The 121,896-nt window shown below is 42.2% G+C and overlaps 1 protein-coding gene across 1 annotated transcript; it reads right to left on the bottom strand.

Annotated features, from left to right (window-relative positions):
* Positions 1–4,772: 4,772 nt before the first annotated feature.
* On the bottom strand, positions 4,773–96,160 carry LOC133460164 (relaxin receptor 2-like). Its single transcript, XM_061740726.1, has 20 exons — positions 96,106–96,160; positions 83,809–83,973; positions 75,075–75,155; positions 74,859–74,964; positions 64,949–65,020; positions 62,899–62,970; positions 53,030–53,101; positions 52,353–52,424; positions 43,768–43,842; positions 41,015–41,086; positions 37,813–37,884; positions 35,247–35,321; positions 18,699–18,770; positions 17,539–17,610; positions 17,162–17,391; positions 10,481–10,626; positions 9,953–10,048; positions 8,281–8,449; positions 5,205–5,423; positions 4,773–5,079 (listed from the first exon to the last, which is right to left on the bottom strand). The coding sequence occupies exons 1-20, from the start codon at positions 96,158–96,160 to the stop codon at positions 4,814–4,816; spliced, it is 2,259 nt and encodes a 752-aa protein (XP_061596710.1). The 3' UTR covers positions 4,773–4,813.
* Positions 96,161–121,896: the final 25,736 nt, after the last annotated feature.

Below are 121,896 nucleotides of genomic sequence, written 5' to 3'. Positions count from 1 at the left end.
AGTTACTTGGGATTTTGTTGTTGTTTTAAGCATCAAAATGTCATGTGGTGCGACCGTCCATGACTCGTGTTTTGAAAACTTTTTTTGAAATCACTAAATGTTTTTAAATCAATCTTCTGCCCTATCTGGCATGATTTTTGAAGTGTCTTGTAGTGTGTAAGATTGCAACACATTTGTATTTATATTTCCATCATAATATACAAACAGAGTTTGACTGATGACGTCCATTTTATGAAATATCATGTGGTGCGACCATTAAAAAAAAAAAAAAATTTGTATAATACTGAAAACTTGTAAAAAAAAGTTGTCAAGATGTTAAGGAAATTCATTTATTTTAATATGAAACATGGTTGCACCACATTACTTTTTTAAAGGCCAATTCATCTTGACAAAAAACTCTGAAATCAATTTATTTAAAATTTGTATATGAATTTATGTGTACACAACATTCTTAATGTTTGAACTACTGCAATAGATATTCTTTTTTTTATTTTAATATTGACCTGTTGAAAGTCCTTATTCGTCATTGACACACACATATATATATATATATGTATATATATATATATATGTATATATATATATATATATATATATATATATATATATATATATATATATATATATATACCAAGATTAATCAGATTAAAAGAAAAACCAGCCTCCCCTTGTTTATACCCACCCATCTTCACATCACGCAGCGTTAGATTCATCTCAGAAGTGAATGTTTACCATGTTCTCTTTGTTTTCTTTTTATATATTTTTTTTCTTTCTTATTTGTGTATTATCATCCACCGGATGCCATATTGTGTGAATGATATACACTGCACAGGATAGGCTATAATAAGCCCTTGGCTTCAGCCTACTCTTTTTCGGACATTTCTATTTACTTTTTATTTTATTTGTGAAATGAACATGTACATGTCTCAATGTATTCTGTCCGAAATAAACCATCCATTCATTCATTCATTCATTCATTCATTCATTCATTCATTCAGTCTGCGTTACCACGTCACCCAAACCGTCCATGTGGATTCAAGACGTATGTCTCTTTTTTTTCTGTTTTAGTTCCCTGTTTGAATTAAACCTGAGTCCATCTTTATTTATATACAGTAGTTTAAAACAACCTAAGGTTGACCAAAATGCTGTACAGTCAAAAAAATGCTGAATAAATGGCAGATATTACAAAGATAATGCGGTGACTACCGTACTCACAAAACAAAACCTGTCACCTGATGGTGGTTTTAGGATGGTTTGTTCTTGACTCGACTCCAGAGTGAATAAAAAGGAAAGGTTGCAAAAGTAATATCTTTGGGTGAGGTTCCCGTTTATTTGAACAGAAAGGTAAATTGACAGAACAAAAAGGGTTTCTATTGTCTCTCTGGCTGCCGTGTAAAAACTGTGTGTGTCTCCCACCACCACTCAACTCAAACTAATCACCACTTCTAACCAACAGCAGCTGGGGCAAGGGTTGGGGTAAAAGAAAGGAACTGAAATCATACTGCACCCTAGTGGAAAAACAAATAGGGTCCGGGTGAACTCTGCGCCGGTGCAGTGCGCCCAAGTTTTCTAGTGAATAGGTTTTTTAAAAATGTTTCATAGGCACTGTTCACACTGTTATTCCTTAAAGGGAAAACTTCCACTTTTCTTATTTATTAAAAGATATATATTTTTTGTTAATTACAGTTTAGTTACATTTTTGCTGTTTTTTTTTCTTTCCCGTACCTCACTACTTTTTATTTTTCATTCCAATATATATACTGTTTATATTTTGTAATTTTATATTTTTTACTTTTTTACCCTTTCCCTGTATGTGTGTGTGTAAAGTGTACTGCTGCTGCACAATGCAAATTTCCCCATTGAGAGAGAAATAAAGAACAATCTAATCTAATGTTTTGATGTTTTTATCTTTAGTTCTGTCATTTCATTTTTAGACAAAATGTAGGGCTACAAAGCTCCCGACCTAACACACTCACACATACACACATACAGTCCATACAGAGCACAACTTCACTCTCTCGTATTAAATTATTCACATTAAAAACAAAAATATGCACATATATACAGCACTTTCTGTATTTCTTCTTTGTACTTGTTCATTTTTTACTGCTTATTCATTTAATAATCACTAAGTAAATCCAAAACAATAATTTTTTTTTTCATAAAGAATTCCAAAACCCAACTCAAAGCTCAGACAGTCCGGGCAGTCAGGTCCTCCAGTGGGAGTGAGTACATTAAGGGAAACATGTCATTTTTAAACACACATTTTAATCCAGTCAACGTTGTTCACATGACGAAGAAGTCTGTACAAATAAAGTATGAGTCAGCAGCATGGAGAGGTGTCAGCACAATGGCTCGACTTCAAGCAAGTCAGAATACTGTACAGGCTGGTGGCATAGTTAAAATATGACATGAAACAAGTATTTAAAATTCAGATTGCACTGGTGACACATGAACAAATATGACAAAAGCAGACATCAGCATACAATCACAGAACTGTGTGAGATGAGGCACGAAATTCAATTTGTGTCATTTGAAGTATAACTTTGCATGTTTGCATGCACAGAGGAAATCTAATAAAGGAATAAAGGAAATAAATGGCACACGTAAACCCAACAACGGCAGGAGAAAAATAAATTACAGGACACGCAAAAGACTACAAAACCACAAACAGAAATACAGATCAAAGACAGAGTCATAAGTGATTAATTTTTATTTAAAGGTGTAGCATATGTAGCATGGGTGTTAAATTGATATGGACTTTAAATTTCATGTGTAGATGAAACTCAAGCTGAATTTTGGTATTCTATGTATGGGGTTGTGCAGAATGAAAACAGAATATAAAAGCAGATGTCCAGTTTTATTTACATTAAACCAGCATTATAATTACATAAACAAGGTTTCAGTGCTACATTTTTAATAGTGCATGTTTTGTCCTTTTGATTTTATTCTTTTTTAAACCATCTATCCTTTTCAGCCCAGCTTTTTATGGGTGTTCATGAGCCTTGCTGCCCAGTCTCTCCACAGAAAACAGACCTTTCCGCTCCATGAACTCACCCAGGAGTCGCTGGAGTACCAGCTGAGATCAACAGGACAGCAGTGCAGGGATTCTGCAGCGATACAATCAGAACCTTTGGAGCTTTACTGAAGACACACGGGCTCCCATGTCATCCGCCTCAGGGTTGTACAACGTAAACAAGTCATCCATTAAGTGTAAGGTGGCTGGATAAAGCCCTGGGGCCTCATTTATAAAAGAGTGCGTAGGATTCATACTAAAAGTGCACGTGCAAAAGCCAAAAATGGCATGCGCACAAAAAAAATCCTGATTTACAAAACCGTGTGCACGCACACTTGCACGCAATGTTCTTTTTATAAATCACAGTCCAGCTGGAAGGTTGCGCACGTGAATTCACCTCATATCCCGCCCTCTGCATGCCCACTTCATACCATGAATGGTCAATGCAAACTACTTAATGACTGTATTTGCATATGAATGAGCCTGCTGAGCATGCGCTGTTTCTGCTGTGCATCAGGATGAATGAGTCATGTGTCGAGCCACCGTGCCACTAAATTTCACGGGGACCGAGATGGAGATGTTGTGGATGAGGTGGAGGACAGGAAAACCACATTATTTGGTGGTCACAGTAAAAGTATAAATAGTATATAAATAGTAAAAAATAAAGTGAGTGAGTGAGTGGCAGCACGCCGTTGCTACGCTAAACGCTGTGAGTGCCACGGACAGATGGTGCAGAAAAAAAAAGAAGTGGTGTGATTTGAAGGTGGAGGCCAAGAGGTACGGAGCCCCTAAAGGGACACCTAAAGGGAGCCCCTAAAGGGACACAGATTTTTTTTTATATACAGGACTGTCTCAGAAAATTAGAATATTGTGATTTTCTGTAATGCAATTACAAAAACAAAAATGTCATACATTCTGGATTCATTACAAATCAACTGAAATATTGCAAGCCTTTTACAGCTGGAAAGCGCTATAAAAGTGTAAGCCATTTACCATAATGAGTTTTACGTGCGCGCGTGAAACCTTTAAGGCTGATTCATGGATCTGCGTTACACCAACGCAGAGCCTACGGCGTAGGTGCACGTGGATTTAACGCAGAACCATAATTTAGGCTTACGCGCGCGCGTAAAGGTTTCACGCGCCCGTAAAACTCATTATATATATAAAAAAAATCGGAGTCCCTCACTCTACAGTTGTCGCGGTGGGTGACGAGGAGGTTCCCGGCGTGTCCTGCACCGCGGCTGCAGCAGCACCAGAGTCCTGACTGACGCTGAGCTTCAAACACAGAGGGACACGATCAGCGCTATTATATTATAAGTCTGATATGTGATGACATTAACAGTATGACATGAATCTGGCTTCATTTCACCACCTCACCGTCTGCGTCGCCAGTTCCCCATATCTTCAAAATGTTTGTGCGCTAGGATCAAAGTTTGCGTAAAGATACGCAGATTTTCCCGTTACGTTTTTTTTTTTAAATTCCAACCTTTGCGTAGAAGGTGGCGTGCGCATCTTTCAAGCCCTGTTTTGTGCGCACGCAAGCTTTATAAATGAGGCCCCTGGTCCCTCATGTCTTTCAGCAAGACGCTTAAGCCCAAGGTGCTGTCTTTATATGAATGCAGAAAAAAACCTCAGGGCATGATGAAACAGCACAGTCAGTATTAGATCTTTTTTCCTCATGGAAATCTGTTTAAATCTGGTTTAAACAGTCCTTTTGTTTTCTGAGCACATAAAAAGGTTCCATGAAATGTCCCCATGGCCAATAATTGATAGAATATCAGTTTGGGAAGTGCTCTCTTAGGCGTACCGGGGGTCTGCCCTGACCAGGGACCCCCGCTGGAGGTAAGGTGGGGGCCGGTAGCAGGGCCCCCGGGACGCCTCCATAAAGATCGTGGAGGAAGTGAGGCTTTTTTGGTCTTTCTTCAAAATGTGTCTTCTCTGCCAGCGGCATAAAAGCAGTTCCACCTGCTCTCTGAAGAAGCTGGTGGTCAAGGTGTACAGGATCGGGTTCAAGGCACTGTTGATTGGAAGGATGAAGATAACAACCCAACTGGAGATTGTGCCTGAAAGAGCAAACAGAAGCCAAGGATGATTTTTGAAATGCTTTTTTTTTTTTTTTTTTTTTACAAAAATAAGCTGTTAAACAAATGACCTCATGATTTAAGAGGTTGCAATTTTCATTTCCTACCAGGTATCTCCACCTCCAACAGTGAGAGAACTTTCACTAGGAATATAGGAATCCAGCAGAGGGCATCAGAGAACACGATGAAGAAGAACCGGTTGGCCACGGCCACATCTTTGTGCAGTCTGCTTCTCAGGTCCGTGGCATTGATGCCAGTTTTATAGATGGAGTAGAACATGCTGGAGTAGGAGAAGACGATCACAAGGAACGCCACCAGGTTGAGACCTGAAGACGTGAACAAGTTATTAATATACATGTATTCAGATATTGTCACTTCAGGCAAAAGGCACCTGCAAACAGTTAGAAGTAGAAAAAGGGGTTTGTGATTAAATCCATGTGAATTGTGTTTTGTTTAGTGCACAGCTTCAATGTTGATAGGCCATATTTTCCTTTTGTGTTGTGTATTGTGTGTATGTGTACACGTGTATATGTGTATGTATATGTCTGTATACAGAGCCGCGAGGCCATTTTTGGGTTTTTCGGGTTGGATCAGGTGTCTATATGCGCAATCTTAACTCTCCAATTAGCAAAATACTGGATACAAACACATACACACATTTCATTATGAAGCATTGCATTGACAAGATATGACAAGTCAAGATATTTTTTATAGTAATGCCTGTTTATTACAACATTGTTCACACACAAATAATCTTACATGAATCAAATCAGCCTGTTACTGAGAGCGACTTATATTAGTGACATAGGGGCCTAACTCAACTGACATTATATAGTGTGTGATTCTTTCCAGTTCTACACAAAACAAAATTGCCCCATAAGTTAAAACATTAACAACATGCTTATGCATATAAATCGTAATCTTCTCAAATTATAGGCTAAATAAATGAAAACAAAAAATATGTGCCTCAACTGCCTCAGGGCGGGCCCAGCGGCTGCTTGAGACCCCGTCGGATCGGTGATTTTTGTAACAAATTAATCAAACAAGCCTTTCAGAGAGGCATTAAACTCTTTCATTTTCTATAGTTTTTTTCTTTTTTCATTCCCTGATGGAAATTTCCTGAATCTGTCTCGTTCTCTCGACATTGTGTGACAGTTTGTTCCAACTCCACCGTCTGGATCAGAGCAGCTTGTGTCTGCGCTTGGTCTGACGCAGTTGTATTGAACAACAGACACGCACATCATTGCACATATATTTATTGATATGCACAGACTAGTACACATTTAGGTCTGTAATGGAATGTGACTGTTGATATTTATAAGGGAAAGAAGGAAAAAAAAAACGGCCCATAGCGCGAGGCCTCGTGCGGTCGCACGGTTCGCACACCCCTTGCGGCGGCCCTGTATGTATGTATATATATATATGTATATATGTATGCATATGTATGTATATGTGTGTGTATTTGTGTATGTATATATGCATATGTGCATGTTAACTTGCTTTATTCATCATTGGTCTATGTTGCTTTATTTGTTTTTGTTTTTTTCCATTCATTTTTCCAATTCTGTTGGTTAGGTGGCCAACCTGTTCAGGGGATGGGAGGGCAGGGGTGTTAAAATATAAAAATGAGCATTGTAATCCTTTTGTCTCTGTATCCATGTGCTGTGCTATGAATGCTCAATAATAAATAAAAGAAAAAAAGAAAAAAGAAAAAGGGTTTTGAGCTTGGTGTTTGTCCTTGATCAGACTGGAGTCTCGGGACCTGTGAGGTTCTCTCGGCATCTCAGGCTCTTATTTGCCCTCGTGCCGTTTCTGAGCAGTTTTTGCAGAATGTACTGTCCTGCTGCGGGAGGCCAGCAACGCTGGGGAAGGTACGGTACATCCACATAAAGGAGTTTCTCCGCAAAACTTTTAAAAATGATGACTAATCTTTGTGTGTGTGTGTGTGTGTGTGTGTTTTCCCCTGCCAATGGTTTCAATGTTGTAGCTGCATATTGTTTATGTAATAATCTCTCGGGGTTATGTTATGTGTCTCTGGAAAGCACCTGGAGACAACTTCTGCTGTAATAGACACTATACAAATAAAATTGAATATTGCATGACTTGAATAATAATACCAATTCCTCACCATCAGTGAGGATCTTTCTAACGCTGCCACTGGTTGAAAAGGAGCCAGTTTTGGTTATTTCATATACAGTCTGACGGTTTTACTCCGGCCCAGACTGAACTCACACCTTCACACTACGAGTTACAGAAGGAAGAAGACTGCTAAATTTGGTTAGAAATAAGAAAAGACAAACTTTTGCAACATTTCAGATCAGACTTGTTTTTATTTTTATCTGCAGACTGGGGGTTTGTACATTTGGGGGTCTCACTCACTGGCTGCTCTCATCCTTATCATTATCACTATATTATCATTTATACTTTGGTCCAGTAGGACAATGTGGCATATACTTTTGTACAAAGTGTAAAATACGAAGATAGTACTAAAGTAAAATTAATTTGTACGCTTTGATCACAGATTTAAACTGCACTCCAAAGATCACATTAGCTAAATGACAATACCTGTTTTTCTTTTCAACTGAAAAAAAAATCTGAAAGAGTCCATCATTTTGTGTAATAAATTATGTACAAGACCGTTAATAACGAACATGTCTGCAGCTGTGAGGTAAGAATGTATTATTAATTATATATTGATTTTGGCTTTTCCTTGATTATTTAGTCTGTATACATTTACCGGGTTTTAATGCCACACTTTTAAGAAAATGGCTCGATGTTTGCAGGAAATGTAAAGAGATGAAGAATGAAGGACAGACAATATGAAAACATTCTCAGTCAATATAATTTGTAATGAGAAAAGGAAAGTAGCAAACTGTTCTCTAATTTCTGTAAAGCTGTGAGCAAAGGATTCGTTGTACAGAAAACAGCCCTGACTGACAATAAAAACATCCAAATCTACCGGTATGTTAAAACTAAACCAGAGAATGGAATCAAAGCTGCTGTTTCGCATATTTGACCAGTCTATGTGGTTGCGATGCCTTTTCTGCTCTTGATTCACATCAAACATTTTTAAAAAAAATGTGTGAAATACATATTTCAGTATAGGAAAGGCCCACAGTTTAATTTACAGTATTTTTTGTTTGTTTTGAGGGATAAAAAGAAGCAAACTTTTCTTTAATTTACCCAGAAAAATGCCTGTGGAATATCCTTTGGCAGTAGGTTTCTCTTGCCTGTCAGAGTGCAGGGGAAAGCAGACCCCATTCCGTCCGTAGTAGTTCCCAAACACGTCCTCATTCATCAGCGGCACCGCAGCAATGATGAATCCCATCAGCCAGATAGCAGACAGGATCACCTTTCAACAGAACCACAAATATCTTATTAAGATTTCACATTCTCCAAAGCCTACTGTGAAAACATTATTGGACAGTACAGAGTTTTCTTTCATGTTTTCATTTATTTTTTTTAACATAGTTGTACGTTTTTCTAATTATGGGTTGTTTTTTACTGTAGTTGAGCACATCAGGGGTCCCAGTACCGTTCTAGACCTTTTAATCTTCTGAGCATGAGTCTGAGCGCTGGACTGGCATCGGTGCTGCCATATTTCCATTCTCGTCTGCTCAAAATCAATCCAGCTCTTCTTCATGCCCTGATTCTTTTACGCGGAAGCAGAGTATTCGCAAGCTGGCTATGTTTACTTGTAGCAGGTTTTTGTACTGAACAAATGAACTTGTCACTAGTAGAATGACTCTTTTTTTTTTTGATTGATTGATTGAATTGTTTATTTCGAACACATAAGGAAAAAAATATAAATTTTAAAACAAATTCAAAACATACAGAAAAAAAAGCAACAACAACAAAAACGTGATACAAACGGGGAAAAAAAACAGTGTCCGAAAAGGAGCAGGTAAGTAAAACTTATTTAACCCTGCCCCTTTGTTACCTATCATAAATTAAACATAAATATTAATAATAAATAGCTGCAATTTACCTATTAGGCTACTGATTTTCCCATTGGTTGAGTCTTTGCACCTAACCTGCTAACAAACACAATCTTTCCTTAACATAACTCCTCAATCAAATAACTTCCCAGAACTTCCTTTCTGTACCGTTTTTTAAATTGATTTATATTTGTACATTGCTTCAACCCATCACCCAACCCATTCCATAAATCCACTCCAACAACTGAGATACACATGCTTTTCCTTTTAGAATGAAAACATTGTTTTTTGAAATTAAATTTTCCTCTTAAATTATAACGCCCCTCCCTGTCACAAAACATTTTCTGTAAATTGCCTGGAAGTGAATCAGTTCTCGCTTTGAATATGATTTGTAGAGTTTTTAGTTTGACAATGTCCCAGAATTGTTTATAACATTAAAACATTAAACATTTCCAGTCTCCTGCTCTTTTCTATAGAGAATGGAGAAATCAAATTTAATCTGTTTTAATATGTTTTAAGCATTGGGAAAATCTGAATTTGTATTAAAATGGGCAGCAGTCATTCCAGCCAGGGCCGCTACTAAAAAAAAAGACTTCACACGTCAGACTTTTATTGTTATTATACAGGGCACAACAAAATTAAAGGCAGTGCGGAGTGGTGTTTTCCTTCAAAAGACAATTAAGTAAAAAGAGTAAAAAAGTCGAATAAGTATAAATAAAATAGAATAGTATAAAATTAAATAGAATAGACTCTGTAAAAAGAACAGTATATGTACAAAAATGTGCAACAGGCAAAAATGTGCCACAGTGGCCTTAAGTAGCAAAAAAAAGAAAGTTATGAAGTAGAGCAGATGGACAGTTACGAATAAAAGCAATAATTACGTTCAGACATTCAAGTATTTGGACAAGAAAACTCACCCCTGTCTGAAGTTTGCTTGGGCGCAGATTGCTGAAGGGAAAGACGATGACCAGGAACTTCTCTAAGGTCAGGTAGGTCAAGAGGAGAACAGACACCTGGAGGAAAATACTCATTATTATTTAACCCAATGAATAAACTAATCAACCCAGGCTTTCAACACTTGAAGGCCTGTATTGTAGAAGCAGCTTCTTTCTTTGCTGCCATTGCTGGTGTGGTAGACCAGCCTTCTAAATGATCATTAAACATGTCGTTCACACATTTGAATGTGTGAACAAATATCACACAAATACAAAAAGGGGTTATACTAAGATAGTAGTTGTATAAAAAAAAAAAAAAAAAAAAAAAAAAATATATATATATATATATATATATATATATATATATATATATATATATATATATATATATGCCATAGGTTTTTACCAACATGATATTAAGCATTAATATATATGCAGACAAAAAAATAGCTAGGATAGGATCAGATAGTAGTTGTATGTGGGGTGTGTGTGTGTGTGTGTGTGTGTCACCTCTGAGGAAAGCATGGCCAGGAATCCAATGGTGCGACACTCCACACTCTCCATCCACAGCAAAGCATTACGATTGTACTGTCCACGGAACTTCACATCGAAGACGCCAACAAAAAACAGGTACACACCCATGAGGCAGTCTGCACCTGGAAGATAAGACTGACATGAGTCAGTTAAAACAGAAATGTTCCTTGTGCCTGTGCTCCCTTGGGTAGTTAATGTGAGCTACCCTCACAAAAACATGCAGCAGTCCTGGGCTCTACACTGCCCCCTGTGGCCAGCCGGGGCACCACATGGGGGGGTCTGGCTGGAATAACATGACCATTCCATGCGCTACGTCTGGCTGGAGAATATGGAGCCAAATCAAGGCCAAAAGCTTTGCTAATTTGAAAATAAAATTTGAACCTGAAAATTCAAGTTTTGATCATGAACTTATTTTTTTACAGTTTCAATTTTATTTTTTTCAGTATCAGATCTTTTTTTTTTTTTCAGTTTCAGATCTTTTTTTCAGTTTCACATCTTTTTTTTTCAGTTTCACATCTTTTTTTTTCAGTTTCAGATCGATTTCAAAAAAATCTTAACTGTAAAAAAAATAAGTTCATGATCAAAACTTGAATTTTCAGGTTCAAATTTTATTTTCAAATTAGCAAAACTCTTGGCCTTGATTTGGCTCCATAGGAGAAGCCCCACCCTGTCTGGTGAAAAGAAGCTGCTCACTCCTCAGGTTAAGGAGGAGACCTGAGATCAGTGCAGGGTAGAGGGGTTGGTAGAGGATGGCAACGCCCAGGACTGACTTATGGCGCTTTTCCACTAGTACCTACTCAGCCCGACTCGACTCGCCTTTGTGCTTTCCCACTAGGGGTCTAACGTGCCGAGTAGATACTTTTCTTTATCTACTCTGCCGAGGTTCTAAGCTGCTGAGTCGGCTGTATCTGACATCATCACACTACAGGCCACCGATTGGTCGGGGGGTTGGAGTCAGACGTCTGAGTCAGGAGGAGGAAATCAGAGAAAGAGACTCTGACGGATTCTTGTTCATTTTATTCAACAGGCAATGGCAGCACAAAAGTCTGTTTGGTGATCCAACTCTGAGGTGCAGATGTTCATAAACCTGGTGCTGAGGAGAGAATTAAAAAGACGGGTGATAAGGTACGACCAGATCTACCAGGAGCTCTGTCTCTTCATAGCTGCTCACGGCTCCAGCTGACTTTTCAGCAGCGCAGAGACAAACTAACGAAAAAAAAGCGTCGCCGCTTGAAGTTTCTCTCACTCTCATTTTTCAACTTGATATCAAACACAAGCCACAGACCCAGCAGCACATCTATCATCTCCTCCAGGTTCTACATCTTTAGTGTTTTTGTCTTCTCCGTTTAGATCACACAATTAAATACGTCACAGCAGCTTCTCCAACCTCCTACTTCTGATCTGGGTATTGAAAAGAAACGAGGGCGAGACGAATCGGGTAAAAAAGATATAAAAAAGAAGAAATGTTCCTTGTACGGTCCATTACTGCACATTTTCAGCTGTCTTCTCTTACTGCAGTCAAACTGAATATTTCTCATTAAAATACACAAAAGGGAACACAGCTTTCATGAAGAGCACAGTGAGCAAGCAGGACGCAGTTGAAGATTTATTTTTACTTTTCATTTTCCTGCCCTACATCATAGTCTGTAACAAGAATAAAACAAGTAAAAATGTAAACTATGAATTAAAATACATCAACTCACACTTGAATACAGTTTAGGTGAGCAGAGCAGAGCAGAGCAGACAGTAAAGTTTGGTGTTCAAAAACTTCAGAAAAAGAAAGAAAAGAAACTGGAACAGAAAGACTGAGTGACAGGGTAGAACTAAAAGAATCAAAGCTGACTCAAGGCAGGGAACAGAAACACAGCAGAGGGTTACAAGCTTTCAGAAAGGATTCATGGATCACTTCAGAAAAGCCTCCATGAACACCTACAGTATCTGCAACTTTAAAATGCTCTGAAGTTTTAACTCCTTGTGTTTTGAACTGCTATTAGCCAGTCATTTGCTAGAAATAGTGATCATAATAACACATTTGGATAATACAGCTGATACCTTTTGAAGCTATACGTAATATCCCGTACAATGAAATTAAACTAAGGTTTCTTTTTATGGTGAATCGAAGCAATTACTGAGTGTTTTGTTTTATGTTTCACTTATGATGTTGCAAACCGGACTCTTGGACTATGAACTATGTTAATTGATAATACATTTTGCACCAGGGTATAGAAAAATCACTTATTTGTTTGTGTTTATGGGCGATCCACTACTACTATCATTTAGCGGACGCTTTTATCCAAAGCGACTTTCGTCTGAGAGATTTTTTTAAATCCTGCAGCCGACAAAGAAAAAGAAGAAGACCTTATGTGTGTTTGTTTGTGGGAACATAGCTGGCTCCCATTGTGGCAGAGAATCATTTAGCCCTGGCCCGGGTACAGAGTGTGCAGACTGATACTTTGTCCCTAAAAGATCAGCTCTGACGTTACAATGAGCCGTTTATCAGAATCATAAGCATGAATCATCGTTTATGCTGAAATCATCATGATTCCCTTTGTTCTTCGTCATTCTGCATCGAGACGCCCGATGTACAGTATGTTCTGACCCACTTGCATGCAACTGCTTCATTAAATCTACGGAAATCTGGCTCATCTTTCAAGCCTTATTCTTGGTAACTTGGAGTTTCAGTTTCAGTCCGGATATTCCACAACATAGATAAATGACAATAAAAGGAGTCGCTTCCAAGAACCAAGATTTAATTTTAGCGATATAAAACATTAGACAATTATTTAGAAATTGTTAGGGACAAAAATGGAAGTGTTTTTGATTTCAATACATAATAAGCACTTCAAATATGTTTTTTTTGTGTGTTATATTTCATATTTCAGGCATGAAAGGGTTAATTAAACTAATCAAAAGCTGTTGATAAAAGCGCAGCCCCTTCAGGGTTGGATGTGATTTACTTTCCTTTTAATTTCCATTTGCATCAACAGGCTCCCTTTCATCTGGACAAAAGCAGAAAGCTCTGCAAGGACCAAGATCTTTAAAGGAAAATTTCCAGTGTATTTAAAATAATTCAGCTAACTACAGTGACTACGTTTACATGCAGTCAATAACCTATTTCTAACCGGAATATTAGCAATAACCCGGTTGCGCACGGCCATGTAAACACCAATAACCCCTTTGAATAACCGGAATTTGCTCATATTCAGGTTTTTAAAAACCTGCAAATGACCCCTGGGTTACTCCTTTTCTAACTGAATATTGGGTCATGTAAACGCCAAACGGGATATCCCCATCAAAAGGAACAGGAATTTGTTTTCTGCGCATGTTCTTTTCGCGAGGAATCTTGGTCTTTTGAGTCCAGGAAGCAACATACGGAAATTCTCACGGCAGTCGGCGTCGGTGAACATCATTACGACATTTACATACATTTTTTCAACACATGCCTACTGTAAATCATTCAGAACTCGGCCGCCCGGATTATCACCCGCACCAAGTCGTCTGACCACATCACCCCTGTTCTCATCCAACTCCACTGGCTCCCGGTACAACACGGCATCATCTGCAAAAACCTCCTCCTCACTTACAAAGCTCTCCACCATCTTTCCCCCACTTACCTCTCTGACCTCCTCCAAGAATACAAACCCTCCGCTCAAACTCTGCTGGACTACTCACCATCCCCACATCACGCCTCAGCACCATGGGGGCACCCATGGGTGCCCGAGCCTTCAGCTGGTCGGCACCCAGACTAGACTGCAAAAACTCAAAATGTTAACAAGAATATTTGTCTTATTTCTAGTTAAAATGTCTCATTTTTAGTAAAAGAAAATCTCATTACACTTAAAGGAGCTTGAGGCCGGATTGAGGCAGGATTTATGAAAAAAATCCGTATACGTTTTAAGTTTTCTAGTAATAATGTCAGATGAAGCGTTCCAAACCAAAAAGAATGATCCCTCTAGTGTATCTCTCCGTTACCTTGAACAGGCTGTGTGCTGCAAAATGTGCTGCAATTCGGTCCCGAATTTCCCGCGCTGGGCTGCGGATGTGACGTCACATGACGCTGCATGCACGTTCTCCCCGTTCTCCCGTGCCGGTGTCGGTGCTTTTTTTTCCCACCTGCTTTTTTTTATCGGAGGTCTCCCGTACGTGATGACGTTCCGTCTTGTGATTGGCTTTTGACCGTTTGCGTGAAAAGACCAGGAACAGAGTGACTACAGCAGCCGAGAGAGAGAGAGAAGTCATTGAAAGAAGGTCGTGTCGTGAACAGCAGTTATATGTTTCTTCTCCCTTTTACCTCCACTATGATCTGCTGCTTCTGACTTTACAGAAGTGTATGTCTCTTGATGAAGCAGCTTGGCCCCCTGCAGGGGCAGGTTGCCCAGTCCTACCCCCTACAGGGCTTTGAACTGGACTCAAGAACTTTTGTTGTGACTCCAATTTCCTACCCCATGTGAAGGTCCCGACACCTCGGAAGTTGGCTCAAACAGACAACTGGACTCAACAACTTTTGTTGAGACTTCAGCTTCCTACCCCCGTGCAGATCCCGACACCTCAGAAGTTGGTTCAAACAGATTTGAATCAAGAGAGCACCCCATGGGGTGATTTGGAGGTCTGTGACAGTCATGCCAAATGTCTGATAATGACATTTGGCCCGATTCACATCCGACTGTAAATTACTTTTTGTCTCTCGCCTGATTTGTGTATTCCTGAAACTTCTTGTATAAAAATCTGATTACAACGTCACTCGAGGTCAGCATTTCTACCAGACCTCTGGTCTGTGAAGACGTGCTCACCGCCGGCTCAATAAAACCTCATAAAAACCACAAAGCGGACTTCTGAACTGGTTTGATAAATTCCACAACACTCTATATGTTCTCATTGTTGAATCTGTAAATGTCTAAGCAAAATAGTCATAATACATTATATAAATATAATTAAAAAAATGTAACGTCAACTAAGCGCTCACTGATTAATCCGCAATTGCCAAAAAAGACGTTTTGAATGTGAAGACATGGTGAAAAACTACCTTCCTAGCTTAACATGGCAAAAAAATACCATCGCAGGGAAAAAATGCACACTTCCGGGGAAAATATTTCAGCCCGATACAATCTGGTACTCACACCGGCTTCACTGTTGGCTGCAGTACCCCCAACGGCCGTCGTGGTGAAGGGTGGCGCTAGAGAGTCTCATTTCTTAAAAGGAGCCTCAAGCTCCTTTAAAACAAGACTCATCACTGGAAAAAAACAACAATTTTCACCTGTTTCAAGTAGATTTTCACTTAAAATAAGTAGAAAAATCTGCCAGTGGAACAAGATTTTTTTGCTTGTAATGAGAAGATAAATATTGTCCCACTGGCAGATTGTTCTACTTATTTCAAGTGAAGATTTACTTGAAAAAGGTGAAAATTGTCAAATAACAAGTTTATCTGATAATGACTCTTGTTTTAAGTGTAATGAAATTTTTTGACTAAAAATGAGACATTTTAACTAGAAATAAGACAAATATTCCTGGTAAGATTTTGATGTTTTGCAGTGTATGGAACTCCCTCCCCCACACACACACTTTCAGACTCCATAGTAACTTTCAAATCCAAACTCACAGCTCACCTTTTCAAACTGGCTACTCCCTCTGGCTGTGCAGTCTCTGTGGCTATAATATTGGTTGATGTTGTTTGGTTTTAATAATGCTTGATATTGTTATTTTATGCTTTTATTCTTTGTAAGGTGACCTTGAGTGACTTGAAAGGCGCCACCAAATAAAATGTATTATTATTATTCCAAAGACAGGCAGTGCTCTGGAGCGAAGCAGGGATCATATATACTGAGAAAATGATTGATGCCATAGGCAAGGCAAAAAACTGGAAAGACCGACGTTAAAGAAAAGAAAGAAAAAAGAAAATGCAAAAGGAAATAAGGCTGGAACCCTAGTTGCAATGAACATGGATAATAGTAGGAAATAATAATAACAAATGATTGTCAACAAACAGGTGTTTCACGGTTGGAAAGTAGGCGTAGGATTTTCAGAACAAAATAGAACAATTACAGGAGTTGTTGATTGCAAATTGCTATATTGTTCCTCATTAAGGTGATTAACTTGGACTAAAAAAATTAATCTGAATGAAGAACACAGAGCATAAAACTGAAACACGCTGTGAGCTATTATCTGCTTGTGGGATAATTACTATTTCTTTTCGTTTTTTTATGTTTTGAATGAAAAAACACTGACCGCTCTATTAGTTTCACAGATATTTCTTACACTTGCAGAGTTTCAGTCTGTGCTTTAAAGCAGGATGCAGTTTGTGGGGTATCATACTTGAGATCTGCAGGAAAGGTGATTCAGTAGCTGAACACAATGAGTAGCTCACCCTGTACTTCCTTCCTGACAAATTATTTTGAATATGCACTTGAAGGACTGCAGCCTAGAGTTTCAACACTGTGTGCCTTCAAGAACTACACCAATTACCAATTTTTTCCAGACTTGATTACTGCAGCCTTCAAAGCACTTCAAAGCACTAAATTGTGCAGCCGTGCCTCGTTCTTCACAGACTTTACTGTAATATAATTACAAACAAAATGTAATTACAGCGAAAAGCTTTTACTGTGCCTGCAAAAGTAGTTTCTTCTTATTGTCAGTGGTGTGTAGCACAATGTATTTACTCACAGCAGAGGACTTTGATGCAGGCAGCATGCAGGTTGTTCTCTGCACGAATCAGTGATCTCATGCCGATCACAAGGATATTACCAAAGCAAGTGATGAAAGCCATGACCCAGACGGAAACCCGCAGCACCATGTTCGCCAGGAGGTCCTCAAATGAGGAAATGCCGTCTGTGTTGGGCTTGCAGGACCTGACATGAGGTGCATAGGAGCAGTACTGGAACTTCTTAAAGTAGCTGTGAAAATAAGGGATGGTTGCAGAAGGAGAAGAAGAAAAAAACAAGAACGAGTCAGACAAACTTTGACACAAAGAGGGTCTAAATGACATGTTGCTTAGTCAGTCATGATGTTTCATGTCCGGATACCGGCACAATTGTACGTACATGTGTGAGAGGTTCTTCATGGGAATAAACATATTTGTCTGAATATCTGGGATCTCAATACCCTCTAGTGCCCTGTGTGGAAGAAAAAACAGCACGTTGCACAGACTGAGGCCACGTTTACACATAGCCGGTATTTACAAAAACGGATATTACCCCCTCTACGTCTTGAAAAATACCATCATTTACACGAACCCGCATAAATACGCTGTGTGCTATGAGCAGCCAAACCTGCAGGGGGCAGTGTAACGAGAAGCATAAAGTCATGCTAGCCAATCAGAATCCTGGAAAAAAACGTCAACAAATGACACGAGTACCGTATTTTCCGCACTATAAGGCGCACCTAAAAGCCTTTAATTTTCTCAAAAACCGTCAGTGCACCTTATAATGCAGTGCGCCTTATATATGATCATTACAGTAATTTCTGTTACTGTAGTCAGGGGGATTGTGGGTAATGTAGTTGGTGTCGCCGAAGTAATGGCGCTAAAAACGTGAGGAATCGTCACAGACGTTCAAGATAACAGCAGCGACGCTGACTCGCATAATGGCGACTTTGACGAGACGGAGCAAAGCTGGTTTTTATTTTGTTAATAAAGTTTGACATACGGTTCTTTTCTTCTTGTTTTTTTTCTTTTGCATTTTCTGTAGGATTTTGTAGCATTTCCTGTAGCGCAGCTCCATCAGGTAGATACGTAACTCAACCCCAGCCATTATAGTACAGTATTTTACCATATATTTAGTGCACCTTATAATGCGGTGTACCTTATATATGAAGGGTGTTTTAAAAGAGGCCATTTATTGGAGGTGCGCCTTATAATACGCCTTATGGTGCGGAAAATACGGTAACTTCAAGTTACTTCCAAGATGAACGAGAGCCGTTCGTTTGGAGTGACAGAGAAGTGGAGTTACTTTTAAGTGTGACTTTAGAATATAAAACAGGTAAAATACAAGAAAATATTGACGGTGGCCAAACAAATTGTAAACACAGGTCGCACACATGACGCTGGTGACGTTTCTGTCGCATATTGTGACAGGGGTTTGTGGGCTGTTGGGGTTTGTGCGTGCATGCATTCTCATTCTCTCGAGGACAGTTCTCTTAGGACTAACGAGCACATTACTGTATGCCAGTGTTTAAATACTGAGGTGTAAGTGTGAGTACTTACAGAGACTGCAGCTGTGTCAGGTGGCTGAAGTGGCTCAGGTGTATGTGTAGATGAGGATTGTGGGATACATTTCTGTAATAGAATATAGATAATGAAAGGATGAGTGCAAGCCCTTCCACCTTTATTCAACAGGAACAAATGAAAATGACTTCCATGGTCTTCAGTCAACAGCTCAATTATTTGTAATTAATGAAAAGCTGGAGCTTAACATAACCACAAACTTGGACATATTTGAGGGATTCATGTTCATTATGCTCATAATGCGGCAGGATCTTTGTTTGGCTATAAATAAAGGAAAAAAAAAACTTTCACTAACCACCCTGATCCACTAAGTGTGAATGAATTAACTGTCCCCACAAATGTCATACTCTAATGGCGCTTTTCCACTAGTACTTACTCAGCCCGGTTCGGCTCGGCCCGGCTTTGGTGCGGCCGAATGAAATCTAATCTAATCTAATCTAATCTAATCTAATCGGAGGTTACAACCGACAATAAAGCTCTGTAACAGAGTCACTCAGAACTTTCTCAGTCTTTTGAACTGAACAAAAAAATCTTTCATCCATAAGGTGATCAGGTTGGTAGCACCGTCGCCGCACTATGACAATATTCTGGACTGCAGCTTGTTATGGTGCTTCTCCACTAGTACCTACTCAGCCCGACTTGACTCGCCTCCACTTGGTTTGGTTCTTTCCCACTAGGGTTCTAACGTGCTGAGTAGATACTTTTCTGTATCTACTCTGCCGAGGTTCTAAGCTGCTGAGTCGGCTGTATCTGACATCATCACACTACAGGCCACTGATTGGTCGGGGGGTTGGAGTCAGACGTCTGAGTCAGGAGGAGGAAATCAGAGAAAGAGACTCTGACGGATTCTTGTTCATTTTATTCAACAGGCAATGGCAGTGCAAAATGTTGTGAATGGTTGGTTGGTCAGACCCAGATGTAGGAGAGCAGGAACAGGAGTTCCAAAAGAGTGTTTATTTTGACAAAGACAAACAAAAGCGCTGCTGAGCAGGATACCACAAAACTACAGCTTAAACAAGAATCAAAAAACTACCAAAAACCTGACATGGAAACACGGAGAGAGGGAACAGTACGGACCAGCAGGAAGCAGGGGGAAAACAAGACCAGATATCAGCCCCCCAGTCTGGCACTCAGAAGGCACGCCGATTTCCCCCAGTGTCCAGTCGCGGTACTGCAACAAGAAATCCCATGGGGCCCAGAAAGCTTTTTTCCCATAGACCGCAATAGTAAAAGAGAAGCCTCTAAAACTGTTCACAGGAACCTCCAGCTGTAATCACCGGCAATTACTAATCTTTGTATTCTATATTTTTAAGTCATGGACTTTATATCCGTCAAAAATGTTTTATAACGGCCAGAAAAGTCAAAGAAAAGTCTCTTTCTGGGAGTGACGTCACAGCCGTGTCCGTGCATTCCACGGATGTATTATATTAATATATATTATGTAATTATATTATATTAATACATTTATAATATATGTAATACTATACATGTAATAATATACAGTACTCGAGTTGAGGGGGGATGAGGGGGGATGGCATCCCCCCTGAAATAAAAATGGTCCAAATCATCCCCCCTGTAAAACTGCCATCCCCCCTTTCCATCCCTTATGTCATTTCATCAATGAATGTGGTTTTACTGCTATTTCAACATTTAGAGTCATCATCAGAAAAATAACTTATTTGACCATTTTCACCTGTTTCAAGTAAATTTTCACTTGAAATAAGTAGAAAAATCTGCCAGTGGGACAAGATTTATCTTCTCATTACAAGCAAAAAAATCTTGTTCCACTGGCAGATTTTTCTACTTATTTCAAGTGAAAATCTACTTGAAACAGGTAAAAATTGTTGTTTTTTACCAGTGATGAGTCTTGTTTTAAGTGTAATGAGATTGTTTTACTAAAATGAGACATTTCAACTAGAAATAAGACAAATATTCTTGTTAAGATTTTGAGTTTTTGCAGTGATCCATTTTACTTATCCTGTGAAGGACAGAGTCATATTGATAAGTTCAGAAAAGTGTTTTTTATTGTTGTGTTTTGATGTATTTGATGTAAGCCCAGTGGATATTTAAAGCTTACAGAAAGCTGCATTTAACTGCTGCTATGTCATTCCTGCAGTATTTCTGCAGCTGTTTTGGTCACTGCTATTATTTGTAATATATTATATTATTTGTAATCAGCACAAATTATCTGTCCCCATATGATAAAATCCACCATCCCCCCTGATTTCTTTTTACAACTCGAGTACTGATAATATACATTAATTTATATATTATATTAATACATATTATATTAATATTCGCGTCATTGCCCCGGGGCATGATGGGAGGCCCCAGAGCATCATGGGAAGTGACTCAACTGAGCATGCTCTATGGGCCACTTAACGTGGAAGTAAACCCGGAAGTCAGGAACTTTTTTCGGCTTATGCACTAGGCGAGCAACTTCCATTGAAATGAATGGGTGGCCATTCTCGGTATTCCATCCAGTAATATGATAGATCCATGCCAGATATACACAAGGGTTAACGAGACACAGGTGCAGACGATCAGGGCCAATTAGTATCAAACCATAACAACAAAAGTCTGTTTCATGATCCAACTCTGAGGGTCAGATGTTCATAAACCTGGTGCTGAGGAGAGAATTAAAAAGGGATCTAGACGGATATAAGGAACGAGCAGATCTACCAGGAGCTCTGTCTCTTCATAGCTGCTCACGGCTCCAGCTGACTTTTCAGCAGCGCCGAGACAAACTAACAAAATTAAAAAGCGTTGCCGCTTGAAGCTTCTCTCACTCTCATTTTTTAACTTGATATTGAACAGAAGCCACAGATCCAGCAGCACATCTATCATCTCCTCCAGGTTCTACATCTTTAGTGTTGTTGTCTTCTTCGTTTAGATACACAATCAAATACGTCACAGCAGCTTCTCCAACCTCCTTCTTCTGCTCCAGGTGCTGAATTGTTATGGAAAAGAAACCAGGCCGAGTAGAGCCGAGCAGAGATGAGCTGAGTAGAGCCGAGTAGGTTCTAGTGGAAAAGCTCCATAAATCTGCTGCTAGGACACGGCATGGTGGCAGATTGTTCACGTTCTCTGTTGCTGTAAATGCTCCGATCTAGCAAATGCTACTTTCATTTTTCTCACCAAAACTGACATAAGCTGGCAGTTTCTCTCTTTCTTGTTTTTCATTTGCAGCTTCTGTGTTGTATCTAATTTCCCACTAGGCTCGACTCCTCTTCTCACATCCCACTACTCCCACCACAGATGTGAGGAGAGGCCTGATGTAGATTGGAGATGACGTGTATATAACAATGCATTGTCTTCACTTTCCTTTCCTGTTTTTAAAATGTAATGCAACAGCAGTTGCTCAGAATACAGTTAAAGTGATGCAAACCTTACTCATGCTTGATGGGGTTTTTTTTCTCAGTAGTAGTAAGTAGTAGTACTTTTCCTTACGTATACATTTCCAGTATGCTGTCACTTCCTGCTTGTACTTACAACTAATTTACATTGTGACATTTTTTTATCTGTGCAATTTGTACAGCAGATTGTTGAGTGTTACAGTTTTTCTCGATTGCTTTGACACATTTTGCACATCATGGGTCAACTTTATCTAATGCTCACACCTTCTTTGCACAGCAAGAGTCCTCTCTGGGGAATCAGTTAACTATTTCTCATTGCTTTCACACAATTTTCTTTGACTTTTAATACACTTTTCAAAACAGTTAACACACTTCTCACAAAGAGACACAAAACATAACTGATTTACCATGGCAACACATCGCAGACACTTCGTAGCAGCCAATTGGAACTGCTCTCTCAATTCTAAAAATTATCAGCCCCTGTGTGAACTCTCTTTGCAAAACAAAGCAAGTAGTCCTCAACCTATCAAAGAGGTCAATAGCTTGAAGTTGACACCAAGCATGGATCGAGGAGGACGTGGACGAGGACATGTGGCCTGATCGTCAGGCCCGTGTCGACAATACGTAATTTTCCTGTATTTTTATTTTTTTTTCGTATTTACAGGGTTTCATTTCATTGTGTTTCATTTACAGTACTTTCCTTGAGAATTGACCTTTGTTGTACTGCATATTGAACCCTGTCATTTTGATTGCTTACAGTATGTGCATGTGACAAGTACTGCAATAAATATTTTTCTGTCAGAATCTTGACATTTTGTACACAGTAGAACAAATGTAAATCAATGGTGTTGACAGGAACTTCAGAAATACAAAAACAGATCTACAATATTTTACTGTATACACATTTTCTGATTTTACTGTAAATACTCTGTGACAGTATATTTCTAAGTTATATAACTAAGTTAGAGTGCTCAATACAAAACCCAAATTGTAGTATGTTGTCAGTTGTAAAATAGTCAATACTATGAGGGTGTTGAACAAAAGTTGATATTGATAGCTGTAATTTCAATTTTGTCATCCATTGTTAAATAAATGAGAAAACATACATGTTCAATTGAGAAACAATTGTAGGTTTTGATGGAAAAGTTTGGTTTTGATGGATGTGTGACAAGTTTTGAGAAAGTGGTGTCATTCTGCAAACATCATAAAGTGTTTTGGTTATTTCAGCTTCTGTTAAGGGCTTTGTGTGAGCTGTTTTGAAAAAGTAAACTGTGAATGGAAAAATGGGCCAAAACGATCGAGAAAAACTGTAAGTGGGCTTTAATCATACCTAAACTAGGATGTAGTGCACGTACAGTATAAGCATCGATCACCCCGCCTCAGTCTGCCTCAGTGTTTGATTTAACTTCATAGCTTTCAATCAGTCAAGGAAAGTCAAGGTTTGGCTCAAAAACTCTTTATTTTCTGGCACGCTTTTGTTTTGAAGAGGACTTCAGGGACATTAAAAAGCAATTTCCCTTGTGAGTGCTACTGAAATTTGTAAATCTAGCAGTACTTTCAGACTGTGTGGCTAATTTAAAGTAAAATGACCCTGAAAGTAAAAAAACTGACATGTAGGGGGTGTGAGTTTTCATTAACTTAACCTATTTTGAGTGAGGAAAGATTATGTTGCAGCAAAACGGTTATTCATGTCAGTTGAAGTGAACAGACGTCTGAGTAACGTAGCAGCAAACTGATGGAGATCTCATACAGTCTTTGTACACTTTTTTCTGCACATACAACGTTACATTACCTCGATTTGTCTGAAGCTTAAAATAAAATGCATTCTAATGTAAGAAGAGTGTCCTTTAGGCTCTGATTATTAGCGATTTTGCTGCAGACGTGTTTTCCATTCACACACAGCAGTGACTCGATTCAGTGTTTTGATCCCTAGAAAAGTTAACACTGCTTGCCATCTAATTATAGACCTAGAGTTGTTTAAACTCTGTAATTTTCCTTCAATACTTCTGAGCTATGAACTGGGTTCATAGGCATTCTCTCATTAAATTATGGAATCATTTTTCAAAATGTTTCAAAATAGGCTTATTTGTGGAAAAAATATGTAGTATTTGAGTTGCATAAAAGCTTGTTATTTGTTTTCTTCCTAATTGTCCTTGAAATAGTGGTCAAGAACCCCCAACACAAAAATGGTTTGGCCGCTGATCAAAATTTGATGTTATCATTTAATTTGAAGTTCAGTGCGATCAAAATGTCTGGTGTCAAGTCCGGTGCTCAGAAAAGAAGAGAAAAGAGAAGAAGAGAAGAATAAAATAGAGGCCTCAGAGATTCTCTACACCAATATTTTAAAAGGTGGTGACGGTGAAGCTGGAATTAATAAAGTCAGCGTAGAGCAATGTAAGAAACAGCGCAGCCAACGTTTACCAACCTTGTAACTTAACCTAACTGGCTAGCTCTAATGTTAACGTCCATTAGCTTGTATAAAAACCTGAAGAGCAGAGGGAGAGGAGAGGCAGAGGAGAAGGAGAGATCCGGGCGTCTCCGTCTCCCAGTCTTGCTATTGCCGTTGGTCTTAATAGCTCCGCCCCCTCCGCTTACGTAAGCGGTTCTTTCCTGTAGCCCAGCAAAGAGTTGGAGCTACCTTGGCTTGGAACTGTTTTATCTGACCCAGAGCCAGTTCTTTGTCAGTGGAAACAGAAAGCCCGGTTCCAAACTCAGCACTGGCCCAGAACCAGCCTTGGAAGGGTATGAGAGGACAATACAGTCCAAGGAAAATTTGGTGTAGGCTCAATGCAGGGAGATGTCTAAAGACAAGCCCCGATTTCAGTTTATGGAACACCTTTTATCCATGTGCAAACCTGAAAAGGCTGCACAAATACAAGATAGATGGCAGGAAAACCTTAAGCTCAAGTAACTAAAGATGGGTCTACTGGTTCAAGAAGAGCAGGTCACGTCTACCAGGGTGCCATCAGCATATGGAAGTAAAAGTTGCTCACCATGCACTGCTTGAAATTACATGTCTAAGTTAGTTTGTGGGGTCTTTTCATCTACTTTTACACGGGCAGATTTTGCCCAGTGAAGTCTGAACAATAAACAAACCAGCCAAAGTAATTAAAATCTGGATGCAGTTTAATGTGTGCGCCACACAAAGCTTTTTTTTTTTTTTTTACCAGATTTATTATAAATCTGGTAAAAAAACAAACAAAAAAAACCCACACTGCCATATGCTTCTATTGTCTTATCTAAATGATTGTGAAATTGTATGCGTATGCACGGTTCTTATTATTTCTCCCATTTTTAATAAGAACAAATGTGGACATGCTGCAGTTTTTTCATTTGCATATAAATTTGCAGGAAAAAATTAAAAACAAGATTAAAAAAATGTAATCAACTGAAAACCTCAAGAGTGAAGTTAGAAAAAAATGAAAATAATTTTTTTTATGGTGTCTCTGTTCTCTAATTACAAACAGAAAATCAATAACTGAATGGAAAAAAATTATCACAAGCAAGTGCCTCAGCTGAAAATATGATGGGTATCAATGATTTATCTAAAAATAATACAAAGATAGCTTACATCCATGAGTGCAGATGATCAGGAGCAGACACCATATGACGTGATGTGTTGGTAAATGGACTTTTCTTATATATCACTTTTCCAGTTTTTGATGGTTACAGTCCAAACCACATTCACTTGTTCACACGTCAACAACACTTCCATGCTGTGTCAGAGCTGAAGCTCAACTTATGGTGATGTTGATGTTACATTCTTGGGTTTCCTGCTGCCCTGCTATACCATAATCTCCTTCTGTTGCCTGCAGGTTTGTTTTTTGGTATCCAGGTTTAGGCTTTTGGCTATCTTACCTTGCGCTGCAACTTACTTTTGAAATCAAGTACTTTGTTATTTCTCCTGCCTCCCGACCTTAAAGCTACTATCCTGACATCTAGCTGTCATTAGACCAGAACCAAGGTACACTCTGGATAAGCCACCAGTGCATCAAAGGAACACACAGAGACAAATGAGACGGATAACCATGCGGGGGTAAAGGCATTCTAATGTCCAAAAATGTCTTTTCCACACTATCTGTTAATGAGGCTCCAGAAACACTCTGCTCCTCACTCGCCTCCTCTCCGGATAAACTCTGTCCTCTGGTGTCCAAACCAGCTGGACAGAAACCTCCCCGTCCATGGCTCACAGAGGTTCTGAGAGACCACAGAGCTGGACTTAGGGCAGCTGAAAGAAAGTGGCTCAAATCCAAAGAGCACACCAACAAAAATGTTAATTCTTCACATCCAGCTTGAAGGCTGCCAAGGTATCCTTACCAGGACAAAATAAGAAATGCTCTCAAAACTGACATCTGTTCATGGCGTTTAGCTCTCTTCTCTCTCCACCACCTGCTCAACCCACCCACTGGGTTGGCTGCAGAAAAGTTTGCTTCCTTACTGAAAGTTTGCTATTATCAATAACCGATTCTCTGAGCCTGCCCACCTCAGCCCACTCACACCGGACACTGGTGCCTCTCTCTGCTCCTTCCGGTCTCTAAAGGAGGATCTAAACTTATGGCACTTTTCCACTAGTACCTACTCAGCGCGCCTCGACTCGGCACGCCTCATCCTCGTTTGTTTTTAAACACCCAGGTGAGAAGTGGTGAGAAGTGGTGAGAAGTGGGCGGGTTGGGGTGAAGCTGAAAGCTGCTGTGACATACTCGATTGCGCAACACAAACGAGGAAGTAAGTAGGCGGGTTGGAGTGAAGCTGTGGTGAAGTATTTGAGTGTGTGATCTAAACGAAGAAGACAACAGCACTAAAGATGTAGAACCTGGAGGAGATGATAGATGTGCTGCTGGATCAGTGGCTTGTGTTTGATATCAAGTTAAAAAATTAGAATGAAAGAAGCTTCAAGCGGCAACCCTTTTTTTTGTTTGTCTGTGTCGGCGTTGATGAGAAGTCAGCTGGAGCCGTGAGCAGCTATGAAGTGACAGAGCTCCTGGTAGATCTGGTCGTTCCTTCTCGCTGTCTAGATCCCTTTTTTAATTCTCTTGTCAGCCACCAGGTTTATGAACATCTGCACCTCAGAGTTGGATCATGAAACAGACGTTTGCGCTGCCGTTGCCTGTTAAATAAAATTGCCGCAAGTCGTTCTCGCGCTGATCAGCCCGCTTAGAACCTCGGCAGAATAGGTACAGAAAAAGTACCTACTCTGCACGCCTCCACCCGCCTCGGCCCGTAGTGGAGAAGCGCAAGACGGGGGCGTGGCGAGTAGAGGCGCGTTGAGTAGGTACTAGTGGAAAAGTGCCATTATAGTTGGCTCAAAATTATGACCTGTCCCTACCGACATCCTGGAGAACATTTTACCGACAGTCAAACCGGCAATAACCCACATTATCAACTCCTGTCTAACTTCTGGCATCTTTCCCTCTGCCTTCAAACAAGCTTCGGGTCATCCCGCTGCTGAAAAAACCCACACTCAACCCTGCCCAGGTTGAAAACTACCGGCCGGTGTCACTGCTCCCGTTCATGTCGAAAATTGAGCCGTCTTCAGTCAGGTCTCGCAGTTCCTTCACGACAACTGCCAGTATGATCTACATCAGTCTGGCTTTAGGCAGGGCCCCTCTTCTGTCAGTTACTGAGTCACTACAGGCTGCCAGATTGGCTGGTCTGTCCTCAGTCCTCATACTGCTGGACCTGTCTGCTGCCTTCGACACGGTCCACCACCACATCCTCCTCTCCTCACTGTCAACACTTGGCATCTCAGGATCTGTCCACCTGTGGTTCATGTCTGACCTCAGGAAGATCCTTCAGAGTATCATGGCAAGGACGAGTGTCCAGACTGCATGAGCTGGCAACAGGGATCGGTGGTTGGACCTCTTCTCTTTTCACTATACACCTCTTCACTAGTGAAATCATCAGCTCTCATGGCTTCTCCTACCACTGCTATGCCGATGACACCCAGCTCTTCCTTTCCTTCCCACCTGGTGACACGGCCGTCTCAATGCGTCTCAGATATCTTTTGATATCTCTGCATGGATGAAGGACCAGTTTCAGCATCAAGTTCAAAGCTCTGCTTCTGGCTACCAAACAATTACCCAAACAGTTCCTGCCTACCTTCACTCCTTCATCCAGAGCTACTCTCCCTCTACCTTCACTCCTTCATCCAGAGCTACTCTCCCTCTACCTTCACTCCTTCATCCAGAGCTACTCTCCCTCTACCTTCACTCCTTCATCCAGAGCTACACTCCCTCTCCCTTCACTCCTTCATCCAGAGCTACACTCCCTCTACCTTCACTCCTTCATCCAGAGCTACTCTCCCTCTCCCTTCACTCCTTCATCCAGATCTACACTCCCTCTACCTTCACTCCTTCATCCAGAGCTACACTCCCTCTCCCTTCACTCCTTCACCCAGAGCTACTCTCCCTCTCCACAGCTCCACTCAACCAGTAAAAGACACCTGGTTCTTCCACCACAACGTGATTTGAAATCAGTAACCAGACTCTTCTCCTTCATTGTTCCCCGATGGTGGAACGACCTACTAAACTGTCCAATCTACAAGATCTGTACCTACTTTTTTTTTTTTTTTTTTATTGATCTTTTTAGAAAAGAAAACAACATACAATGACAACATGGACACAAATAATCAAAAATACGAATTATGCATTATACATTGTCCCTTTTTTTTTTTTATAAACACACAGAACTAAGAACAGAGTCTCTGTAGAGTTAAATAAAAAAAAAATAAACAGATGAGCAACAAATGAACAATGGAGGAGAGTATGGATGAGCAAATGCGGCATACAAAAACAAATGCAGTGATAAATGCAAATGCCCATCACTAATATCCCATTAACTGGAAATAATAAGAAAAAAAGCAAGCAGCATAAAATGCAGCATAAATAACAATAATCAAAACAAATAAATAAATGAAAGAAATGAAAAGAAAATTAAGGTAAGGGGGAGGGATCAGTCGGTGGGTAGAGTCTTCAATGAGTTAAAATAATCTACGAAAGATTGCCATTTACGAACAAATTTAGATGAGTTGCCTTTTACTGAATATCTCACCTTTTCAGATTTTAGAAAAAAACATAACATCACTAAGCCAAAGAGCAATAGACGGAGACTTGGGGGATTTCCATGAGAGTAGGATACGACGTCTAGCTAGAAGAGATGTGAAAGCCAATACTTCTGACTGTACGGGGCTGATATGTGAGGAGTCAACCGAAAGTCCGAATATTGCTATGAGGGGGGCCATAACAACATTTTTCACCAGAACTTTAGACATGATCACAGAATAGTCACTCCAAAATTTCTGTAATCTAGGACAGGAGAAAAACATGTGACTTAAATTGCAGGGAGAGCCCTGGCATCTGTCGCATAAGTCTGCAATATTGGGATATATTTCGGATAATCGGGATTTTGATAGGTGGGCTCTATGCAGCACCTTGAATTGAATAAGTTCAAGTCTAGCGCAAGGCGTGCTAGATCGTATGCTACGGATAGCTTTATCCCACAGCTCCCCTGTGAAGTCCAGGCCCAACTCCCGTCCCCAACCCTCCCGTGCTTTATCTACAGAATGACCATCAAATGTCATACACAGTGCATATATCCTAGATATGAGAGACTTTTGACTAAGTTTCATTGTTAGAAGATCATCCCACGGTTGGTTAGCAGGAAGGGAAGGGAAGCATGGAAACAGAGCAGAGGCACAGTGTCGAAGCTGGAAGTAGCGAAACAGATGGGAGGCAGGCAAATTGAACTTTGACCTCAGATCTGAAAATGTGGAAAAGATCCCATCCTTATACAGATCCCTGAAGTGCTTAATGCCCCGGCTGTGCCAAATCATAAAAGTGGTGTCTATTAGTGATGGAGGGAACAGATGATTCTTAGTAACAGGTATATAGGCGGATGGAGAAGCAAATTTAAAATGGCGCCTAAACTGTGACCAAATCTTAAGGGAGGAAAGTACCACAGGGCTATTTGTAAACTTAGAGGGATTCAATGGTAAAGAGGAGGAGAGTAGGGCCGTTACAGAGGATGAAGAGAGTGACTGAGCCTCCAATCTGCACCATAATAACTCAGGAGACTGAAGCCAGTAAATTAGTTTGTGAATATGCGCTGACCAATAGTAAAGCAAAAAGTTTGGTAGTGCTAGACCCCCATTAAATTTAGATTTTTGGAGAAGCGAATACCTCACTCTGGGTGTCTTACCGGCCCATAAAAAGTTGGAAACAATTTGGTCAAGTGATTTAAAAAAAGATTTTGGTAGAAATAAAGGAGTGCATTGGAACAAAAAAAGAAATTTAGGCAATACAGTCATCTTCACTGTGTTAATTCTTCCTATCAGCGACAATGGTAGGGAGTTCCACCTCTGTAAGTCCGCCTTCACTCGAGTTACCAGTGAGGAAAAATTAGCGGTGAAAAGAGAGGGCAGAGTGCGGGTCACATTAATCCCTAAGTATCTAAAGCCCGACGGGCTGAGTTTAAAGGGGATATCAGATTGTTTGAGTAGTAAAGCAGAAGTGTTTATGGGGAAGCATTCACACTTGTGAAGATTGACCTTATAGCCGGAGAAGGATCCATACTTCTTCAACAGAGATAATATTGGTGCAATGCTGGTTAAAGGGTCAGATACATATAAAAGGAGGTCGTCTGCATAAAGTGACAATTTGAGTTCCACATTGGACCTAGAGATTCCGCAAAATAAAGGAAGAGTTCTTAAAGCAATTGAAAGTGGTTCGACGGATAGAGCGAAAAGCAAAGGGGAGAGAGGGCAGCCCTGTCTCGTGCCACGTGATAATGTAAAATAAGTGGAGTAGTTGTCATTGGTGTGAATGCTGGCCTGAGGGGAAGTGTAAAGAAGTCTAATCCAAGATATAAACCTGTGTCCAAATCCGAATTTATGAAGTGTTGCAAAAAGATAGTTAAATTCGACACGATCAAACGCTTTTTCAGCATCAATCGCGATAACAACTTCAGGAAGTGGGGAAGAATCTTTAGAGAAAATCACATTTAGGAGTGTACGAACATTATAAAAGAGCTGGCGTCCCTTGATGAAACCATTCTGCTCCTCAGATATGATGCTAGGAAGGATCTTATCAAGACGAATTGCTAGTGCTTTTGCTAAAATTTTGACATCCACATTCAGTAAAGACAAGGGCCTGTAAGAAGTGCATGATTCAGGGTCTTTGTCCTTCTTCAAAAGGAGGGCAATGGACGCCTGCATTAAAGAAGGAGGCAATGAGCCATGATCAAGGGACTCATTGTACATTGAGAGTAGAAGGGGGGCTAATTTGTCTTTGAATTTTTTGAAAAACTCAGCGCCGAACCCATCCGGACCAGGGGCCTTGTTGCTTTGCGTAGCTTCAATGGCGGCAGCAATTTCTTGCAAGCTAAAAGGAGCATCGAGGCCATTAGCCACATCCAAATTGATAGTAGGAACAGTGATACTTTCAAGAAAGGAGGTCATTTCTGCTGTGTCAAGTGGAGATTCTGATTCATATAGAGAGGAGTAGTATGACTTAAAAATTGTGTTGATGGCAACTGGATCGGTGGTAAGTGTGCCAGTAGAATCTCTAATGCTGGGAATCAGTCTCGACGTTGCTTGCCTTTTTAATTGATGAGCCAATAACCTGCTTGGTTTATCGCCGTGTTCATAATAGTTGGCATGAGCGCGTAATAGGAGCCGTTCAGAATCGGCTGTCGCTATAAGATCGAATTTTGACTGCAAATCAACCCGTTGTTTCAGTAAATTCGGACTTGGGTTAACTGAATTAAGTCTGTCTATGTCCTGAATTTTAGATGTGAGCTCCTGTAATTTAGCCCTGCGGATTTTACTGGCATATGCTGAATAAGAGATAATCTGTCCTCGCAAATATGCTTTGAGTGATTCCCATACTAGCGAAAAACTGGTAGAATCTGTTTTGTTTAATGCAATGAAATCATCTATTGAAGCAGATATAGAAACATTAAATGCATCGTCGGATAAAAGCAATGGATTAAACCTCCAGGGAGAAGAAAAACGGGGGCGCTCAGACAATGTTATATTCAAAGTTAGAGGGGCGTGATCTGAAATAACAATTGGGTGGTATATGACAGAAGTAACTTTGGAAAGAAGAGAGCCATCAACAAAAAAAATAGTCAATACGTGAATATGACTGATGTACTTGTGAAAATTCCTTATCTCCAGGATGTGAGAACCTCCACGGATCAACAAGCCCGTTCTTGACTGTAAAATCGGTAATAGATTTTGACATAGAAGATTGAGTCAAAGTACGAGGATTCGAGCGGTCCAAAGAAGGATTAATAACACAATTCAGATCACCGCCCAGAATTTTAATATGCATATTTAAGAAAGGGAGGTTGCCAAACAGCCTATCTGTAAAATTGGGGTCATCAAAATTAGGGGCATATATATTCACCAACAATACAAGCTTACAGTATAGAGTGCCCGCCACAATAAGATATCTACCATTCTTATCGGATATTGTCCTGGAGACGGAGAAATTAACTCTTCTGTTGATCAAAATTGCTACTCCTCTAGACTTAGAATCAAAATTTGAATGAAAAATATCACCCACCCAAGCACGTTTGAGTCTAAAATGATCTTTATTTCGCAAATGAGTTTCCTGAAGGAAAGCTATGTCAGTGTCCAAGCGTTTCAAATGTGAAAAAATCTTTGATCGCTTAATTGGATTATTCACACCTCTAACATTCCAGCTAGTGAATCTGATGATTGATCCAGTATCAGGCTTGTGCAGATTACGATCGTTCATATGGGCATTCTTTGAGAGAAAATAAGACAGACTCACCCACCACAAGAAGAAATATAAGAAAAAGGGGTAAAAAGGAAAACCAAAACAAACAAAACTCAGGAGTATATACATACCTACAGAGACCTAATCCGAAAGCCAACAACCCATAACTCCCGCCCACCCACCCGTCGCACATTTGATGATCCCATCCCCAAACGATGGAAACAGCCGTGCAGGCTTCAACGGAAGCCATTCTCAAAAAAAGATGCTTTCGACTATAAAGCTAAATACAAAAACAAAAACAGAGTCAGCTCCTGCAGAGTTAAAACCTTAAAAAAAAAAAAAATATATGAGGCATATAAAACCAACAGTCTGAGCCATTCTGACAATCGCTGTCTTGTCAGGGTAACAACAAACATTAATTAAATTAAGTAGATCTTTGGCCTGTAGAACAATGATATATACATATATGCACTTGCACACCCACACAGACACGCACACACATACACACAAATTAAACAATAGACAGGGGTGTGTGCATATTTCTAATCAAGGCATCATACCAGAGAAATGATTAGGCCTTCAATTTTAAACGGTGCTGTTCCCATTGATAGATAGAAAGAAAAAAAAAAAAAAAAAAAATTAAGACATAAAGTCCCGTTTTATGAATTGACTCACCCCGGGCCAGAGTCCCGCATGGACAGCAAGCTGGATAAATCGTCCCAGAAAACTAGCTGGTAGTCACTTTTTTTATTTTCTTGATGAATGCCAAGGCTTCATCTGGCGCCGCTGCTTGAAGCTCTGTCTTAAATATAGCCGCAACATCATTGCGAAGCACGGAGAGCAGTTCCTTTTTGAGATGGCTGAACTCCGCGGCGGGAGCCGGCGCGGCGCAGGTGCTTTCCGGAGGAGGAGAATCACCGCGGGGCGAGGAAACAGCGTGAGCCGCAGGCCGCGGGTTAGCTGGAGGGTTATTCCCCGCTTTGATGGACTTTGGAGGCATTTTTCTGGTGAGTTCACGATGTAACCGCGTTGAAAAAAAAAAATTAGTTCAAACCCAAGCCTGGGAGTAATTCTAATAGTGCCAAAAAATTGAGAATTACATTAACTCTGCAGGAGCTCCGCTAAGCACGTCTCACCCCATGTATAGCTAAGCCGGAAGCCACGGTCTGTACCTACTTTTAAGAGTAAGCTAAATACTCAGCTCTTTAAGAAGCACTTCTGCATCTAGTGAACTTCTCTGCTCATCAGAATTAGTTAGAAGATCCAGCTCTTTGTAGGACTCAGCACTGAGGAAGCTGCATGCACTTATGACTTGGGCTGGTTCCCTCTTATTTATGTTCTTACATGTGTAGAGTCTCTAATCCTTACAGCGTACGCTCACAGGACGTTCTGCGCATGTTCGTTCCTAGAGCCAACACTGAACTTGGGAAAAAAGCCTTCAGTTACGCTGCTCCCCGGTCATGGAATGACATACAGAACGATCTGAGATTACCTGAACTGATCACTCTGGGGGAATTTCGATCAATTTTAAAGGATCGAGAAACTAGTTCTCTCGGGCAATGTGCTTGTTTTTAATTCCAATGGTGCCAAAAAGTTTTCAAATTATATGGACCCGTTTATGTTGTATGTAATTTGTGTTCCTGACTACAGTGTGTGATTGCCGTTTGTTGTTTTTTGTTGTGTTTTCTGTTGTAACTTATGCTGCCCTCTTGGCCAGGTCGCTCCTGGAAAAGAGATTTTTAATCTCAATGAGTCTTACCTGGTTAAATAAAGAATAATAAAATAAATGACAAAATGATATGTTGGTGAATTTTAAGACCTGGTTTTGCTGAATAAAGGAACTTTTGTGTTGGGCGGGAAGGGAACAAAAAAATAAAAAAAATAAATCTAGCACTAGCATTGCAGCACCTGTGTCCAACTGGACTCTCAGCAGTCTGACCAGCACTGATCCAGCTGGACCTCCTATGTGGTTTCTTGCTTGTGTTGTTCTCTCAGATGTAAGTCGCTTTGGATAAAAGCGTCTGCTAAATGACAGTAGTAGTAAAATCAGACCCCAAAAAAGACCAAAACAGTATTCAATAGTTTTAAATCTGTGTGCACACATTGGTTGAAGAATGTGTGAAATGTATACATTCCCACTGCACACTTCCTTAACAAAAACCACTTTGTGTCGACCATACGCATATTTTTGACCGTACTGATCATTCATGCATTTGACCCTCAGGTCTGGTGCGTGAAGACTCACGGGAACAAAACTGATCAAAGCCATCACTACTTAGTTTTGGGTTCAAAGACTTCAATGAGCCTGCACACCCCTCTTGCATTACAATATTTTGATCAAAGTAAAAAAAAAAAAACCTCATTTTACAACATGCAGAAAAAAAGAAGCACACCTTGTTTTTGGGTCAAACTACGAGTCAGTAACTCACAGTTTTAGGAGAGACTTTGATAGATTCTTAAACGTGTTCTTCGGCAACTCCCTGATCCTGTTGTTGGAAAGATTCCTAAACAGGATTTGACGAGAAAAAGAGAACAGAAGTTACACAAAATCAAATTTAAAAATTCTATATATTCAAATTGATTTGCACGATTTTCAATATGATTATTCTGTGCAATTAATAATTACAATATTTTGTATTCTAGTTTTAATTTAAAGGAGCATGGGGCAGGATTGAGGCAGGATTTATGAAAAAAATTCGTATACGTTTTAAGTTTTCTAGTAATAATGTCAGATGAAGCGTTCCAAACCAAAAAGAATGAGCCCTCTAGCGTATCTCTCAGTTGCCTTGAACAGGCTGTGTGCTGCAAAATGTGCTGCAATTGTGGGCCCGAATTTCCCGCGCTGTCCTGCGGATGTGACGTCACATGACGCTGCATGCACGTTCTCCCCGTTCTCCCGTGCCGGCTTCGCTGTTGGCTGCAGTACCCCCGACGGCCGTCGTGGTGAAGGGTGGCGCTAATGAGTCTCATTTCTTAAAAGGAGCCTCATGCTCCTTTAATAGTCTGGCCATGCAGAAGACGCTCCCTCTGGACACCAGTGGATATGCATGCAACCAATCACAGAAACTAAGAATACGATGTAGGCTGAGCAGCAGGAAGATTTAAAAAAAAAAATAGTCATCCCAAATGGTTTACATTGGAGTAAGAACGCCAGGAAAGACTGATGTTTACTTTGCAATCAAAATTTGTTAAACCCAGATATAATTAGCATTTTTGCAGCGATCTTGGTGGTTTTGAATACCAGCATTTGCAGTGAATGGATATGACTGGCCAGGCCATTTTGTTCTTAAACTACATTTCAACCCAAAGCAAATGCTGCATTTTTATATGTATTCTCAGGTTTTGGTCATTTAATTGTTAATTTAAAGAAAGGTTATTCTCTCAAAGTGCAATTAGAAGGTTATTTAAAAAAAAAAAATACACACATAAAATTCAAGACTCCAGACACACAAATGTTTACTGTCATTCCAAAACATCAATCAAATATTTAAAAAAAACTATTTAAAAAAAAATAAACCACCCACATAACAACAAGCAACAAAAGAGGAACCAGGTCAATAAACCACTCTGTAAAATTGTTACAACCAGTAAGATCATCCATGCAGCGAATCATAAATGAGAATAAACATTCAAGTATTAAGAAGTGGTAATGTGAGTCTTTGTGACATCGCTGCCAAACTATCATGAAACAGAATTAGCATCTAGTGGCAGCTTCTGGGAAGAACCTGTTCCTAAGCCGAGGTGCTCTGCCCCCAAACTTACTGAGTCTTCTTTGAGAGGGGAGGGAATTAAAAAAACAAAAACACAATCCAGCCCCAGGGGTAGCAGGGGTCCATAATGTTGTCTGCTCTTTCCTGCGTTTGCTGATGTAAAAGTCTTCAATAGTTGTAAAAAACCAGCAGACAGTGCTCCTCTGTGCAGACTTTACATGTTGCACGCTTTTTCTACTTGCCCCTGTCTACTAATAGAGAGTTTTTAAGTTGTGATGATGTTAGTTGGTCTTTGCAATAATCTTTATAAATATTGCTTTAGTACAGGCTCTCTCAGTCCTCTTCTTGCTTTTTTACTTAATGGAAATAGTCGTCCCTGATGTTTCACTGATACTTCTGTAACAACACAATAAGCAACCATATGGTGCTCATTTTAGACAGAAGAAGTATATGCAGTGATATTTGATCAAGTGTGCAGATGAGATGGTGAAGCCAGCACTGTGTTAAATTAGTGTAGCAGATGGTGGTTCCCTCTGCAGACCTGCTTTTACATCTCCATCTGGATGAGGTTTCCTGGACACCAGTGGATGAGAAAGACGGCTGAGGGGAATGGAGCGAGATACTGCTCTACAGAGACAGTCTTTGTAAGCCCTTTCTTTTAAAAAAATGGATTAATCCATCAGTCAGTTTGCTCTTGATTTAGCCTCCCTCCCATTTCTTTTTGGCACCTCAGAACAGTGTTGCTCTGTTATACGGCCTGTGATGTGTCTAATTGCCCACCCACTGATCAACTGGCTCTACTTTCTGTTTCATGTTCTGTTTGCTACACAAGGATTACAATCTCATTTCTACATTTAATATACTTATGTGACCGCAAAATTAACAGCTTTGTAAATGTCCGCTAGGCTCTTAATTTTAAGGCTGTGGTCTGTCATGTGTATTTATTTTCAGCCTCTTAAGCATCATAATTCCTGTTATGATGGATAACCTTGTCACGGTTTGGCCACCCTCCCTCATCCTCTGCGCTGCACAAATATGTGGATGTGGAGACACAGAAACAGTAAAAAAAAAAAAGTTTCAACACTGTAAGTCATTGGATTTTTCTTCTTTAAGTGAACAAGGTTTTTTTTATTACAAGAAGGTTCAAGGGAGATGATTAGTAGAGATATGTTAGATATGTTTTTTATTCCTGGCTAAGAAACAGTTATTATAATCAAACATGAAATGAAATGATTGCGTATAAGAAGACAAGAAGAAGGACGCCAACAAACTTGCAGGCACTTACAATTCGGCCAGTTTCCACAGAGACTGGAAGGTGTTTTCAGGAACTCTTCTGATCCTGTTGTCCATCAGCAATCTAAACAGGATAGATCTGTTGTCAGAAACCGTGCAGCGTGGTGCCAATCAGTGCCAGCAATGTACTTGCTGCGGCTGAATGAAATCTAATCTAATCTAATCTGAGGTTACAACTGACAATTAAAGCTGCAAGCAGCAATGAACGGGTCCTCGCACCCTTGTGCACGTTCAGGCTGCAGTGGAAGCTTGTATGACTTGATGTAGATTCTTCAGGCCTGGACATTTAGCGGATGAAACCAGCCACGACTCTCTATATCAAACCATTCAAAAGTTATGGCAGAAAGTAGGAACTATCAGATATCGATCAATCAGAAGAAGGGGCAGGGCTAATTTGCACCAATTATGGTGAAGGAGTCAAAACCGAGTCCGATGACACCACCCACAACTCTGTATGTCATACCATTCAAAAGTTATGGCAGAAAATAGGATCTATCAAATATGGACCAATTAGAAGAAGAGGCGGGACTAATTCACATTTCGATGTATAACACACCTTGGTGCACGTTACGGTTCAGGATTGCATTAACGGACGAAAAAATGGCATAAATTGCACCAAAAATTACACAATTAATTCAAAATGGCCGACTTCCTGTTGGGTTTCGGCCATGGCGCCAAGAGACTTTTCTTTAAGTTGCGACATGATACAGGTGTGTATCGATTTTCGTGCATGTACGTCAAACCGTAAAGTTTTCTAGGGGGCGCTGTTGAGCCATTTTGCCACGCCCATTAATGCAAACCCTTAAATATCAAATTTTTCACCAGGCCTGGGTTGTGTGCAAAATTTGGTGACTTTTGGGGCACGTTTAGGGGGGCAAAAATCTTTTTGAGGCAGTGCATTTATCGTGAATCAGGTTCCCTTCTCCCTCTGAGGAACGCATTTAAAAATGGGATGACTTTAAATCTTACTTTTGCATCGTCTCTCATCCTCCTCTAAAAGCAGTTTGTGCTGCTTTCTAACAAAGCATCTCAGTCTCTCCCGCTCTGCGGCTGATCACAGATCACTAGCCTCCTCTCCTCCGGCAGGTCCCATGTGGTGAAGGGGCCTATTTTATTTTACTTGGTCCTTGGCCATCACTTCAAATTTGTTGCAGTGTTAGCGTGTCCTGAATCCCTTTAATAGACGATTTATCTGTACTTTCTGACTGTAACACGTAGTATGTTTTCAAAACAGAATTCAAAGTTTTCTTTCTTGGAGGTATGCAGTTGCCACATTTGTGTTTTGTTTTTTTTTGTTTTTTTATGGGGGGGGGGGGGGTTGTTGGCGATTTGCTACTGTATATATTAAGTTGTTTTTGATCTAATGTTTTGAGCCTGTCGCAATGAATAGGAGAAATATTATTTAAATTAAAACAATAGTTTTGTCATGTTGTAATAATTAACTGACACCACCATTCTGCACCGCACACGGTGGCAGCGAGTATTTTCTTTCTGGTTCAACTACAGTGGGGCTAACCCATATTTTGGTGCGGCTCAGAATATGTATTTAATAAAACAACACCCCCCCCCCCCCCCCCCACAGCTAGAAACAGGGTAGCACGCACAGAGAGAGAGGGAAAAGAGAGAGACACAGCGACGACGTTAGTTACATTAACAGCACACAGGTGGAATGAGAGGCTTAACACCCACCGTGGTCTGGGTGTATCTGGGGGATGCCGCCGTTGTTGCGAGTGGGTGCGCCTTTCTGATTTATTCTGTCTACGAAACAATTATTAGACTAAAACATTGAAATATCTCAATTCTGATATGTTCATATTGTCATTACCGTTTCCAGGTGATCAGCCATGTTTGATGTGGAGCTGTGATATCCAAACTGTTGCCTACAAAGTTTACACCCAACTTTTTTTCCATTGTCTACTTTTATGAAATTCTACCACACTGAAATGATAGATTCAGTTCAACAAATCACTGAACCTTGTCCTTCTACTTTACAATTTATCTAGTCAGTGGGTTGGGCGAATACAAAAGAGCAAAAACAAGGTGGTGTCCAAAGATAGACGGTTACCTGTGAAAGAGATGTGCTCTGAGCCCCTTTACAACTAGGTACAGTATCCTACTGAGTAAATTAAATTAAATTAAATTAAATTAAATTAAATTAAATTAAATTAAATTAAATTAAAAAATCGACCAATCAGAATTTTGGTTGAGCCAGGTCGCATCGACCAGGCGACTGGGAGATTACAGCCCTAATGGTGAGCTCCAAATAAAGTTGAGAAAAAGGTTTTCTGAAGTTGAGTTTTCTTGGTTACGAACAGGATTCGTGGATACGAATGCATGGACTAGCACCCAGACCAAACTCTGCCTGTTGATCTTGTGGAAAAAGTACAAGATAAGCCTATTATCTTCTACTTTTATAAGACTATCAAAGTGAGGTTGTTTTTATGCTCCAAAAGAGTAGCTGAGACGGGCAGGAGCGGCAGCAAAACATGGTTTTATCTGGTCAAACTTTATCTACTTGCACTCAGAACCTACATGTAGCACATGTAGCTAGTCATAGATTGTTTACCGCCTGCTGTACAAACAGGAAGTGTGTGCAAAAAGGCTGAAAATAGACCAAGACATTCACCTGATCAAGAACGATTTTGTTTCCGGAGACAATATTTCCACCAGTAATAATAACAGAACAGTGAGCACATTTAGTCATGAGATGCTATTAATAATTGTTCAGAGATCAGGTTATTTTCTATGCAAACATTTGCCTCCTAATGTGACGTGGGTCAAATAGAAGAAGTGCAAAGGGGTCCAGTGGGACATGTAACCTGGCTGGCATCATTGTCACGTTAGGGCGAACCCCAGGGGCTTTGGCTCTTCCCAACCAACGTCACACTGTAATTGTGATTCAAAGCAGGCGTACACTTCAATGTCAGGTGGGATTTGAACGTATTATCCCGGGATTCAAAAGGCACATGCTAAGGCACTGACTTTCAATAGCAAGCCCTATAATTCACTGTCATGGCTGATCCCTGAGAAGGGAGATTAGTTATATAAATGTACGTTTGTGCTTCATAACTGCTAAATAAAACCTATATTATTTAATCAAAAGCTACTTGCCAGAAGTGAGGACTCAACAATTCCTGAAAACTCCTACAACAGTACTTCATGCATTCATTTTTGAAGTGGTATACCGTACTCACAGAACTTCAAGCTTGCTGCACGTCTTTAAGATGGAGTAGTTGAGAGTTTGAATTTGGTTCCCCTCAAGATCACTGAAAACAGAAAAAAAAAACCAAGGACATGACATGTATACTTGTCCTGACCGAACAATACATGACTGTGTAAAAACTTTTAAAAGACCTAACGTATAATACACTCACATCTACAGAGTTAGTGCCAGGAATTCAAGTCAAATGACAGATTTAATAAAGATTACACAACTACAGATGGTCTTTGAGGGATCACAGAACACACAACTCAAACATGACTCTTCCAGTTTTCTTCCAGTCTTGGAAATTTGTCTGTGACCTTGAATTTTTTATTTGTATTTTTTTTTATTTAACCTTTATTTAACCAGGTAATAGCCCATTGAGATCAAGGAACTCTTTCACAAGGGTGACCTGGCCAGGAAGGCAGCAGCAGCACGTCACAACAAATAAAATCACAAGGTTAAAAGACAGAATACAAAACAATAACAGAGGAACAAAGGAGCAATAAAATGATAAAACCACGTCTTATAAAGTTCAGATGCATAGGAAGTCACAGCCAGTTAACAGTACATAATCACATCAATCTTATAAAGTGCAGATGTTGAGGAAGACATAACTACCATCAGGGAGAGACACACACAATTTGCTGTTGAAATGATGACGTGCAGTAATCCTGGATTCACACTGAAAGCGTCACAGGCGTCCGGCTGCCATTCATTTTTTATGAAAGCGCTGTGAGAGGCGTCGGAGGCGTCCAGAGGGTCAATTTGAAGTTGAAAAATCTCAACTTTATGCAAATGAAAAGCGGCGATGCCAAGGCAAGCGTCCAATCACACACCGGGATTACTGAAGCAAGAAGCCTCAATGCAGATTGTACTTTCATGTACTCACAAACGTAGACTCATTCACATGCGTACATGAGCATAGCTGTGCATTAACAAACTTAATTGATCAGGAATCAATATATTTCATCCAATTAACTGACATTTTTGCTGATTTGACTGCTGTTTTTACCTGAACTGCTCATGTGAAACTGAGGGTTAAGGGGCTGGATGGTCCCAACTATTTTATTTCCTACATCGATCCAACGCAAAATAATTAAAAACCGTGCTTATTAATCATAAAACACAGTTTAAACATTATGACCAAATCCGTGTCAGTGTTCACGGCAGACAGACTGCAGCTTCATGATGGTTGATGTTGATCCAGGACCAACCTGGTTAAGGAGCATCAAACTCACTCTTATTTACGTGTATCTACACCGAAATATAAAGAAGGCTTCCCAAAGTGTGATCCATGGTGAAATAGGAAACTGAAGATGTGCAGCTATATATAGATATGTGTAGGCTATATACACTGTGTTCCCTCCAGCGCAGCAATTTTTGACGCTTTCAGTGTGAATCCACTATAAGAGTTCAGATAAAACTACACGGCACTCTGACATAGAAAGGTTTTGCACATTAAGAGCAGCTTCAGACTTAAAGTATTATTTTTTGAACAGTGCACAAAAACTGAACTTTGCACACAACTTGGAGTCAATTTGATTTAATCCAAAATAACTTACTTCTAGAAAAATGTGTTCCAAAAGAAAATAATAGGAAGAATACAACATGGCATTTGTTTGGATTTTTTGTTAAAATGGAAAGCAAGACAGAATTTGAATAGGTGGATTGAAGCATGAGGTGGTGATGAGTGCCGGACTCATCTTACAGGAGCTCTCCACTCCTCTCAATCCAAAAAGAGCTGGTCAGGCCGACCGGCTACGGTGACATCAGCTGAAGACGTCTCTCAGGCAGACCATTCATCAAAATATCATCTATACAACCCTGTCCGTCACCCAGTACTCGGGTTGAGGGGGGATGAGGGGGGATGAGGGGGGATGGCACCCCCCCCTGAAATAAAACCGGTCCAAATCATCCCCCCCTGTAAAACTGGCATCCCCCCTTTCCATCCCTTAATGAATGTGGTATTACTGCTATTTTAACATTTAGAGTCATCACCAGAAAAATAACACCAGAAAAATAACTTATTTGACAATTTTCACCTGTTTCAAGTACATTTTCACTTGAAATAAGTAGGAAAATCTGCCAGTGGGACAAGATTTATCTTCTCATTACAAGCAAAAAAATCTTGTTCCACTGGCAGATTTTTCTACTTATTTCAAGTGAAAATCTACTTGAAACAGGTGAAAATTGTTTTTTTTTCCAGTGATGGGTCTTGTTTTAAGTGTAATGAGATTTTTTTTACTAAAATTAGACATTTTAACTAGAAATAAGACAAATATTCTTGTTAAGATTGGGAGTTTTTGCAGTGATCCATTTTACTTATCCTGTGAAGGACAGAGTCATATTGATACGTTCAGAAAAGTGTTTTTTATTGTTGTGTTTTGATGTATTTGATGTAAGCCCAGTGGATATTTAAAGCTTACAGAAGGCTGCATTTAACTGCTGCTATGTCATTCCTGCAGTATTTCTGCAAGTGTTTTGGTCACTGCTATTATTTGTAAAATATTATATTATTTGTAATCAGAACAAATGATCTGTCCCCATATGATCAAATCCACCATCCCCCCTGATTTTTTTTTTACAACTCGAGTACTGCCGTCACCCCATCTAGATCCCTGCTTAGCTGTTACATACACATACAAACACACATCCAGACAACTGGAAAAGATTTCTACTTAATCTCACACCCATGTACTACACACCTGCATACACACAAGTACACTGTCAGAGCAGACTCACAGCCAGTCCAAGGCAGGCAGATGCTGACAGAAGCTGGGGTGAGGGAGCTGCTGGAGGGACGTGTGCACCATGGATCTGAGGAGACAAGAGGACATTTTACTGCAAAACCAAGTTTAAATCTAATGAGTGTCAACTCTTGTGATTATATTAACACAGGAAACATTCATTTTCTTGTCATAAAATATGCTACATGTGTCAATGCTCACACAACTCACACAGGAGTTATGTGAAATGGGGCAGAACTCCTTTCCATTACTTAGCAAATATTTTATAAATTAGCATTTTATTTTTTTCAAACGGGGGGCAGATCCAGGATTTCCGGGAGAGTTTATATCCCTTGGCTGATCTGAGGAAACCTCAGTGTCTCCCCGGACGAGTTAGCGGATCTGGAAAAGACAAGTTCTCTCCTCATACTGTTGCCCCAGTAACTGGGCAAAGTAGTAAAATTGGATCTAAAATTTGGATCTAAAACAAAGACTATCATTCTTCCCCCTCCTTAACACTTTTGTTCATGCTTCGTGTTGTTTCCTTTACAGAAATGTGTTTTTTATAAAAAATACAACCTTGTATGAACTTTAAAATGTAGCCATCCTAAAACTAAGAAGCACCTTTGTTTTTTTCTGGTTTTCTTTTTATCACGAGATATGTATGACGGCCAGCTGGCCTGATGTTTCCTTTTCTAGTAATATGATGTTTGGATATCTGGATACATGTACTTTGTATTTTATATTTTAGGTTTTTTGAATTGATTTCTTTTTTCTTTTCTATACCATGTGACCCCCTGGGGAGGGCTTAAAATGGGGCGTCTTTTGTATCCACATTTATTCTGAAGAAGAGCAAAATGCGCTCGAAACGTCACCTGTGATGTGTTAAACAAATCTGCACTGGGGAGCAAAAGTGTGCGGTCTCCTCTCTTGTTTTTTCCTGGATCTATGCGTTGAGACCAGCACCTGCTATTTTACCCTATTTTACCCTGTGAAACGAACAAAAAAACAATGAACATGGCGTAGTAGAGCAGCGGTAGCGTTAACAAAGTGCTGGTTTTTTTCACTAAAGGCAGGGGACACTGTCCCCTCCCGCCCCCGCTGCCCTCATGAACAAAACAAACATGTCGAGGCGGCCGCCTGAGAAACCAGCGCAGAAGCTACAGAACCACCAGCTTACTCCCAGGTACGGGGCAGCTTCCCCAGGACTGTTACTCTCAGGTACGGGGCAGCTTCCCCAGGACTGTTACTCCCAGGTACAGAGCAGCTTCCCCAGGACTGTTACTGCCAGGTACAGAGCAGCTTCCCCAGGACTGTTACTGCCAGGTACAGAGCAGCTTCCCCAGGACTGTTACTGCCAGGTACAGAGCAGCTTCCCCAGGACTGTTACTGCCAGGTACAGAGCAGCTTCCCCAGGACTGTTACTGCCAGGTACAGAGGAGCTTCTCCAGGACTGTTACTGCCAGGTACAGAGCAGCTTCCCCAGGACTGTTACTCCCAGGTACAGAGAAGAGCAGCTTCCCCAGGACTGTTACTGCCAGGTACGGGGCAGCTTCCCCAGGACTGTTACTGCCAGGTACGGGGCAGCTTCCCCAGGACTGTTACTCCCAGTTACGGGGCAGCTTCCCCAGGACTGTTACTGCCAGGTACAGAGAAGCTTCCCCATGACTGTTACTCCCAGGTACAGAGCAGCTTCCCCAGGACTGTTACTCCCAGGTACAGAGCAGCTTCCCCAGGACTGTTACTCCCAGGTACGGGGCAGCTTCCCCAGGACTGTTACTCCCAGGTACGGGGCAGCTTCCCCAGGACCGTTACTCCCAGGTACAGAGCTGCTTCCCAGGACTGTTACTCCCAGGTACAGAGCAGCTTCCCCAGGACTGTTACTCCCAGGTACAGAGCAGCTTCCCCAGGACTGTTACTCCCAGGTACAGAGCAGCTTCCCCAGGACTGTTACTCCTAGGTACAGAGCAGCTTCCCCAGGACTGTTACTCCCAGGTACGGGGCAGAGCAGCTTCCCCAGGACTGTTACTCCCAGGTACGGGGCAGAGCAGCTTCCCAGGACTGTTACTCCCAGGTACGGGGCAGAGCAGCTTCCCCAGGACTGTTACTCCCAGGTACGGGGCAGCTTCCCCTGGACTGTTACTCCCAGGTACGGAGCAGCTTCTCCAGGACTGTTACTCCCAGGTGCGGGGCAGCTTCTCCAGGACTGTTACTCCCAGGTACGGGGCAGCTTCCCCAGGACCGTTACTCCCAGGTACAGAGCAGCTTCCCCAGGACTGTTACTCCCAGGTACAGAGCAGCTTCCCCAGGACTGTTACTCCCAGGTACAGAGCAGCTTCCACAGGACTGTTACTCCCAGGTACGGGGCAGAGCAGCTTTCCCAGGACTGTTACTCCCAGGTACATAGCAGCTTCCCAGGACTGTTACTCCCAGGTACGGGGCAGAGCAGCTTCCCCAGGACTGTTACTCCCAGGTACGGGGCAGCTTCCCCAGGACTGTTACTCCCAGGTACGGAGCAGCTTCTCCAGGACTGTTACTCCCAGGTGCGGGGCAGCTTCTCCAGGACTGTTACTCCCAGGTACAGAGCAGCTTCCCCAGGACTGTTACTCCCAGGTACAGAGCAGCTTCCCCAGGACTGTTACTCCCAGGTACAGAGCAGCTTCCCCAGGACTGTTACTCCCAGGTACAGATCAGCTTCCCCAGGACTGTTATTCCCAGGTACAGAGCAGCTTCCCCAGGACTGTTACTCCCAGGTACAGAGCAGCTTCCCCAGGACTGTTACTCCCAGGTACAGAGCAGCTTCCCCAGGACTGTTACTCCCAGGTACAGAGCAGTTTCCCCAGGACTGTTACTCCCAGGTACGGGGCAGAGCAGCTTTCCCAGGACTGTTACTCCCAGGTACAGAGCAGCTTCTCCAGGACTGTTACTCCCAGGTACAGATCAGCTTCCCCAGGACTGTTATTCCCAGGTACAGAGCAGCTTCCCCAGGACTGTTACTCCCAGGTACAGAGCAGCTTCCCCAGGACTGTTACTCCCAGGTACAGAGCAGCTTCCCCAGGACTGTTACTCCCAGGTACGGGGCAGAGCAGCTTTCCCAGGACTGTTACTCCCAGGTACAGAGCAGCTTCCCAGGACTGTTACTCCCAGGTATGGGGCAGCTTCCCCATGACTGTTACTGCCAGGTACAGAGCAGCTTCCCAGGACTGTTACTCCCAGGTACAGAGCAGCTTCCCAGGACTGTTACTCCCAGGTACAGAGCAGCTTCCCAGGACTGTTACTCCCAGGTACGGAGCAGCTTCCCAGGACTGTTACTCCCAGGTACAGAGCAGCTTCCCAGGACTGTTACTCCCAGGTATGGGGCAGCTTCCCCATGACTGTTACTGCCAGGTACAGAGCAGCTTCCCAGGACTGTTACTCCAAGGTACAGAGCAGCTTCCCAGGACTGTTACTCCCAGGTACAGATCAGCTTCCCAGGACTGTTACTCCCAGGTACGGAGCAGCTTCCCAGGACTGTTACTCCCAGGTACAGATCAGCTTCCCAGGACTGTTACTCCCAGGTACAGAGCAGCTTCCCAGGACTGTTACTCCCAGGTACAGAGCAGCTTCCACAGGACTGTTACTCCCAGGTACGGGGCAGAGCAGCTTTCCCAGGACTGTTACTCCCAGGTACATAGCAGCTTCCCAGGACTGTTACTCCCAGGTACGGGGCAGAGCAGCTTCCCCAGGACTGTTACTCCCAGGTACGGGGCAGCTTCCCCAGGACTGTTACTCCCAGGTACGGAGCAGCTTCTCCAGGACTGTTACTCCCAGGTGCGGGGCAGCTTCTCCAGGACTGTTACTCCCAGGTACAGAGCAGCTTCCCCAGGACTGTTACTCCCAGGTACAGAGCAGCTTCCCCAGGACTGTTACTCCCAGGTACAGAGCAGCTTCCCCAGGACTGTTACTCCCAGGTACAGATCAGCTTCCCCAGGACTGTTATTCCCAGGTACAGAGCAGCTTCCCCAGGACTGTTACTCCCAGGTACAGAGCAGCTTCCCCAGGACTGTTACTCCCAGGTACAGAGCAGCTTCCCCAGGACTGTTACTCCCAGGTACAGAGCAGTTTCCCCAGGACTGTTACTCCCAGGTACGGGGCAGAGCAGCTTTCCCAGGACTGTTACTCCCAGGTACAGAGCAGCTTCTCCAGGACTGTTACTCCCAGGTACAGATCAGCTTCCCCAGGACTGTTATTCCCAGGTACAGAGCAGCTTCCCCAGGACTGTTACTCCCAGGTACAGAGCAGCTTCCCCAGGACTGTTACTCCCAGGTACAGAGCAGCTTCCCCAGGACTGTTACTCCCAGGTACGGGGCAGAGCAGCTTTCCCAGGACTGTTACTCCCAGGTACAGAGCAGCTTCCCAGGACTGTTACTCCCAGGTATGGGGCAGCTTCCCCATGACTGTTACTGCCAGGTACAGAGCAGCTTCCCAGGACTGTTACTCCCAGGTACAGAGCAGCTTCCCAGGACTGTTACTCCCAGGTACAGAGCAGCTTCCCAGGACTGTTACTCCCAGGTACGGAGCAGCTTCCCAGGACTGTTACTCCCAGGTACAGAGCAGCTTCCCAGGACTGTTACTCCCAGGTATGGGGCAGCTTCCCCATGACTGTTACTGCCAGGTACAGAGCAGCTTCCCAGGACTGTTACTCCAAGGTACAGAGCAGCTTCCCAGGACTGTTACTCCCAGGTACAGATCAGCTTCCCAGGACTGTTACTCCCAGGTACGGAGCAGCTTCCCAGGACTGTTACTCCCAGGTACAGATCAGCTTCCCAGGACTGTTACTCCCAGGTACAGAGCAGCTTCCCAGGACTGTTACTCCCAGGTACGGAGCAGCTTCCCCAGGACTGTTACTGCCAGGTACAGGGCAGAGCAGCTTCCCCAGGACTGTTACTCCCAGGTACAGAGCAGATTCCCCAGGACTGTTACTCCCAGGTACAGAGCAGCTTCCCCAGGACTGTTACTCCCAGGTACAGAGCAGCTTCCCCAGGACTGTTACTCCCAGGTACAGAGCAGCTTGCCCAGGACTGTTACTCCCAGGTACAGAGAAGAGCAGCTTCCCCAGGACTGTTACTCCCAGGTACAGAGAAGAGCAGCTTCCCCAGGACTGTTACTCCCAGGTACAGAGAAGAGCAGCTTCCCCAGGACTGTTACTCCCAGGTGCGGGGCAGCTTCCCCAGGACTGTTACTCCCATGTGCGGGGCAGCTTCCCCAGGACTGTTACTCCCAGGTGCGGGGCAGCTTCCCCAGGACTGTTACTCCCAGGTACAGAGCAGCTTCCCCAGGACTGTTACTCCCAGGTACAGAGCAGCTTGCCCAGGACTGTTACTCCCAGGTACAGAGCAGCTTGCCCAGGACTGTTACTCCCAAGTACAGAGAAGAGCAGCTTCCCCAGGACTGTTACTCCCAGGTACAGAGAAGAGCAGCTTCCCCAGGACTGTTACTCCCAGGTGCGGGGCAGCTTCCCCAGGACTGTTACTCCCAGGTGCGGGGCAGCTTTCCCAGGACTGTTACTCCCAGGTACAGAGCAGCTTCCCCAGGACTGTTACTCCCAGGTACAGAGCGGCTTCCCCAGGACTGTTACTGCCAGTTACGGAGCAGAGCAGGCTAAAAAAGTCGTACTTATGCAATCCTGGTACTTCAACACCATCTGAGCGTCTGCTCCGTGCAGCAGGGTTTGTGGATGTCTGGGATTGAAGTTAGATGGGACTACACTTTGGCCTGTGTTCCCCTGTAAAACCATCTGCAGCCCCATCTGCGCCTCGCTGATTCTGCATTTAGTGCTTGCATCAAAAAATGGAAAAGTCTTGTAACTCATTAAAGATGGGTAGCAGTTCACTAGTCTCCAATAAACTGTGAAACAACTTCAGCATGATGTTACTCAATGTAACAACACAAGTTGAGGCCTCATCATCAACACCATAAAAAGAAACTCAGAATCTTGGGAAATCTCTATGAGCAAGTACAAGGCTGTAGATCAGAAGCAGATGCCTGTGATCTCTGGGCCCTCAGGTGGGAATGCAATAAAAAACGATATGATTCATGGTTTATTATGGGATTCTCTGCACTGGGCCAGGAACACTTCCAACGTAGGCTGCACCAGAGATCACAATCTCTTTTTCAAGAGACAATTGGCCACATTTAGCAGCATAAGCTTCAGTTTCACATTAAGATAAAGGCACAACATAACAATTCAAAATCGAAAGTGCACGGATAAGTAGAACCCTGTTATGAATGGAAATATGCACATTTGTATAGATTTAAGTACTGATCTGACTGCTTTTAGCTGTTAAAAAATGAGATTGCAACCTGTAGTTTAACCCTGCTAGGCTAAGGGTTAGGCAAACCCTCTGAGGAGCTGAAGGCCTTCGCCCTGGCTTGGATGATTTGGGCCCGAGTGTTAGTGCCTTGAAAGGATAAAAATGATGCTGTAAGTTATTCCAGATGGAAGATGCAGAGGATGTAAAAGCCTTTTTAACGAGCTCAGTCTGAGCTTGAGGGACAGTCGTAATGTCCTGTGATTTTAGTCCATATAAAGCTTGTTGATGAGATATAAAGAGATTTCTTTTTCTTTTTAAAAGGTCACTTAAATGGCCTTGTTGATGAAAGTAATGAATATATATATACTAGTGGCGAGGCCGGAGAGTTGCTGGAGAAGGTCAGATGACGTACAATGAATAATGATGCGTTACCATCTGAATGGGATGAATCAAAATTTGCAGTTCTTTCTGGAAACCATAGACGCTCTGTCCTCCAGACTAACAAAACCACATTTCTCAATCACGATCTTTTGACATCATGTTATATTTTATAGATTATAACATGGTAAATATGAAGATCCAAGACTGGCAACTTGAATCCTATATCAGACCAGCACTGGACAATGTTTTATGGAGCTAGAACAGTCTCATAATTCACAAATGCACACGCTGATCCACAAATGCACAGGACAAAATTAATCGGTCTGTCGGTCTGTGCATTTGTGAATTTTGTCCTGTGCATTTGTGGATTGGCGTGTACATTTGTGAATCAAGAGACTGTTCTATCCCCATAATGTTTGTGTCCTAAAACACAACTGTTGGTTAAAGGAAAATGGATGCTACATAGAAGTAAACTTTACCCAACTTTTTGGAGATGCACTGAGCTAAATAAGCGCTTTTTAAATCTTTTAACTGTATCAGTAATATGGTACACAGCTTTTGAGCTGTGTTATAACAGGAAACAAGCTGGATTTGTAAACTACAAGTTTGTTTATAACTCTCATATTCTGCCTTGGTCATATTAATGAATGTTAGTTGCATCTGTGTGCACATTCGTGTGCTTGGAGGTCAGGATACATCAGAAAGCATGAAAGACAGAAGGGCATGGTGGCACAGCTGGTAGTGCAGCCATCTCCCAGCTAGAAGGTCCTGGGTTCAATTCCTACTGGGAACGCTGTGGGTGCTAGAATTTTACAACAGTTTGCACAGCATACTGTAATTGTGCATACTGTAGAATAAAAATAAATGGAACAAAATATAAGATGCTGTACTTAATGTTTTTGCTAAATTAGAAGGAAAACACCCACACTGGAATCCCGTTTAAAGAAGTCGTGTTTGGTACTAAAACTTTGGAGGAAACTGGAACTGGAGTTATGCTGAGTCCGGCTTACTGACAACTGCTGGCGAGGAACGTGCACTGCTAAAACATGAGCTACTGTAGCAGAGAAACTGTAGTTTAGAAGACATCTGAAAGCTCATTGGCTTTTATTTTAGCTGCACACGGCCACGAGGAGGGACACCAGGCATAGACACCTCAGACACATCCCATTAATTAAACAATGTTTCTTAAGGTGGTATAAGTAAGTTTGACACTCTTACAGCAACTCATTCACTCAGCTTAATCAGTGTACTTTTATTTAGATTAAAGTCAATCGTGACGCGCGGTGCAAGAACACATCCAGAGATTTGATTTGAACCATATGTGATTAATTGAAGAAATTGAACTAGAACTGAGAACGTTTCACAGGTACAGACATGAACGCATATTGAGAAACGGCTATAATGTCTGCAAGTTAGAAATAACTGGAATGACGCTTTTTCATGTATGACAATATGTAGCTTAAGTTGAACCCACTAACTTGGGGATCTTTGCCGCATTTAATTACTAAAAAAGTGAAGCTAACTAAACTGCCAGGACATACGTTCATGGTCATATCGATAATCACTGAGACACTGAGAACTGGCTGAGCATGAACTCACACGTCAAGTCTGGCACCACGGCTGTTTTTGTCAAGAGCACATTTTGCACATTTAAAAAAGATTTGAAGGCAAACTTAATCAAGGTAAAATAATTGATCATGATCCAGCATGTTTCACACCTTGAAACCATAGCACACACACAATAATACACACCAGTAAGGGGTAGATTTCAAACATTACAGTTTCATAAGCTGATCAACTATCAAACAGTGGTTGATTGACAAGTTTCTCAGTCGACACCAAGATCTTTCAGTCATTCTATATTTTAATATGAACAGAGAAGCAAAGGAGGTGACAGGATATGAGACCAGAAGAAAAGGTAACTCACAGGTAGACGAGGGATTGAAGCCCAATGAACGTGTCCTGCGACAAGCTGCGAAGTGGATTATGATCCAGCATCCTGGCACAAAAAATAAAATTATTTAACTGTGTTTATAGATAATGTATGTATATATAATAATATGACAGCTTTTGTATTTGCATTTCTTCAGAATATCAAATCTTAACCGTTATTCTTGGGTACCAAATAACAAAATGGACAAAGACACCTTTGCATTTTGAAGATTTCTGCTTGCTAGTTTTATTTTTGCACCAAGACTGAGCACCAATAATAGGGCATTTCTAGTTTTCCTCCTGTTTAAAAACTATCGAGGAAACAGTTTATATGAGTGTCTCTACACCGCAAACCAAGACGGGAAATCCCAGATGTGCAAGATGACGTTGTGACGATGACGATGATTATGTTCAGATACAGAAACATTTCTATTCTGAAATTTAGATTTCAAAAACCTATTACGACTGTTCTCCCAAGGACTTAAACTGTAACAACTGTTAACTGTGCTTTTGAATATAAACGTTTCAATGTGTCCTCCCTTCTACATTTATACAGAGAATAACCCTTCTAGTGCGTGTGTGTGTGTGTGTGTGTGTGTGTGTGTGTGTGTGTGTGTGTGTGTGTGTGTGTGTGTGTGTGTGTGTGTGTGTGTGTGTGTGTGTGTTACTCACAGCCATTCTAATTGATTTAGATCCTTAAAAACACCAGGAATAAATGAAGATATCAAATTCTCACTGAGAAACCTAACAGAACGGAGGAGATGTCAGAATCATTCTAAATCACAGAAACAGTTAAATTATTAGTCCGACATTTGGTCATACAAAATTAGACACTTTAGAAATATTACACACTTTTATCAATGCGTTTGACACTTCACTAGATAAATAATTCTTCAGGTCAACAGACAAGATCTGAAGTAGATTCTGACACATATTGAGTGCTTGTGAGATAGAATTTTCAGTGCATCTGTGAAAACACCTGAACTATTTTCCTCTTGAATAATGACGCCGACACCCAGCGAATAAAAGAGAACTTCAGCATAAGCTGACTCTTCAATTATGCAAAAAGGCAAAAATGTCCCTTCTTCTGTCTTCATCATGTAGTCATGTAGACATGTATGTCATCATAAAACCTCCTGGCAACTTTGTGTATGAATGTTTATCTCTTGCTAGATTAGGTAGGAAATACAATATCAGTTGGCACCAATAAAATGATACAAGCAGTGATAAGACGGAATACATTATCTTCAAAAGAAATAAATGCAATAATGGAGATGCAAATAATATATATTCTAAAATTATTATCTCTAGAATTCAATGTTAGTCACAATGTTGTTTTTGTTTAAAGACATGTATTTGTATTAAGTTTTAAACCAGTTCTGATCTTATTTAGGGCATTTAAAATTAAGTGCAAAGGTTATAGTTTTTGGTCCCAAACACCTTAGGAAGGGATTAGATGGTGTTGCAATGGACTCCAGTACAACTGTGAGAACCTTGTTGTTGTTTTCTCCGTAATATCGCAGAGATTAGGAACATCCTCTCCCAGAGTGGTACGCAAAAAATAATTCAAAACTACTATTATTGTAATGTGTTATTAGCAGGATGTCCAAGTGAAGTGAGAAAAAATAAGTTTTGTGTCCTGAAGATGCCCTAGATTCTCAAAACACGGCCTTAGTTTTTAGTCAGCCACGCACCTGCTGTTTATCATAGCAAATGCCTGTTTTTCTGTGAGAAAGAGCCTGGTTTGCACGGGATTTTGGGTCCCGTGGGAGCCGAAACTTGTTTTGAGAGCTTGCGGACGGGGGGGGCGAATAGGCCTTTTCCCCCCCTCCGCAAGGTGCTGAGGGAAAGGTATAAAAGACAGGGAAACCGGAAGTATAGCCAGAGTCGGCCGTGGGTACTGGCAAAACGCCCGGCGTTGGGTTTTTCCTTGGCTTATTCTTAACCGGACTGCCTTGGCTCTCCAGTTCCGTGTCGAGGTAAGAAGGCCTGTTTAACCCTTTCACCTGTGTGTGATGATTGCAACTGTGTTGATTGCCACTGTTTTGCGGGGGATAGCTTGTAGCGTAATCCTAGCAAACGAGTGATATTGTGTGTACTGCCGAGTTGTGGGAGGGGTAATTCGACACTTACCCTAACAAACGGGTAGTTTTGTGGATGTCTTCTATGTAATGCTTGCTTTTTTGCTAATAAATGTATTCATATCTTATAGCAAAGGCGAGTGTGTGTGTGATTCATTTTGGGTACAGCCGACCACTCTAGAACCTATTTGAGATTTCTCCCAAAACATTTGGCGTTGTCGGCAGGATAGAAGGAGACTGATTCATGTTTCTTTGAGTGGCTGCGGTATCCAAAGTGTTTTTGTAAACAGAAGACTATTGAAGAAAACTGATCAGGATTAGAAGACTGATTTATGTTTTGTTGTGAGCTTGTGAAGCAAAAATGTTTAAGCGTTTTTTTAAGACTAAGAAGTGTGAGACTAGTTTCCTCCCAGGTTGGGAGGGTGAGTGGCAACCGATAGCCGAGAGTTTACGGGATGGCGGAGGCAGTGGCGGCCTTTGGCATCAGGGGGCCCGTTTCAATATTTAATATGGGGCCCTATTTATTACTATATTTGCCAGCTATGTGTCCTGCGTCCGTGACGCATTATAAGCTGAAAGAACGCAGTAAACGCGTTTACAGCGTTGGTGTTATTATGCCGCGTTCCATTTGCCTCGGAAATCGGAACTGGGAACTGGGAATGGCAGCCATCTTGGAATGGTAACTCGGGGGTGGTGAAGCTTCTCCCACTTTCCCAGTAAGAAATCCCACTTCGAGGGGCGTTCCAGTTGAAAATTCCAACTGGGAACTGAGAAATTCCGACTTCCGAGGACAAATGGAACGCGGCATTAGAGTGGGCGGCAGCCGCTGCTGTAGTTGGTGCAGATGCTGGACCAAAGAAAGAGCTCACTTTCGGAAGACTACTGTTACCTTTCTTAATTTCCAGTCCTATCTCTGAACCGCAGTTGGGAGAGCTGGTATTTAAATACGGTTTCTGGCTTGTTGCTGGTAACCGGCGGTTGTCTAGGAGTCCGGGGAAAGTGAAGGACGGAGGAAAAATACTGTCCGTGCAACGTCGCACATTTATTACATTTACAAACTTGTAAAGAGCAAACAAAACACGTGAGGGCCGACAACTGAAAGCTACCGGAGGACACACTGAAAAGTAACTGAACACGTGTACCGGTCTTCCACACGCGCACACCTGCATCTCCCTCTCTCTCCTCCGCTGCACCCACTATGTCTCACACACACACACCCGAACACAGACACCGCCTTAAAGGGGGCCGGCCTGTAACACTACTCACAGCTTTCTTTTTTATATCTGCTAATTTTCGCTTTTCAGCACCACTCTGGTATGTTCGTTTCATTTTTCATGGATGTTAGCTGGTTAGTTTAATGGTGGGTAGTGATTTATTATTGTGTCTTCCTTGCGCATTTATTTTTTTGTCAGTCAGTTGGGGGCCCCCTGGTGGCCGGGGCCCGTTTCAACTGAAACGGTTGAAACATAGGTAAGGCCGCCTATGGGCGGAGGACGCCCTGAGTCCTGGGATTCACAGGTGGCTAATGGGTCGCCTGAGGCTGTGGTTGCTGTGCTGAAACAGATTCCGGTGGCGCTCCGTTCCCCGTTAGATGGGGTTCAAAGGCGCATGTGGTTGTGCGCGTCGTTGTGGAGGCGCCAGTATAATCTGAGAGTTGAGCAGGAGCAAATGTTGCTGCAGGCTGAGGCAGAGAGAGACAGGCTGCAGACAGAGTTGGCAGCCTTGAAGAAGCAAAACACGAAACTAATTGCTGATAGGGAGTACAGTGAGAAATGGTTGACTAAAGCAATGAAACAGGTGGTCCGCTCAAAGAGCCGAGGTCGGCCTGTGAGGGGAATGGATGAGACTCATGTGCGGGCATTTGTGGCCCGCAATGATTGTGATCAGTGGGATGTTGAGAAGTGGGATGGAAATATTTGGGGTGACCAGGGAGGCGTTGGACGGTCTAACGGGTGGGACTACGGTCCTGCGCGGGTCCTACCGGTCCAACGTCGGAGACAAGTGCAGGATAAAGCTTTTGGAGAGGTCCAAGCAGTTGATCCTGTAACAGGGCAGGGGATGGTAGATGCTGATAACGGACGGCCTATCATGATCCCTGCACCCGATCCTCTTCCACACATGCAGCTTATTTTGGAAGACTATACATCTGAGGAAGTAAGACATTTGAACAGCCGGTATAGACAAGGGCCAAACGAGCCCCTAGACTTGTGGCTTGCTCGCATTGCGGAGGACGGGGCTGACGAAGTTATTGTTGATGCAGAAGATGCACGGCAATTCATTGGGCTGTCTCGTGATGCTAATGTCAATGCTGGATATCGTGAGCATGTTGCAATAGCGAACCCTAGGGAGATGGAGTCGCTGCTCTCGTGTTATGCTTCCGGTGTTGGGCATGTTTATACTCAACCCTCAGATTGGCCCCCGCTGGACAGGCCCTGGCTCACTATCAGGGATGGTTTAAAGAAGCTTACACAGCTTATGGTGCGGGAGGCTGTATTGTTGGGCATAACAAACAGGTGGCAGGAGATGGAAATCCCCAAAGCAATTCGGGATCTAATGATTAAGACTAGTCCTGAGCAGTATCGAGCTTTAATGCTGACGCTGATGTTAAATACTACAGGTAGGCCGACATCGGTGGTGATGACAATGATTAAAGATCTAGACAGTCTGGCTGACTGGGGAGCGGTAACACGCCCACAGGGGGATGCATCCCCACCAAGGCGGCAGCCCCAGCGGTTCCGGAAGGAACCAGCACGGGGGCCCTCTAGGATGAATGTTTGGGGCGCACTGCTGAAGGCTGGAGTCCCCCGCGGTGAAATTGACGGTCTGCCCACAGATGAGCTGCGGGAATTAGCTCGCAGAAAAGGGGTGAAAGTCTCCTGTGTGAGCACGGGATTAGCATCCGGCATGTCTCGGTTAACCTCCATGCTGGGGAAACTGCTGGAAGAGCGGCCCCCGCCAGCCCGAGTTTTTCATCAGGCTGGATCCGTAGCTGAGGAGGAAAGCTCTGAACAGGATGAGGAAAGTGATGAAGAGTATCAGGTGTCTCGGGTTCAGAAGAAAAAGGCAGAAAAGGGAAAGAACAAAGACACAAAATCCAAGGTGAGACAGTACGGGATGTGGCCCGATTTACCAGAAGAATATTACTAGGAATCCGGCCGAGCCCCAGCCACTAGAACTCAAAAATGGTCAGCTGATGACATACGCCCCCATGTCGCTGTTGATATATGTTGGAATAAGTCTGTACGAAACGTGGTAGCTCTAGTGGATACAGGGGCGGAGGCCACACTGGTTCATGGGAACCCTGATAAATTTACAGGGCCCACAGGGGTCACTTTATCAGGATTAGGAGGTAGCGAAGTAAAAGGAAAATTAGTGCAACTACCTCTGAAAATTGGGAAAATGCCTATTCGAAAATACTCAGTGATTATCACTCCCATTAGAGACAAACATCAACATTCTGGTGAGTGTAACATGGACGTTTGTGTGCATGCGTTTGTAACCCGTACTGATTACGGTGGTCAGTGTGATCTTGAGAAGTGGGCTGATCGATATCGAGCCCGGATGTTAAAGTTGATGATGGGTACTGCAGATAGGCCAGCTTTGGTATTGAATATTTGGGGCGCTCTGATTAAAGCTAGAGTCCCCTCGGTTGACATATGTCGCAGAAAAGTGATTAAAAGTCTCCTGTGTGAGCACTGGATTAGGTCCTTTTATTGTTTTGTTCCGTAGTTTCGTGGGAGATAATAATTGTTCAGTTTTTGTTGCAAAAGAAAAAAAAACGCCTTTTTTTTTTTTTCTCCACGAAGTAAAAGTTGATCAAGCGGGCACTCCGAAGTACCCCCCCCCCCCCCCCCCCTGACTGAGTTAGATTTAACAGGAACATTCAACAGTAGTTTGCAGGTCTGAATTTAATGTAGATTTCTTATAAATTAGTGTCCAAAGGGAAGGAAATCTGCACACTTGTCTGTATAAGATTGTGACGTAATCCACTAAGAGAAGTTGGGATTGAGTATTTGTGTCAGGAGTGACCAATGGTATTGTAGCTGTTTGCCCGTGATTAGAATCTTCTCAGACGTGGTTGTTAATGAATAAATGTATTCAAGTTACGTGAACACAATTGTAAAATTAGATATGTGTCGTTAATTTTGCTCATGCCGAACTGTTAGTGAGTTTAAGTGAGTTATGAGCCAGGTTCTGCTCAAGGTTTCTTCCCTCCTAAAGGGGAGTTGCATTGTTTGTGTGATAGTTGCTCGGGGGTTTATGTTTGTGTTTGTGTTTGTGTTCGTGTTCTGGGTCTTTGGGAAGCGCCTAGAGACAACGGTTGTATTAGACGCTATATAAGTAAATTGAATTGAATTGGAAATTGAGTTAAAGGCTTGATTATAATACTTTTGGCTGTTAAAACATTGTTGCAGGGGCTGATTTAGACTTTTTGTATTATTCTGCAGCAGGAAAACTCTGGCATCACATGCCAGACTGGAACGCCTCGCTCTTGGTTAATTAAAAAGGAGGCGCAAATAAGATTAGGTGATATGATTGGACTAGAAGTGAAATGGATTCGACCATTTTTGTTGTTGTTGTTCTTGTTTTTGCTTGTTTTCTCAGTGTTCCAGTGCATCCTGACAGTTAAATTTGGTTTGTTTTTGTCACTGATTGCCCAGGGCGATGATGGAACATGCACTGTGATGACACTGGAGAGCAGAACTGGGTGACGATCCCAGTTAGCGAATGCTGTTTGTGTGTAAACTAATCTTGTGTGTCTTATGAAGTTCTGTATGATGCAGGAGTGACCTGGCGGAAACTACTGATGGGAACCAGACCAACTGGAGATGGCTCTGAACTACGGGTTCCGCCTAAGACGTGGTGGTGCCGGATTCTGGGTCCTGTAAGCGCCACCGGTCGGGGTTCGGCTGAGGCTCGGGCGCGCACGGGTGTGGTGTGGACGGTGAGGATGCCAGTCCTGCCATCATGCCATCACACACGACGGAGACGCGCATGGTGTGACACCCTACTTGGAGGAGCTGGAGCTGTTCTGGGCGTGTCCAACGCTGTCGATGGGGGGATGACCGGAACCGTGTTGTCGAGTGCTGGGAGATCAACCCCAGGCGCCGTCCATTCCCTTGGACAGGGGATGCTGAAGGTGACGAGGAGGAGGAAGACGACGAGGAAGAGGATGAAAAGAGACTGCCTGTATAATAAATGGAATGTTGTATTGTCTGATATGTCTAGTGAAGTGTTTGTGAACATTTCTGATGCTATCAGTACTTTTGGATGTGGTTTTCGAACTGTGCATGCTAGATTGCAGCGGGACGAATTAAAGACCGGTACAGTTAAATGGGTCCAGATGAATGTGACTGATGCGCCAATCTGTAAGCTTTATGTTTTGCCAATAATAGCCAATAATGTGTATGATTTGAAAGCTTGTGATATGACAGATAAGGAGGTTGCCTGTATGACTAAGACTAGATGTCATGATCACTATGTGAAAGGTTGCCGCAGACACCATTCTCTGGATGTTTGAAGGACGTGTACACCTGGCACTGGAACAACCAGACCTTTAGACTTACAAATTTCACGTCAGAATACCATCTGACGGGGGTCCAATGGAAGGCACTGAGTTTGCCGTGGACTATCTCCCTGGACAGGTTCAGGTGGCCACTGAATCAGTCTACAGAGCTAAAACAAAATTATTAAGTCCCATGGGTCTAACGTGTCCAGACTCCTCGTGTCGACCCTCATCACCGGTGGAGAGGTGGTACATGCCGCTAAGGTGATAGAGCAGAACAGCGCACATCATTGGTGGGATATCTTTTCAGGTATGTCTGCAACACATGTGGCGCCTCCACTGTTAATATTGGTTGTTGTATTCTGTGTGCTTACCATGTGTAATAAAGTTTGCATGCCACTATATTCAAAATGCATGTAGATGGTACAGGACGTAGGGGAGAAGAGAAGGCACCTTTGATGATTACCATGGTAATTGATGTTTGTTTTTGAATTAAGGACGTTTCCAGGCCAAGAGGTGGAATGAGGGACGGAGTATGTTTGATGTCCTGGAATGCCCTTAATTCAACTTTTCATATTAATTATGCTCATGTGTTATACTTGTTTGTGAACCAGGACATCTTCAGGCCAGAGGTGGAATGAAGTGAGAAAAAATAAGTTTTGTGTCCTGAAGATGCCCTAGATTCTCAAAACACGGCCTTAGTTTTTAGTCAGCCACGCACCTGCTCTTTATCATAGCAAATGCCTGTTTTTCTGTGAGAAAGAGCCTGGTTTGCACGGGATTTTGGGTCCCGTGGGAGCCGAAACTTGTTTTGAGAGCTTGCGGACGGGGGGGGCGAATAGGCCTTTTCCCCCCCTCCGCAAGGTGCTGAGGGAAAGGTATAAAAGACAGGGAAACCGGAAGTATAGCCAGAGTCGGCCGTGGGTACTGGCAAAACGCCCGGCGTTGGGTTTTTCCTTGGCTTATTCTTAACCGGACTGCCTTGGCTCTCCAGTTCCGTGTCGAGGTAAGAAGGCCTGTTTAACCCTTTCACCTGTGTGTGATGATTGCAACTGTGTTGATTGCCACTGTTTTGCGGGGGATAGCTTGTAGCGTAATCCTAGCAAACGAGTGATATTGTGTGTACTGCCGAGTTGTGGGAGGGGTAATTCGACACTTACCCTAACAAACGGGTAGTTTTGTGGATGTCTTCTATGTAATGCTTGCTTTTTTGCTAATAAATGTATTCATATCTTATAGCAAAGGCGAGTGTGTGTGTGATTCATTTTGGGTACAGCCGACCACTCTAGAACCTATTTGAGATTTCTCCCAAAACACCAAGTAATTCTGGAATATCCTCCAGCTGATCCAAAATGCAGCAGCGCGAGTGCTGACAGGAATCAGCAAGAGAGACCACGTCTCTCCAGTGTTAAATTCACTCCATTGGTCCCCATAAAAATCAGAATCCAATTTAAAATTGTATTACTTGTGTATAAAACCCAAAACGGCCTAGCTCTGTGATATTTGCAAGACCTGATAGTTCCTTATGTTCCTGGCAGAGCTCTCTGTTCTCAGAGTGCAGGTTAACTCGTAGTTCCTAGAGTATCCAAATGTAGATTTGGAGACGGTCTTCTGCTATCAGGAACCGTTACTATGGAAACAACTTCTAATCTGGGTTAAGGAGGCTGACACCACCTCCACCTTTAAAACCAAACTAAAACCTTTCTGTTTAGTAAAGCCTCTAGTTAGTGTTTAGTAAACCTCTAGTTAGTGCTAGTAAACCTCTAGTTAGTGTTTAGTAAACCTCTAGTTAGTGTTTAGTAAATCTATAGTTAGTGTTTAGTAAACCTCTAGTTAGTGTTAGTAAACCTCTAGTTAGTGTTAGTAAACCTCTAGTTAGTGTTTAGTAAACCTCTAGTTAGTGTTAGTAAACCTCTAGTTAGTGTTTAGTAAACCTCTATTTAGTGTTAGTAAACCTCTAGTTAGTGTTAGTAAACCTCTAGTTAGTGTTTAGTAAACCTCTAGTTAGTATTAGTAAACCTCTAGTTAGTGTTCAGTAAATATCTAGTTAGTGTTTAGTAAACCTCTAGTTAGTGTTTAGTAAACCTCTAGTTAGTGTTTAGTAAACCTCTAGTTAGTGTTAAGTAAACTTGTAGTTAGTGTTAGTAAACCTTTAGTTAGTGTCAGTAAACCTCTAGTTAGTGTTTAGTAAACCTCTAGTTAGTGTTTAGTAAACCTCTAGTTAGTGTTAAGTAAACTTGTAGTTGGTGTTAGTAAACCTCTAGTTAGTGTTAGTAAACCTCTAGTTAGTGTTCAGTAAATATCTAGTTAGTGTTTAGTAAACCTCTAGTTAGTGTTTAGTAAACCTCTAGTTAGTGTTTAGTAAACCTCTAGTTAGTGTTTAGTAAACCTCTAGTTAGTGTTAGTAAACCTCTAGTTAGTGTTAGTAACATCTAGTTAGTGTTAGTAACCTCTAGTTAGTGTTAGTAACCTCTAGTTAGTGTTAGTAACCATTAGTTAGTGTTTACCTCTAGTTAGTGTTAGTATTAGTAAACCTCTAGTTAGTGTTGGTAAACCTCTCTAGTTAGTGTTTAGTAAACCTAAATCTAAACCTAAATCACCGTAGTGTGTGATTTATTTCATGTATACACTTCCTCTGACACTGGGACAGTGGAAAACAAACAAAAAAACATGCCAGATGAAATTTCTGATATCTTTCTGGTTGTTTATATGATACAAAATTCCTTTAAAAAGTTTGATGTGTACAAGACAGAACCAAGAGCAACTTAACTAAACATTTCTCCTTGAGACTGTAAGCATCGAATCATTTGCATCTGATAATTGAGATCATTACACAGGACAAAAAAGAGGAAAAAAAAAGATGGATTGTTTCCCACCAATATCCATCATGGGACGCAAACTATTGACAACTGCCCAAAGATGAGTGTCATGACTGAACTGAGCAGGGTACTTACAACTTCTTCAGACTGTACAGGCCACTGAAGGCATGTTTAGATATGTACTGGAGACTGTTGTTTTGCAGAAACCTAAGAACAGAGAATAGAAATATTATTTGCTTCTGTTGCATCTGTTGTTTAAGTTAGTTTTTAATTTAAAAGTTTAAATTAGCTTTTAACTGAGTCTCCTTTTACTTGTTTAGCACTACTTACTTATTTTTTCCTTTATGTAATTTTATTGCTCTTAATTTCCTCTTAAAGCTTTCATTAATTATTTATTTATTTTCTTACTTATTTACTTAGTAATTTTTCAATGTTGCTTCTACTGCCTTCGTGCCCATCAGTTCTTCTTTTATATTAACATTCATTTATGCTGTTTTTAGTATGTTTTACACATTCATTGTCTCTTAGTTTTCAGCTCCAGTGTTCTCATGGGGGCCTCCACGCCGGAAGCCCCTGCCTGCGGGGGGCTGTCCTGGCCTGGATAGTTGGGGGTCCTGCTGTCCTGGCCTGGATAGTTGGGGGTCCTGCTGTCCTGGCCTGGATAGTTGGGGGTCCTGCTCCAGGCCTGGATAGTTGGGGGTCCCGCTCCAGGCCTGGATAGTTGGGGGTCCTGCTGTCCTGGCCTGGATAGTTGGGGGTCCCGCTCCAGGCCTGGATAGTTGGGGGTCCTGCTGTCCTGGTCTGGATAGTTGGGGGTCCTGCTCCAGGCCTGGATAGTTGGGGGTCCTGCTCCAGGCCTGGATAGTTGGGGGTCCTGCTGTCCAGGTCTGGATAGTTGGGGGTCCTGCTCCAGGCCTGGATAGTTGGGGTCCTGCTCCAGGGCTTGGATAGTTGGGGGTCCTGCTCCAGGGCTTGGATAGTTGGGGGTCCTGCTGCCCTGGCTTGGTTAAAGTCGACGTGGTCCAGCATTTCTGTGAAGTTTTAGGTTTCTTTTTTGGGACTTTTTCCTTGGTTCCTTAGGTTTTGGCTTTTGTTTGATTTGTTTCCTCATGTATTTTAAAAGTTTGTGTCTTTGTGTGTTTAGTTCCAATTTGGAGTCCCTTGATTCCATGATCCTGATTGTTTGCACCTGTGTCTCCTCCAAACTGACTAACCTCTCCTGTTATTTCCAAAGTATCAAAAACTTCCATCTTTCATATATGACACTTTTCTGATCCAGTAATTATTTTTCCGCTTTTCTTCTCAAAGAGTCAGTTCTTATCATCATCGTTAACTCTTTGCTTGTATGATGTTGCAAAACACATTGTCGCTATCATTGAATAATGCAGTCTCATCCCTGTGAGTGGTTGGACAGAATGGCACTATAGTATTTTTCGTGATAGCATTATGGTAATCTAAAAACAAACATCAGAAAACCCTAAGCTGCAAAATACAGATGTGGCAGAGCATTAAACTTGCAGATTAAACTCATTTAGTTTAAACAGGTTTTTGAAAAGCACATCAGACAACATGGAGATCTAACAGGAGTAAGAAGAGTATACAATGTATCCCCCATTGGGGATTAACAAAGCATTTTGAATGTGAATATTTTAGTGATATTTTGTGTGAGTGTGATCTTTGCCTCACGGTTGTGACAGATGTTTCATTGCCTGCCTCTGCAAAACTTAATCTTTTAAAACTAATTTCTGGTAATTCACCAAAAATATTTTTCAAGGAGACATGCCATTTTTCAAAAGTTGAATAAGCTGGTTTAAAGTGGTGGAGTTAGCACCCTTCCTCCACTATCACCTGTACTTCTGTGGGGTATGCCTCTTTTGAAATGGGTGTACAGCTTTGTGCTACCTGCTTCAGAAGATATGAAACAGTAGAGGTAAAAAGTGATAAACTGAACGGGCTTGGGTTCTGTTGGATTTTTGGGTTCCTTTTTTGTGTTTTCTTGAAGTTTTGCTTCTTTCTTTGGCTTTGGCCATGTTGTCTGTTTGCACTGATTAATTTTAGAGGCTCTGGATCCTAGTGTGCTTCATTTGTCATGAGTAAAAGTAACTGTTTACACACTCAGAATTAAGAAACAGATGAAACCAAACATAAATCTCGCTCATGTGAACAGAAGCATGAACATACTCACAGCTTCTCCAGTGCAGAATAGTCCGAAAAAACAAAATCAGACAATATCCGAATCTTATTGCTCTTCAGCGATCTGTAAAACAACCCACACACACACACACACACACACACACACACACACACACACACACACACACACACACGCACACTTCTTGTTCAAATCAGAAACCGTGCCCAGACACATAAGCACAACCTTTTACCTGTGAGGTGAAAGTGACTACCTTCCCTCGACCTAATACTTAACTATTGCAGAATAAATCTTGGATTGTCACAACTGACAACCGAACAGTAAAAAAAACAAACTGTGATGGCAGTGTAAAACTTTATCTGACCTGTCAGTGCCCACTGCCTTTTTGACAGGCCCTCCCAGATATTTCAGTGAGCTGTGAATATTTCTGCTTCTCAAAACTGGTGGTTTTAATCTGGTAAAGCAGAGCAGCAGAGCAAGGAGGGAATATGTTGTTGCACATTACAAGCACATGCATCTTACTGGTCTATTAGAGCCACTTAAGTTTCTGACTAATGTATGTTTTCAAGCTTTTACTTCAGAGACACTTTAAAAGCTTTAACCTCTGTAGTCAGCAGATATCTCTTGTTTTATAGCCGTTTATTTCTCCTGTTTGAAACTGTTCCACACCTGAAACCTGTGTAAAACATTTAACAATAGCCTAGCCTGTTGCTCGAAATGATGACAAAGGTCTGTTTTTAATGTCAGAGAAATATTATAATTCAAGTCACTGAGTGTTTTCATGATTTCCCAGACATCAAATGAGGGCTCTAATTTGTTGATCATCTGCGGTAGCTGAGTGCTAAGTAGGCTGCATGTTTATTTGTATGCAGAGCAGTTCACTAATAATCAGTTAAGCAGTCAGTCCAGATGCAGGTGGATATGCATTTAAATGCCAGGTAGGCCACGAATACTTAGTGCTTTCCACATCAAATCACATCGAGCCATACACTGAGAGGAGTCCTATAATTTCCACAAAGTACAGTAATAAAGCAGACTGTGTAAAACGAAAGTTACGCCTGTAACTACGGTTCTATGAGTCCCGGATGACCGCCAGGCGGTGCTGTAAGCACTGGATATCTTCCCTCGCGCATGCGCATGTCGAGTACAATACCAACAATGTCACGTCACCCGTGACCCCTGCATGACCCCCGGAAGGGTATATCTTCCGGCGTCAGCATGGGATCTTCTCCTAGAATCTTCTCGCGAGAGCACGAGGATTCGGAGTGACCGGCAGGCCTGGCGGTCATCCGGGACTCATAGAACCGTAGTTACAGGCGTAACTTTCGTTCTATTTCGTCCCTACTGACCGCCAGGCGGTGCTGTAAGCACTGGATGACGAATACCAACAATGTCACGTAGGATCCCGGTCACATACCTCACTGACCAGGGGCAGAAGGACCCGGGAGTAGAACCACGCCCAATGGTTGGGAGTGGCGACATTGATCCGGTAAAACCTGGAGAACGTGTCTGGCGACGTCCATGAAGTCGCGGTGCAGATGTCCTCCAGAGGCACCCCCTGCAGGGCAGCCAAGAAGCTGCAACGCTTCTGGTCGAGTGGCACCTCACCCCCACTGGTAAGGGGCGGCCACTGGCCCTGTGGGTGCGCTCGACGGTGTCCACCACCCAGTGGGACGGCGCTGTCCAGAAACAGCACGCCCCCTGTTGGGGCCACCATGGCAGAGAACAAGCTGCTCCGACCGTCGCACAGGCGCGGTAGCATAAGCAGCAAGGGCCCGTACGGGGCACAAAGGGCTTGGCCCACTCTCTGCAGGACCTAGGGCAGGAACGCCACGTTCGGCCACAACGTAGCCCCTGAGCCGACTGACAGGGCATGTAACTCATCGACTCGCCGATGTCATGGCGAGGAGAAAAGCTATCTCCATAGAGAGCCACTTCAGGCCCACCCGGGCCAAGGGCCCAAAAGGGTGGAGAAGAGAGGGCACCTAGCACCATGGGCAGGTCCCACACTGCCCGGGGGTTTATATTCATGTTTATGTTCTGGTTCTCTGGAAAGCGTCTAGAGACAACACCTGTTGTATTAGACGCTATATAAATAAAATCGAATGGAATCGAAAACTGGGGCCTTTGGGCTCCTCCTTTGGGCACTCATACCAGAGGCGGGTGGGAGGCACATGGGCATTCGAGATGCCAGCCCTGACGGGTTCAGGACAGCTTGACAACAATGGGTCGGGCGCCGCAGCGGCCAGACTCAGAGCCAAAAACGACGGGGTCGGGGTGCAAAACCCGAATCCCCGGCTGGAAAAGACGGTCCCTCTGGGGGGCGTCATGTTGTGTCGCAGCAGAGCCTCCGCAGCAGTGGAAACTATGTTTCCCCGGTCGGAAGGGGGCCACCAAGAGGAGCCCGTGAGCCCTCTGGAGGACCCTCTGCAAAGGCGGCTTGCGCCGGGAGAGGAAGTCCGTCACCCGGTTCCTGTCTCCAGGCAGGAACATCGCCCGAAGGCCGGGCAGGCGAGGAGCTGTCCACGCTAGGAGGCCCCGGGACACCTGCAGCAGCTGTGCAGAGTCGGGGCCCCCTCTGGTGGCCGATCAAGGAACAGTGGACACACTGTCCGACCGACCCGGCACGTGCCTCCCCCACAGGAGTTGCAAAAAATGTTAGTGTGAAGTGCAGAGCCCAGAGCTCCAGCACGTTGATGTGGCGCGTGCAGACCCGGGAGGACTACTGATGACAGCCTCCCGGCAGGGAGGGGAAAGCGCCTAAGGGCACACCCCTCAGCCGGAATGTCCCGCCTTTCCAGGGTGCAAGGGTATAGACACACACCCGCGAAACCCTGACCAGCCTGCGCCCGTGCCTCTTGGCATCCAGGCGAGGCTGTCCAGCCACATTGCAGGGGGCGTAGCGACAGCAGGCCCAAAGGTATAAGAGGGGCAATGGTTGCCATCACGCACCTGGTGAAAAAAATCCTCGGTGACAGGGAGAGCCCGCACAGGAGCACCCTGAACCGACAACGGTGGCCCCGGTAGGCGAACCCCCGGAACTACCGGTGATGTGCCGCGACCGGCACGTGAAACAAGCGCCCTGTAGGTCCACAGTTGCAAACCACTTCCTCCTGACCAACGCAGAGCATCTGCTGTGGTCAAGCCTCCGGAAGGGCAGGACCTTCATGTATTCGTCGAGGTCCCTCAAGTCCAAGATGGGACGACGTCCGTCGTCTCTCTTGCTGACGAGAAAGTAGCTCAAGTAGAACCCCCAGGCCGCGGCGGGGGGTCCACCGGCATGATGGCGCTCTTGGCCAGTAGGGCGGGCAACACCTGAGCCCGAGCCGGAATGTTTGCCGGGTCTCTGACGATGGTCATCTCAACCCGGCCGGAGATAGGAGGCCGGTGTCGGAACTGCAATACGTACCCCTGGGCTAGGGTGGAAACCACCCGGGCCCCAATGAGCAGGCAGCCCAGTAACCGAGCTGCTGCCGGAAAAGTAGCTGACGACCGGCTCCGTGGCCTTAGCGCCGTCTCCCCCGGGCTCCGGACGTCCCGGGGGGGCGACGGTCGGGATCAACGCCCCGACGCTGGTGGGACAGTCCGCGCACAGGGGGGCGAAAGTCACCAGCAGGCTGACTCACAGACCGCTGAAAGCCGCGCCGGCCGCCGTGGGCAGGCGGCCGGGGGCGAGGCCCGGGGGCCGGTGAAGGGCCTCCCGGTGTACAGGAAGCGGCCGCACCCCTGTGAAGGTACACCAGCCGCTGCCTGGTCTCATCAGCCAGGGCGGTGCGGTTCAGAGCTTCCAGGGCAGTTGCCCCAAACAGCTCCCCCGGTTCTGCCGGTGCCTGACGAAGAACCCTACGAGCAGTCTCCGTCAGGGGTGACTGCCCCAGTCAGACATGACGGCGCGTGTGCACCAGGGTGGACATCAGCCGCCCCAGTTCCCTCGCGTGGGAGGCCAAAAGCCTGTAGGGATATGTCACACATGTCCTGTGTGGAATCATCCACCTGTGCATCCTGCAGGGAGGTGGAGAGAGCCAGTAGCAGATGAAAAAGGGTGTTCCCCAGCCGGCCGATGCGTGCCGCTGTTTCATAAGCCTTACAAATATGCCCATCAGTAACCCTACTCTGGGTAGAGGGGCACTTGGGATCTGGCTTCAGAGCCTCATCAGGAGCCACTATCAGTGCTGCAATGGAGGGCTCGATGGGGGGGGCATGTGGTGGAGACCAGCCACAGCAGCGTCCTCCATCGCCGTCAGAGCACGGTCATCAGCCGGCTGTGACATCTCTCCAGCATGAGTGCAGCTCCCTCAAAAAAATCCGACGAAGACGGAATGTGAATTCCACCGGAGAAGGATTGCGCCTGTGGAAGGCGCTAGAGGCCACCTCCGCACGCGGTGCATTCGGCTGCAAGTGTGCCAGGGCAGTGCGGATAATGCTCTGCACGGAGGAACAAACCGTCCCCTCCCGAGAGCTCTGGGCAGATGAGTGCGAGGAGAACCCCGAGCGCTGTGAGGCCGGGTCCCCTGATGACACGTTGAAGTGGCTCGCCGAGGCTGCAATGGATATGGCGTCCTCCGGCAGCGGCGGTGGCGACCCCAGAGCAAACTCTGGCACGGCAGGTTCCACCTGGCCAGTACCAGGTTGCAGATTGAGGAGGGGCGCCCTCATCTGCTCCATGTCGGCAGCCAAGCGATCTACCTTCGAGGAGAGCTGGCTCGTCATCCGCCGTCGTTTGGGGGCCCCCACCACTCTCTTTGCCGATCGCTTCAGAGAAGACCCCGGCTGAGATGAGGGGAGGCTGGCCAACGGCCCCGCTGCTCAGGGCCGAGGCACGACACGCAGAGGTCCTGGTCATCCGCAGGGTCCAGGGCGGCCATGCACCCTGGGCATGAACGCTCCATCACAGCGACCGGTGGGAGAGGGAGCGGACACGCTGCCGTCGCCACGGATGTGCTGGCAGGAGAGAGGAGCGGACACGCTGCCGTTCACACGAATGTGTCGGTGGGAGCGGTCACGCTGCCGTCACCACGGATGTGCCGGTGGGAGAGGGGAGCGGACGCGCTGCAGTCACCACGTAGGTGTCGGTGGGAGAGGGGAGCGGAAACGCTGCCGTCACCACAGCGAGCACGCTGCCGTCACCACCAATATGCTGGCGGGGGAGGGGAGCGGTCACGCTACCGTCAGCACGGATGTGTCAGTGGGAGAGGGGAGCAGAAACGCTGCCGTCACCACAGCGAGCACGCTGCCGTCACCACCAATATGCCGGTGGGAGAGGGGAGCGGCCACGCTACCGTCAGCACGGATGTGTCAGTGGGAGAGGGAGCGGACACGCTGCCGTCACCACGGATGTGCTGGTAGGAGAGACGAGCGGACACGCTGCCGTCCACACGAATGTGTCGGTGGGAGCGGTCACGCTGCCGTCCACACGAATGTGTCGGTGGGAGAGGGGAGCGGTCACGCTGCCGTCACCACGGATGTGCCGGTGGGAGAGGGAGCGGACGAGCCGCCATCACCACGTAGGTGTCGGTGGGAGAGGGGAGCGGAAACGCTGCCGTCACCACAGCGAGCACGCTGCCATCACCGCCAATGTGCCGGCGGGAGAGGGGAGGGCCACGCTACCGCCAATACGGATGTGTCAGTGGGAGAGGGGAGCGGAAACGCTACCGTCACCACAGCGAGCACGCTGCCGTCACCACCAATATGCCGGTGGGAGAGGGGAGCGGCCACGCTACCGTCAGCACGGATGTGTCAGTGGGAGAGGGAGCGGACACGCTGCCGTCACCACGGATGTGCTGGTAGGAGAGACGAGCGGACACGCTGCCGTCCACACGAATGTGTCGGTGGGAGCGGTCACGCTGCCGTCCACACGAATGTGTCGGTGGGAGAGGGGAGCGGTCACGCTGCCGTCACCACGGATGTGCCGGTGGGAGAGGGAGCGGACGAGCCGCCATCACCACGTAGGTGTCAGTGGGAGAGGGGAGCGGAAACGCTGCCGTCACCACAGCGAGCACGCTGCCGTCACCGCCAATATACAGGCGGGAGAGGGGAGGGCCACGCTACCGTCAACACAGGTGTGTCAGTGGGAGAGGGGAGCGGAAACGCTGCCGTCACCACAGCGAGCACGCTGCCGTCACCGCCAATATGCAGGCGGGAGAGGGGAGGGCCACGCTGCCGTCACCACGGCTATGAGAAAAGGCGAAAATAGGCGTCTTTACTCAAAAAGAAGAGAACAATCCTCTCTCGTTTCTTTCCTTTTTTTTTTTTTTTTTTTTCAAAAGAAAAAAATAATCTGCAAGGAAAAAATAATGTCACATTAATAAAGTGGGAGAGGGAGCGAAACGCTGCCGTCACCACAAATGAGCCGGTGGGAGAGGGGCGTGGCCTTCACCACGGCTGTAAGAAAGACCAAAAAAGGTGTTTGTATTGTTTTTTCAAAAGAACAAAATAATCCTTTTCTGTCTTCTTTTTTTCCTTTTTTTTTTTTCAAAAGAAAAAAATAATCTGCAAGGAAAAAATAATGTTGTCACATTAATAAGTGGGGAGAGGAAGCGAAACGCTGTCTCCCTGCGCAGATTGTGATCAGGTGTCAGGCGCAGCTTGACAGCTTACCTTCTGTCAGCTGGGCAGGGGGGCGGGGCGGGGAGACGCCGCCGCCGCCGCAACGAACACCAATAAATACCGCGTGGCCACAGCCTCTCGGAGGACGACAGAGATCGTTACTCCTACCTTACGGCACGAAGCTGCACAGAGGCCGGCGGTTTTAGGGAGGAAAGGAAGAAGCTTTCAACCAGCCTTCTATTTCCGTCCTGTACTTCAGACGCGCGATGCGAGAAGAATAAGGAGAAGATCCCATGCTGACGCCGGAAGATATACCCTTCCGGGGGTCATGCAGGGGTCACGGGTGACGTGACATTGTTGGTATTGTACTCGACATGCGCATGCGCGAGGGAAGATATCCAGTGCTTACAGCACCGCCTGGCGGTCAGTAGGGACGAAATAGAACAGCACGAATTCCATGATAAGTTCTTCTTCTTCTTAGTCTTCCTCTTCGATATCATCTTCTTCTTGGTCATCAAGTTAATGCCTGAAATTGTTCATCAAACCCTAGCTCACTTGATCCATGCAAAAAGAAATGCAAAATCAAACAGCACAAGCAAGTGTAAAAAAGTAATAGTAGGAGTAAAAATAAATCCAAAAGGAAAAGCAAAACCTAGATCCAATAGAGGTATAGTGCCATCTCAAATAAAGCAAAGTCCCTTTTTTGTTTTGTTTTTTTTTACCAGGAAATTGGATAAGCAGTTATTGTTTCTCATAGGACATCTAACCGTGCCTCAACATTATAATCAAAGGCCAATACCGCCAATGTCAAAGGAACACAGAGAAGACCAGAACGGCATCAGTGCTGTCACTGAGAGAGAAGAGACAGATGTGGGACGTCTCAGGATTTTCACAATTAAAGGTGGACAGCAACATGGACTGTAGCTCATGATTTTCATTTAACTGATCATTTGGGTTTAATTCAGGTTGGCTTGACCAGATTTCTGTTGCACTGCAGCTCTTCGAACAATAGATCCATGGAAGAAGCCTGCGATATTTGCAGAAACAGATTATAAAGCAAGAACAAATGTGATTTACAGCTATACTAATCAAATTATTTTATAAACATGTTCTAGATAATACATACAAACTGAATTGATATAATGTATTTAAAAACAAATACAAATCTTTTATCACCTGTGATAGTATGATAAACATCTTGAAAACAAATAGGAAAAAAAGATTTTTATATTTTTTTCAGACTCATTTGGGCTAAAATAATCTGATTGACCCAAAAGAGATGATAAAGTGTTATGAAAGTAACGTTTTCATCAGCGAAATACATACTTCTGATGATATACAGGCAAAAATAACTCTAAGTCCTTATTTCTTCTATTTTCCTTAAAAAGGGAAGAAATAAATGATGCTATGGTAAAATGGTGTAATCATGGTAATCCGTGTTAATGTGCCTAAGGGGCTCTTAAGGATTACGCGCAGCGCTTTGATAATCAAGCCTCTCTGCTTTCCCCACAGAGGGGAAAAAGGAAGTGGACCCTCTAGAAAGTGTTTTGATAAAAAAACAAAAGTAAAAAGCACTGTGAAAGTATTCTTTCAGAATATAGATATGAGGTTATCTGACAGCTGAAGGTCACTGAAATTAGGTGAATGATAATAATGCACAGTTGTAAATGAACAATGGAAAAGACACAAGTGCTGAGGTTTTGCGATTACCCAGACACAGTAGACCAGTTAACTCCATTAGATCCAATAATTTAACTCAAGAAAAACACAGTTCTCCATACAGCCGCACCTTTATTGCAAATACGTTTATTACTTCTTCTTACTCCTTTTCGAACATTTCAAGACTACTGTTGCTACAAAAAAAAAAAATGCATCTCTTGTATACTCCTATCATGTTTGAAATAAAGACTTTTGATTTGAATTGAGTTTCACTTTTCTTTTGCAAAAAAAGTGTAATACAAAGCGACTTGTCACACGCCAGTCAGTCAGGAGACTCGGTTTAATTACCATGACATTGATTTGAAAACAAGGCAGGCCAGAAATCATGTAGGTTTGACCCGACCTGTATCTACAATACTGGGATTCTGGTTTAATTCAGTCGCTTCAGAGACAGCCAGAAAAACTGGGACTTCAAATGACATCTCAAGGGGAAATGATAAACCTACTGCCATCAACAGTACTTCCTCAACAACTGATCCTCCGAAACGTTTAATAGTTTTCTGCTCCTACAGTAAAATAAGCAGCATTGTATGACTCCTCACCATCTTCATCCTCCCTGACCTGAGTGCGGCCTTCGATACCATCTGTCACACCACCCTCCTCAACAGGTTATCTTCCATCGGCATCACCCACACTCCACTGGACTGGTTCACATCATACCTCTCTGGCCGCACTCAGTTCATTCAACTCAAGTCCCTGAAATTCAATTCAATTCAATTCAACTTTATTTATATAGCGTCTAATACAACAGATGTTGTCTCTAGACGCTTTCCAGAGATCCAGAACATGAACATAAACATAAACATAAACATAAACCCCCAAGCAATTATTACATAAACAATGGCAGGTAAAAACTCCCTTAGTGGGAGAAAAGCCTTAAGCCAAACAGTGGCAAGGAAAAACTCCCCTTTAGGAGGGAAGAAACCTTGAGCAGGACCAGGCTCATAAGGGGGGACCCTCCTGCCGAAATCCATCCCCTCCTCCGTTACTTCTGGTGTGCCCCAGGGCTCTGGCCTGGGGACCCTACTCCTCATCATCTACCTCCTTCCCCTCGGCAATATCTTCCATAAATTCAACATCAATTTCCACTGCTATGCTGATGACACCCAGCTCTACCTCACCACCAAACCCTCGTCGTCTCTCACGCCCACCTCCCTTACTGACTGCATTTGTGAAATAAAAACCTGGTTCACCCAAAACCTCCTTGAATTAAAACTGACACCAACTGGCACCAAATCCACTTTATCCAAAACCGACAGCTTTTCTCTCACTATTGACAACTCCACAGTTTCCCCCTCCGCTCTGGACAGCACACTATCTTTTCAATCTCACATCAATAACATTACCGGGTCAGCCTACTTCCATCTACGTAACATCAGTCGCCTCTTTCTGTTGTTTCTTTTTTTTTTTTTTGCTGCTGCGGTTTTAAATGTTTTCTGATGTTTTTAAATGTGTTCTGCTGTTTTTATTTCTTTAATGTGTTTTGTACGGCGACCTTGAGTGCCAAGAAAGGCGCCTTTTAATAAAATGTATTATTATTAAAATGTACCCCACCCCCTCCCCTGGATGGAGATTTGATTTATAACCATTTGAAAAGAGTTTTATTGAAAGACGTTAAACAGCATGAGTACCACAAGTGCAAGTGACGACACGGCGGTGACGGTCGGAGGAAACTTACAGCCAGGTAACGTTCGGGGAGAGCTCAGGAACATCCTGAAGATTCACCTCCACACAGTCAACATCTGTTACTGAGCAGGCACAGCTCTCTGCATACTTCTGCAAGACTGCACACAGACACTCACTTTAGCGTTAGGGAAAATATCCAGAAAATATGAGACTTAGTGCTAAAAAGAAAAAGAAGCGTGGTAAACATAAACCATAAACACACACTTACGGCACTCATTCTCCAATGTTTGGATCACAGGCCTGTTCTGAAGCGTTTCACCAATTAAGTCTGCCAGGCCGACGTTGTCCCCTGCAAAGTCAAACAAGCAGCAAAGGTTGATGTATTTGTACTTTTCAGATATTTCATTCAATGAAAAACACTTTGAAGGTGACAATCCTCCTGCGGGAGATGTAAAGTGTCATCACCAGCACGGACGGATTCAATTTAGCAGAATAATTGCAAAATTATAACTCATGTCATTATGTTTTGACATAGTGGATGACCGTTGTTGTCAAGTCCCTGATACTTAAGATCCCCTGTCCTGTAGTTTGAGTTTGGCTTCGTTTGGTTTTAAAATGAGTGCACTTAGTAGCTGACTCATCCTTATGAATCAAATTAAGTACTTCTATATCGTCGGTTTTAGTACCGATCCATCATTTCCTTTTAAGGCCAGTAGAATAGGAACCTATTATTAGCTACAATTTAGGCTGCACACACACATGATTTTGACTTGGAGAAAGTTTCCTGTTGACTATTGGAAGAACATTCTCTTATGCCATTGCTGATTTAATGAAAGCCATATTTGTCATCAGGGAGACAGAGCAGAGCCGGGGGTAGCTGTCACGAATGCTGCAGCTTACGTTGAGTTACACTGAGGCAGTAGGTGAATCACGGTTGTTAATGAGATAAAATTACAGCCACTTCCGGTTCTTATGACACTCACAGATTTTATGAAATGTTTTGTTCCAAAGGAATTCACTCTAAAATGTTCAGACTTCCCAAAACTAGGCAATTTTACCTGTTGTAATATCAAAAACGTGATGTAAGACCTCATCCGGTTATGCTGCTGCTCTTCTCTGATGTGTCTGCTGTTTTCTTGTCCAACAAATTAATTTCTAGTATAGTTGATTAATTATGGTTTCTTGGGTTACATTTCCTTGAACTTCTGTTTGCGTTTGTGTTTAAGGTTTTTCACCTGCTTTTTGGACATTGACAACTTTCAAAATAAAAGAAAGAAAAGAAAGAATTGATTCCTGGTCACTGAGTGAATTCCAGTTCGAATCTCCTGAAGCAAGTTGCTTTTTCAAGTTAAAAGTCAGGGTCACTTGACAATAACTATCATTTGGTTACCAATCTTGTGCATATAGCAGGCTGATATCTATTTCAAAGAGCTGTGCTGAAGGCACACCACCTAAAGAGGAATAATGCATGCTAAAGACTTTTGATTAGTAGCAAGAAGGCTCAACCATTGTCAGGCCCAGACTGACGGGCCTTTCATGCCGAATGCGACAGGAGCCAGACTCATCCGTGGATCAGCACACTGTCAGTGGAGTTCCAGAGTACAGAGCACAACACGAGGCAAATAGGAAAAGTTTTTAAAGGTTTTCATTTCTTTGTTGGCAGTTCCTGGTTTGTGTGCAGCGTTTCGTGTCACCGGCATCTGTCCTGCATTTATCAAGAAAAAAACTTGTACTGATCATATTTTAACTACTGATTTCTTATTTATTGTATGTATTATTCTTCTTTCTTTTGTTCTTTTTTCTTTCTTTCTTTCCTTTTTTTCTTTTTTCTTTAAATTTGAAATCATGCTTTTTATTTTTTATGTTTTAATGTCTTTGTAAAGCACTTTGAATCACCTTGTTGTTAAATTGTGCTCTAGAAATAAACTTGCTTCACCTTAATCCTGCCCTAAATGTGCCAATTCACGTTTCGACACGAGTACTGCGCTGCGATGTCACAGTCAGACAGTTGTCCTGGGGGGGAAGGACGACTCTCGCTTGCGGTATCAGATCCTTGCTGCTTCCTGTGGGCAGATGGGTTTCTGATATGCATCGAGTGTGCCAGTCTGTCTCAGCACAACATCATCAAAGCTCAAGGTAAATGCAGAACTCTCTGGACTACACAGAGAAAAGGTGCAGATTTGAGAAATGCACCCTGTAGGGCACAAAGATGGTCTTAAAGCAATGCATTCAGATTTAAAGTTACAAAACTCTAACTGAAAACATAGTTGTTGATTCATAACATGAATCATTTCATGTCCTGATGACAGAAAGCACAGTTGCCCGGAGTTGCAAGAGGACATTTGTAGAACAGTATTGTTGTTGACATACTCACAGTTATCACGTTATTTACAGTCCAAAATAAAGTGGTTTGTTGATGGGAACAAGGATAGTATGCTGTTGAAATGTTTCTCATCCACAGAGCCGCGGGTTATTTATTTTGGCTTTTACAGTTGCAGGGCTATATTACGTACAGATGCAGAAAAAAAAGGGCAGGACCCGAAAACTGGCCATTGGCAAGGACAGGTAGTCTTTTTGAATAATGTGCCTTTTCATTTTTTGCTCATGATCCGCGTGGTTTCCCAGACCCAGTGTCCTTGTGACCAGTTTCCAACTCTATAACTCAATTAGTTGTAAAGAGTGCAGTGTGGGCAAGTTTTTCCATTGACTCAAGGATCCAGAGAGGCTACGAGGAGAGGAACACACGGATCTGAAGACCTACAGGAGGATGAACTAGTTTATTTGCTTGCTCTGAAAAAGAACATCTCTTTATGTCCGGTTTGGCAAAGAAGAGCTGTCACTTTTATGACAACGGTATAAAACTCTGTCGTGCATCCACAAGGTGGTCCTCATTTTGAATTAATCAAAATGCAAGAGACGGTCTAAAAGTTTGTGATTAAGAATCCTAGGTTGAGTGCTCATTGATATATGTGTGTGACCAGTGTGGTAGATGGTCTGGAATCAGAAAGAAAGCTGCCATCATGTTAAACACAGTGTACATACAGCAAATACAGGCCATTCAAAACCTTGTGACTCCCTTTTTTCCCAACACCAAGAAGACGAAGGAAATCATTGTCGACTTCAGGAGAACAAGGACCACACCGCACTCAGGCCTGAGTATCCGGACTGTTAACACCACCCACATTATTAAAAAGGCCCAGCATAACACTTCACTACAGGCAGACTGTCATTCTTACAGAAATCATGGGAGACTCAGTTGAAAACAACAATAGACAGTGATCCATGGGAGGACATTTTACTCTTACCCTCAAAAATATCAATATGCAACAGACTCAAGAGAAATGCAGTATAATATTCTACAGAATGTCTATATATCTCCATATATATAGAGTAAATATACAGCAGGGGCCTCTCCAAACTGTCAAAAATGTAAAACTAGATTAGGAACAAGATTGCACTGTCTTTTGGAATGTGAGAAGATTCAAAGTTTCTGGCGAACTGTATGTGATGAGGTTAGTGTAATAATCCAACAACAATTACAGCCAAACCCACTACTATGTCTACTGGGATGTTTCCCTGAATCACTAAGACGACATAAAAACACTTCACAGTTTTTTATTATATTGGGCCGAAAGGTTATTAAGTGGGACCTCCCTCAACACATTTGTGGAAGGAAGTCGTTGATAGCCGACTATATTTCTCTGGAAAGACTGAGGTTTGGAATTAGTGGTCAGAGGAGCCTTGTGCCAAGTGTTGGAGTACCTGGGAACTGCCTGAAATATTGGATTCACGGAGGACCTTGGGAATCATTACTTTGTATGTATTCTGGATCTGCTACATATTTAGAAGTATTTGTATATATAATGCATTGGACATGTATAATTTAAAAAAAATTATAATAAAAAGAATGTTAAAAAAAAAAAGAAAAAAAAGGCCCAGCACCGTCTCTTCCTCCTGAGAACGCAGAGGAGGAACAAATTCTTAAGATTCAGAATCGATTATCAAGATTTGATTCGATTCGATTCCGATATTGATTTGGATTAGTGTTATTAAAACTGTTTTTTGAACTGTTGCATGAATTATATGACTGTGTAGTTATGCAACATATTAATACTGGTATTATATTGAGATTAAACAGCAAGTATTGCAGCTAATGATGCTGTAAGGACCAATCACCTCCCAGAATGTTGATAGAACTGCTTTCAGAAACATCGTGTGGGTCAGAATTACCAAACAGATCCAGGGAGGAAACAGAGACGTATGAAATCGGTTTTATTTTTTCCCACATTCCGTTTAAATTTCATTCATACAATTTTTGAGAATTTGGTTTTCAGCATTTTATGCAAATGTAACCCCAAAACAGTATATAAAGTAATGAAATATAGACAATTTATGCAATTATAACTGAAAACTGTAATGTTTTCATTCCTTTAAACATATTTAAAGGCAAAAACATGGCACCAGTTATTCTTGTGTCCAACAAAACATTCCTTTTGTTGGGCATAAACAAAACCGTAAGTTGTACCGTATTTTCAAGACAATACGGCGCGCCATGTGGAAAGGCGCAGCCTCAGTTATGTGTGCCATTTCTGTATTTAACACACACAAACAGCGCACCGAATGAAAAGGCCCCATCTACACACACATATGGCGCGCCGCCTTACAACACACACACAAGCATACAAGTGTGCGTATTTAAAAATAGAGCAGGAGCAAAACTGAGTTTGTGCTTTATTTAAGTCTTTATTACAAAGTACTAAAATTTTTTAAATCACCAATGAATAATCAAAAATTAAAACAAGTGTCATTAATCAAACCCATCAAAGTCCTCATCCTCCGTTTCTGAGTAAAACAGCTGCGCTAAATCAAATATGCAACAGTTGTCAGGACTCAGGACCAGGAGAACTGCTCAGCGCTGCGACGGACACGAGCCGGGCGCGCAGCTCTCTGGCCACTCTGGCCCGATCAGCGTGATCGGGCTGCGGATGAAGCCCGACGGGCTGAGTCCTGACAACTGTTCCACTTTCTTCGCTGTCAGAGTCACTTTCCGTGCCGTGCAGCCCCTCGGAAACTATGCCTGCTTTTGCAAAACAGTCCTAGCAGACACGTTAGCCCACTCATCAATCCATCAACAGTAAACGACGGAGCCCGCCCGCCGGGCAGGCCGACCTCCCCGCCTGCCACCGGGCAGGCCGACCTCACACACATTCAAAACACATTCAGCGCACTACGTCATTGGGCACGTGGCACATTTTGAAAAAAAAAAAAAGACGTTTATATGCGCCTATATGCGCCTAATGGAATCGATTTTTAGGAATTAATATGAGAATCGATCTAGAATCGGAAAATAAATTTTTCCAACACAGGCCTACTCAAGAACTTCGACCGCTGCACTAAGAGAATATCCTGACCTACGGATGTACTGTAGCTGCTGTCCCTGCAGGATGCTGCCGAGCAAAATCTTGTTGTATACTGTACAATGATAATAAAGCTTCTTATTCGTATTCTTTTTCATGGTCGTATACGTGTCAGAGGGCCAGGTGTTCGCTAATGAAGTTTCCCAACAGGGAGTTCACTAAGGACTTGCTTTGATGTTGAAGTGACAAGCTCACTATAATCCACAAAAGAGCGCTCTTTTCATCTTTGAACAGCTTTTGAAAAGGTGTGCTTTTGTTTGCGTTTGACACATCAAGCCAGTATTAGTATTAGCTTTAGAAAAATTAGAACCCTTTTCAAACTAATAACATTTTTGTTGTTAATTAATTTAAAAGAGCTTATAGAGGTAGTTACAAATCCATAGCTGCATCCAAGATCTTTTATGAGCCGCAGTCCAAATGCAGAAATCCACGAGGGTGTGAAGACGCCTGTAAACCTCTCGAGCACCGTGTGGCCGAGTCCAAGTATTAACAAGCCATGAGGAAGGTAATCTCTCTGAGCACACTGCCGAGGAGCCTCAAACCCCTAAAGCTCCTTCTGATGCAGAGGAGCACTGGCTCAAACGGAGGGGCTTTCAGATTCAACCCCGTTACTTTCCCTGGACTAAGGCCACGTTTACACAGAGCCGGGTATTTACAAAAACGGATATTTCCCCATCTACGTTTTGAAAAATACCATAATTTACATGAACCCGCATAAATAGCTGTTAAGGTGCTATGAGCAGCCAAACCTACAGGGGGCAGTGTAACGAGAAGGTAAAGTCATGCTAGCCAATCACAATCCTGGAAAAAAACATCAACAAATGACACGAGTAACTTCCAGTTACTTCCAAGATGAACGAGAGTCTTTCGTTTGGGGTGACAGAGAAGTGGAGTTACTTTTAAGTGTGACTTTAGAATAATAAAACAGGTAAAATACAAGAAAATATTGACGGTTACAAACTAATTGTAAACACAGGTCGCACTCATGACGCTGGTGACGTTTCTGTCTCATGATGTGACGTTCTGAAGCCTAAATGTCCGTTTCCCTCTGTTTACAAGCAAACGTGAAGACAGGGTTTTTACAAATCTCCACTTTGGCCGGAGTTTTCAGAAATGATGGTTTTTGGTGACTTTGAGCTTCGTTTTCGTGTAAACGAACGGCCAAACGCATGAAAACACCACCGTTTTTGCTACGTGTTAACGGGTCCTAAGAACTCGGGTGGAAGGCAAACTGGGCCGCTGAACTGCAGGTAGGGGAGAGGAGTCCGGGGGAGTTATCCGGTGCTTCCCCAAATACACCGATTTTATGACGTCCTCGGCTCTGAGGATGAGGATGTCGCAGACGTCCTCGTCTTGTTATCAATAAACCACACGCAGGTCCCATCATCCCGCGCCGTTCTGTGTACAGTATATCAGACCTGACACGTGATTAAGTGTCCCCTGGACGGGAGGTCATTGAGGGGGCCGCTGGACATGTGACCCTGTCAATACACGGGTACCCAGCAATGGAAAAGGGGTGTCTGAGCTCCTCCAGGCAGACTGAGCTACTCACACACAGATCAGAGAAACCTCATTTTAACGGCCTGTTTGGGACCAACTCACTGATCTCATTCTTCACATGGCGCTTTTACACTAGTACCTGCTCAGCCTCGTCTCGACTCGACTCACCTTGCCCTCGTTTCTTTTTAATACCCAGATGAGAAGTAGGAGGTTGGAGTGAAGCTGCTGTGACGTATTTGATTGTGTATCTAAAGGAAGAAGACAACAACACTAAAAATGTAGAACCTGGAGGAGATGATAGATGTGCTGCTGGGTCTGTGACTTGTGTTCGATATCAAGTTAAAAATGAGAGAGAGAGAAGCTTCAAGCGGCGACGCTTTTTTTTTGTTTGTTTGTCTCGGCGCTGCTGAAAAGTCAGCTGGAGCCGTGAGCAGCTATGAAGAGACAGAGCTCCTGGTAGATCTGGTCGTTCCTTATCACCCGTCTAGATCCCTTTTTAATTCTCTCCTCAGCACCAGGTTTATGAACATCTGCACCTCAGAGTTGGATCATGAAACAGACTTTTGCTGCCATTGCTGGTTGAATAAAATGAACCAGAATCCGTCAGAGTCTCTTTCTCTGATTTCCACCTCCTGACTCAGACGTCTGACTCCAACCCCCCGACCAATCGGTGGCCTGTAGTGTGATGATGTCAGATACAGCCGACTCAGCCGCTTAGAACCTCTGCAGAGTAGATACAGAAAAGCATCTACTCGGCACGTTAGACCGCTAGTGGGAAAGAACCAAACTGAGGCGAGAGGAGTGGAGTAGGTACTAGTGGAAAAGCGCCAAAAGTTCATGAAAATAGGTGAGTCCTAGAACTTTACATTTACAGATTCACCTCTTTTTATCCCATCACAGAACAGTACATCTTAAGACGTCGCCCCAACCTACCGCTGTGTTTCATCCCGGCTCCTTCAATCTCCCTTGCAAACTACCCCGGTGCCTGCAGGAGATTAAGCCAACAGAACCACAGGCCCTAAACGTGCTCAGGTACCCTCACCATGGGACACTTCATTTTAAATATCAGCAATGTTGAATTATATTTTATGCTTTTCTTCAGGCTTGAAAAACACGAAAAGCCACACTTCTCCCTGACAGCGAGTAAAACAAACATTCAGTCCAGCTAACTTTTCTTCCAGCTGTACTCATTTACAGGAAACAGAGCAGATCGACAACCTCAGACTCTTGTAAGTACATCAGACAGGTAGCTGGGCAACTGGTAGACCCACAGGTAGGGAGTTACAGCAGAATGTAAACGCTGTCTTAAATAAGTCATAACTGTATTGTCACAAAATGTAAGATTAACTGGAAAGCATATGTCCTCTGGCTGCATCTTGTAATCTTTCGATTAAGAGTATGATCAGAATAATGGAGAAACGCGCTTCTTGTGGAGTCCAAACTCCACTGAGAGAGTTCTCTGAGACGAACTGCTGCAGGACACGCAACCAACAGCCCCTCAAAGCAAAGACAGATTGCATAAATTGCCAAAAAGCCTCCAGCATACTTAAGATACAACAACAAGGACCAAAATAAAACAAAAACAAAATAAAATACATGTGTCACGCCTCTTCATTTCAACTTCCAACTCTCTTACAGGCTTTACTTGTGGAGCACACTTACGTACTGTAGACCTTCTCAGTGAGGGCGACAAGGAAGGTTTGCATAAATTGTTGCGTGAGACCGAGTTGTTCCCATGCTGTGGAGTGCTTAGTGACAGAAAGTTGATGGATTTCTCAGTATTAAGCATAGCATGCATTGTCTGACCCAAATAAAATAAAATAACAAAAATGTGGATCTCTCCTTGCCTGGTATCGCGGCCATTGGTTCCAGCCAGCTAAGCAGACTCATCTGCAGAGCAGTTTTTGCAGTAGAGATGCACAGGTGCCATAATATTGTCGATGTGTGCTTGTGTTTCTTCTCTCTTTTACTGATTTAAATGATCTATACAAAAATAGATTTGAGCTTCGGCTTCCTCTGTTTTTCCTAATTTTTCTCCCTCTCATTTTATGATCCAGTTGCTGTTGTAAATCTGCAACTGCTTACCACAACGCCACTCGTCTGCTCCGTTGGGACAGTCTTTGTGTCCGTTGCAGTGCAGCACCTGAGGGAGACATTCACTCATGTTTCCACACGGGAACTGGCCCAGGGGACATCCCGCCTCTTCTTCCACTCTGCTGGCCACCAATGCTGAGACACAGGAAAAAAAGACAAGAAAAAGAGGACAATTGGCATTTTATTTGAAACTTTTATTTTCCATCCACCAGATTTTTAGTACCAAAATTAAATAAATAAATACATCATTCATTAATTCATTAATAAAAAGGTTTCATTAATTAATTAAAATGGGAATTAAATATATCATTAATTAATTCAATGTATCATGAATTAATTAAATGTGTCATTAATTAATTAAAATTGGAATGAAATATGTCATTAATTAATTAAAATACAATTCATTTTAAGTAAAAAAAAAATTAAATTATTTCAGTATTTAATTAATTAATAACACATTTAAATAATGATTTCGTGTTGCGTGTGAATCATGAAATGTCAAACTGTCAGTTTCACTCGTCAAACTCAGTGGGCGGATTCCCAACACCTCATTGGTTCCCCCGCACATCAAGTCAAGGCACGGTCGACATCTTGGTGGGAAAGTGCAGAAATAACTCCAACAACTTCTATCAGTTCCTCTGCTTTACACGCTACATGCTCGGGGTCAGCAGGTCCTGCTTACTCTGCAAGGTCCAAGATATCGCTCACCAACTCTCTACAGAGTTCACGAAAACCCTCCAAACTCACAGCTGCCATGTTTAGAAAGCCTTCCTCTTCTACCTCCAGTTTCAGATCAGACTAAAGCAGTGGATTCCACTGGATTCGCGTGAGGACTGAACCCCTTATTAACTGCAGCTCTGCTGCTCAGGAGAATAAGCTGAAACTCCTCCAGGACCATTTGAGCAGTTGATCAAATCAGACAGGAAACAACTACTTCAAGTTCCTGGAGCTGAAGCTCATAAAACAGTACGTGGGCCAGCCCTACTGTAACTCAATACATCATGCAAACTCCTGTAACAATTATGCCTCGCTTACAGAACAGCAAAATATTTCACAATCGCAGAACATGGCAAACAGCTTCACTGCTGGAACAAGTTCCTGCATGAAATGAAAGATAAGAATCTCTCCAACAATAGGATGAAGAAATAATTACAGAATGATGAGCAGCATTGCCTAGCATCTTCTGGCCACTTCGAAAGCGACAAATGAAACATGAAAAGAGCTAAACATTCCGATCAGTGGACGTATGGACCTGGTTATTCCTGGCCCTCTAAACGTTGCTCTTCTGACTTGTGTCACAACAAAGCAGGGCAATATCACATTCATGAATACACAAAATATATAGAAATAGAGGATAGAAACCACATTCTGCTTTCAAAGACATGACTAAAGCCTGAATTATGGTTCTGCATCAAACCAACGCAGAGCACACGCCGTCACCGTGACGCCGTCGTGAACCTTCGGACTTCTCCGTCACTCCATTTCTCCACGGTGCAGTACCCCCCGTGACCGCTAATTTGCGATCTTTTCCTGAATAGTTTATCCGACTTTTTCCGGTCACAGTGAATCAAAGAGATAAGGACAACTATTGTGCAAAAAAAGAGTGTAACAAAGTAATGCAAACATTTCATCTCAGTGCAACATCTAACCAACAACAGTTGCTGGAAAAAATGACCTCACTGGCAGCTAACACATACACTTCCACAAACAAAGAAAAGAATAAGAGCTGTTTTCAGAAGCTAGAAGAAACAAGTAAGCTACATGATGTAAAGAAAATTCTTAATATTTTTTCTCCGAGCCTGCAAAAACCAGAGACAAAAATTGCACAATGCTGTCAATGTTTAAAGACTGATACCACAGTACTACCTTCTTCACATAGAAGCTACTACAATACAGTATGTACTGTAAACTGATCCAGGGGTCGTCGTGAGTATGTATTATGCCATCGTAAAAACAACTGTGCTACAGTTGCAATCAGACGCTGGTCACGTGACTGGTCACGAGTGCTCTGCTCTGCTGTCATGGAACGTTGCATTATGGGAGCACTGCAAAAACTCAAAATCTTACCAGGAATATTTGTCTTATTTCTAGTTAAAATGTCTAATATTTAGTCAAAAAATTGTCATTACACTTAAAACAAGAGTCATTACCAAAAAAATAACTTTTCACCTGTTTCAAGTAAATTTTCACTTGAAATAAGTAGAAAAATCTGCCAGTAGAACAAGATTTATCTTCTCATTACAAGCAAACAAAATCTTGTTCCACTGGCAGATTTTTCTACTTATTTCAAGTGAAAATCTACTTGACACAGGTGAAAATTGTTGTTTTTTCCAGTGATGAGTTTTGTTTTAAGTGTAATGAGATTTTTTTTTTACTAAAAATGAGACATTTTAACTAGAAATAAGACAAATATTCTTGTTAAGATTTTGAGTTTTTGCAGTGAGGTATACTGGTTAGCTTTACACTGCAAATTTTTCTGGAGGTAATGTAATATGTAATATAATAAGAATGGCCACACTTTTGTTGTTATTTTTGTCATTTTTTTCCATATATATATATATATATATATATATATATATATATATATATATATATATATATATATATATATATATATATATATATAAACATGGACAAACATGGTGATGGGGTCTTTGTGCTGACCTTTGTATGAGTAACAGCACATATACATCAAAAACTAAATACTGATGCTGCTGAGAATGGAGCTATGAACACGAACAATCATCACATGGACATACAAAACAACCATTTAACTGACTAGACACCATGTGAGAGAACAAAGAGTCTTCCTCTCAAACTCTGCAGCAGCTCGTCCACCGTACCACTACACCCAGAAACACAACATCTCCACCTGCCTAACCTGATGGGGCTTTTTGAGCTGTGTTTAGACCTTGAACGTTTATTCTCCTCATAACTGATCCGGGGCATTACCTTCCCACCAGGTTTTATTGGGAGCTATTTTGGCGATACCAACTGCCTGCTGGTCCACGAAAGGACAGAATGGAAAAACACCGTCGAGCTGAGTCTGTTTAAGCGCCGTGAAGTTCATGTCCCTCGTGCCGTTTTCTTTTTTCTCTCTCTTTTTAACAGGTAGTCAGAGGAGGGGACATAACAACAACCGGGTTAATGTGGGATTGGAGGAGTAAAAGGTTTAAGAGCAGAGCACAAAAGCTTGATTTAAACATTTATGAGTATAGAAAAAAAAAGATGTGCCTGATTTTAGCGATGACTCCCAACTGACTTTAATAAGTCTGAAAAACAATATCTGCATCAAAGATCAGACCATACCAAAAGGATAGCGATCGATGTATAATTAAGACCAAAATAAGCCTTCAACAAGGCTGAATAAAAATTCCTGGAACAACATCAAAGCTGAACCGTGTCCCACTTCATCGTGTAAATCTGTCCATGGCTTTTAATGTAATCCAGCTAAGACACAGTACAGAAACCAGATACATAACCTACTTGGCCGCTGTAAAAATACTCTGACGCTGACACGACAGTGATATTTAATTCAGAATGTACTATATGGTGATTGCAGTGAACACAGGCCCCCGTGACATTTCTAAAGGCGACTGTTCAGAGGCCGGAGCAGATCTGTGACGAGCTGCCACATCTAAGACAAACAATGTCCCCATTTCATCTCTCACTTGTCTTTTATGTCTTTTCCTCCACAGCTCCTTGTCAATCACGTATATGGTTTCTTTTATCTTGCCACATTAAAATGCATAAAACCAACAAAAAAAATCAAGTATGACTTTGGGAAATCTCAGATGTTTGCTGCGGTAGAAACATGAAAAACTCCTCCACAAAAGGATTTTCAAAACAAAGAATAGCCAAGTGACACTTTTATTGGGTTTATTTTGAGAGAAGTAAGGAGTCGGACCAGAATTCATCTTAATTCAAACCCAAAACAGTTCTCTTTCATACATCTGGGATATACAGTGCGTTTAAGAGAGGACACTCCAGCACCTGATAAACCACCGAGGACTGGAAACAAGAGAAGTGCTGGCCTTCCTCCTAACTGCTGCAGTGATGTTCCAGCCTGAATGTCCTTAAAGCAGAAGGTCCTCACCTCACGTGCACGCTCACTGATGTGCTCCAAAGGTTATCTAATGCAGAACAGGGAAGCACCTCTAGAAACCTGTATTAATGAAGGGGAGCTCTGCCAGCAGAAGCTCATCTTAACAACAATCAGAGGAGGGAAATACAAGCAAAACGGTACATGACCGCAACCAGAACTGGCTAAATAAAAGAGAACCACCGCCTGCACAGATGATAAATCGATTGAGATGTCCAAACAAAAAATGTTTGTTTTTTTAATTGAGCAATTTGTAATTTGTTTTCGTTTTCTTTTATTATTACATTAATTTAATGTTGGCCCAATAAAACACTAGTCTGGTGAGAAGAAGGTGTATGGGAGTTTTCTTTTTAAATTGGCTGCAGCTTTCCTTTTCTGACGCATCTTTCTGCATATCCGGTGTGCTAAAAGATTTCTACTTCGATTATTACATTAATTGAAATTTGATTTCTTAGGAAAAACGGACAGATAAAATAAGCTTAGTCTTCTTTCTGTTCCCTTTCATTCAAGGTAAGAGATTTGTTGTAATTATATTAAACTGTTTTGTTTTTATTTTCTTGTAATGAATGAAATAAAGAATAAAAATGATTAACAAATATTAAGGTGGGTTTTTTGGTTTGTTTTTTTGTTTTTTTTATTTTAAAAAACCTACAATGGTGTAAAGTTTGCACAAAAAGATGCACACGGCATCCCCCCAACCAGTTTAAAGCTCAATAGAATCCAGCTTCATTTATTGTCTTAATTTTGCTGACTTGAATTTAAACATCAGAATAAAACAAGGAAAAAGTGAAAAAAGAAAGACTGAGAGCTCCAACTTTGTCTTCTTTGTGCAAAGCAATCCAACTCCTCTCCCAGGGCACACTGCTCATCAGTGCACTCGAGAGAGAGTTAATTCCCACTTTCCTTAGGTGAATCACATTCTGTTGCCCTCCTCTTCCAGACTGTCATTTGAAGGTTGGAAAATACTTCAGTTACAGAGATGGTCGCGCACAGCTTCCCCCTTCTTCAAGAAATGAAGTACCTCTTTCCGAAGGAGAGGACCAAGAAATGAAGCAAACTGACCTACTGCAGCTTCCCAGCCTCTCTGCCTTATAGGTGCTCAGCAAAAATATCAAATCAGCTGCCAATGAGGTGAATATTGGCAGCTTTGTTTTTGTTTGTCTTCCAAACAAATACGCAGCTCTATTTGTCTATGAAGCCGGATGAAACAGAACCGTTAGTTAAACTTCAGGCATGTCTTAGGGACATCAAGGACTGGATGTCCAGAAATTTCTTGCTTCTAAATTCAGATAAAACAGAGGTTATCATTCTTGGTCCAGAGCATCTTAGGAAGGGACTAGATGGTGTTGCGATGGCGTCCAGTGCAACTGTGAGAAACCTTGGTGTTGTTTTCGATCAGGATTTGTCGTTTAAACCTTAATCAGGTTTGTAAAATAGCGTTTTTCCATCTCCGTAATATTGCAAAGATTAGGAAAATCCTCCCGCAGAGTGATGCAGAAACACTAGTTCATGCGTTTATCTTCTAGACTAGATTACTGTAATGTGTTATTAGCAGGATGTCCAAGTAATTTGCTGAATAGGCTCCAGCTGATCCAGAATGCAACAGCACGAGTACTGACAGGAATCAGCAGGAGAGACCACGTCTCTCCAGTGTTAGCGTCGCTCCATTGGTTACCCGTAAAATTCAGAATCCAATTTAAAATTGTATTACTTGCGTATAAAGCCCAAAACGGCTTAGGTCTGCATTATTTGCAATACCTGATAGTGCCTTATGTTCCTGGCAGAGCTCTCCGCTCTCAGAGTGCAGGTTTACTCGTAGTTCCTAGAGTATCCAAATGTAGATTTGGAGGGGGGGCGTTCTGCTATCAGGCACCACTACTATGGAACCAACTTCCAATCTCGGTTAAGGAGGCTGACACCACCTCCACCTTTAAAACCAAACTTAAAACCTTGCTGTTTAGTAAAGCCTATAGTTAGTGTTTAGTAAACCTCTAGCTGGTGTTTGTAAATCTCTAGGTAGTGTAAACTCTAGTGTGTTAGAGTCGCTCCTGTAGTTTCTTGTGCTGGCCCCCCCTTTTCTTCTCTTTTTTCTCTTTTGTACATGGTGCAGCATCCTCTGCCGGTGGCGAAGAGCATTTCTGAATGCACAACACCGGAACCTGCAGTGTGGGAGTGAGAGGGGCAGGGTAACGGCCCGGGCAGGCGGGGGAGAGGTTTTTCCGTCAAGACTCCTCTCCCTGGCCCTGCCCCTTCTCAACCTTTCCCCGACCCTGCACCCCAACCTGGGACTTGCTGATTGGGCCGGAGCTTTGTGGAGCTGCGTGCTGGCCTGCGGCCCCCCCCCCCCGCCACCCCCGGTCATCCCGTTGCTGCTTTCACCTGCCTGCTGTGCTGTTGATGTCCCCGACCCACCAGTCTGGCCCTCGGCAGGAGGGTCCCCCCTTATGATCCAGGTCCTGCTCAAGGTTTCTTCCCTCCTAAAGGGGAGTTTTTCTTGCCACTGTTTGGCTTAAGGTTTTTCTCCCACTAGGGGAGTTTTTACCTGCCATTGTTTATGTAATAATTGCTCGGGGGTTTATGTTCTGGGTCTCTGGAAAGATCCTAGAGACAACTTCTGTTGTATTAGACGCTATACAAATAAAATTGAATTGAAATTGAATAATAGATGAAAATTAAAACAGACTGACCTATCCTCCTAGGATAGGTCCTGATTTTTCTTCAGCAATTTTAATTACAAGGATTAAATATGTTACATGTATGATTTCTGCATAAAATAAATAGTGATGGATTAAAAGAAATCACCTAAAGCCATTCACTTGTCCTCCAAAACTATCAAACTATTTCCAGTCATCGTTATGCTATCCTAACTCTTTCTCCTCTGCCTCTCCTCACTGGAAGTTGTCTTTATAAGCCACATTCCTCTTAACTCTATGGATGTGAAAGAGCAAAAACAACAACATGTGAGCACGGTAGGAATCATGTCACATATGCTCTGCTGTTGAGAGGCGGTGATGACGCGGATCTGACTACAGTCGGGCGTTGGTGAAGAATGATGCAGACGAAACAGCGTTCTCTTCTGCCTCTTTAGTTGAACAACATGTATTTGTGACACACGTACTGCGTGCTCTGCAGCTGAATCCCATTCATTGGGGAAACTCGGGAACATCCTTGACAGTGAATCAAAAAAGAAAAAAAAAATCAGTTCTGAAGATATGTCAAAGTTATGAGATGCAGCCACTTGCAGGGCCGCCCCTCCCCTCATCTTCCAACGGGGTCCACAGTTTGCGCGAGGGGACGCATTTGCACGGTAGCGCATATAGTATGCGCAATGGATGCGCATATGCGCTACCGTGAGGAGGAGGAGAGAAAAGAGACCTCTGATCTGACCAGGCAATGATGGACAACACTCAATGTAAATGCCTTCATAAGATTCATGTAAAGGTGCATATAATTCATTAACATTATCATTTCATTGTTCTCTGTATTCATTTGTAATTTGAAGAAAACGTGATTAGTTTATCTGGGTCTATTTTCGTGATTGTGCTGTGGTTTCAAATCTCGCGTTGTTTGGGACTTACTTCTTCCGGCTGTTAAAGGAGCTGTATGTAAGAGCAATAATAAAACGAATCATAAAATGACCCCGATATGTCAACAGACATTTAAAAATCATGTTAATTTCAAATACTTATGTCACTGACAACAGCACTCAAGCCAGGATATTCCAGTTTAAAAAGAGGAGTTGCAGCCCTCAACTGATGTTGATGTTGTCATTTTTTGTTTTGGCCTGAAGCTCCACCCTCCACCTATCTCCCAATCACCAAGTCAGTATTGTTTCTGAAGCTCCACCCTCCACCTATCTCCCAATCACCAAGTCAGTATTGTTTCTGAAGCTCCACCCTCCACCTATCTCCCAATCACCAAGTCAGTATTGTTTCTGAAGCTCCACCCTCCACCTATCTCCCAATCACCAAGTCAGTATTGTTTCTGAAGCTCCACCCTCCACCTATCTCCCAATCACCAAGTCAGTATTGTTTCTGAAGCTCCACCCTCCAACTATCTCCCAATCACCAAGTCAGTATTGTTTCTGAAGCTCCACCCTCCACCTATCTCCCAATCACCAAGTCAGTATTGTTTCTGAAGCTCCACCCTCCACCTATCTCCCAATCACCAAGTCAGTCTTGTTTCTGAAGCTCCACCCTCCACCTATCTCCCAATCACCAAGTCAGTATTGTTTCTGAAGCTCCACCCTCCACCTATCTCCCAATCACCAAGTCAGTCTTGTTTCTGAAGCTCAACCCTCCACCTATCTCCCAATCACCAAGTCAGTATTGTTTCTGAAGCTCCACCCTCCACCTATCTCCCAATCACCAAGTCAGTATTGTTTCTGAAGCTCCACCCTCCACCTATCTCCCAATCACCAAGTCAGTCTTGTTTCTGAAGCTCCACCCTCCACCTATCTCCCAATCACCAAGTCAGTATTGTTTCGGCATCCGGGTTGCCAGCTCGGCTCTAATTATCGCAGCCATGGCAGCCTACGTTCCTGCTGCATTCTGCAGCCTACCTGGCAACCTCTGGTCGGGGGGAGGAGGGGGAGGGTACACGCCGCTCAACAATATTTTGAAAGTGACTGCAGTACCAGTTTTGGCCATTTCTTACAGACGGCTCCTTTAACTTCCGGTTTCTTCTCCAAACGACAAGGATGATGGATGGACTGTCATGTTACTTCGCGGTCATGATATTTGATTACTGCTGATAACAAAGTTAGCTTATCACCTAAGTTCCAAGGATAAGCTCCACAACCTCACCACGTTCAAAGGACTCTTAATTCCCTCTTGTGTAACAAATGGAGTTGTAATGGAGGTGAAATGGAGGAGTAATGAAGATTGCCTTCATTAAATCAGTTCAAGAAACCACTTGTGTTTGCCGTGCTTGGAGGGAGTTACACTCAACATCAGAGGGAGCTCTTGCAGAGCTACAGGAGGTGAGATTTCAACATGTCCTCATCAACAAGGCCCCGGTCCCCCCTCTCCCCTAGACCCCCCTCTCCCCCCTCTCCCCGTCCACCACGGACTGCCCCCCCACCCCACTCTACGTTACATTAACGCAAAGACTCCAATCCTGACCTTATGCGTTACATTAACGCACATCCTAGGTCACCTTTGCACAGACTCATTAATCCGGCACTTTAAAACCAACATGTTGTACATTTTCTCTTTTAATAATATTATTTGTTCCTTTGTATTGCACCAATCACCACAACAAATTCCTTGTGTGTGTTTTTAAACGACTTGGCAATAAACTTATTTCTGATTCTGATTCTGATGTCCAAAAGACGAATCAGAAGCGAACAAGAGAGAAAAAAGGCAAAACAAGAGGAAACTCGTGCTTCATCTGAAGGTGGGTATGTTGTTGAAATAAAGCTTTGAGGCACAAAACACCTGAGCTGCTGCTCATCACACAGGAATTATGTCCCTGGTCTCTGTCTTCTATTTCAGATTAAAGTTATTTTTTTATATTGATTTATTTCAGGTTTACTTTTTTAATTTAATATTTATTTCAGGTTGGATTTCTTTATTTATTATTGAGAGGGTTGGTCGCCTGCCTGCCCCTAGGGGGCGTTAGAAGGCAAAGGAGAGGGTTAAATGAGACGGAAGAGGCTGTCAGATGATGCTGGTCTGATGTTGTGAAAGGTTTGTGTTTATGTGTTTATTTCCTACCTGTAAGTCTCACTGTTACTGTGATCTGACAGCTGCTTGTGTGTCTTTATCAGGATCATTAGCTTACGTTATTAATAATAATAATAATGACTTATTGTTTCCCTTCGTCTTTGTCATTAAAATTATTCCATTTGACATTGAAGAGTGTGTTCAATATTTATTTATTTTATTTCAAGTTTTTACATTTTATTGGACTCATACAGTCAAACTACTGTATCTATACGTACGGTACATTTGTTATTATTAATAAAGGTTGTCAAGTTAAATGGCATATTGTTATATGGTCATTTTGTACCTATGATACATTTGGGATGGGGAGGTGTGTGAGGGTGGGGGGGGGGGGGGGGGGGGCTCCAATATGGTCAGCCTTAACGGTTCTCTCATCTCTTTGGTTAGTTACATGTCAAAATCCTGTTTTCCTGTAATCCTTTGGTTTCAATATTTCCACCGTTCTACATGTCCAGGTGTCAGGGGCGAAAATCCAATTTCATAGTTGGGGGGACAATAAACAGTCAAATTTTAGAGAATAATTCCAGGGGGGGACAAGGAATAAAAGTTGTAGCCTGCCCTTTATACAGCATCTTTTACCGCAATTTGACATTTTCATCTCTCTATTTCGCCAACAGGCAGTAAATTAATTATCAGGTGATCTCTCTCTCTCATACTTATACTTGTAATCAGTACTCGAGTTGTAAAAAAAATATCAGGGGGGATGGTGGATTTGATCATATGGGGACAGATAATTTGTGCTGATTACAAATAATATAATATATTACAAATAATAGCACTGACCAAAACAGCTGCAGAAATACTGCAGGAATGACATAGCAGCAGTTAAATGCAGCCTTCTGTAAGCTTTAAATATCCACTGGGCTTACATCAAATACATCAAAACACAGCAATAAAAAACACTTTCTGAACAATATGACTCTGTCCTTCACAGGATAAGTAAAATGGATCACTGCAAAAACTCACAATCTTAACAAGAATATTTGTCTTATTTCTAGTTAAAATGTCTCCTTTTAGTAAAACAATCTCATTACACTTAAAACAAAACTCCTCAAAAACTCCTTAAAACAACAATTTTCACCTGTTTCAAGTAGATTTTCACTTGAAATAAGTAGAAAAATCTGCCAGTGGAACAAGATTTTTTTGCTAGTAATGAGAAGATAAATCTTGTTCCACTGGCAGATTTTTCTGCTTATTTCAAGTGGAAAATTTACTTGAAACAGGTGAAAATTGTCAAATAAGTTATTTTTCTGGTGATGACTCTAAATGTTGAAATAGCAGTAAAACCACATTCATTGATGAAATGACATAAGGGATGGAAAGGGGGGATGGCAGTTTTACAGGGGGGATGATTTGGACCGTTTTTATTTCAGGGGGATGCCATCCCCCCTCATCCCCCCTCATCCCCCCTCAACTCCGGTACTGGGTATACTTGTATGAGTCCTTACCCTACCTGTATATAAGTTCTTGTTCATCTCCCCCTGTCCCCCCCGGGATTTACGGCCCTGCCAGCTGTGCTTCAGAAATTAAAGTTAACAGTAATTGTGATGCTACCAAATCAGTTCCAACTGAACCAACTCCCAAGCATGTCACTCATTTCAGAGATTCACAGTGATTTCTAAAAGACTGCTCAATAAAGGAGAGTGAGAATTTACTTCATATACGTGAACAACAGCAGCTAAAGTATAATAGCGACTGATTTAGTCTTATCTAGTGTATATTTAAAAAAAACATCTGAGGATGAGTCACACAAAAAGAGGCGGGAGAGAAAATGTTAGCCAGCAAGCCTGATGGAAATTAATAAAATATGAATTCAACATTAAATGTTATAACAGATTTCAGATCAGCCTCAGCCGTCTGGAAAGTTTGTCTTAATGACCAACGTCTTAGCTCTCTTACAATTAACAAGAAAGCTAAGAAAGGTCTGTGGAAGGCCATGAAGAAACCATATGCACTTAATTGGATATTTACTTCTGTCTGCTCCAGTTTTATCCTGTCTAATTCAGTAGAGTTGACCAGTTGACCAGTAGACCAGTAAACAGACTCGACTGCAGGCACACTGGAAATGACACATCTCAAACCCCATTGAACGCGGTATTAAGCCTGATTTATGCTCCGCGTTAAATCGACGCAGACTTACGGCGTAGGTACGGTTCGTGTCGCCGCGTACCTTACGCCGTAGGCTCTGCGTCGATTTAACGCGGAGGCATAAATCAACCTTTACTGTCACGCATGAGAAATGTCCCTGCAGCTCAGATCACCGAGGATATTTGGACGGAATCGGAATAAGTTCTTCACCTGAAAGTAGTTTACTCATTTATTTTGTTTCATAAAATAATCTCATATTTTGTAATGGCTCGTTTTGTCTGTGTATTAATTTGCATTCACATATCCAAATGGCACAACTGTCGAGATCCGCGGAAAATACACTCATTCCGATGAGGAGACGTTTCTCTTTACCTGTAGTTGGAGTGCGGGTGAGTTGGATGAGCAGGAGGATGACAGGGACGTCCATGCCGACTCTCGGAAGTTTTTCTGCCCTCATGCCCCCCCGGCAGGTCCGGTCCCGGCCCCCCAGCCCAGACCCCCAGCCCAGAGTCAGACCCCGAGCCCAGAGTCAGACCCCCAGCCCAGACCCCCGGGTCCCCGCGGAGAGGAAACCACCTGCCGGTCCAGTCAGCACATCCAGCTCTGTCCCAGTAATATCACAGGAAACTCCACATGAGTCACCGAGAAACGAGCAAAGCCTAATAATTGATAATATGAACAACAATAATAATAAATATAAATAATAATAATAATAATAATAGAAACTAAAGAGGTGCGTTCACCAGAACCACTGCGCGCAAAGGCAGTCGAGGTCTGTGCGTAAAAACAGCGACATCCTGAAAACCAACTGGATTCCTGAGAGGAGATCAGTGGAGACCAGACCTCTCTCTCTCTCTCTCTCTCTCTCTCTCTCTCTCTCTCTCTCTCTCTCTCTCTCTCTCTCTCTCTCTCTCTCTCTCTCTCTCTCTCTCTCTCTCTCAATTCAAATTGGCTTTATTGGCATGAATGGTAACCATTGTTGCCGAAAGCATACATATACATACAACAAACCACAATACAATTAATACATGAAATATGAAGACAATTACTATAAATATTTAACATTAAATAACTAACACCTGCATACAATATATATATATATATATATATATATATATATATATATATATATATATATATATATATATATATATATATATATATATATATGCTGCCAGACTGTATTCAAAATATGTTTAATTTAAGACAAAGCCATTACAACCTCAGAGGGGAGAGCATATACAGGAAATCAACAATCAGAACCAACACCAAACTGAGATGCTACAGTGGCAGCGGTGATGGATGGAATAAGTTGGAGAGGGATTTGAAATCATGTAGAACCTTAACCTTATTTAAAAAAAAACATTGAAAAGAAGGATGATTTCTCTATATCAAATTAATGAGCGGTGATGCTTGCTGTGTTGATTTGGGTATCCATTTAATTGGTGATTTGATTTGATTATTTAATGATGAAGGAAACATGTAGACTGCACCTTTTATTTTTTATTTTTTTATATTTCTTGAGGAATCTTTGTTATGCCCATGGAGGCAATTTGTTTTACTGTCAGTCTTATCTCTTACTTCTTGCTTTTATTTCATTACTTTAAATAATCTTTTTGAGGGTAGAATAAGCTTTGCTTCAGCCTACAGCTTTTTTGGTCTAGATGTTATTTGTATATTGGAAACTTTTTTGTAATGTTTTCTTTGAACAGTGTATTTGTTTCCTTGTTTTCATTTTTATTCTTTTTTTGTGATCAAAAGTCTCCAAGAGTTTCCATTTCAGTGATGTCATGACCGAAATAAACTAAACTAAACTAAAACTAAACTAAACTATATATACAGAACTATTTTACATTAATAGGCAGGGAGACTGTGGATAAGGAGACTGTGTTGTCTGGTTGTGTTTCTCTCCATCTATGACATGCACTGATGTATTTAGCTGCTTCTAAAGCACGTTCCTTTTTTTCTCCAATTAAATGTTGGATTTTGTCCTGATCTCAGAGGGAATCAAAATCCTGGACTCGTTTAATTTTAGGAAAGAACTTAGATCTAATGTCTTTGTATTGTTCCCTCTCTCTCCCTCTCTCTCTCTCCCTCTCTCTGACAGTCGCTTATTCTCTCCCTCTCTCAAACACACCGGTCTCCTGTAAGCCAACCTCCATCCCTCCATCCCTCCATCCCTCCATCCCTCCATCCCTCCTCACTGCCTTGCTTCTTGGCTCCCTCTCTTTCACTGTTCCCACTTTATTTATGTAATTTAAAGCTTCTCCCTTTGTAATTCGATAGTTTAGAACTTACCCTTAAGTTCTCAAATCTTTCTGTACATACCAGCACATAAATCACAGCAGGGAGGGAAACTACTGGATAGTATTTCATGCAGTTATAGCGGCTGGCCCATAGGGGGCGATCGGGTGCCGACCTCCCAGATGTGGAAGGGAACATTTATACATAAAATATATAAACAGAGGTGTATAATCCAGCTCAGTTTATATATTTTACAGGTCCATAAAGTAAAAATCCAGTCCAGCAGTTGTTCCAACCATCACTAAACCAGCTCATCTGCAGGTAGATGGTTATTAGTGAAAACACCTGTTTTAAATGTACTGGCTGATCCACAGGGATATGTTTTAATGAGCAAATATCAGCTTAATGTAAATAAAATGATTTGACTAATGGTGCTTTGAGAATGAACCCTTTTCAAAATTGGTCTTAATTTAAGATTGATTCAAAAATATTTTTGATTTTATAAAAAAAAAAAAAAACATTAAAGCACATTGGAGGTGTTTAATCCAGGTTCCATAAAGTAAAAATGCTGCTGTGTTTCTGGATCAGCCTGTACATTTAGAACAGGTGTTTTCACTAACAACCATCTACCTGCAGAGGAGCTGGTTTAGTGATGGTTGGAACAACTGCTGGACTGGATTTTTACCTTATGGCACCTGGATTATACACCTCTGATAATAAACATATAGTTTACATTTACAATTTTAATTAACCCTTGTTGTGTCAGTTTTACTGAATAGTTTCTGCCCACATGCAATTTAATTTATTTAAACATTTTGCCCCTCATTCAACAGTGAATTTCCACTGACAGAACTACACTCACCGGCCACATTGCACCCGTCCAACTGCTCGTTAATGCACATTTTAATCGGCCAATCACATGGCAGCAAATCAATGCATGTAGGCATGTAGACATGGTCAAGACGATCTGCTGCAGTTCAAACCAGCATCAGAATGGGGAGGAAAGGGGATTTCAGTGACTTTGAACATGTCATGGTATTTCAGAAACTGCTGATCTACTGGGATTTTCACCCACAACCATCTCTAGGGTTTACAGAGAATGGTCTGAAAAAGAGAAAATATCCAGTGAGCAGCAGTTCTGTGGGGGCAAATGCCTTGTTGATGCTGGAGGTCAGAGGAGAACGGCTAGACTGGTTGGAGCTGATAGAAAGGCAGCAGTAACTCAAATAACCACTGGTTACAACCGAGGTGCAGAAGAGCATCTCTGAATCACAACATTGGAACCTTGAGGCGGACGGGCCTCAGCAGCAGAGACCACACTGGGTCACTCCTGTCAGCTTACAACAGGAAACTGAGGCTACAATTCACACAGGCTCACCAGAACTGGACAACAGAAGAAGGAAAAACGTTGCCTGGTCTGATGAGTCTCCATTTCTGCTGCCACATTCATATGGTAGGGTCAGAATCTGGCATCAACAACATGAAAGCATGGGTCCATCCTGCCTCGTATCAACGGTTCTGGCCGGTGGTGGTGGTGTCATGGTATGGGGGATATTTTTTCTGGAACACTTTGGACCCATTAGTACCAACTGAGCATCGTGTCAACACCAGAGGTGTCAAAAGTATTCACATTCATTACTCAGGTAGAAGTTTAAAGTTTAAAAATACTCCTGTAGAAGTTGAAGAATCAACTCAAGTTTTTTACTCAAGTAAAAGTATAAAAGTACTGGTTTCGAAACTACTTAACGTATAAAAGTAAAAGTAATGTAATGGGGGAAAAAAGCCATTAAGGACAAAAGCCATTGAAAATGAATGCATCTTAGTATAATGTAGATATATTAAAGAAGCATATATGTGTACTATTGAGCATTAACATGTGTTTCAGAGAGCAGACGATATGATGACTAGTTCCTATAAGTATTGTAATGGTGCAAAAAGTCAAACTTCAGAGGCATGTTATCATTTATCCTAACCTTTATTGGAATGTACATCCAAGTTTAGTTGCAGGAATCTGAGGGAACGGATGTAAGAACAAAACTGGACAAGAACATCTGAAACAACCACAACCAAAGTCACTCTATCCGGATGGAGCAATTTAACTGGATAGTTTTTATTTAAAGGCCGAAATGAAATAGAGTAACGAGGCTGTTTTTAAAATGTAAGGAGTAAAAAGTACAGATAATTGTGTGAAAATGTAAGGAGTAAAAGTAAAAAGTCGTCTGAAAAATAATTACTCCAGTGAAGTATAGATAACCAAAATTTCTACTTAAGTAAGGTAACGAAGTATTTGTACTTAGTTACTTGACACCTCTGGTCAACACCACAGCTACCTGAGTGTTGCTGCTGACCATGTCCATCTCTTTATGACCACAGTGGACCATCTCCGGATGCTACTTCCAGCAGGATAACATACCAGGTCAGAGGTCTGCGTAGAGGAAGGCAGGTGTGTGAATCAGTTTGGACTACGTATACCCAGAGTTACCCTGTTAGATGCATATTTTTAAGTTTGGGAAATGACAAAATTTCTGAATACAATACGTAACTCTTGGAAGAATCTACAGCAAATCAGATGTGCATGACGAGAGAGTCGCTGCTTCATACTTCTTTCTGCTCGTCATTCAGATTCTGCATCAAAACTGTTCAAACATGCAAACAGAGTTTGTGTGAAATTAGCTTGAGCCAAGTGTCAGTCACAATTTCATGTGTTAATTAAAAAAGCTATAATCTGGCTGCAGGCAGGGAGTTTTGAAGGTAAAAGCTGTCTGGTAAATCATTTCTTGGTAATATTTCATGTTAAATGTACAAAAGCTGACTTGTTAAAGTGAAATGTTGTCAAACCAATATCTTCACACTCATGATTATAGTCACAAATTATACCTTTCAATCACTAACACAACACTTTCACATAATTTCACATGCTTTTCTATCTTCTGCAAGAGGAGGTGGGAAATGTCAGCTGCTAAACTAGAAGAGGAAGAGTTATATATCGTAAATAAATATCATAAATCAGCGTGAAAGTTTAAACAAAGATGTTTTTATTACCCCTAATAAAGTGATTTCTTAAACCAACCTTTGACATCAAGATTTTCTTTCATGTTAAAACATCAGTTTCAATTTAATTTGAAAGAATGTATTTACTCGTGGGAAGTGTTAGCTCTCGGATTTATGCTATCAGCCAAAACTGCCACAGTATCTTTAGATCCCCATCCCTGTTGTCTCTTGCACGGACCATGTTTTGCTTTTTGGCACCATGTCTGAAGAAGGTTTTAAGACAAAACTGGTGCACAGAGCCAGATGGCCACGTGGGCCGTGTGCCAATGGCAGAGGCAGCTATTGCCAGCCTTGCACTTGTTGATTTTATAACCAATTTCAAGTTTGCAGGCTCATTTCCTCAGAAGGAAAAAATGAAGACAAAAAAATGACAAGTCTTGCTTCAAAGCATCCTCCTGCGTGATCCCAGTTCGTAGGTGTAAAATCAGAGCAAACCTGGCAGTCTTTTTCTCCTGTCATGGCATTTCACCAAGATCAAATTAGTCTAACATTATTGAAAGTCTACAGTTTTGTCACATGCAAAGTTTTTTTTTTTTTTTTTTTTTTTTCTTGCATGAGGTAGTTCGTGCCAACAACCAATTATTAGCATTTTTCTCCATTGATTCATAAACAAACCTTTTTGTTGTATGTGTGTGTGTGTGTGTGTGCAGAGCAAGAGACTGAACAAGAGTAAACGTTTAACAACGTCATAAAAGCCATTGAGGTAAAAAAGAAAAAAAAATGTCTGTTGCACGGCTTAGAAACTCAACAATGGCTAAACTTCAGCAAACATTAACTGAAGATAAAAGCTAAATTAGAAACAAGAAACCTCCGTCTGCACATTCAACGAGTCCCTCTGGCACCAAAGTGCAAACTTAACCTTAGTTTATCTGATCTGCAGTCATTGTTCCAGCTGCATGAGCTCAGTGGCGGCCGGTGAAAACAGCTCCTGCTGCGGTTGCCGTGCCGACAGCTTCCCCTGCTAGTCCAGTCTGAGCGCTCAAATGAACAGTCAGGAAATGACAATTCCACAGCAATAATTTAATTAACTCACTCAGAGGTTTCACATCTCAGAAATGAACAATTTGCAGTAATATTAGGTTCCATTTATACTTTTATACTTGAGAAGTTTACAACAAGGAACATTTCACCGTTTGACATCAAATACACATATACAGAACTGTCTCAGAAAATTAGAATATTGTGATTTTCTGTAATGCAATTACGAAAACAAGAATGTTATACATTCCGGACTCATTACAAATCAACTGAAATATTGCAAGCCTTTTATTATTTTAATATTGCTGATCATGGCTTACAGCTTAAGAAAACTCAAATATCCTATCTCAAAAAATTAAAATATTCCGGGAATCTTAATCTTAAACTGTAAACCATAATCAGCAATATTAAAATAATAAAAGGCTTGCAATATTTCAGTTGATTTGTAATGAGTCCAGAATGTATGAAATTTTAGTTTTTTTTAATTGCATTACAGAAAATAAAGAACTTTATCACAATATTCTAATTTTCTGAGACAGTCCTGTAGATTTACTACATTATTTTGGTTGATTTATATATAATTGTTTATTTAATATTACTTTTGGATTTTGAGGTTGTTTTTAAATGTGATTTATAAATAAACATGATTGTATAGTAACAGTCAGACAAGCGGGTACAAGCCAGTGCCTCGTTGTGTCCCAAGCCCGGATTAATCCAGAGGGTTGTGTCAGGAAGGGCGTCAGACGTCAAACTTTTGCCAAATCAAATATGCAAATCCAATCTACGACTTTCACACCGGCAAAGTGTGTACAAAGGAAATACCCCAAGGAGGAATGTTATAAAAGAATTTCAACACAACAAAGCTGATGAGACATTTGAAAGTTTCTCACACGAAGCAGTATATTGAGTTTCCAAAGTTGGCTGCCACTAAGGCAGAGAAAGAACAGGAGCAACGCCGTTAACTCAGCTGAACGTAACAGAGACCTAGAAACGACAGCAGCAACATAAAACGAAACATAAAGAACTACATCGTAAGGTAATGGATTCATAAGCCTTGATCATGTACAGCTAAATGTAAAGCATTACCAGAAAATTTACAATACACGTTTACTTTCAGTTCAAATAATGAAGATAGTCGAAGAAAATGTAATTTTAAACATCTACCGTATTTGCCCGAAAAACTTTAAAGCAGATGAGTGTTTCTGTTGTTGGAATTAAGTTATGGAATTCATTACATTATGATTTAAAGGGCTGTATAAACATATTTCGGTTTAAAAAGAAATTTAAAGAGAAAAAAATAGCAATGTAAGGATGAAATAGTTAAGATTTATAATATATGCGTATGGAGACAGACAATCTATCTTTGATTTTTTTGTTTTCCTTTCTTTGTGATGTTAACTGAGTAATTGTAATTGTGCAGACAATCTGTTATTATTGTTCAATTTTGTTTTGAGGGAGGGGCAGGTAGAATAAGATTTTCTTCTTCCTGCTCCTTTCTGGTTATGGAATATGCTTTAGTTGATGATTGTGTTGTTGTTATTAGGGCCCGAGCACTTGCAGTGCGAAGGCCCTATTGTATCTGTAGGAATTATTCTTCTTCTTCTTATTGTTCTGACAAAAGGAAGGCCTTTTTGCCACCCTAAACGTGCCAAAAAAGTCACCATATTTTGCACCCAAGCCAGGCCTGGCGAAAAATTTGATATTTAATGCTTTGCATTATTGGGCGTGGCAAAATGGCTCAACAGCGCCCCCTTGAAAACTTTGTGCCTCAAGCCCCACGATACGGTTTGACTTACATGCACGAAAATCGGTACATCCCTGTATCATGTCACAACTTAAAGAAAAGTCTCTTGGAGTCATGCCCGAAACCGAACAGGATGTCGGCCATTTCGAATTAATCGTGTCTTTTTGGCGAAATTCATGCCATTCCTTCGGCAGTTAATACGGCCCGAACCGTAACGTGCACCAAGGTGTGTTATACATCAAAATGTGTGTCTCCATCCTCCGACACCACGCATTACTTTTCTCTTTCAAAAGTGTTACCGTGGCGATGCTAGACGCCAAAAAGCGCGCCGACCCTTCATCTGATTGGTTCAGACAGAAAAAACTTTGTGCCTCAAGCCCCATAATACGGTTTGACGTACATGAACGAAAATCGGTACACACCTGTATCATGTCGCAACTTAAAGAAAAGTCTCTTGGCGCCATGGCCGAAACCGAACAGGAAGTCGGCCAATTTGAACATTCTGAATTAATCACGTAATTTTGGAGCAATATATGCCATTCCTTCGAGAATTAATACGGCCCAAACCGTAACGTGCACCCAGGTGTGTTATACATCAAAATGTGCGTCTCCATCCTGCGACTACGCGCATTACTTTTCTCTTTCAAAAGTGTTACCGTGGCGACGCTAGACACCAAAAAGCGCGCCCCCCCCCTTCATCTGATTGGTCCATATTTGATAGTTCCCCAAAAGGCACCAAATTTGGCATGCAAGCCAGGCCTGGTGGTAAATTTGATATTTCATGGTTTATATTAATGGCCGTGGCAAAATGGCTCAACAGCGCCCCCCGGAAAACTTTGTGCCTCAAGCCCCACAATACGGTTTGACGTACATGCACGAAAATCGCTACACACCTGTATCATGTCACAACTTAAATAAAAGTCTCTTGGAGTCATGGCCGAAACCGAACAGGAAGTCGGCCATTTTGAAATCTGATTGGTCCATATTTGATAGTTCTCCAAAAGTCACCAAATTTTGCATGCAAGCCACACTTGGCAATACATTTGATATTTCATGGTTTGCATTAATGGGCGTGGCCTAACGGCTCAAAAGCGCCCCCTAGAATACTTTTCTCTGCCATAACTTTTGAATGGTTTGACATAGGAAGTTGTGGGTGGTGTCATCAGATTCTTTATGGAGTCCTTGACCTTCATTGGCCTGAATTAGCCCCGCCCCTTCTTCTGATTGGTTGTCCCTTTTTTCTGCTATAACCTTTTAATGGTTTGACCTAGGAAGTCGTGGGTGGTGTCATGGGACTCTGTAATGAGTCCTTGACCTTCATTGGCCTGAATTAGCCCCGCCCCTTCTTCTGATTGGTTGTCCCTTTTTTCTGCGATAACTTTTGAATGGTTTGACGTAGGAAGTCGTGGGTGGTGTCATTTCTTATATGCTTATGGGGGGCGGTGGCCGTGAATGCGAGGGCCCGTTCATCGCTGCTTGCAGCTTTAATTTTACTTGTTTTTTTTTGTTTTTTTTCTGTTTGCATATTTCCATGATAGGAATAAATAAAAAAATGAAATGAATGATTGTATCTGTAGGAATTATTCTTCTTCTTCTTATTGTTCTGACAAAAGGAAGGCCTTTTTGCCACCCTAAACGTGCCAAAAAAGTCACCATATTTTGCACCCAAGCCAGGCCTGGCGAAAAATTTGATATTTAATGCTTTGCATTATTGGGCGTGGCAAAATGGCTCAACAGCGCCCCCTTGAAAACTTTGTGCCTCAAGCCCCACGATACGGTTTGACTTACATGCACGAAAATCGGTACATCCCTGTATCATGTCACAACTTAAAGAAAAGTCTCTTGGAGTCATGCCCGAAACCGAACAGGATGTCGGCCATTTCGAATTAATCGTGTCTTTTTGGCGAAATTCATGCCATTCCTTCGGCAGTTAATACGGCCCGAACCGTAACGTGCACCAAGGTGTGTTATACATCAAAATGTGTGTCTCCATCCTCCGACACCACGCATTACTTTTCTCTTTCAAAAGTGTTACCGTGGCGATGCTAGACGCCAAAAAGCGCGCCGACCCTTCATCTGATTGGTTCAGACAGAAAAAACTTTGTGCCTCAAGCCCCATAATACGGTTTGACGTACATGAACGAAAATCGGTACACACCTGTATCATGTCGCAACTTAAAGAAAAGTCTCTTGGCGCCATGGCCGAAACCGAACAGGAAGTCGGCCAATTTGAACATTCTGAATTAATCACGTAATTTTGGAGCAATATATGCCATTCCTTCGAGAATTAATACGGCCCAAACCGTAACGTGCACCCAGGTGTGTTATACATCAAAATGTGCGTCTCCATCCTGCGACTACGCGCATTACTTTTCTCTTTCAAAAGTGTTACCGTGGCGACGCTAGACACCAAAAAGCGCGCCCCCCCCCCTTCATCTGATTGGTCCATATTTGATAGTTCCCCAAAAGGCACCAAATTTGGCATGCAAGCCAGGCCTGGTGGTAAATTTGATATTTCATGGTTTATATTAATGGCCGTGGCAAAATGGCTCAACAGCGCCCCCCGGAAAACTTTGTGCCTCAAGCCCCACAATACGGTTTGACGTACATGCACGAAAATCGCTACACACCTGTATCATGTCACAACTTAAATAAAAGTCTCTTGGAGTCATGGCCGAAACCGAACAGGAAGTCGGCCATTTTGAAATCTGATTGGTCCATATTTGATAGTTCTCCAAAAGTCACCAAATTTTGCATGCAAGCCACACTTGGCAATACATTTGATATTTCATGGTTTGCATTAATGGGCGTGGCCTAACGGCTCAAAAGCGCCCCCTAGAATACTTTTCTCTGCCATAACTTTTGAATGGTTTGACATAGGAAGTTGTGGGTGGTGTCATCAGATTCTTTATGGAGTCCTTGACCTTCATTGGCCTGAATTAGCCCCGCCCCTTCTTCTGATTGGTTGTCCCTTTTTTCTGCTATAACCTTTTAATGGTTTGACCTAGGAAGTCGTGGGTGGTGTCATGGGACTCTGTAATGAGTCCTTGACCTTCATTGGCCTGAATTAGCCCCGCCCCTTCTTCTGATTGGTTGTCCCTTTTTTCTGCGATAACTTTTGAATGGTTTGACGTAGGAAGTCGTGGGTGGTGTCATTTCTTATATGCTTATGGGGGGCGGTGGCCGTGAATGCGAGGGCCCGTTCATCGCTGCTTGCAGCTTTAATTTTACTTGTTTTTTTTTGTTTTTTTTCTGTTTGCATATTTCCATGATAGGAATAAATAAAAAAATGAAATGAATGAAATGAAATGAATGAAAAATGATCATCAGCCGCTTTTTGTTGTAGAAGACATCAGGTTTAGTCGCGTCGTTAGCAGCTTGGATCTGCGGTACACGCTGCCGAGTCATTCATATTTCACTGATGAATGTCTTATACCAGACTATATACAGTCCAAACCCTTACGCAGGACGACAGTCGTGTCAGTCGCTTCATGAGTCATTTGGAGTTCTAGTGTGAAGAGTTTTGCTTCATTCACAAGAGTTTCATCACCCACAGCAGATGCTATCGCTATAGCTTTCACAAAGCTTAATAATTCATAATTCATTTTTTATTTTAAGATTTTATTCCTTTTTCCACAGGAAAACTAAGGTTTATAGTTAACAACTTTTATCAACTCTAAGAGAGTGAAATATCTGCTGTTGTCTGTGTTGGTGCACATGTTGTGTTGTACACATACGGGTAATTATCACCACAGGAAAGCTTAAGTTAATAAGCTACACTTACTCTTTGTAAGCAAGTGCAAATCATCTCTAAGAGTCTCTAGAGGGTGAAATATTGCACATTGCCTCAGCCTGAAATAAAACAGTCAATTCATGATGCTTTCTCATCTCCTAATTTTTATACCTAATAATACAATGTCAGTACATGAGACAACACTATTGACGAATTTATGGATTTCACGCTGTGATCGGCAATATCGGGATCAGCAGATACTGCTTTTGGAGATCGGTGATCGGCCCTCAAAATCCTGATCGGTGCATCTCTAGAATGGAGAAGTGTGCTGGTTCCCATTTTCAAGAACAAGGGAGATGTGCAGAGTTGTGGCAACTACAGAGGAATAAAGCTGATGAGTCGAGGAGTACTACAGATGCAGTATTTGGTCTGAGGATGTTGATGGAGAAGTATAGAGAAGGGAGGGAGGGAGCTGCATTGTATCTTTGTAGATCTGGAGAAAGCTTATGACAGGGTGCTGTGGTATTGTATGAGGAAGTCTGGAGTGGCAGAGAAGTATGTAAGAGCGGTGCAGGACATGGATGAGGACCAGTGGCGGCTGGTTACAACACAATTATAAACTCTACTTGAACATAAATTTAGCTCTCCTCTCCTTCAAGCCAGCAAATTTTTCAATGACTTTCTGATTGAAATCTGTCATTTCACAAACAAGTCTCTTTTCCATGGAGAGCATGGCCAGTGCATTCAGCCTCTCCTGGTCCTGGTGTTTCTGAGAAAGGTTTTCACTCTTTTCAAGGTTGAGAAGCTTCAGCTTCAGCTGTGGTCATGGGTGATGAGGGTCTTTAAAAGAGTGACAGTTTCTGAAAAGACCTCCGCAAGATTGTTCTCCACAACAGCTGGAACAGCTGGAATAAGTCAACTCCACAGCAACACAACATCTTCTCGTGAAATTATTATTTTGTAATGAAACAACCCAATTTAGTTTTTATGCTGCCATTGTCTCCTGTCTTGTCGTTGTGACTCCGTCCGTTTGTAGCGAGTGACAGATTCAGTCGCGCGTCTACACTGTGAGAGCTTTGACTTTGATTGACAGCTCATGAATCAATCAGATTGGATGAAGAATGACAGAAAACACGCTGATTGGCCACGGAGGAGAAGCTTTGAGTAACCAATTAGAGATCAGCATGAAGTCACATGGAAGAAAAGTTTAAGAACATGCAATACACAATCATTTGGCCGGCGCCCCTCGCCATTGAAACCTATGTATTTCAGTCTGCACAAAAAACAACTGAATAAACCCAGTATGGGATGGGAAGGCTTGAAAAATTAAGTCAGACACATTTTATGAGTGCAAAGATGTGATAATTACTTTTTATTACGTAATTTATGTGTACTGAGTCTATATTTTTTTCTGTAATTTTAATGGGGGCGGCGCCCTAGCGACCCCTATTGACAAGCCGCCACTTATGAGGACTGTAAGACAGTGGTGAAGTATGTTGTAGGTGTGACAGAGGAGTTCAAGGTGGAAGTGGGACTACACCAGGGAACAGCCCTGAGCCCCTTCTTGTTTGCTATGGTGATGGACAGGCTGACAGACGAGGTTAGACAGGAATCACCATGGACTATGATGTTTGGAGATGACATTGTGATCTGTAGTGAGAGCGGGGAACAGGTGGAGGAGAAGCTAGAGGTGGAGGTTTGCCCTGGAAAGAAGAGGAATGAAGGTTAGCCACAGCAAGACAGAGTTTATGTGTGTTGAGAAGAACCCAAGTGGAAGAGTAATGTTGCAGGAAGAAGAGATAGAGAAGGTGGAGGATTTTAAGTGCTTAGGGTCAACAGATCAGAGCAATGGAAAGTGTGGAAAAGAGCTGAAGAAAAGTGTCAGATGTGATGTGTGATTAAAGAGTTTCAGCTAAAATGAAAGGAAAGGTGTACAAAACTGTGGTGAGAGCAGCGATGTTGTTTGGTCTAGAGACAGTGTCACTGAGGAAAAGACAGGAGGCAGAGCTGGAGGCAGCAGAGATGAAGATGCTGAGGTTCTCTATAGGAGGGACCAGACTGGATAGGATCAGGAATGAGTACATCAGAGGGACAGCACATGTTAGAGGCTTTGGAGAGAAAGTCAGAGAGGCCAGACTGAGATGGTTGGGACATGTCCAGAGGAGAGATATGGCACTTTTACACTAGTACCTACTCAGCCCGACTCGACTCGACTCGCCTTGCCCTCGTTTATTTTCAATACCCAGAGCAGAAGTAGGAGGTTGGAGAAGCTGCTGTGACGTATTTGATTGTGTATCTAAATGAAAAAAACACTAAAGATGTAGAACCTGGAGGAGATGATAGATGTGCTGCTGGGTCTGTGGCTTGTGTTTGATATTAAGTTAAAAAATAAGAGAGAGAGAAGCTTCAAGCGGCGCCACTTTTTTTGGTTTGTTTATCTCGGCGCTACTGAAAAGTCAGCTGGAGCCGTGAGCAGCTATGAAGAGACAGAGCTCCTGGTAGATCTGGTCGTTCCTTATCGCTCGTCTAGATCCCTTTTTAATTATCTCCTCAGCACCAGGTTTATGAACATCTGCACCTCAGAGTTGGATCATGAAACAGACTTTTGCGCTGCCATTGCCTGTCGAATAAAATGAACAAGAATCCGTCAGAGTCTCTTTCTCTGATTTCCTCCTCCTGACTCAGACGTCTGACTCCAACCCCCCGACCAATCGGTGGCCTGTAGTGTGATGATGTCAGATACAGCCGACTCAGCCGCTTAGAACCTCTGCAGAATAGTTACAGAAAAAGTATCTACTCGGCACGCCTCCACCCGCCTTGAGCCCTAGTGGAGAAGCGCAAAACCGAGGCAAGTCAAGTCGGGCTGAGTAGGTACTAGTGGAAAAGCGCCAATAGTGAATATATTGGTAGAAGGATGCTGAGTTTTGAACTGCCAGGCAGGAGGCCCAGAGGAAGACCAAAGAGGAGGTTTATAAATGTAGTGAAAGAGGACATGAAAGTAGTTGGGGTAATGGAGGCAACTGATTGACTGTGGCGAGCCCTGAAGGGAAAAGCCGAAAGGAGAAGAAGAAAAAGAAGAAGAATAGCAAGAGTCAGATGCTAATATCTCTCAACAGTTAGGACAGTGTTGTCAAATGTCTCACCTGACTCCAATAAAAGGGCTTGACATGTACTGAAATGCTGGGCTTTGTCTGTTCACTGTTTAAAAGGAGACATTAATTGAGGGCCTCGAGCAAAATGCTAAAAACATAACACAGAGACAGAACGGCTGGCACCACAGAATCATACGTCTGGTTTCATTCCAGAGAGTAACAATGTGTTCAAGCAAAAACTGAAGTCACAGCCAAGAAACATAACACATGGACACCGGCCAGGGCTTTGCAGTTTACATTCTAGCACTCAGTGAGTCCAGACCACAAAGGGATTTCTACCTTAAATGGTGAAAAAACCTGATAAGGTTGAGCACAGATGATATCAAGTGAAGGTTTTTATCCACCTTGAGCTAAACCTGACTTGATTCTGACACTTAACATATTTATGGCCCTTTTCCAATAGTACCACCTCAACTCGCTTCTACTCGCCACGCCCCCTTCTTGCGCTTTTCCACTGCGGGCCGAGGCGGGTAAAGGCGCGCCAAGCAGATACTTTTTCTGTAACCATTCTGCCGAGGTTCTAATCAGGGCTGAGCCGGGACTATTTCTGACGTCATCACCCTCCACGCCACTGATTGGTCGGGGGGCCGTCAGACGTTTGATCAGGAAACGGGAGTCAGCGCGAGAACGACTGGCGGCTTGCAGCGATTTTATTATAAAGCGCAAACGTCTGTTTGGTGATCCAACTCTGAGGTGCAGATGTTCATAAACCTGGTGGCTGAGGAGAGAATTAAAAAAGGAATGTAGACGGGCTGTTTTACTCTCAGCTGCTCGCCGCTCCAGCTGATTTCTCATCTGCGCCGACATGAACAAAGAGGTTGTGCAATCGAGTACGTCACAGCAGCTTCACCACAACCTGCCCACTTCTCCCCTGGCTGTGGAAAAACACACGGGGAAAAAGCGGGTGGAGGCGAGACGAGCCGAGTCGCGCTGAGCAGATACTAGTGGAAAAGCGCCATTAGAGTCTCTGTAGGTTCACAACCTATTTTCTATTTTAAAGCTTTAATGAAAATGTCATTTTAAGTTTTAATTATAGTAACTGTTGTTACATAACTGACCTTTTTCCCCTTTGAAATGTTGTATTTCAAAGCAATTCAATACCAGTTACCTAAATAGTTGCTATGTTCTTTGACATTAGCTACTCTTTTGGGAACGGGGTTTGTATAGAAACAAAAAAGAAAGTCCAGAGTGCTCAGAAGCACTCTGTTCATCTAAGTCGTGTGACGAAGGTGCTCTTTGGTGGGAAAAAGGATATCAAAAAAGAAGAAAATTCCAAGGCACTCTTCTGCAAATATAAAAAGCCTTTATTTAAATTGGCTATTTCATATAGAAAAGATTAAAAAAATGGGTTACAGCCCACGCGTTTCGGCCACAGCCTTCCTCAGGGTGGAACACTCAATGCATTGATTCTCCTTAAATGGGATGATTGAAAACACCTGGGTACTGTAGGTGGGAGGACAAATACACAACAAGAGAAACAACAGATAATGACCAATAAATGGCTCCACCAATTGTCAAACAACCAAACACTGGAGATTAGGAGAAGAAAAGTTACAAAAAAGGATTGAAATCAATGTCTTCATTTAAACCTGGATGGATAGTGGCTTTCATTTGATAAATATAAAAGGTCTCTCTCTGCAGAAGTAATTTAAGTCTGTCTGTCTGGGGTTTGTATAATTAGTTTTTTTGAAAAAAAAAAAAAAATGGTTGACTAGAAAAAGGTTATATACAAGCAGGAGAAAAAAATAAAGTATTGCAGCTGAAGCAGAGGATGATATAAAGGTGCAGAGTGGCTTCACCAGTCGGGAAGTTTATAGACCATTTTAAACAAGTCAAATGATTGAAAAGAAAGGATTCATAGAACCTCCAATGATAGGCACCAATGATGTCCAAACTTCTTCAAATTTAACGAGGATACCAGATCATAGAGGCATTTGCAGTCTGTGGCACAAAGGGGAATTTATCATTAAAAACATCATCACCTGTTTTTTTTCCAGTTTACATCCCGTTGTTTAATATCACAGTCGATCAGTGTCCGCTAGACTCGGAGGGTACAAACAAATCTTACGGTCATTTATGCTGCTTAAGGGATAAAAGGTGGTTTGATTCATGAGAAATGAAAACAGGATCCCGGGAGAGATGGGATGGAGAAGAGAAAAAGTGAGAGTGCTAAATGGAAACCAAAACCAATCTGAGTTTTCATCCTTGAGGGAAAACAGTTTTGTAACGTGAGGACTTTGTCTGGTTATAAAGCTAAAAATGATAATTAATGCAGTGCCAGTTCAGCTGAGCAGTTGGTTATTTTTGGCACATAGTTGCAATATAATTAAGGAAAGAATAAATAAAGAATAAATAAATTAACCATGTCCATGGAGGGCTGTTAAGTTGTCATTTGATTTGTCAATTAAAGAAGATGAATAAGATTGTGCTGATCTAATATTTAAATGTTTGAAAGGTTAAAGAAACTACGTTAACGCTATAATATAAATGCTGGGGAGGCAGGGCTGTTCACCTCAGCCAAAAAATGAGAAATGACTTATGTAACATTCACACTATGTTCTTTGCAAGTTGACACAGAAGTGCAACTGTGGCTTTTACTCTATTACATTTCAGTCTCACCCAGAAGCCTTGAGATATAACGGTATTTCATGAGACATGGAAAGCCTTTGAAGTCAAAGAAAAAACACAATCGCAAAAGCAAAAAGGTCCAAATGGAAACATGTTATCACAAGATTGAAAAGGCAAACTTACTTGTGACGGTGGAGCAGTACACTGGAAGCCCTACATGAAAAGAAAAAAGAGAAAGAAAGAAAAATGACTCTTGCGTACTTGTTAGTTTGGGGTCATCTTGTGGAATTCTAGACCAGAGTTCCCCCTCAGCCGACTTGTGTCCTCAGTATCTTCTGGAGATGCTGAGGACACACTGCAAAAACTCAAAATCTTACCAGGAATATTTGTCTTATTTCTAGTTAAAATGTCTCATTTTTAGTCAAAAAATCTCATTACACTTAAAACAAGAGTAATTACCAGAAATATAACTTGTTATTTGACAATTTTCACCTGTTTCTAGTACATTTTCACTTGAAATAAGTAGAAAAATCTGCCAGTGGGACAAGATTTATCTTCTCATTACAAGCAAAAACATCTTGTTCCACTGGCAGATTTTTCTACTTATTTTAAGTGAAAATCTACTTGAAACAGGTGAAAATTGTCATTTTTTCCAGTGATGAGTCTTGTTTTAAGTGTAATGACATTTCTTTGACTAAAAATGAGACATTTTAACTAGAAATAAGACAAATATTCTTGTTAAGATTTTGAGTTTTTGCAGTGCACAGTATCTTGTGGAGATGCTGAGGCTGCCTTGTATGAATATAACCATTACACTGATGTGAAAGATTCCCTGTTGAGATGGGAGGCTGCAAACAAATGGTTGCAATTATTAGAATAATGTGTTTAAAGAAGTGGTACAAGTCAAGAAAAATCTGACAAACCTTTCTTAACTAAACTTTGTAGAGCCACCTCTGACCCTGTCGATGATGGTGTCAACAAATTGATCTTTGAAAACACCTTTTTTGATACATATATTTAATTTAATTATTTTATTTTTACTGTGACTTTGATCATTAATATGCTTTGATTTGTGGGCCAAATAAATGAGGTCAATGAGGGATACAAGCGGGATGAATTGGGACGTTGTTTGGGTCAGATGTGACGATGAGCTTCAGTCAAAGTTATGCTGGGATACAAATCAATGTTTTTTGATTAAAACATTTATGTATAACAGTAAACAGTAAACACATACTTGCGTCATCCGTTGTTTATGTTTTGTTTTATTCTGTCAAGCACTTCGGTTTGAAAGAACTACAAATAACTGAATTTAACCAAATCAGGTCTAGCACATTAATCCAAATTATTACAGAATGTGAACCCTTTCCTTTTGGTAAAAAAAGACTTTATATATACAGTTTATCACGGATTATTACGGTGGCCGACAAGGGCCAAACGCACTGCAACGGCCTAATGTGTCTCAGTTAAGGAAAACGGCTTCAAGTACAGAAACGATTCAAATTCAAGCGCTCTCAGCGTAACAGCTCAATGGACAGACACACGGGATGTAGAGAGAGACCGAACAGCTGACTGTAACGTTAAAATATAATAAAGAAACGTCTCGTAATGTACAGCGATATAAACATTGTATATAAATTTAGTCGGATAAAAATCACATTACCGTTCCCGCTGTATGTTTAAACCATGGATGTAAACACTGTGGTTCAGTCAGCAGCGCCCCCTGCAGGTTTGGAGACTTCCGGTTGCAGTGACCAGTTATGAAGTGTTTTTCTTTTGAAGATGGTTTCTTGCTTTATATTGTTTTGTGCTTTGCATCGTTTCTCTATTTGCAGCGCGTTTGATGATGCTGCATTTGTCTTTGTTTTTTGCAGCAAGTTTTTTCATTTGCACCACGTTCCTCTTTTTGTACCTCGTTTTGAGTTTGTGAATTTGAATCGTTTCTGTACTTGAAACCGTTTTCCTTAACTGAGATGCATTAGGCCGTTGCAGTGCGTTTGGCCCTTGTCGCCCACCGTAGATTATCCTAGTTTTGGTTTACTCATTAAGATCCATGTAAAAAAAAACAAAAAAAAGTTAAGTTGGCAAATATGTCTGAGTCAGTTTGAGCTAAATCATAACAGGCAGATCATGAGTGGGGCACAAAAATACTTCAGCTGTTTGCTTGTATTTAAAACACAAAATGAGAAAGAACAAATAAATATTCAACAAAGACAAGTCACCGTCTGCAGCAGATTAAGCTTGTAGACATGAAAATAATGTACTTGCATAAATGTATACACAAACTAAAGCTAAAAAGGTGTACAATCTTTTTGTTTGAAATACAAATAACAAATGTGAAGAATTTCAATATATATTGTACTGAGAACTGTACTGAAAAAGAGATAAGAGATAAGATAAGATAATCCTTTATTACTCCCTCACATGTTAGCAGTAGTACACTTAACACACACATGCAGGGAAGGGGGGGGGGGGTAAAAAATAAAAAATATAAAATATATATATTTACAAGATATAGACAGTATATGTACATTGCGATGGAAATAAAAAGTAGTGCGAAGGAAAAAAAAAAAACAGGTAGAATGAGTGTGAGGTAGGTCTGAGGTCAGCAGGTTTCATTGCCCTGAGGGCTTTTTTAGAAAGGACCTTCAATAAACAGTGTGAGGTAGACAGATATTGCATAGATATTGCACATATGGTTATTGCACATGTTATTTATTGTCCGTTGGCTACTGGGAGCAGTCCTGGTTAAAGAGTCTGATGGCAGCGGGGAGGAAGGACCTGCTATGCCTCTCGGTGGTGCATCGTGGGTGACGAAGCCGGTCACTGATGGAGCTCTCCAGGGCTCTGACAGTCTCATGAAGGGGGTGGGAGACATTGTCCATGATGGAGGACAGCTTAGCCACCATCCTCCTCTCCCCCACCACCTCCACAGGGTCCAGACTGCAGCCCAGGACAGAGCCGGCTTTCTTCACCACCTTGTCCAGTCTCTTTCTCTCTGCTGCTGTGATGCTGCTGCTCCAGCAGACCACCTCATAAAAGATGGCCGACGCCACCACAGAGTCATAGAAGGTCCTTAGAAGGCCGTCCCTCCCTGGCTTGTTCACCTGCATGCTGGCTCTCTAGTTTTTGGGTTTAGGTAGCGGTAGCGATAGCTTAGCTCAGACTGCGATCAGATCTCAAGATTTAGGTCGATTGCTGTTCGTGTTTTGGATGGCTCCGTGCCGGTTTCGTGCTTTGTTTGTGGTTTTTTTTGTTGCAGATTTCCAGTGCTTGACGTGTGTCTCCGTGTGTTCCTGCTTCCTGGATTGGCAGTGGATGTCGTCACCACCCCCCCCCACCCCCTCCCCCCCCAAAAAAAAAAAAAAAAAAAAAAAAAAAACACTGGGTTTGTATGTGTATATTTATGTATGTGTACGCATATGTGTGCGTATATATATGTATATATCACATATAGTAATAATGCACATATATACACTTTTGGTTTCTACCGTCATGGTATCAATCAATAATATGTGTGCAGACAAGGTAAAAAAAAAAAAAAAAAAAAAAGAAGGCCGTCCCTCACTCCAAAAAAGCCAAAAATAAATAAGCAAAATGGTACATTTTTAAATAAATTGACGGTGGTTAGAATAGCACAGCGCAGTGTGGTGTCCCCAGATTTACACCACCGTCCGGACAACAAGAAGTTCAGTGCGAGCTCTTTTGTTCCTTTTGTTTCATTGAGTTTAAGAGTCTAATAGCTCAGAGGATGGAGCTGTTTCAGAGGCGTGCTTCCTCTTCCCAGAGGTCAGATCGAAGAAACAGTCCCTGATGAGGGTGAGACCTTGAATGTGTTAACAATCAGGCAGCATTCACGACCCCTGCAGGGTCGTGAATGCTGCGGCATCCAGCTGCCACGCAGAGATGGAATCTGTCACCATGCTCTCTGTTGTGCTTCTTTTAAAAGTCATAGGGATGCAAAAGGGGAGACGTATTCATCTCATCCATGAAGATTTTTTTCTCTTCTGTGTATGTTTGCAGGCCGGAGCTTGAGGAGCTGCATACTGACCTGCAGTCCCCCCTCTGATCATCCCACTGCTGCTTCCACCTGCCTGTGTGGATGTCTGCTATAAGCTTGCTACCATCCTGGCCTGACCCCTCTCCTTTCTCTGTTATTCATTCTCTCGGTTTGTTTTCTCTTTTCCTGCTCTGCCCAGTCTGGCCTCCAGCAGGAGGGTCCCCCCTTATGATCCAGGTCCTGGTCCAGGTTTCTACCCCCTTATGATCCAGGTCCTGGTCCAGGTTTCTTCCTCCTAAAGGGGAGTTTTTCTTGCCACTGTTTGGCTTAAGGCTTTTCTCCCACTAGGGGAGTTTTTACCTGCCATTGTTTATGTAATAATTGCTCGGGGGTTTATGTTCTGGGTCTCTGGAAAGATCCTAGAGACAACTTCTGTTGTAATAGACGCTATGTAAATAAAATTGAATTGAATTGTAGAGGAAGTGCAAATGCTTCGGCGCTCACAGAAGCAGTGATGTTGATGGGGGTTTACATTTGACTGACGTTCGACTGACGTGTGACTTGGTTCTCCAGACCTCCATCACTCACCTCCAGGTGTGTGTCAGGAATGGTTCTTTCCAAGCTCAACAATGATTTCCTTTGTTTTGTTAACTTTCAGGATATGGTTGCTCTTAGCAAAAACTGCACCAACCGAAACTTTATTATCGTTGACTCCTTTCAGAGTCAACGATAAAGCAAATTGTACCAATCGTTGCGGAAATTGTTTGTGTTGTATGAAAAACAAATGCACTTTAGTTGTGTTTTCTTGTATTAAAACCTTTCCTAACATTGTGAGCCAGACAAATGCATAGTTTATTCAAACTTAGAATGAATTTATAATACTTCTATATTCTGTCGGCCAGAACGAGGTTCCCTTCAGAATCAGTGATATGATACAAAATTTCTTTTAATTACATGCTAGTCATTTTGCTTTTTGGTAAGAAGGTGACATTTCTTTTTCTGATCATGTAATTCGTAGCTCTTTAGTTCAAAATGGTACAATTGAGATGAATAACTACCCCAAAGCTGACAACATGTCTATTATTGGCTCCTGGGCTGACTGGAGATGATAAGAAAACTAGAAATTCAGCTTTGAATCTCTGAAAAATGGTAACATGGTGAGCCCTAAAAAGGAAAAGCCAAAGGTAGAAGAAGAAGAAAATCCCTGGATGACTTTGGCCACTTTATACAGCATATCTGTTAATCACTTACAGATTAATAGCTAAACTAATGGGGTACATAAATGACGTCAGTCAGTGGAAGATGAGGCGATAGAGAGATGAGACCCCGCTGTTTATGGAGATACTAAATTATGTTCTTCATATTTTTTTAATCATCCCTTTATGTAAGCAGATGATCTTGTGATTCTTACAACGCTTCTCTCTAACAATTATTGACTCTGTTCACAATAGGATATGGGACATGGGACTGTCGTCACTGTTGGGAGTAATGAAAGTAATTGATGTGTCCTTATTTCTCCCAGTCTCCCAGGTTAAAGGTTTGTAATGTCATTAAATATGATGACATTTTATAATAATGACCTTTCTGATGCATAGTAAACTACATATTAGAACTAAATGTAGAAACCAAGCTCTGACATTAACATGCTTTTAGTAGTAATAATTTGGGAAATGAGAAATATCTTTTAAGACTATTAGGTCTCTGTAAACACGTTGTTTGTTGTCTTGCTAAAGGAAAATGGACCTTTAGGTGGTTTCCTGTGGTTCATAATCACTGCAAGAGATCTTTATTGAAAGCAACGTGAAGTCATTGTGCCAGTCAGATGATATTTAATTACCAGGGACATTTTTTCTTTTCATTTTTTAGAACACAACCTAGAAAGTCCTAGAAAACAGAAATGCACCAGCAGTGGGTTATGTTTGTTAACAAAGATAAGAGTCATGTCATGTCACGAGTGCGGCTCTCTATACAGCCGGAGAACTTGTTAGATTCAAGGAGCTGATAGGCTTTGTTTAATCAGGTTTTCACAGTGCAACACCTAAAGTGTCAAAATATGGCTAAATGGGGATGCCAAATGACTAGATTCAAATGTTAACTAGAAATGCTGGAGACATGGTCATCCCTATCATTCAGCGTTAAGGTTGACATGAATCACAAGAGATGATAACTGGTATCGTTAAGTCTGTGACTCGTTCCCACATTTACTTTATTTCCAAGTCTTATCAGATATAAATGAGAATCTGAAGTATACAAGGTTGCTGCAGTTTAATCTGTTGGACAGAAACAACTAAACAATGAAATAAAATGAGCTCTGAACACAACCAGACGCGCACACTCTATATTTTGGAGATTCAACTCTCCTGTTGGTCCTTCTGCACATGTTGTATTAGACGCTATATAAATAAAATTGAATTGAATTGAATTGAAAACTAGTCCTAAGCAGTCCATTGAGAACTCTATGGGCCTGATTTACTAAAGGTTTGCGTGCGTAAAAACGTGTGCAAACTTGACATCACCCGCAAACCAATGTGCAAGCTGATCTACTAACAGCGTGCAAAGAGGACTGCGTCTCTCAAATGAGCAAAATAGCACACGCTGTTCATTTAGTACTTTTGCCCTGATGAATAATCAATATGGGGCGTACCTGCCATAAATCGCTAAATACTGGGAGGGCAAAATGCAAATAGGTTCATTTACCACACGCAATGAGATTTACCAAGCCTAAAAGTAATTGCGGGGATTGTGATTGCGTCTGTATTTAATACGTTCGAAAGGAAGGTGCTAATCTGCTGCTGCTGTTATTGTGGCAAGGAGGCGACATCCAAAATCAAAGAATACGCAGAGAGAGTCTTTATTCTGCTGCATGCTATTTTAAAAATGGTTGCAGTTTTATTAAAGGCCACTTTTTCTTTAGTTCTTCGCCTTATATCTTGCCACCTTCTTTTAACCTCATCTGCCGTTATTTTTGTCTTACCAACTGCATTTATTCTATCGCAGATTTTCTCCCATTGCGTTTCTTTTGGTAATGTTTAAATTTCTTTGCTGTAGTTCATGAATGTGTTTATTTGCCTCTTCCACTAATATCTCTAACTCCAACTCGTCAAATTTCATTTTGCGCTTGCAACTATCCTGCTTTCCATCCAGACTCTCCATCGGCGCAAACCATAAGACGCGCAACACCTCATTTAAATACTGCAGTTTGCACCTGTTATCAATTGCGCAAGCATTCTTAGTTGATCACCCGCAAAACACACAACAACAGCACGTGCAAACTTTTTCAGTGCACACGCAATTTAGTACTCTTTATTTAGGATCTTAGTAAATCAGGCCCTATATGTTTAAGTTATTGTTTGTAACGAGCAGAAAGATCAACCTTCTCCTTTATTTCTACACTTTAAATGCAGGTATCATTACCTTTAACAACCAGTTGCAAAGCTTAGTCCCTGGAAATTATGTTTATGTCACTCATCGGGAGAGGAAATTTGGAGAGCTTTGGGAATTCTGGGAAATTTGGGAACAGTGAATCTCTCACACTAAAGGCGTTTCTCTTCCTCTACCTGAAATACGTGTTTGTCTTCAAGCCTTTGTGCAGAAGATTTTCACTAAAATAAGTTGCTGCTTGATTTGCTTTTTCCAGTTGTCATTTAAAATGATATTGATGAATTAATAGCTTCAGAATTTCATTGGATTTAAAAAAAAAAAGAAAGAAGAAGAAAAAAGAATAGCAATGCTGCTGCATTTTAAAAACCAGAGGAAATGTCTGCAATCATGTGCAATCCTCGTCAGAATCATGTGTTTCTGAGGAGGCACTATAAATGCAGTAATGCACCTGGAAGAAAGCTGTCAAACTTGGACCTTTATTCTGAACAATATCTGCCAAAATGAGGCAGGAATGTAGTAATCACAAAAGAGGATCTGAACAAAACCAACCAAGTGATCTTGGATTATTTTATTCTCTTGAGGTTGATTGTACCTGACTTTTTGTTTAATTCTTTTATAAAAAGGCTTAATGAACACTGACGTTCAATCATCAGCCCCGTGTTACGAAGGGTTAATACATGGGCAGTTGTGCCAGAGAGTTTTATTACTTCTACTGATGTAATCATTATGTTTTTTTTACGATTTTACTTTTTTTCTCACATTTTATCCTCACTGCTTAGTCACACAGTGCTTTTGATTTTTTTTTTCTCTTTCCTTCATGGACTATTGTGCTAAATGTGATTTGGTTTGTTACCGCATACTGTTTAAAGTAGATTGGTTTATATTTCATTATGGGACTTTTTTCCTCATCATATTGGGGTTTTTCCCTTTTATTTTAGGTTAAGTGTAGCTAGACGGATGAGTCTTTTACCCTCCTCTTGTCAAGTGAGGGGAGGGGTTTTGGCTCTTCTGTGCCTGTGACCTATGATCCTCTGCCTGGGGTCTGTAACTCCCAAGTTGGAGACTGGGTGTGCTAGCGTTTGGCTGGTGCGGGGCAGGGCAACCGGGGTCACGGGGTAGGTCAGTACAAAATGTCCTATTTTATTATGGTTTAGCATAAAAATGCTAAAAAGGGTGGAATGTAATGGGGAATTTTGGTTTAAGATAGTATGCTTTAAGAGCTTTAATGCACAATCCTGTTTTCAAGTGAACATTCCTGTGCTGACAATTTATGTGGCCTTATCAGGGGCAGGAAGAAATATCCACACAGAGCAGG

This window comes from Cololabis saira, chromosome 14, assembly GCF_033807715.1.
Source record: "Cololabis saira isolate AMF1-May2022 chromosome 14, fColSai1.1, whole genome shotgun sequence".
In the NCBI taxonomy this organism is placed as follows: Eukaryota; Metazoa; Chordata; class Actinopteri; order Beloniformes; family Belonidae; genus Cololabis; species Cololabis saira.
The sequence above is the reverse complement of the archived record's forward strand: the minus strand, read 5'-3'. Positions and strand labels throughout refer to the sequence as shown.

Coding starts and splice junctions, on each gene's coding strand:
- LOC133460164 (XM_061740726.1), bottom strand. CDS start 96,160: ATGGACGTCCCTGTCATCCTCCTGCTCATCCAACTCACCCGCACTCCA. Junction 74,965..75,074: donor AACATTGGAGAATGAGTGCC/GTAAGTGTGTGT, acceptor GTCTGTGTGCAG/TCTTGCAGAAGTATGCAGAG. Junction 41,087..43,767: donor CTGCCTGCCTTGGACTGGCT/GTGAGTCTGCTC, acceptor TTCTGTTTTCAG/TGATCTTGAGGGGAACCAAA.